Source organism: Salminus brasiliensis, chromosome 14, assembly GCF_030463535.1.
Source record: "Salminus brasiliensis chromosome 14, fSalBra1.hap2, whole genome shotgun sequence".
In the NCBI taxonomy this organism is placed as follows: Eukaryota; Metazoa; Chordata; class Actinopteri; order Characiformes; family Bryconidae; genus Salminus; species Salminus brasiliensis.
In genome coordinates this window covers 18869152-19013330 of record NC_132891.1, presented here as the reverse complement: position 1 = coordinate 19013330, position 144179 = coordinate 18869152, and the positions used below count along the sequence as shown (strand labels likewise).

Below are 144179 nucleotides of genomic sequence, written 5' to 3'. Positions count from 1 at the left end.
CCGGATCCCTTTGATATTTTAATTTTCAAATTTGTTTTAGACCATTGACTTTTTACAGCGATCAAAGGACAAAGATGTTCAAAGCATTGCCTTATGATGATTTCAGTCTCACAGTTGGTCTGAACTGGGAACTTTTCGGGGTCCAGATTTGTTTTAAATTGGAATATTCTAAGGGATTGTTTTGGAATATTTTGGTTCTCAGGGTTGTTTAAACCCGAGAATTTTTCAGTGATCCAAATTGATTAAAATTCGAAGTTTCTAAGACAAGATTTTAGGATAGTTAATTTTTTAGTACTTTTCAAAGAACAATTACATCAATATTTAGTAGATCCCCTTTTTGCAGAAATAACAGCCTCTAAACGCTTGCTATTGCTTTCAATGAGAGTCTGAATTCTGGTTAAAGGTATTTTGGACTATTCTTCTTTACAGAACATCTCCAGTTCAGTCAGGTTTGATGATTTCTGAGCATGGACAGTCCGCTTTAAATCACACCACAGATTTTCAGTAATATTCAGGTCTGGGGACTGAGATGGCCATTCTAGAATGTTGTACTTGTTCCTCTGCATGAATGCCTTAGTAGATTTTGAGCAGTGTTTAGGGTCATTGTCTTGTTGCAGTATCCAGCCCCGGCGCAACTTCAACTTTCTCACTGATTCTTGAACATTGTTCTCAAGAATCTGCTGATATTGACTGGAATCCATGTGACCCTCAACTTTAACAAGATTCCCAGTACCTGCACTGGCCACACAGCCCCACAGCATGATGGAACCTCCACCAGATTTTACTGTGGGTAGCAAGTGTTTGTCTTGGAATGCTGTTCTCTTTCCACCATGCATACAGCCCCCTTATGTCCAAATAACTAAATTTTAGTTTCATTGGCCCACAGCACCTTATTCTAAAATGAAGCTGGGTTGTCCAAATGTACTTTAGCAGACCTACAGCGGCTCTGTTTGTGGCTTGTGCGCAGAAAAGGCTTCTTCTGCATTACTCTCCCATACAGCCTCTCCTTGTGCAAAGTGTGCTGAATAGTTGAACGATGCACAGTGACTCCATCTGCTGCAAGATGATGTAGGTCTTTGGAGCTGGTCTGTGGGTTGACTGACTGTTCTCACCATCCTTCAATTCTGCCTATCTGAGATTTTTCTTGGCCTGCCACTTCGGGCCGTAACTAGAACTGTGCTTGTGGTCTTCCATTTCCTCACTATGTTCCTCACAGTAGAAACTGACAGCTGAAATCTGAGCTTTTTGTATTCTTCCCTTAAACCATGATGTTGAACAATCTTTTTCAGGTCATTTGTGAGTTGTGTTAAGGCTCCCATGTTGCCACTCTTCAGAGAAGATGCAAAGAGGAGAAAAACCTTAACCTCCTTCTCATAATTGGATTCCCCTGTATATGTAGGTCAAGGGTCAATGAGCTTACAAAATTAATTGTGTTCCAATAATTAGTACAATGTGCCCAATTTTGTTTAAATAATTGTTGCACACTTTCTGTAAATACTATAAACTTCATGTAAATTTCTTCATAAACTCCAGCTTAAGGGTACTAACTAGAGCTAGGGAATTTAATCATATTAGTCCAATTCTTTCATCCTTACACTGGTTACCTGTCAAAATTCATAGATTATAAAATACTTCTAACATAATTTCTCAATGGTTTGACCCCACATTATCTGGAGGAACTTCTTACACCTTACAGCCCTCCACGTACACTACGCTCGCAAGATGCTGGCCTATTATCAGTCCCACGTATTAGAAAAAACAGTGCATGAGGAAGCGCGTTCTTTTATAAAGCCCCCCAACTTTGGAACAACCTCCCTGTTAATATCCGGGAATCAGACACGCTCTCAGTCTTTAAATCTGGATTCAAAACATTTCTCTTTACACCAGCTTTCAGATAACTCACCAGTTCTGTGTTCTGTCCTGCTTTAATTACATAACACCACTGTTCTGTCCTGCTCTGATTACAGGCTTTTTATTACTACTATTGTGGTCGTCTTTCTAACTATTTCTGCTACAGGTCTCTCACTAAACGTAAACCATGTTCTAATCTTCATCTTTTTGTCTCTCTCCCCTCATGTCCTGAGCTGCCTGCTTGGAGTTGCCCTTTTTTGGTTCAGTTCCTGCATCTTGGTATCAGGCCTGTCCCACTACTCAGCACAACACAACCATCCTAATCCCTCTCTCTCTCGCTCCCTCCCTCTCTTTTTTACAGGTACTGAGATGCCCTGCCGTCCAGTCTGGAGGTGTTCATTCATCCATGTTCTGGAATCAGGCCTGTCGCTCTACTCAGCATGGACTTCAACATTAACACTGAGCATATGTCCAGCACCTACTCACACACATACTTCATAACCTGTTCCTACATTAGCTATAGCTCTTTATTATCTCTTTGTCTAGTTCTTAGTGTAATGGTTGTGCTGTGCAGGTCGACCTAAGGCAGATGGGTTCTTCAGACTTGGTTTCTCTCAAGGTTTCTTCTTCTTAATATGAGGGAGTTTTCCTTGCCACTGTCGCTACCACCTCCGTTGTGGTGCTTGCTCATAAGAGACGTGGACAAGGATCTCTGTAAAGCGCTTTGTGACATTTGTTGTGAAAAGCTCTATATAAATAAACTTTGAATTGAGTTGGCAGTGTGACTCCTGTATCTTTAACCTCTACTATTGTCCACCCAATGCAGCAAGGTCCTGAAGAAACACTGCTGCACGCGTCTGGACATAGTCTTCAGCCCCTTGCCCACCTACCGATGAGTGAGCGAACAGTTTACCCAGCTCTTTGAGCTCCACTGCTGGCTGTGGGACAGATTTGTCACATAGTTTACAGGTAGGTGATTTGCATTATTTACTTGATTCCACCCATTTATTCTGTCACTTTTGCTGCTTGTATTAAAAAGTAATATCAGTCTCATTCGTAGTATTTCAGACAGATCCTGCAGTATTGAGACTGTCATGGTTTGTAATTGTAACGTCTGACAATCTGCTTTAAAAATCTAATTAGAATTTATATCTATTCTTCCTTTCCGAGTACAAGCAGAAGTTGGGCAAAAAAGTGTTTAGTCAGCCACTAATTGTGCAAGTTCTCCTACTAGGTCTGTAATTTTCATCATAGGTACTCGTCAACTATGAGAGACAAAATGAGAAAAAAATCCAGGAAATCACATTGTAGGATTTTTAAAGAATTTATTTGTAAATTATGATGGAAAATAAGTATTTGGTCACCCACAAACAAGCAAGATTTCTGGCTCTCACAGACCTGTAGCTTTTAAGAAGTTCTTCTGTCCTTCACTCGTTGCTTGTATTAATGGCACCTATTGGACATCGTTATCAGTATAAAAGACACCTGTCCACAGCCTCAAACAGTCAGACTCCAAACCTGCTTAAGCCAGTACGTGTCCAGGCCCGTCTGAAGTGAACCACCTTAGTTTACTCTCTGTGAAACTAAATTTAGGGCGTAGGTCTGTGTGTTACGTTGGTGGGGGTCATAAAATCGGTTCTTTTTGCATTTATTCTAAATTTAAAACTCTAACTCTAAAAATAGATTACCACAGTAAAATTAGACTACCACAGTTTTGGAGGTTCCACTGAGATCCCAATATTCCTCTGGGTCCAGAGTTTTCAGAGACAGGATCAGAAACAGAGAGGCGGCCGCCCACATCCCAATGAGTGATTCTGAGTCAATTCAGGCGCTCTACTGACTCCGAGACTCTGTACCCGAGGTGACTGTAAGCTAATTAATTAGACCGCTTGCCTTACGAATTTAGAATAAACAGGAGGAGACGTGACACCATATTCTTAGACCTTCAGGTTACTTTATCCCAGATCTCTTTTGATATTTTAATTTTCAAATTAGTTTTAGGTCATTGAGTTTTTGCTGCGACCCGGACTCAAAGGATGAAGATGTCCAAAGCATTGCCTTAAGATAATTTCAGTCTCACAGTTGTCTTGGAAACTTTGAATTGCGATACATTTCGATCCCTGAAAAATTCTCTGGTTTTAACAACCCTGAGAATCTAGATATTTAGACAATGTTTTAGGATAATTTTGTAAAGGGATCCAAATTTATTTTTTGTAGAAAATTCAAAGATTCTGAAGCAAGGTTTTGGACCTGATGATGATGATGAAATAATAATAATAATAATAATAATAATAATAATAATTTTGATAATATTTCCATGGTTCTAAAACTACAGAGCAGAGTTTAATACCCAAAGAGTTCGGCCTACACGTGAAATTAATACAGGAGACATTGTTACAAGCTCAGTTAATGTACTGCCGGACTGAGGCAGGAGACTCTGGAGCGGGCGCGACTGAAGGTAGGAGAGGATGTACTTGTTTTAATTGTGGGAAATCAGTATAACCAGTATAAATATATTGAGGGTATAAATAATTGATGATACTTCTGTTACACGGTCAAGATCTGAGCTGCCAAGTGAGAATGGCGAAACTGAGACTAATACATTTTGTTGACGAATTTCCAAAACATTTCTGGTCTCAGAATGAATGATATTGGGTCAATAAAGGGAGCATCTCTGGTTAAAGTGGTGCAAGCAAAACAGCTGATAGTCCTTACTATGCTCAGTATCCCATGTCTACCTGTGGCAATGTTGAATGGCTAAAAGCATTGACATATAAACGCAGTAATCCTATCCTACACTTTTTCAATATTTTTTTTATTTCGATGCGATTCTGCTTTTAAAACTGATTCAACACGAACAGTTGAGTCCCTACTTTATAGTCTTTAATATTAGCTTTGTCGTCTTCATCGGAGTCAGTTACTGTGATCCTTGTGCTCTCTGCTTCCTGTGTTACTGTACAGTACTCTGTCTCACTGACCGTCGTTTGCGTTTCTGTCTGTGTTTATGCTCGAGAAACTTGGCGACTGCTGAGGAGCGACATCTCCTGATGCTCTGCAAGGAGGTCATCAAGTTTGACTGCTGCTGTTGTTGGAGGCTGTACAAACTTTACAGACGGAAGTCGAGGCTGCCCGTGACTCCTCCAACGCTGGCCATCTTAAATCCAGCACTACCGGCACGGCGGACACAGGGTTGTTGTCTCCACTCCCGCACTGGAAAGGACCTAGGGCCGTTGGCATGGTCTGGAAAAGCCGAGGGCTCCTCAATCACCACGGTTTTTACCTCAACCAACTGGCGCAAGGTTCAGTTCTTCGACTTCACCTGCTCCCTTACCGAGGACAACAGGGCTGTATTTTTGTTGTTGGAGGTTCTACTGTAAAACCCTTAAGAGTATCAGGACCAAAGAGTAACGACTCAGTCTTTTTTTCAGGATTCCTGGACATCTCCAGGTGGCTTCAGTACCATCATTCTCCACTTTTCTCTGCTCGATGCAGTGAGGCCCGGAAGGAGCTCTGCCACACATTTTCTTGACACCACTCAGGACCCCAGGGTAGGCCGCTGGATAGTTGGCAGGTAATAATTTCCATGATCTACAGTGTCCCTCATAGTATCTCAGACAAATCCTGCAGTATGGAGACTGTCTCTGTTCTCCGCAAGGTTCGTAATTGTATCGTCAGAAAACTACTTTAGGGGGAGTCACATGACCCCATTCATTGGCTCGGTTGCAGCTGGCTAGAGCTCTTGTTTAGGCAAACAAACTCTTATATAGCATGAGCACTCTTTCATAATCATAATTTACTGATGGGGAATGCGGTTTCATTGCCCCCAATGGGGGAGCACAGGAGCTTGACCTCCAGGTGATATCTGCATTGAAAATGGGTTAAGATCTTTCCAGGCTATTAAAGAGCAATGTAATGTGTCCAATACCTCTTTCTTTAGGTATCTGCACCTTAAATCAGTCCTCTGTTCTCTGAGACTCACTGAACTTTTTGGGAATCAGATTTCTACCAGATTTCTCAGACTTTGTGCTCTAACTGCTGCAAAAAAGCTCTTTACTCTGTTTTTACATCTGTCTTTATTCACACTCCACCTGGTTTAGTCTCTTTAATGAAGTCCCACTTTTGACATGCCTATGGCTGATACTTTTGGTGATACTGCTGATACTCCCTACATACTGAGCGTTATTTTATTTTTTCAAATCAGACACTTGTCCTGTCAGAAAAGTGGCAAGTTTAGATTTCAGCTTTTGCTCGTGCATCAGGTTCTGTTTCTACTCTGAGCAGATTTCTCTTGTCTGCAGACTTCACAGTTCAGTTTATCAATTTATCAAGGAACTGGGTCCCTTTTTATTAGCTTTGTCTTCTTTATCTGAGCCAGTTGTTGTAATGCTTGTGCTCTCTGCTCCCTGTGTTACTGCGTTTCTGTCTCGCCTGTGTTTTTTTTTTACTCAGAGGCGACCACGGAGGAACAAGCTCTCCATGAGGTTGTTAAGCTTGTACGGCAGATCCAGCTGCAGTTGTAGAAGCAGTCCAAACTCCACAGACGAAAGACGAGGCTGTAATTCCAGCAGTACCGACGTGGCAGACTTAGAAGGTCGTCGTCTCCTCTCCCGCACCAGAGAGGGCACGGAAGTGTCAGCGTGGCTGGGAAAAGCAGAGGAGGAGTCCACCACCACGGTCGTTTTTTTTTTTTTTTTTTTTTTTTTTTTTTTTTTTTTTTTTTATATCTCCGCTAAGCAGTTTAAGGTCCTCCGCTCCTCACCTGCTCCGGCACAGAGGACAGCTCCTCAGGGCAGTGTTCTCACTGTTGGAGATTCTTCTGTAAAACACTTAAGTATCGACCCTAAAGAGTAACACCAAAGTCTCCTGGTTTTCCAGGTGGCTTTGGCACCATCATTCTCCACTATTCTCTGCGTGATGCAACGTAGCCTTGAAGAAGCACTGCCGTAATTCTGGACGCTGTTCGGAAAAGTATCATCTGGATCATCGTCTTCGGCCCCCTGCCTGCTTACCGAAGAGTGAGCGAGTCGTTTCCCCACCTCTTCTCGCTCCACTGCTGGCTGCGGGACAGGTCTGTCTGTGCTGACTTTGTAGACAACTGGGAGAGCTTGCGGCTGTGTCTGGTCCTCGAACACAGAGATGAGCTTCACCTGAGCCACTTGGGGTCCGTCTTTTTCTCCGGATACATCAAGAATGTGCCAGGCCAGGACTGACTGGCTCTTCCTAGTCACACTGTCAGGTTAGTCAACTGCGTAGTTGGCAGGTAAGTGATTTACATGATTCTGTCACTTTTCTGCTTTTTGTGCATCATTGTCACTCATAGTATTTCAGACAAATCCTGCAGTATTGAGACTGTGGTTTGTAATCTGCTCTAAAATTCTTATTAGAATTTATATCAATTCTTCCATCTTTCCAAGCAGTTCTGCTGTTGAATTTGGGCTGTTAAATATACAATCTCTAGCCCCTAAAGCAGTCGTTGTCAGTGAAGTTATGAAAGTTCACTGCACCCAGTTTTAGGTAGGAGAGTTTTTCTGTTTCCCTTTAAGTAATCTAAGCAGTCTTGGCCATCACCTTTTGAACAGGATTTATCCAGATAAAGCTCTTGAGCGGTCACCCTGAATATTGCTGTTGTAGGGAAAGGCTGGATCAGCTGTTTGAAGAAGAAGTCAAACATAATTCCAAAAGTCATTTTTGGACAAAACCAAAACGTGTGCCTGTGTTGGTTCTGTTTGACATCTATTACACATTAGATTTATGTTTTAAACAAATTTATCCAGCTATGCTTTAGTCCAGTGTAAGGAATGCACTATTTTAAACTGAATTATAATGTGTTTTAAACATGTAGATGAGGAGTTATCTACAATATTCTACCACCATTCAGTAAATATATTGATGGACAGATGGATCCTCCACCTACTGCTGCTTTAATACTTGTAAGGGTTTCATATGAAATGAGTTCAGTAGCAGATATGGTGCCAATTACATGTTTTATCTATGGGTTGACATTCAGAACCGTATCTAATAATGACGCGGAAATTTGTGGGCACAAACTTTTTTTCTCTCCAAGATGAAAAGGCCTCATCAGTGGTAGAGGGAGTGAAGGTTGTTGTTCATCATCGGGCTGTGTATAGATAATTCATTTAGTGAAAAGACTGTTCAAACTGCAGCCAGATTTTCAGGGACTGTTTCACAGTCTGGTTTAGTAAACAGCTAGACAAAGATTCTGGTATGGGTAGTTTTGAACAGTGCAACGCGTAACATGCAGGAATAGCCCTGATGTTCGAAGCCCAATAATAGCGACAACCTGGTAACTATAAGCAGCTGTAGGGGCAGTGGTGGCTCAGCGGTTAGAGCTTCAGCTTATTGATGACAGCGTTGTGGGTTCGATACCTGGGCTCGTCAAACTGCCACTCCTTGAGCAAGGCCTTCACCTTGTTTTGTGGGCGCTGCTGCAATGGCTGCCCATTGCTCCAGGCACGTGTGCTCACTGTTCATGGGAGGGGGGTGGGGGTTCAGTCTACATCAGACTACAACGGTTTTGGAGGTTCCACAGAGATCCCAATGTTTCTGATCCTGTCTCTGAAAACTCTGGACCTAGAGGAATAGACAGAGGCGCCCGCCGACATCCCAATGAGTGATTCTGCATCAATTCACGCGCTCTACTGACTCCGAGACTCTGTACCCGAGGTGACTGTAAGTAAATTAATTAGACCGCTTGCCTTACGAATTTAGAATAAACTGGAGGAGACGGGACGCCATATTCTTAGACCTTCAGGTTACTTTAACCCGGATCCTTTTTGATATTTTAATTTTCAAGTTTGTTTTAGATCATTGAGTTTTTGCAGCAATCTGGCCTCAAAGGATGAAGATGTCCAAAGCATTGCCTTAAGATCATTTGGGTCTCACAGTTGTCTAAACTGGGAATTTCTGTCCAGATTTGTTTTAAATTGGAAGATAAGAAGATATTGTCTTGGAATATTTAGATTCTCACGGTTGTTTAAACCAGAGAATCTTTCAAATGTATTTAGCTAATTTTTAGATTTTGGAAATCAATGTTATTTTTCAAGGTTTTTCAAATTGGAGATTTCGAAGATTCTAAGACAGGGGAGCCGAGTTCAGACTGTACACATGAAATTAATACATAAGGCGACATTGTTACAAGCACAGTTAATGTACTGCCTGACTGAGGCAGGGGACTCTGGAGCAGGGGAGATTGAAGGTAGGAGAGACTATGCTTGTTTTAATTGTGGGAGATCAGACTGTTTTGTAGAGCGTTTCGATCAGGAAAGTGGCAACACCGCAGAAGCCGTACTCTGGATCAAGTAGGTCAGAGCAGCAATAACCTGAGTTCAGTTACAGAACCAGAACCAGACTATGCTGAATAGGATAAGGTGGGAGAAAATGTAGACAGTCTGTAAAGAGGATTTAGAAACCCAGCGAGGAACCCAGTCTAAATGTAAGGATTTGCTGGCAAATTAATTCTGTTTTGATTGACTCTGGTGCAGCAGTTTCAGTACTTATGGAGGGGTCAGTACCCATATCCGTCAGTACGGACACAATGCTAACAGTGGATGTTTCAGACTTACCACTCACAGAACATCTGTGCAGTCCTGTGAAGGTGAAATTGGGTAATAGAACAGTAAAACACTGGTTTACAGTCTCCACACGTTTCCCTGTGAATTTACTAGGACGTGACTTATTGGGAGCTTTCAGTCTAAACCTACAATGTACAGATTCAGGGTTTTCTGCTGCTGGTCCTAGTGTAGGGATATTTCCACTTAAAATAGGCCCAGTAGAATATTCTTGGGATCTGACAGAGCAGAGAACCTGATGGGTCACATGGAGCTCTGTCAAAGGTTGAAAGGGTGCATCTCTAGTTAAAAAGTCCCTTTTGGAAAAGGAGGCCATTGTTGTTGCAGTGACTATGTGTATGATAGTGTGGATGTGCATATTTTAGACATGACACCTGACATATCTTAATCACTAAATGATGTAATTGTTTTGCAGCAGTCTGATGATCAGATATTAATATTGTCTGGTTCTCACAAGTACTCACTAAAGGAACTTTAAAACTTTGTCTTTAAAAAAAAAAAAAAAAGAATCAGTTCAGGAGTGCCTTATGTACAGGAGAGAAGAGAGAATATAAGCCCATATGGATCTGCATCTGTCTGTCTAAACAAAAATGATGTTTGTATTGATTTAATATTAGTTTCACTGGATTTAGAACGAAAGTTCAGTGATCTACCTGTGATCATGTTGAATGGCTAAAAGCAGTGACCTTTAAACGCAGTGATTCTATCCTCCACATTTTTTATATTTAGATTTTTTTTTTGTTTGTTTCGATGTGGTTCTGCTTTTAAATCTTGAGGTCATTCGATACGATCCATTGAGCGATCATCTCTACTTTATAGTAGAGTATACTTAATATTAGCTTTGTCCTCATTATCTGAGCCAGTTGTTGTGATCCTTGTGCTGTCTGCTCCCTGTGTTACTGTACAGTACTCTCTCACTGACCGTCATTTGTGTTTCTGTCGGAGCGAGATCTCCAGGCGCTCTGCAAGGAGGTCATCAGGTTTGACAGCTGCTGGCAGTCCAAACTCCACCGATGGAAGACGAGGCTGTAGGCTGCCCAGGACTCTTCCAACGCTGGGCATTTTAAATTCAGCACTACCGGCGTGGCGGACATAGAGGGTTGTTGTCTACGCTCCCACACCGGAGAGGGTCTGGGGCCGTCTGCATGGCCTGGAAAAACCGAGGGCTCCACCACCACCCCAGAAGGTTTTCACCTCAACTAACTGGTGCGAGGTTCAGTTCTTCAATCCTCACAGTGGGCAATGTTTTTATTGTTGGTAAAACCCTTAAAAGTTTCGGGGCCAAAGAGTTTCGTGTTTTGTGTTTGTGACATTGGATTGGGAGCACCAGCGGCCCATGCTAATTTATCCAGGTCGGAGCAGAGCAATGTTAAACTTTTTGATGACTCCTTGAGTGTTCAGCTTCTGAGTCACTGGTGTGTCCATAAGCTTTGTCCACACTGAAACCGGAGGCTGGGGGCGTCAGCGTGGCCTGAAAATACTGAGGGCTCTTCCACCACCACAGCCGGTTTGAGGTCCTCCGCTGCTTTGCCTTCACCTGCTTTATCCGTCAAGGACAACCCCTCAGGGCAGTGTTCGCATTGATGGAGATTCTACTGAAAACCACTAGAAAGTGTGGAGCCCAAAGAGTAACACCACTGTCTCCTGTTTTCCAGATGCCGTGTCCTTGGCACTGCGGCAGCATGACTCCTTTGGCATGATCATTCTCTGCTATTCTCCAAATTAATCAGTGTCCCTCATAGTATCTCAGACAAACCCTGCAGTATCAAGACTTTGTCTTTAACAACCTTATTAGAATTTACACAAATTCTTCCACCTCAACAACACTATTCTGGGCTTGTGTTGCTGCTGCCATCCTAAGTGTAGGAAAACTGTCATTTAGGTAAATTATTATTAACCCAGAATATCAGTATTATCCTCCTGATTTCAGTGTGTTTGTAGACTCAGTGGTCAGCTGGGTTCTGTGTAAAGCCAATTACATCTAGATAATCATGCAGCATGTTCAGGTTCCTCCAGACTGTTTGAGAGCACACAATGATTTATTCAGTTTACAGACAAGCTTTTAACTGTTTCACCCTTAGATCCACGGTTGGAGATCCACTCAGACATTTACTGAGGATTACTCAGATGCAGCCTGTGAACTTTCTAAAAATATCAAAAGCTCCTTAAATTGGTGACCTCATTTAATATTCATGAAGCTTCAGCTGCATTGGTCAGTATATAATGTGGAGTTTCAGCCAATCAGGAGCCTCCGCTGTAAAGCAGCAGCGTGGTCTTGCAGCAGTGCGCAGGGTAAACGAGCCGGTGTGACCGAGCTCTGTAGCTCCTCTGGAAGACTGAACTTTATAAACTGCTCAAGCTGTGTGGCTGTGGGTGCCTTTCATTTTGAGTCTGAGACCCAAAGTAAGCTCCTGTTCATTTAGTTTGGGAATGGTTTAGTTCTGTTGCTATGCTAGCTATCTCCTTAGCAGTGTAGCTTCAGTGTTTACCTATGTATTACTGAATATTCATGGTTTCTGTTATTTCTTCACATGTTTCACGCTACTGAGCTGTTTTAGGTTAGTATGGATGGTGTAATTCTGTGGATATGTGCTAAATTTGTGTTCTTAGTCAACGTCCTTGTGTTTATTAAACTACTGCTCAGAGGCTATTGCTATTCCTCTTTTCGTCCTTGTGGGGGCGCTAAAACCCCGTAGTTTAACCAGTGAAAATGGTCAGAGGCAGGTTAAAGCTGGTGTCTTGATCTAAGCTTTAAGTGGTAATTATTAGCTTTGTTTCTCCTGCCTGTTGAGCGTATACACATCTCTTTTTGAATGAACTCATTTAGTAGCACTATGATATAGACCTGGAGCCTTTCTGAACTTTTATTTAATATTGTGCATGTATTCTGTTTATTTCAGAGTCTTTATTCATCAGCCTGTCCTCAGTTCTTCCTCACTTATTCATCATTCACTCATAACGCTGTCATATTTCTAATGCCCAGTGCTCCATGCTTCAGCACCCCCCCCCCCCCCCCCCTTTATGGACTCTATAGGACAAGAGGAGCACTCTTGTCTGCAGACTTCACAGTTTAGTTGATCAATCTTACCCTTGATTTTCATGCTCTCTACTGCATAATGTGAAACATCATAATTACAGTGAACGAGGATTTCATGCTGCGTTTGAATATTGTAACACACTGCAACCATCACCACTGTGAACATTGACCACATTCAGGTAATAAAGCCTGTTGTACTCTTTAATGGTGAACTTGGTACTTTTGTGGATATGTCTTCTTTTTTATTAGCTTTGTTGTGATCCTTGTGCTCTCTGCTCCCTGTGTTACTGTACAGTACTCTCTCACTGACCGTTGTCTCTGTTTTTACTCCGAGGTGACCATGGAGGAACAAGCTCTCAGGAGGTCGTCAAGCTATTACGGCAGATCCAGCTGTTGTAGAGGCTGTCCAAACTCCACCGACGGAAAACGAGGCTAGAGGCTGCCCGTGACTCCTGGAATGCTGCCTGTGACGCCGTGGTCTTATTTTCAGCCCTACCAGTGCAGCGGACACAGGGTAGTCGTCTCCACTCCTGTACTTGAGAGAACCTGGAAGTGTCCAGTGTGGCAAAAGCAGAGGACTTTTCCATCACCACAGCCATTTTTCACCTCTGCTGGACGTCAGCTCTTCACCTGCTCCGGCACAGAGGGGCGAGTCCTCAGGGCCGTGTTTTCACTGTTGGAGATTCTTCTGTAAAACACTTTAGAATTGACCGTAAATGCCACAGTCTCCTGTAATGCCACAGTCTCGTGCTCGTGTCCTGTACTTCCCCAGGTGAATTTGGCACCATCGTTCTCCACTATTCTCTTCCTGATGCAGCGTGGCGTCCGGTCCTCTAACCCAGAGATGAGCTTCACCTGAGCTGCCTGGGGTCCATCGTTCTTTCTGGGAACACCAAGAAGGTGCCAGGCCAGGACTTTCCCTTCCCAGTCACACTGTCTGGTTAGTGAACTGCATAGTTTGCAGGTGAGTGATTTACAGGATTAACTTGATTCCACCCATTTATTGTCACTTTTCTGCTTGTATTAAAAAGTAATACATCAGTGTCACTTATAGTATTTCAGTCAAATCCTGCAGTATTGACTGTTATGGTTTGTAATTGTAATGTATTAGAATTTATATAAATTTTACTATCTTTCCGAGTACAAGCAGTTTCACATTGCTGTATATTTATATTATATAACTCAAACAAGTATTTAGTCTGCCACTCGTTGTGCAAGTTCTCCTACTTAGAAAGATTAGAGAGGTCCGTAATTTTTATCATGGGGACACTTCAACTAATGAGAGACAAAATGAGGAAATCCAGGAAATCACATTGTAGAGAATTCTTTTTGTGGGTTAGATACCTGGGCTTGGCAAACTGCCACTGAGCAAGGCCTTCACCGTCTTTTGTTGGGGCCCACAGCAATGGCTACCCACTGCTCCAGGCGTGTGTGTGTGTTCTCTGCACAGCTGGGTTACAGGGGGAAGACAAATTCCATATGTGTAACAAAAAATATCAAATGGTGAATCTGGTTTTCTTGTCTTGTACGTCGACGCTGCAATGTTGTGGGAGAATCTTTTCAGGCGTTTTAATGTTCTATGTATACGTTGTTCTCAGAAACAGACAGATGGTGGCTTTTGTTACTTTGAAACAATGGAGTCTATCAACTTCACACCAGCCTCATCACAGGTTGTTTACTGCAGGATTAAATGTACATTCCTACGACTGACTGATCGAGTTGATTGTTTAAGCGCGGAGAAGCAAATCCCACTACCACAGTTTTGGAGGTTCCACTGAGATCCCAATATTCCTCTGGGTCCAGAGTTTTCAGAGACAGGATCAGAAACAGACAGAGGCGGCCGCCCACATCCTAATGAGTGATTCTGAGTCAATTCAGGCGCTCTACTGACTCCGAGACTCTGTACCCGAGGTCACTGTAAGCTAATTAATTAGGCCGCTTGCCTTACTAATTACGAGACACCATATTCTTAGACCTTCAGGTTACTTTAACCCGGATCCCTTTGATATTTTAATTTTCAAATTTGTTTTAGTCCATTGACTTTTTGCAGCGATCAAAGGACAAAGATGTTCAAAGCATTGCCTTAAGATGATTTCAGTCTCATAGTTGGTCTGAACTGGGAACTTTTCGGGGTCCAGATTTGTTTTAAATTGGAATATTCTAATAAAATGGTTTTGGAATATTTTGGTTCTCAGGGTTGTTTAAACCTGAGAATTTTCCAGTGATCCAAATTGATTAAAATTCGAAGTTTCTAAGACCAGATTTTAGGATATTTACTGTTCAAAGAACAATTACATCAATATTTAGTAGATCCCCCTTTTGCAGAAATAACAGCCTCTAAACGCTTGCTATAGCTTCCAATGAGAGTCTGAATTCTGGTTGAAGGTATTTTGGACCATTCTTCTTTACAAAACATCTCCAGTTCAGTCAGGTTTGATGATTTCTGAGCATGAACAGTCCGCTTTAAATCACACCACAGATTTTCAGTAATATTCAGGTCTGGGGACTGAGATGGCCATTCTAGAATGTTGTACTTGTTCCTCTGCATGAATGCCTTAGTAGATTTTGAGCAGTGTTTAGGGTCATTGTCTTGTTGCAGTATCCAGCCCCGGCGCAACTTCAACTTTCTCACTGATTCTTGAACATTGTTCTCAAGAATCTGCTGATATTGACTGGAATCCATGTGACCCTCAACTTTAACAAGATTCCCAGTACCTGCACTGGCCACACAGCCCCACAGCATGATGGAACCTCCCAGATTTTACTGTGGGTAGCAAGTGTTTGTCTTGGAATGCTGTTCTCTTTCCACCATGCATACAGCCCCCTTATGTCCAAATAACTCAATTTTAGTTTCATTGGCCCACAGCACCTTATTCCAAAATGAAGCTGGGTTGTCCAAATGTACTTTAGCGTACCTACAGCGGCTCTGTTTGTGGCTTGTGTGCAGAAAAGGTTTCTTCTGCATTACTCTCCCATACAGCCTCTCCTTGTGCAAAGTGTGCTGAATAGTTGAACGATGCACAGTGATTCCATCTGCTGCAAGATGATGTAGGTCTTTGGAGCTGGTCTGTGGGTTGACTGACTGTTCTCACCATCCTTTAATTCTGCCTATCTGAGATTTTTCTTGGCCTGCCACTTCGGGGCCGTAACTAGAACTTTGCTTGTGGTCTTCCATTTCCTCACTATCTTCCTCACAGTGGAAACTGACAGCTGAAATCTGAGAGCTTTTTGTATTCTTCCCTTAAACCATGATGTTGATGAACAATCTTTTTCAGGTCATTTTTGAGTTGTGTTGAGGCTCTCATGTTGCCACTCTTCATTAGAAAAAAAATGCAGGAGGAAGAGCATTTTTTTATAAAGCCCCCAAATTAGGACAACCTCCCTGTTAATATATGGGAATCAGACACACTCTCAGTCTTTAAATCTGAATTAAAAACGTTTCTCTTTACACCAGCTTTCAGATAACTCACCAGTTCTGTGTTTTGTCCTGTTTTAATTACATAACACCACTGTTCTGTCCTGCTCTGATTACAGGCTTTTTATTACTACTATTGTGGTGGTCTCTCTAACTATTTCTGCTACAGGTCTCTCAGGTCTATCTTTTTGTCTCTCTCCCCTCATGTCCTGAGCTGCCTGCCTGGAGTTGCCCTTTTTCGGTTCAGTTCCTGCGTCTTGGTATCAGGCCTGTCCCACTACTCAGCACAACACAACCATCCTAACCCCTCTCTCTCTCGCTCCCTCTCCCTCTTTTTTACATGTACTGAGATGCCCTGCCGTCCAGTCTGGAGGTGTTCATTCATCCATGTTCTGGAATCAGGCCTGTCGCTCTACTCAGCATGGACTTCAACATTAACACTGAGCATATGTCCAGCACCTACTCACACACATACTTCATAACCTGTTCCTACATTAGCTATAGCTCTTCATTATCTCTGTCTAGTTCTTAGTGTAATGGTTGTGTTGTGCAGGTCGACCTAAGGCAGATGGGTTCCTCAGACTGAGTCTTGGTTTCTCTCAAGGTTTCTTCCTCTTAGTATGAGGGAGTTTTCCTTGCCACTGTCGCTACCACCTCCGTTGTGGTGCTTGCTCATGAGAGACGTGGACAAGGATCTCTGTAAAGCGCTTTGACATTTGTTGTGAAAGGCTCTATATAAATAAACTTTGAATTGAGTTGGCAGTGTGACTCCTTCTGTACCTTTTAACCTCTACTATTGTCCACCCAATGCAGCAAGGTCCTGAAAAAACACTGCTGCACGCTTCTGGACATAGTCTTCAGCCCCCTGCCCACCTACCGATGAGTGAGCGAACAGTTTACCCAGCTCTTTGAGCTCCACTGCTGGCTGTGGGACAGATTTGTCACATAGTTTACAGGTAAGTGATTTACATGATTTACTTGATTCCACCCATTTATTCTGTCACTTTTCTGCTTGTATTAAAAAGTAATATCATTCTCATTCATAGTATTTCAGACAGATCCTGCAGTATTGAGACTGTCATGGTTTGTAATTGTAACGTCTGACAATCTGCTTTAAAAATCTTATTAGAATTTTTATCTATTCTTCCTTTCCGAGTACAAGCAGGAGTTGGGCAAAAAAGTGTTTAGTCAGCCACTAATTGTGCAAGTTCTCCTACTAGGTCTGTAATTTTCATCATAGGTACACGTCAACTATGAGAGACAAAATGAGAAAAAAATCCAGGAAATCACATTGTAGGATTTTTAAAGAATTTATTTGTAAATTATGATGGAAAATAAGTATTTGGTCACCCACAAACAAGCAAGATTTCTGGCTCTCACAGACCTGTAGCTTTTAAGAAGCTCTTCTGTCCTTCACTAGTTGCTTGTATTAATGGCACCTGTTGGACATCGTTATCAGTATAAAAGATACCTGTCCACAGCCTCAGTCAGTCAGACTCCAAACCTCCAACCTGCTTAAGCCAGTACATGTCCAGGCCCGTCTGAAGTGAACCACCTTAGTTCACGCTCTGTGAAACTAAATTTAGGGCATAGGTCTGTGTGTTGCGTTGGTGGGGGTCATAAAATAAGTTCACACAGAGACCCCTGGAGTCTTTTTGCATTTATTCTAAATTTAAAACTCCAACTCTAAAAATACAGGTAATTTTATAAAAGTTATAAAAGCACATACAAGTGTCCAAATAAACACAAAGGGTAAGAGAGTAAATGTAAATGACTGCAGAATTTTAAATAGTAAAATAGATTTTAAATTGTGTGCTAACCAGCCAATTAATCATCAAAGTCCATATTGTCTATTTAAGTGAAGACAGGTTGCCAAGTAGAGTTAAATTTACCACTGCACCCAATTGTAGGTAGGAGGGTTTCTGTTTCCATTTAAGTAATCTAAGCAGTCTTAGCCAGCACCTTTTGAACAAGATTTCCCCAGATAAAGCCCCTAAAGAGTCACCCCGAATATTGCTGTTGTGGAGTGAACGTTGTTGTTCATAATCGGGCTGTATATAGATCATTTATTTAGTGAAAAGGCTCTTCAGACTGCAGTCAGATTATCAGGGATTGTTTCACAGTCTGGTTTAGTGAACAGCTAGACAAAGATTCTGGTATGGGTAGTTTTGAACAGAGCAGCACGTAACCTGCAGGAACAGCCCTGATGTTCGAAGCCCAATAATAAGAGACAATCTGGTAACGATAAGCAGCTGTAGGGGGCAGTGGTGGCTCAGCAGTTAGAGCTCCAGGCTATTGATGACAGTGTTGTGGGTTCAGTACCCGGGCTCTACAAACTGCCACTCTTGAGAAAGACCTTTCACCTTCTTTTGTGAGCACCGCAGCAATGGCTGCCCACTGCTCCAACCACATGTGCTCACTGTCCACTGTGTGTTTCACTGTGTGTTCTCTGCACAGCTGGGTTACGGAGGAAACAAAATCCCATCAGTGTAACAAAAAATGTCAAATGGTGAATCTGGTTTTCTTGTCTTGTATGTCGACGCTGCAATATTGTGGGGGAATCTTTTCAGGCGTTTTAATATTCTATGTATACGTTGTCTTCAGGAACAGACAGATGGTGGCTTTTGTTACTTTGAAACCATGGAGTCTATCAACTTTACACCACCCTCATCACAGGGGGCTCAGAAATCATCAGCGTGATCAGCATAGGACATCAAAGAGGATGAAAACCAGCGTGCCTTCCACCAGCGTTACGTTTACTGCAGGATTAAAGTGTTTCTCTACATTCCTAAGACTGACTGATCGAATTGGTTCCACTGAGATCCCAATATTCCTCTGGGTCCAGAGTTTTCAGAGACAGGATCAGAAACCGACAGAGGCGGCCGCCGTCCTCCCAATGAGTGATTCTGAGTCAATTCAGGCGCTCTACTGACTCCGAGACTCTGTACCCGAGGTGACTGTAAGCTAATTAATTAGACCGCTTGCCTTATGAATTTAGAATAAACAGGAGGAGACGGGACGCCATATTCTTAGACCTTCAGGTTACTTTATCCTGGATCTCTTTATTTTCATTTTCAAATTAGTTTTAGGTCATTGACTTTTTGCTGCGACCTGGACTCAAAGGATGATGTCCAAAGCATTGCCTTAAGATCTTTTCAGTCTCTCAGTTGTCTTGGAAACTTTGAATTGCAATACGTTTCAATCCCTAAAAAAAAAATTTTCTGGTTTAAACAACCCTGAGAATCTAGATATTCAGATTTTAGGATATTTAATTCTCAGTACTGTTCAACCAAGAGAAATTTATTTATCTAGATGGAAATGGCCTTACACAGAACCCAGCTGACCATTCTGTTTAAAAACACACTGAAATCAAAATTATTTTTCAGAAAATCAAAGATTTTGAAGCAACGTTTTGGAAATGATGATGATGATGATGATGATTTTATATTTCCATGGTTCTAAAACAAGGGAACAGAGTTTATAATTCCCAAAAAATTCAGAATATAAACATGAAATTAATACAGGAGACATTGTTACAAGCTCAGTTAATGTACTGCCGGACTGAGACGGGAGACTCTGGAGCAAGCGAGATTGAAGGTAGGAGAGAATGTGCTTGTTTTAATTGTGGGAAATCAGTATAACCAGTATAAATATGTTGAGGGTACAAATAATTGCTGATACTTCTGTTACACGGTCAAGATCTGAGCTGCCAAGTGAGAATGATGAGACTGAGACTAATGACTTTTGTTGACGAATTTCCAAAACATTTCTGGTCTCAGAATGAATGATATTTGGTCAATAAAGGGTGCATCTCTGGTTAAAGTGGTGCAAGCAAAACAGCTGATTGGCCTTACCATGTTTCATGTCTACCTGTGATCATGTTGAATGGCTAAAAGCATTGACCTGTAAACGCAGTAACTACACTTTTTCTATATATTTTTTTTTTCGATGCGATTCTGCTTTTAAAACTCAACATGATTTGACACAAACAGTTGAGTCCCTACTTTATAGTTTTTGATATTAGCTTTGTCGTCGTTATCTGAGCCAGTTGTTGTGATCCTTGTGTTCTCTGCTCCCTGTGTTACTGTGCAGTACTCTCTTACTGACCATCGTTTGCATTTCTGTCTGTCTTTATACTTGAGAAAGTTGAAGACTGAGGAGGAGCGAGATCTACAGGTACTCTGCAACAAGGTGATCAAGCTTGACTGCTGCTGTTCTAGAGGCAGTCTAAACTCGAATGAAGACGATGCCGTTGCCCGGGACTCCTCCAATCCTGGCCATCTTAAATCCAGCACTACTGGCACGGCGGACACAGAGGGTGGTTGTTGTCTCCACTCCTGCACTGGAAAGGACCTGGGGTTGTTGGCGTGGCCTGGATAAGCAGAGGGCTCCTCCATCACCACAGCCAGTTTTCACCTCAACTTACTGGCGCGAGGTTCAGCTCTTTGACTTCACCTGCTCCCTCACCGAGGACAACTCCTCAGGACAGTATTTTCGTTGTTGGAGGTTCTACTGTAAAACCCTTAAAAGTATCGGGACCAAAGAGTAACGACTCAGTCTTTTTTTCAGGAGTGCTGGACATCACCAGGTGGCTTCAGTACCATCATTCTCCACTTTTCTCTTCCCGATGCAGTGAGGCCCTGAAGGAGCTCTGCCACACACTTCTGGACACCACTCAGAAAATGACAGGACCGCAGGGTAGGCAACTGGATAGTGGGCAGGTTATAAAATTAAATTAAATCATGTAAATTAATTATCCTTTATTTTGTAATTACTCTGCTTGATTTAAAAAGTAATATATCAGTGTCCCTCATAGTATCTCAGACAGACCCTGCAGTATCTGGACCATGTCTGTTCCCCGCATGGTTTGTAAATGGAGAGTCAGAAAACTGCTTTAGGGGGAGTCACATGAACCCATTCATGGGCTCGGTTCCAGCTGGCTAGAGCTCTTGATTAGGCAAACAAACTCTTATATAGCATGAGCACTCTCCTCTCTTTCATAATCATAATTTACTGATTGGGAATGCTGTTTCATTGCACCCAATGGGAGAGCAAAGGAGCTTGACCTCCAGATGATATCTGCACTGAAAATGGGTCAGATTGGCAGATTAACTTTGTGCTCTAACCGCTGCTGGTCTGTGAATATATATATATATATATATATATATATATATATATATATATATATATATATATATATATATATAAATAAAATAAAATATTTATTTATTTAACGGTCTACCACACTACCACGCACGGATCGGACATGGCTGCTTAAACTTTTACTCCGTTTTTACACCTGTCTTTATTCCCACTCCCCCTTGGTTTACTCTCTTTAATGAAGTCTCACTTTTGACATACCTATGGTGATACTTCTGGGGATAAAGATTTTCCCATTTCTTTATCTATGTGGTCACAGAGACTCAAAGACCAGAAAAAGCCAAGTTCTGGACGTTCTGGAGGGGGACGAAGCTAGCATTCCTGCTAATACTTTACTAAACATGGCCGCTCTTCATGCTGAACTCAGATCTATCGGCTGACTTTAGGATAATATAGAGGGCCGTCTTCAAGATATCGCAGGCTCTGTCTCCTCAGTGGAAGCTTCGTTACCCACTTTAGAGACCACCACAGAAGGCAGATTGGAAGAGGTTGAAAACTTTTCGGCTGAAGACAAGAATTTTTGTTTTGCTGGAAAATAGAGAAGGCAATGTCTCCCCTAGCAGAGTTCCTTCTCTCATAATGGGTCAACCTTGCACTTCTTCACTGACCTGTTGGCTGAAGTTTTACACGTGAAAGCCTTGGCTCAGCATGGCAAGTACTCTCATCCCCATGGCTCCTATTCAAGACTGGATTACTTTCTTATTGCTACTAACTCTATACATATGTTAAAGGTCTGTCAAAATGATTTTATCTGACCACAGTCCAGTGAATTTGGATGTCTAAAAATTTTACAGAATTAAAAACACCTCAGTGGAGATGTAACCCACATTTACTAAATAAAGAAGTGTTTTGTTTCTATGTTAAAGAGAATAACAGATTATTGACAACTGCAACTCTCCAGTTACCAGTGCAATAAAATGTGACTTCATCACACATCATCCTTTCCACCTTCTAGGTTAACCGTGGGTCCTGCCAGGGTCCTAGAAGACCCACTCACCAGCGCCCTCATTCCCCCAGGATCACCAGGTAGGTAACATATCAGTCATAAGTCTCTACTGTGTATGAGATGTACTTGCCTACCATTTATTTATAATTGACAAAATACTGTCTCGCTCTGATAACTTTGTGGTGTACAATACGTTGCTTTCTTGGAGAGACACTAGAAAATATATGAAAGTCTCTAATTGTATCTCTTTATGGTCACCACTCACCTTGAATCCAGATCTACTCCCTCAGCTTGGGGACATTGGGCTTAGTAATTGGACTTTATGTGGCATAGAGGATTTTTCTAGGTTATTCACAGCAGGAGTTTTAAACCTATTTGAAAAAGTATTATCCTCCTGATTTCAGTGTGTTTGTAAACAGAATGGTCAGCTGGGTTCTGTGTAAAGCCATTTCCATCTAGATAATCAGGTAACATCAGGTTCCTCCAGACACCTCTCACCATGGAAGTCCTCATATGCCACTGACTGGTCAGTCTGGGTTTGGTGTTCTGGAACACACTGAAAGAAATTTCTAGCTTCTATCGGTCATGTTTGTAAGTGTAGCATCCTGATCCAAATACTCTCCTCTTTAAAAGGTTAAGCTTTCTCTCTGTCAACGTAGAGTCATTGAATACATATATATAGCTGCTGAGGTCTCACACCTTATCCCCTGCTTACAGAGCAATGACTGTAAATCTGTTGCTGTGAACTCTGAACCATTATGTGAACAAATACATTTTACTGTTTCATTTGGAGACGAATCGACCAAACATCTCTCAGTAGCTTTAACTGTTTCACCCTTAGATTTCAGGAAGTTCACAGACTGCATCTGAGTAATCCTCAGTAAATGTCTGAGTGGATCTCCAACCCTGGATCTGTCCAAAAGCTCCTTAAATTAGTGACCTCATTTAATATTCACGAAGCTTCAGCTGCATTGGTCAGTATATAATGCTGAGTCTCAGCCAATCAGGAGCCTCCGCTGTAAAACAGCAGCGTGGTCTTGCAGCAGTGCGCAGGGCAAACGAGCCGGTGTGACCGAGCTCTGTAGCTCCTCTGGAAGACTGAACTTTAGAAACTGCTCAAGCTGTGTGACTGTGGGTGCCTTTAATTTTGAGTCTGAGACACAAAGTAAGCTGCTGTTCATTTAGTTTGGGAATGGTTTAGTTCTGTTGCTATGCTAGCTATCTCTTTAGCAGTGTAGCTTCAGTATTTACCTATGTATTACTTAATATTCATGGTTTCTGTTATTTCTTCATGTTTCACGCTACTGAGCTGTTTTAGGTTAGTATTGATGGTGTAATTCTGTGGATATGTGCTAAATTTGTGTTCTTAGTCAACGTCCTGCTGCCGTCAGACTGCACAACCAGCACTACTCCCAGCTGACCACACACACACACACACACACACACACACACACACACACTTAACTACACACATATGTTCAGGGAACAGTGATCCCTCAATGCAAAAATACTATGTAAATACTATGCAATACCCCCCCCCCCCCCCCCCCCATGTGCAATTAAGAGTAATTTGCTGTAAATAATACTGTTATTGTTTTTTTTTTCTTATTTATATTGTGTGTGTGTGTATATATAGTGTAAATTATTTATCTACGTTTTTGTAACTGAGTGTCTTGCTATCCCTTTCTGCTGTGACACTGAGAATTTCCCCACTCCGGGACTAATAAAGGATTATCTTATCTTGTCTTAAAGTACTGCTCAGAGGCTATTGCTATTCCTCTTTTCGTCCTTGTGGGGGCGCTAAAACCCCATAGTTTAACCAGTGAAAACGGTCAGAGGCAGGTTAAAGCTGGTGTCTTGATATAAGCTTTGAGTGGTAATTATTAGCTTTGTTTCTCCTGCCTGTTGAGCGTATACACATCTCTCTTTGAATGAACTCATTTAGTAGCACTATGATATAGACCTGGAGCCTTTCTGAACTTTTATTTAATGTTGTGCATGTATTCTGTTTATTTCAGAGTCTTTATTCATCAGCCTGTCCTCAATTCTTCCTCACTTATTCATCATTCACCCAGAACGCTGTCATATTTCTAATGCCCAGTGCTCCATGCTTCAGCCTCAATGTCATCCCGGTCTCCCTGTGGGACCAGCTTGGTCAGTATGTACTAGTTCAAGTACTGCTTTTGCTCGTGCATCAGGTTCTGTTTCTACTCTGAGCAGATTTCTCTTGTCTGCAGACTTCACAGTGCAGTTGATCAATCTTACCCTTGATCTTCATGCTCTCTACTGCATAATGTGAAACATCATGATTACAGTGAACAAGGATTTCATGCTGTTTGAATATTGTAACACACTGCAACCATCACCACTGTGATCATTGATCACATTCAGGTAATAAATCCTATTGTACTCTTTAATGGTGAAATTGGTACCGTTTTTGTGGCTTTGTCGCCTTTATCTGAGCCAGTTGTTGTGATCCTTGTGCTCTCTGCTCCCTGTGTTACTGCGTTTCTGTCTCGCCTGTGTTTTTTTTTTTTACTCAGAGGCGACCACGGAGGAACAAGCTCTCCATGAGGTTGTCAAGCTTGTACGGCAGATCCAGCTGCAGTTGTAGAAGCAGTCCAAACTCCACAGACGAAAGACAAGGCTGTAATTCCAGCAGTACCGACGTGGCAGGCTTAGAAGGTCGTCGTCTCCTCTCCCGCACCAGAGAGGGCACGGAAGTGTCAGCGTGGCTGGGAAAAGCAGAGGAGGAGTCCACCACCACGGTCGTTTTTTATCTCTGCTAAGCGGTTTAAGGTCCTCCGCTCCTCACCTGCTCCGGCACAGAGGACAGCTCCTCAGGGCAGTGTTCTCACTGTTGGAGATTCTTCTGTAAAACTCTTAAGTATCGACCCTAAAGAGTAACACCACAGTCTCCTGGTTTTCCAGGTGGCTTTGGCACCATCATTCTCCACTATTCTCTGCGTGATGCAACGTAGCCTTGAAGAAGCACTGCCGTACTTCTGTACGCTGTTCGGAAAAGTATCATCAGGATCATCCTGCTTACCGAAGAGTGAGCGAGTCGTTTCCCCACCTCTTCTCGCTCCACTGCTGGCTGCGGGACAGGTCTGTCTGTGCTGACTTTGTAGACAACTGGGAGAGCTTGCGGCTGTGTCTGGTCCTCGAACACAGAGATGAGCTTCACCTGAGCCACTTGGGGTCCATCTTTTTCTCCGGATACATCAAGAATGTGCCAGGCCAGGACTGACTGGCTCTTCCCAGTCACACTGTCAGGTTATTCAACTGCATAGTTGGCAGGTAAGTGATTTACATGATTCTGTCACTTTTCTGCTTTTTGTACATAATTGTCACTCATAGTATTTCAGACAAATCCTGCAGTATTGAGACTGTGGTTTGTAATCTGCTCTAAAATTCTTATTAGAGTTTATATCAATTCTTCCATCTTTCCAAGCAGTTCTGCTGTTGAATTTGGGCTGTTAAATATACGATCTATAGCCCCTGAAGCAGTCGTTGTCAGTGAAGTTATGAAAGTTCACTGCACCCAATTTTAGGTAGGAGGGTTTTTCTTTTTCCCTTTAAGTAATCTAAGCAGTCTTAGCCATCACCTTTTGAACAGGATTTCCCCAGATAAAGCTCTTGAGCGGTCACCCTGAATATTGCTGTTGTAGGGAAAGGCTGGATCGGCTGTTTGAAGACTCCTGAAAAGAAGTCCAACATAATTCCAAAAGTCATTTTTGGACAAAACCAAAACGTGTGCCTGTGTTGGTTCTGTTTGACATCTATTACACATTAGATTGATGTTTTAAACAAATTTATCCAGCTATGCTTTAGTCCAGTGTAAGGAATGCACTTTTTTAAACACATTTTAAACTGAATTATAATGTGTTAAACATGTAGATGAGGAGTTATCTACAATATTTTACCACCATTCAGTAAATATATTGATGGACAGATGGATCCTCCACCTACTGCTGCTTTAATACTTGTAAGGGTCTCATATGAAATGAGTTCAGTAACAGATATGGTGCCAATTACATGTTTTGTCTATGGGTTGACATTCAGAACCGTATCTAATAATGACGAGGAAGTTTGTGGGCACAAACTTTTTTTCTCTCCAAGATGAAAAGGCCTCATCAATGGTAGAGGGAGTGAAGGTTTTTGTTCATCGTCGAGCTGTGAATAGATAATTCATTTAGTGAAAAGGCTCTTCAGACTGCAGCCAGATTATCAGGGATTGTTTCACAGTCTGGTTTAGTAAACAGCTAGACAAAGATTCTGGTATGGGTAGTTTTGAACAGGTGCAACACGTAACATGCAGGAACAGCCCTGATGTTCGAAGCCCAATAATAGCGACAATCTGGTAACTATAAGCAGCTGTAGGGGCAGTGGTGGCTCAGCGGTTAGAGCTTCAGGTTATTGATAACAGCGATACCCGGGCTCGTCAAACTGCCACTCCTTGAGCAAGGCCTTCACCTTTTGTGGGCGCCACTGCAATGGCTGCCCATTGCTCCAGGCATGTGTGCTCACTGTTCATGGAGGGGGGGGGGTGTTTCACTGCCCAGCTGGGTTACAGGGGGAAGCCAAATTGATCGAGTTGAGTCTTTAAGCGTGGAGAAGCAAATCAGACTACAATGGTTTTGGAGGTTCCACTGAGATCCCAAAATTCTGCTGGGTCCAGAGTTTTCAGAGACAGGATCAGAAACGGACAGAGGCGGCCGCCCACATCCCAATGAGTGATTCTGCATCAATTCAGGTGCTCAACTGACTCCGAGACTCTGTACCCGAGGTGACTGTAAGAAAATTAATTAGACTGCTTGCCTTACGAATTTAGAATAAACAGGAGGAGACGGGACGCCATATTCTTAGACCTTCAGGTTACTTTAACCCGGATCCTTTTTGATATTTTGATTTTCAAGTTTGTTTTAGATCATTGAGTTTTTGCAGTTTTGCAGGGTTTCAGCAATCCGGACTCAAAGGATGAAGATGTCCAAAGCATTGCCTTAAGATCATTTGGGTCTCACAGTTGTCTGAACTGGGAATTTCTTGGTGTCCAGATTTGTTTTAAATTGGAAGATTAGAAGATATTGTCTTGGAATATTTAGATTCTCATGGTTTAGCTAATTTTTAGATTTTGGAAATCAATGTTATTTTTCAGGGTTTTTCAAATTGGAGATTTCGAAGATTCTAAGACAAGAGAGCCGAGTTCGGACTGTACACATGAAATGAATACTTAAGGCGACATTGTTACAAGCACAGTTAATGTACTGCCGGACTGAGGCAGGGGACTCTGGAGCAGGTGAGATTGAAGGTAGGAGAGACTGTGCTTGTTTTAATTGTGGGAGATCAGACTGTTTTGTAGAGCGTTTAGATCAGGAAAGTGGCAACACAGCAGAAGCCGTACTCTGGATCAAGTAGGTCAGAGCAGCAATAACCTGAGTTCAGTTACAGAACCAGATCCAGACTATGCTGAATAGGATAAGGTGGGAGAAAATGTAGACAGTCTGTAAAGAGGACTTTGAAACCCAGCGAGGAATCCAGTCTAAATGTAAGGATTTGCTGGGAAATTAATTCTGTTTTGATTGACTCTGGTGCAGCAGTTTCAGTACTTATGGAGGGGTCAGTACCCATATCCGTCAGTACGGACACAATTCTAACAGTGGATGTTTCAGACTTACCACTCGCAGAACATTTGTGCAGTCCTGTGAAGGTGAAATTGGGTAATAGAACAGTAAAACACTGGTTTACAGTCTCCACACATTTCCCTGTGAATTTTTTAGGACGTGACTTATTGGGAGCTTTCTGTCTAAACCTACAATGTACAGATTCAGGGTTTTCTGCTGCTGGTGCTAGTGTAGGGATATTTTCACTTAAAATAGGCCCAGTAGAATATTCTTGGGATCTGACAGAGCAGAAAACCTGATTCATCACATGGAGCTCTGTCAAAGGTTGAAAGGGTGCATCTCTAGTTAAAAAGTCCCTTTTGGAAAAGGAGGCCATTGTTGTTGCAGTGCTGACGATGTGTATGATGGTGTGGATGTGGATATTTTAGACATGACACCTGACATATCTTAATCACTAAATGATGGAATTGTTTTGCAGCAGTCTGATGATCAGATATTAATATTGTCTGATACACACAAGTACTCACTAAAGGAAAAAGCTTTTTGTCTAAAAAAAGAATCAGTTCAGGAGTGTCTTATGTACAGGAGAGAAGAGAGAATATAAGCCCATATGGATCTGCATCTGTCTATCATAACAAAAATGATGTTTGTATTGATTTAATTAGTTTCACTGGATTTAGAATGAAAGGTCAGTGATCTACCTGTGATCATGTTGAATGGCTAAAAGCAGTGACCTTTAAACGCAGTAATTCTATCCTCCACATTTTTTATATTTAGATTTTTTTTTTTTTGTTTCAATATGGTTCTGCTTTTAAATCTCGATGTCATTCGATACGATCCGTTGAGCGATCATCTCTACTTTATAGTCTTTAATATTGTCTTTGTCTTCTTTATCTGAGCCAGTTGTTGTGATCCTTGTGCTGTCTGCTCCCTGTGTTACTGTACAGTACTCTCTCACTGACCGTCATTTGTGTTTCTGTCGGAGCGAGATCTTCAGGCGTTCTGCAAGGAGGTCATCAGGTTTGACAGCTGCTGGCAGTCCAAACTCCACCGACGGAAGACAAGGCTGTAGGCTGCCCAGGACTCTTCCAACGCTGGGCATTTTAAATTCAGCACTACTGGCATGGCGGACATAGAGGGTTGTTGTCTCCACTCCCGCACCGGAGAGGGTCTGGGGCCGTCTGCATGGCCTGGAAAAACCGAGGGCTCCACCACCACCACAGAAGGTTTTCACCTCAACTAACTGGTGCGAGGTTCAGTTCTTCAATCCTCACAGTGGGCAATGTTTTTATTGTTGGTAAAACCCTTAAAAGTATCGGGGCCAAAGAGTTTCGTGTTTTGTGTTTGTGACATTGGATGGGGAGCACCAGCGGCCCATGCTAATTTATCCAGGTCGGAGCAGAGCAATGTTAAACTTTTTGATGACTCCTTGAGTGTTCAGCTTCTGAGTCACTTGTGTGTCCATAAGCTTTGTCCACACTGAAACCGGAGGCTGGGGGCGTCAGCGTGGCCTGAAAATACTGAGGGCTCTTCCACCACCACAGCCGGTTTGAGGTCCTCCGCTACTTTGCCTTCACCTTCACCTGCTTCATCCGTCAAGGACAACCCCTCAGGGCAGTGTTCGCATTGATGGAGATTCTACTGAAACCCACTAAAAAGTATCGAGCCCAAAGAGTAACACCACTGTCTCCTGTTTTCCAGATGCCGTGTCCTTGGCACTGCGGCAGCATGACTCCTTTGGTATGATCATTCTCTACTATTCTCCTCCTGACGCAGCGAGTTCCTGACATTAGTGAACTGAATAGTTGGCAGGTAAGTAGTTTTACATCATTTCTTTTCTAATTTATTAACCATTTCTGTCATTTCTCTACTTGTATTAAATTTGAAATTCATCAGTGTCCCTCATAGTATCTCAGACAAACCCTGCAGTATCAAGACTTTGTCTTTAACAACCTTATTAGAATTTACACACATTCTTCCACCTCAACAACACTATTCTGGGCTTGTGTTGCTGCTGCCATCCTAAGTGTAGGAAAACTGTCATTTAGGTAAATTATTATTAACACAGAATATCAGTATTATCCTCCTGATTTCAGTGTGTTTGTAGACTCAGTGGTCAGCTGGGTTCTGTGTAAAGCCAATTACATCTAGATAATCATGCAGCATGTTCAGGTTTCTCCAGACTGTTTGAGAGCACACAATGATTTATTCAGTTTACAGACAAGCTTTTAACTGTTTTACCCTTAGTTTTTAGAAAGTTCACAGGCTGCATCTGAGTAATCCTCAGTAAATGTCTGAGTGGATCTCCAACCCTGGATCTATCAAAAGCTCCTTAAATTGGTGATCTCATTTAATATTCATGAACCTTCAGCTGCATTGGTCAGTATATAATGTGGAGTTTCAGCCAATCAGGAGCCTCCGCTGTAAAGCAGCAGCGTGGTCTTGCAGCAGTGCGCAGGGTAAACGAGCCGGTGTGACCGAGCTCTGTAGCTCCTCCGGAAGACTGAACTTTATAAACTGCTCAAGCTGTGTGGCTGTGGGTGCCTTTAATTTAGAGTCTGAGACACAAAGTAAGCTGCTGTTCATTTAGTTTGGGAATGGTTTAGTTCTGTTGCTATGCTAGCTATCTCCTTAGCAGTGTAGCTTCAGTGTTTACCTATGTATTACTGAATATTCATGGTTTCTGTTATTTCTTCATGTTTCACGCTACTGAGCTGTTTCAGGTTAGTATGGATGGTGTAATTCTGTGGATATGTGCTAAATTTGTGTTCTTGGTCAACGTCCTTGTGTTTATTGAACTACTGCTCAGAGGCTATTGCTATTCCTCTTTTCGTCCTTGTGGGGGCGCTAAAACCCCATAGTTTAACCAGTGAAAATGGTCAGAGGCAGGTTAAAGCTGTTGTCTTGATAAAAGCTTTGAGTGGTAATTATTAGCTTTGTTTCTCCTGCCTGTTGAGCGTATACACATCTCTCTTTGAATGAACTCATTTAGTAGCACTATGATATAGACCTGGAGCCTTTCTGAACTTTTATTTAATAGTGTGCATGTATTCTGTTTATTTCAGAGTCTTTATTCATCAGCCTGTCCTCAATTCTTTCTCACTTATTAATCATTCACTCATAACGCTGTCATATTTCTAATGCCCAGTGCTCCATGCTTCAGCACCCCCCCCCCCTTTATGGACTCTATAGGACAAGAGGAGCACTCTTGTCTGCAGACTTCACAGTTCAGTTGATCAATCTTACCCTTGATTTTCATGCTCTCTACTGCATAATGTGAAACATAATTACAGTGAAAAAGGATTTCATGCTGCGTTTGAATATTGTAACACACTGCAACCATCACCACTGTGAACATTGACCACATTCAGGTAATAAAGCCTGTTGTACTCTTTAATGGTGAACTTGGTACTTTTGTGGATATGTCTTCTTTTTTATTAGCTTTGTTGTGATCCTTGTGCTCTCTGCTCCCTGTGTTACTGTACAGTACTCTCTCACTGACCGTTGTCTCTGTTTTTACTCCGAGGTGACCATGGAGGAACAAGCTCTCAGGAGGTCGTCAAGCTATTATGGCAGATCCAGCTGTTGTAGAGGCTGTCCAAACTCCACCAACGGAAAACGAGGCTAGAGGCTGCCCGTGACTTCTGGAATGCTGCCTGTGACGCCGTGGTCTTATTTTCAGCCCTACCGGTGCAGCGGATACAGGGTAGTCGTCTCCACTCCTGTACTTGAGAGAACCTGGAAGTGTCCAGTGTGGCAAAAGCAGAGGACTTTTCCATCACCACAGCCATTTTTCACCTCTGCTAACTGGTTCAAGGACGTCAGCTCTTCACCTGCTCCGGCACAGAGGGGCGAGTCCTCAGGGCCGTGTTTTCACTGTTGGAGATTCTTCTGTAAAACACTTTAGAATTGACCGTAAATGCCACAGTCTCCTGTAATGCCACAGTCTCGTGCTCGTGTCCTGTACTTCCCCAGGTGAATTTGGCACCATCGTTCTCCACTATTCTCTTACTGATGCAGCGTGGCGTCCGGTCCTCTAACCCAGAGATGAGCTTCACCTGAGCCGCCTGGGGTCCATCGTTCTTTCCGGGAACACCAAGAAGGTGCCAGGCCAGGACTTTCCCTTCCCAGTCACACTGTCTGGTTAGTGAACTGCATAGTTTGCAGGTGAGTGATTTACAGGATTAACTTGATTCCACCCATTTATTGTCACTTTTCTGCTTGTATTAAAAAGTAATACATCAGTGTCACTTATAGTATTTCAGTCAAATCCTGCAGTATTGACTGTTATGGTTTGTAATTGTAACGTATTAGAATTTATATAAATTTTACTATCTTTCCGAGTACAAGCAGTTTCACATTGCTGTATATTTATATTTAACAGCCCAAACTCAAACAAGTATTTAGTCTGCCACTCGTTGTGCAAGTTCTCCTACTTAGAAAGATTAGAGAGGTCCGTAATTTTTATCATGGGGACACTTCAACTAATGAGAGACAAAATGAGGAAATCCAGGAAATCACATTGCCAAGCCCAGGTATCTAACCCACAAAAAAAATTCTCTACAAACTGCCACTGAGCAAGGCCTTCACCGTCTTTTGTTGGGGCCCACAGCAATGGCTGCCCACTGCTCCAGGTATGCGTGTGTTCTCTGCACAGCTGGGTTACAGGGGGAAGACAAATTCCATATGTGTAACAAAAAATATCAAATGGTGAATCTGGTTTTCTTGTCTTGTACGTCAACGCTGCAATATTGTGGGAGAATCTTTTCAGGCGTTTTAATATTCTATGTATACGTTGTTCTCAGAAACAGACAGATGGTGGCTTTTGTTACTTTGAATCAATTGAGTCTATCAACTTCACACCAGCCTCATCACAGGTTGTTTACTGCAGGATTAAAGTGTTTCTCTACATTCCTAAGACTGACTGATCGAGTTGATTGTTTAAGCGCGGAGAAGCAAATCCCACTACCACAGTTTTGGAGGTTCCACAGAGATCCCAATATTCCTCTGGGTCCAGAGTTTTCAGAGACAGGATCAGAAACAGACAGAGGCGGCCGCCGACATCCCAATGAGTGATTCTGAGTCAATTCAGGCGCTCTACTGACTTCGAGACTCTGTACCCGAGGTGACTGTAAGCTAATTAATTAGGCCGCTTGCCTTACTAATATTCTTAGACCTTCAGGTTACTTTAACCCGGATCCCTTTGATATTTTAATTTTCAAATTTGTTTTAGACCATTGACTTTTTGCAGTGATCAAAGGACAAAGATGTTCAGAGCATTGCCTTAAGATGATTTCAGTCTCACAGTTGGTCTGAACTGGGAACTTTTCGGGGTCCAGATTTGTTTTAAATTGGAATATTCTAAGGAATTGTTTTGGAATATTTTGGTTCTCAGGGTTGTTTAAACCTGAGAATTTTCCAGTGATCCAAATTGATTAAAATTCGAAGTTTCTAAGACAAGATTTTAGGATATTTACTGTTCAAAGAACAATTACATCAATATTTAGTAGATCCCCCTTTTGCAGAAATAACAGCCTCTAAACGCTTGCTATAGCTTCCAATGAGAGTCTGAATTCTGGTTGAAGGTATTTTGGACCATTCTTCTTTACAAAACATCTCCAGTTCAGTCAGGTTTGATGATTTCTGAGCATGGACAGTCCGCTTTAAATCACACCACAGATTTTCAGTAATATTCAGGTCTGGGGACTGAGATGGCCATTCTAGAATGTTGTACTTGTTCCTCTGCATGAATGCCTTAGTAGATTTTGAGCAGTGTTTAGGGTCATTGTCTTGTTGCAGTATCCAGCCCCGGCGCAACTTCAACTTTCTCACTGATTCTTGAACATTGTTCTCAAGAATCTGCTGATATTGACTGGAATCCATGTGACCCTCAACTTTAACAAGATTCCCAGTACCTGCACTGGCCACACAGCCCCACAGCATGATGGAACCTCCACCAGATTTTACTGTGGGTAGCAAGTGTTTGTCTTGGAATGCTGTTCTCTTTCCACCATGCATACAGCCCCCTTATGTCCAAATAACTCAATTTTAGTTTCATCGGCCCACAGCACCTTATTCCAAAATGAAGCTGGGTTGTCCAAATGTGCTTTAGCGTACCCACAGCGGCTCTGTTTGTGGCTTGTGCGCAGAAAAGGCTTCTTCTGCATTACTCTCCCATACAGCCTCTCCTTGTGCAAAGTGTGCTGAATAGTTGAACGATGCACAGTGACTCCATCTGCTGCAAGATGATGTAGGTCTTTGGAGCTGGTCTGTGGGTTGACTGACTGTTCTCACCATCCTTCAATTCTGCCTATCTGAGATTTTTCTTGGCCTGCCACTTCGGGCCGTAACTAGAACTGTGCCTGTGGTCTTCCATTTCCTCACTATCTTCCTCACAGTGGAAACTGACAGCTGAAATCTGAGAGCTTTTTGTATTCTTCCCTTAAACCATGATGTTGAACAATCTTTTTCAGGTCATTTTTGAGTTGTGTTGAGGCTCTCATGTTGCCACTCTTCATTAGAAAAAAAAATGCAGGAGGAAGAGCATTCTTTTATAAAGCCCCCAAATTTAGAACAACCTCCCTGTTAATATCCGGGAATCAGACACACTCTCAGTCTTTAAATCTGAATTAAAAACATTTCTCTTTACACCAGCTTTCAGATAACTCACCAGTTCTGTGTTTTGTCCTGTTTTAATTACATAACACCACTGTTCTGTCCTGCTCTGATTACAGGCTTTTTATTACTACTATTGTGGTGGTCTCTCTAACTATTTCTGCTACAGGTCTCTCACTAAACGTAAACCTTGTTCTAATCTTCATCTTTTGGTCTCTCTCCCCTCATGTCCTGAGCTGCCTGCCTGGAGTTGCCCTTTTTTGGTTCAGTTCCTGCGTCTTGGTATCAGGCCTGTCCCACTACTCAGCACAACACAACCACCCTAACCCCTCTCTCTCTCGCTCCCCCTCTCTTTTTTTTTTACATGTACTGAGATGCCCTGCCGTCCAGTCTGGAGGTGTTCATTCATCCATGTTCTGGAATCAGGCCTGTCTCTCTACTCAGCATGGACTTCAACATTAACACTGAGCATATGTCCAGCACCTACTCACACACATACTTCATAACCTGTTCCTACGTTAGCTATAGCTCTTCATTATCTCTCTGTCTAGTTCTTAGTGTAATGTTTGTGCTGTGCAGGTCGACCTAAGGCAGATGGGTTCCTCAGACTGAGTCTAGGTTTCTCTCAAGGTTTCTTCCTCTTAGTATGAGGGAGTTTTCTTTGCCACTGTCGCTACCACCTCCGTTGTGGTGCTTGCTCATAAGAGACGTGGACAAGGATCTCTGTAAAGCGCTTTGACATTTGTTGTGAAAGGCTCTATATAAATAAACTTTGAATTGAGTTGGCAGTGTGACTCCTTCTGTACCTTTTAACCTCTACTATTGTCCACCCAATGCAGCAAGGTCCTGAAGAAACACTGCTGCACGCTTCTGGACATAGTCTTCAGCCCCCTGCCCACCTACTGATGAGTGAGCGAACAGTTTGCCCAGCTCCACTGCTGGCTGTGGGACAGATTTGTCACATAGTTTACAGGTAAGTGATTTACATGATTTACTTGATTCCACCCATTTATTCTGTCACTTTTCTGCTTGTATTAAAAAGTAATATCAGTCTCATTCATAGTATTTCAGACAGATCCTGCAGTATTGAGACTGTCATGGTTTGTAATTGTAACGTCTGACAATCTGCTTTAAAAATCTTATTAGAATTTATATCTATTCTTCCTTTCCGAGTACAAGCAGGAGTTGGGCAAAAAAGTATTTAGTCAGCTACTAGTTGTGCAAGTTCTCCTACTAGGTCTGCAATTTTCATCATAGGTACACTTCAACTATGAGAGACAAAATGAGAAAAAAATCCAGGAAGTCACATTGTAGGATTTTTAAAGAATTTATTTGTAAATTATGGTGGAAAATAAGTATTTGCTCACCCACAAACAAGCAGGATTTCTGGCTCTCGCAGACCTGTAGCTTTTAAGAAGTTCTCCTTTTCCCTTCACTCGTTGCTTGTATTAATGGCACCTGTTGGACATCGTTATCAGTATAAAAGACACCTGTCCACAGCCTCAAACAGTCAGACTCCAAACCTCCAACCTGCTTAAGCCAGTACGTGTCCAGGCCCGTCTGAAGTGAACCACCTTAGTTCACTCTCTGTGAAACTAAATTTAGGGCATAGGTCTGTTTTACATTGGTGGGGGTCATAAAATCGGTTCACACAGAGACCCCTGGAGTCTTTTTGCATTTATTCTAAATTTAAAACTCTAACTCTAAAAATACAGGTAATTTTATAAACGTTATAAAAGCACATACAAGTGTCCAAATAAACACAAAGGGTAAATGTAAATAACTGCAGAATTTTAAATAGAGAAATAAATTTCAAACTGTGTGCTAACCAGCCAATTAATTCTCAGAGTCCATATTGTCTATTTAAGTCAAGACAGGTTGCCAAGTAGAGTTAAATTTACCACTGCACCCAATTTTAGGTAGGAGGGTTTCTGTTCCCTTTGAGTAATCTAAGCGCTCTTAGCCAGCACCTTTTGAACAAGATTTCCCCAGATAAAGCCCTTGAGGAGTCACCCCGAATATTGCTGTTGTGGAGTGAACGTTGTTGTTCATAATCGGGCTGTATATAGATAATTTATTTAGTGAAAAGACTCTTCAGACTGCAGTCAGATTATCAGGGATTGTTTCACAGGCTGGTTTAGTGAACAGCTAGACAAAGATTCTGGTATGGGTAGTTTTGAACAGAGCAGCACGTAACGTGCAGGAACAGCCCTGATGTTCGAAGCCCAATAATAGAGACAATCTGGTAACGATAAGCCGCTGTAGGGGGCAGTGGTGGCTGTAGGGGGCAGTGGTGGCTCAGCAGTTATAGCTCTAGGCTATTGATGACAGTGTTGTGGGTTCAATACCCGGGCTCTGCAAACTGCCACTCTTGAGCAAGACCCCTCACCTTCTTTTGTGGGCTGGGTTGCGGAGGAAACAAAATCCCATCAGTGTAACAAAAAATGTCAAATGGTGAATCTGGTTTTCTTGTCTTGTACGTCGGCGCTGCAATATTGTGGGGGAATCTTTTCAGGCGTTTCAATATTCTATGTATACGTTGTTTTCAGAAACAGACAGATGGTGGCTTTTGTGAGTCTATCAACTTTACACCACCCTCATCACAGGGGGCTCAGAAATCATCAGCGTGATCAGCATAGGACATCAAAGAGGATGAAAACCAGCCTGCCTTCCACCAGCGTTACGTTTACTGCAGGGTTTAAGTGTTTCTCTACATTCCTAAGACTGACTGATCGAATTGGTTCCACTGAGATCCCAATATTCCTCTGGGTCCAGAGTTTTCAGAGACAGGATCAGAAACCGACAGAGGCGGCCGCCGTCATCCTAATGAGTGATTCTGAGTCAATTCAGGCGCTCTACTGACTCTGAGACTCTGTACCCGAGGTGACTAAGTAAATTAATTAGACCGCTTGCCTTATGAATTTAGAATAAACGGGAGGAGACGGGACGCCATATTCTTAGACCTTCAGGTTACTTTATCCTGGATCTCTTTGATATTTTCATTTTTAAATTAGTTTTAGATCATTGACTTTTTGCTGCGACCCGGACTCAAAGGATGAAGATGTCCAAAGCATTGCCTTAAGATCATTTCAGTCTCACAGTTGTCTTGGAAACTTTAAATTGCGATACGTTTTGATCCCTAAAAAAAATTCTCTGGTGTAAACAACCTGAGAATCTAAATATTCAGATTTTAGGATATTTAATTCTCAATACTGTTCAACCTAGAGAAATTTGTAAAGGGATCTAAATGTATTTTTGTTTTTTGAAAATTCAAAAATTTTGAAGCAACGTTTTGGAAATGATGATGATGATATTTCCATGGTTCTAAAACAAGGGAGCTGAAGGAGACATTGTTACAAGCTTAGTTAATGTACTGCCGGACTGAGGCAGGAGACTCTGGAGCAGGCGAGATTGAAGGTAGGAGAGAATGTGCTTGTTTTAATTGTTGGAGATCAGTATAACCAGTATAAATATATTGAGGGTATAAATAATTGATGATACTTCTGTTACACAGTCAAGATCTGAGCTGCCAAGTGAGAATGACGAAACTGAGACTAATGACTTTTGTTGACTAATTTCCAAAACATTTCTGGTCTCAGAATGAATGATATTTGGTCAATAAAGGGAGCATCTCTGATTAAAGTGGTGCAAGCAAAACAGCTGATAGGCCTTACTATGCTCAATGTCCCATGTCTACCTGTGGCAATGTTGAATGGCTAAAAGCATTGACATATATACGCAGTAATCCTATCCTACACGTTTTCTATATATTTTTTATTTCGATGCGATTCTGCTTTTAAAACTGATTCAATACGAACAGTTGAGTCCCTACTTTATAGTCTTTAATATTAGCTTTGTCGTCTTTATCTGAGCCAGTTGTGATCCTTGTGTTCTCAGCTCCCTGTGTTACTGTGCAGTACTCTCTTAGTGATCATCGTTTGCGTTTGTCTGTCTTTATACTTGAGAAAGTTGAAGACTGAGGAGGAGCGAGATCTACAGGTACTCTGCAACAAGGTGATCAAGCTTGACTGCTGCTGTTGTAGAGGCAGTCTAAACTCCATCAACGGAAGACGATGCCGTTGCCCGGGACTCCTCCAATCCTGGCCATCTTAAATCCAGCACTACTGGCACGGCGGACACAGAGGGTTGTTGTCCACTCCTGCACTGGAAAGGACCTGGGGTTGTTGGCGTGGCCTGGACAAGCAGAGGGCTCCTCCATCACCACAGCCAGTTTTCACCTCAACTTACTGGCGCGAGGTTCAGCTCTTTGACTTCACCTGCTCCCTCACCGAGGACAACTCCTCAGGACAGTATTTTCGTTGTTGGAGGTTCTACTGTAAAACCCTTAAAAGTGTCGGGACCAAAGAGTAACGACTCAGTCTTTTTTTCAGGAATGCTGGACGTCACCAGGTGGCTTCGGTACCATCATTCTCCACTTTTCTCTGCCCGATGCAGTGAGGCCCTGAGCCTGCCACACACTTCTGGACACCACTCGGAAAAAGACAGGACCCCAGGGTAGGCAACTGGATAGTGGACAGGTTATCAAATCCAGTAAATCATGTAAGTTAATTATCCTTTATTCTGTAATTACTCTGCTTGATTTAAAAAGTAATATATCAGTGTCCCTCATAGTATCTCAGACAGACCCTGCAGTATCTGGACCATGTCTGTTCCCCGCATGGTTTGTAAATGGAGCGTCAGAAAACTGCTTTAGGGGGAGTCACATGAACCCATTCATGGGCTCGGTTCCAGCTGGCTAGAGCTCTTGTTTAAGCAAACAAACTCTAATATGGCATGAGCACTCTTTCATAATCATAATTTACTGATGGGGAATGTTGTTTCATTGCCCCCAATGGGAGAGCAAAGGAGCTCGACCTCTAGATGATATCCTGCACTGAAAATGGGTTAATATCTTTCCAGGCTATTAAAGAGCAATGTAATGTGCCGAGCACCTCTTTCTTTAGGTATCTGCACCTTATATCAGTTCTCTGAGACTCCCTGAACTCCAATTACAGCCCCACCTAATGCTTAAAGGGCTTTACTCCAGTCTTGCTCGGCTTTCAGTATTTACAATTTTTTTTTACTTTGAGCCTCTTGTAGATGGGTTGGACTGTGTGTGGTCCAATGATCTTAAGTAAAATTTTTTATGTTTTGATTTCATGCATGAGAGATGATCATTTTATCTTTGAGGAATCCTGATCACCCAATAATCCACTGGAAATTTCTGCATAGATTCTATCTGACACCGTTAAGATGATTCCATATGCAGCTTTTCCAATCTCCCCTAGCAGAGTTCCTTCTCTCATAATGGGTCAACCTTGCACTTCTACACTGACCTGTTGGCTCAGCATGGCAAGTACTCTCATCCCCATGGCTCCTATTCAAGACTGGATTACTTTGTTATTTCTACTAACTCTTACATATGTTAAAGGTCTGTCAAAATAATTTTATCTGACCACAGTCCAGTGAATTTGGATGTCTAAAAATTTAACAGCATTAAAAACACCTCAGTGGAGATGTAACCCACATTTACTAAATAAAGTGTTTTGTTTCTATGTTAAAGAGAATAACAGATTATTGACAACTGCAACTCTCCAGTTACCAGTGCAATAAAATGGGACGCCCTCAAAGACACTTAGCGAGGTCATTTGATCTCTTATGCGTCTCTCCAGAAAAAAAAACTAATTTTATAAGCTGAGATGCTGCAACTAGAACACAAGTACAGTCTGATACAAACTGGTCTCTGCTAGTAAATGCTAAATTAAAACTTATGCTTGAATAAACTCCTCATATTTCTAAGTTGTTACTTTTTTCTAAACAGAAATACTATGAGTTTGGAAATAAACCCAGTCATTTATTAGCTCACCCACTTACCCACTCACCAGCGCCCTCATTCCCCCAGGATCACCAGGTAGGTAACATATCAGTCATAAGTCTCTACTGTGTATGAGATGTACTTCCCTACCATTTATGTATAATTGACAAAATCCTGTTTCTCTCTGATAACTTTGTAGTGTACAATACATTGCTTTCTTGGAGAGACGCTAGAAAATATATGAAAGTCTCTAATTGTATCTCTTTATGGTCACCACTCACCTTGAATCCAGATCTACCCCCTCAGTTTGGGGACATTGGGCTTAGTAATTGAACTTTAAGGGGCAAAGGGGATTTTTCTAGTTTATTCACAGCAGGAGTTTTAAACCTATTTGAATAAGTATTTTCCTCCTGATTTCAGTGTGTTTGTAAACAGAATGGTCAGCTGGGTTCTGTGTAAAGCCATTTTCATCTAGATAATCAGGTAACATCAGGTTCCTCCAGACACCCCTCACCATGGAAGTAATCATATGCCGCTGACTGGTCAGTCTGGGTTTGGTGTTCTGGAACACACTAAAAGAAAGTTCTAGCTTCTATCTGTCATGTGTGTAAGTGTAGCCTCCTGATCCAAATACTCTCCTCTTTGAAGGGTCATGCTTTCTCTCTGTCAACGTAGAGCCATTAAATACATATATATAGCTGCTGAGGTCTCACACCTTATCCCCTGCTTACAGAGCAGTGACTGTAAAATGTATTTGTTCACATAATGCTTCAGAGTTCACAGCAACAGATTTACAGTTTCATTTGGAGATGAATCGGCCAAACCTCTCTCAGTAGCTTTAACTGTTTCACCCTTAGATTTCAGGAAGTTCACAGGCTGCATCTGAGTAATCCTCAGTAAATGTCTGAGTGGATCTCCAACCCTGGATCTGTCCAAAAGCTCCTTAAATTATTGACCTCATTTAATATTCATGAAGCTTCAGCCGCATTGGTCAGTATATAATGTGGAGTCTCAGCCAATCTGGAGCCTCCGCTGTAAAGCAGCAGCGTGGTCTTGTAGCAGTGCGCAGGGCAAACGAGCCGGTGTGACCGAGCTCTGTAGCTCCTCTGGAAGACTGAACTTTAGAAACTGCTCAAGCTGTGTGACTGTGGGTGCCTTTTATTTTGAGTCTGTGACACAAAGTAAGCTGCTGTTTATTTAGTTTGGGAATGGCTTAGTTCTGTTGCTATGCTAGCTATCTCCTTAGCAGTGTAGCTTCAGTATTTACCTATGTATTACTGAATATTCATGGTTTCTGTTATTTCTTCATGTTTCACGCTACTGAGCTGTTTTAGGTTAGTATGGATGGTGTAATTCTGTGGATATGTGCTAAATTTGTGTTCTTAGTCAACGTCCTGCTGCTGTCAGACTGCACAACCAGCACTGCTCCCAGCGGACCACACACACACACACACACACACACACTTAACTACACACACATGTTCAGGGAACAGAGGTCCCTCAATGCAAAACTATTATGTAAATTCTATGCAATACTTCCCCCCCCCCATGTGCAATTAAGAGTCATTTGCTGTAAATAATACTGTTATTGCTTTTTTAATTCTTATTTATGTTGTGTATATAGTGTAAATTATTTATCTACATTGTGTCTTGCTATCCCTTTCTGCTGTGACAGAGAATTTCCCCACTCTGGGACTAATAAAGGATTATCTTATCTTGTCTTAAAGTACTGCTCAGAGGCTATTGCTATTCCTCTTTTCGTCCTTGTGGGGGCGCTAAAACCCCATAGTTTAACCAGTGAAAACGGTCAGAGGCAGATTAAAGCTGGTGTCTTGATATAAGCTTTGAGTGGTAATTATTAGCATTGTTTCTCCTGTCTGTTGAGCGTATACACATCTCTCTTTAAATGAACTCATTTAGTAGCACTATGATATAGACCTGGAGCCTTTCTGAACTTTTATTTAATGTTGTGCATGTATTCTGTTTATTTCAGAGTCTTTATTCGTCAGCCTGTCCTAAATTCTTCCTCACTTATTCATCATTCACCCAGAACGCTGTCATATTTCTAATGCCCAGTGCTCCATGCTTTAGCCTCATTGTCATCCCGGTCTCCTTGTGGGACCAGCTAGCTCAGTATGTATTAGTTCAAGTACTGCTTTTGCTCGTGCTTCAGGTTCTGTTTCTACTCTGAGCAGATTTCTCTTTTCTGCAGACTTCACAGTTCAGTTTATCAATCTTACCCTTGATCTTCATGCTCTCTACTGCATAATGTGAAACATCATAATTACAGTGAACAAGGATTTCATGCTGTTTGAATATTGTAACACACTGCAACCATCACCACTGTGATCATTGACCACATTCAGGTAATAAAGCCTATTGTACTCTTTAATGGTGAACTTGGTACTGTTTTTGTGGCTTTGTCCCCTTTATCTGAGCCAGTTGTTGTGATCCTTGTGCTCTCTGCTCCCTGTGTTACTGTACAGTACTGTCTCACTGACCGTCATTGGTTTGTAATTGTGACATTGAAAAATCTTTATTTATATAAATAATTTATATAAATTCTTCCATCTTTCTGAGTACAAGCAGCTTCGCATTGAGTGGGGCAAAAAAGTATCTAGTCAGCCACTGATTGTGCAAGTTCTCCTACTAGGTCTGTAATTTTCATCATATGTACATCAACTATGAGAGACAAAACTAGGAGAAGAATCCAGGAAATCACATTGTAGGACTTTTTAAGAATTTATTTGTAAATTATGGTGGAAAATAAGTATTTGGTCACCCACAAACAAGCAAGATTTCTGGCTCTCACAGACCTGTAACTTCTTTAAGAAGCTCCTCTGTCCTCCACTCGCTACCTGTATTAATGGCACCTGTTGGACATCGTTATCAGTATAAAAGACACCTGTCCACAGCCTCAAACAGTCAGACTGGAAACCTCCAACCTGCTTAAGCCAGTACATGTCCAGGCCCGTCTGAAGTGAACCACCTTAGTTCACTCTCTGAAACTAAATTAAGGGCTTAGGTCTGTTTTACGTTGGTGGGGGTCATAAAATTGGTTCACACTGAGACCCCTGGAGTCTTTTTGCATTCGTGCTAGAATTAAACCTCTAAAAATACAGGTAATTTTATAAAAGCACATACAAGTGTCCAAATAAACACAAAGGGTAAGAGAGTAAATGTAAATGACTGCAGAATTTTAAATAGAGAAATAGATTTCACACTGGGTGCTAACCAGCCAATTAATCCTCAGAGTCCATATTGTCTATTTAAGTCAAGACAGGTTGCCAAGTAGAGTTAAATTTACCACTGCACCCAATTGTAGGTAGGAGGGTTTCTGTTTCCCTTTAAGTAATCTAAGCAGTCTTAGCCATCACCTTTTAAACAAGATTTCCTCAGATAAAGCTCTTGAGGAGTCACCCCGAATATTGCTGTTGTGGAGTGAACGTTGTTGTTCATAATCAGGCTGTATATAGATCATTTATTTAGTGAAAAGACTCTTCAGACTGCAGTCAGATTATCAGGGTCTGTTTCACAGTCTGGTTTAGTGAACAGCTAGACAAAGATTCTGGTATGGGTAGTTTTGAACAGAGCAGCACGTAACCTGCAGGAACAGCCCTGATGTTCGAAGCTCAATAATAATAGAGACAATCTGGTAACGATAAGCAGCTGTAGGGGGGCAGTGGTGGCTGTAGGGGGACAGTGGTGGCTCAGTGGTTAGAGCTCCAGGCTATTGATGACAGCGTTGTGGGTTCGATACCCGGGCTCGTCAAATTGCCACTCCTTGAGCAAGGCCTTCACCTTCTTTTGTGGGCGACGCTGCAATGGCTGCCCATCGCTCCAGGCACGTGTGCTCACTGTTCAGGGGGGGGTGTTTCACTACAACAGTCTACATCAGACTACAACGGTTTTGGAGGTTTCACAGAGATCCCAATATTCCTCTGGGTCCAGAGTTTTCAGAGACAGGATCAGAAACCGACCGAGGCGCCCGCCGACATCCCAATGAGTGATTCTGAGTCAATTCAGGCGCTCTACTGACTCTGAGACTCTGTACCCGAGGTGACTGTAAGCTAATTAATTAGACCGCTTGCCTTACGAATTTAGAATAAACTGGAGGAGACGGGACACCATATTCTTAGACCTTCAGGTTACTTTAACCCGGATCCTTTTGATATTTTAATTTTGTTTTAGATCATTGAGTTTTTGCAGCAATCTGGACTCAAAGAATGAAGATGTCCAAAGCATTGCCTTGAGATCATTTGGGTCTCACAGTTGTCTGAACTGGTAATTTCTTGGTGTCCAGATTTGTTTTAAATTGGAAGATAAGAAGATATTGTCTTGGAATATTTAGATTCTCACGGTTGTTTAAACCAGAGAATCTTTCAAATTTATTTAGCTAATTTTTTGATTTTGGAAATCAATGTTATTTTTTAAGGTTTTTCAAATTGGAGATTTCGAAGATTCTAAGACAAGGGAGCCGAGTTCGGACTGTACACATGAAATTAATACATAAGGCGACATTGTTACAAGCACAGTTAATGTACTGCCGGACTGAGGCAGGGGACTCTGGAGCAGGGGAGATTGAAGGTAGGAGAGACTGTGCTTGTTTTAATTGTGGGAGATCAGACTGTTTTGTAGAGCGTTTAGATCAGGAAAGTGGCAACACAGCAGAAGCTGTACTCTGGATCAAGTAGGTCAGAGCAGCAATAACCTGAGTTCAGTTACAGAACCAGAACCAGACTATACTGAATAGGATAAGGTGGGAGAAAATGTAGACAGTCTGTAAAGAGGATTTAGAAACCCAGCGAGGAACCCAGTCTAAATGTAAGGATTTGCTGGGAAATTAATTCTGTTTTGATTGACTCTGGTGCAGCAGTTTCAGTACTTATGGAGGGGTCAGTACCCATATCCGTCAGTACGGACACAATTCTAACAGTGGATGTTTCAGACTTAGCACTCACAGAACATCTGTGCAGTCCTGTGAAGGTGAAATTGGGTAATGGAACAGTAAAACACTGGTTTACAGTCTCCACACATTTCCCTGTGAATTTACTAGGGTGTGATCTTATGGGGAGCTTTCAGTCTAAACCTACAATGTACAGATTCAGGTTTTTCTGCTGCTGGTCCTAGTGTAGGGATATTTCCACTTAAAATAGGCCCAGTAGAATATTCTTGGGATCTGACAGAGCAGGGAACCTGATTCATCACATGGAGCTCTGTCAAAGGTTGAAAGGGTGCATCTCTAGTTAAAAAGTCCCTTTTGGAAAAGGAGGCCATTGTTGTTGCAGTGACGATGTGTATGATGGTGTGGATGTGGATATTTTAGACATGACACCTGACATATCTTAATCACTAAATTATGTAATTGTTTTGCAGCAGTCTGATGATCAGATATTAATATTGTCTGGTTCTCACAAGTACTCACTAAAGGAACTTTAAAACTTTGTCTTTAAAAAAAAAAAAAAAAAAAACAGTTCAGGAGTGCCTTATGTACAGGAGAGAAGAGAGAATATAAGCCCATATGGATCTGCATCTGTCTGTCTAAACAAAAATGATGTTTGTATTGATTTAATATTAGTTTCACTGGATTTAGAATGAAAGTTCAGTGATCTACCTGTGATCATGTTGAATGGCTAAAAGCAGTGACCTTTAAACGCAGTGATTCTATCCTCCACATTTTTTATATTTATATATATATATATATTTTTTTGTTTCGATGTGGTTCTGCTTTTAAATCTCGAGGTCATTCGATACGATCCGTTGAGCGATCATCTCTACTTTATAGTCTTTAATATTGGCTTTGTCTTCTTTATCTGAGCCAGTTGTTGTGATCCTTGTGCTCTCTGCTCCCTGTGTTACTGTACAGTACTCTCTCACTGACCGTCATTTGTGTTTCTGTCGGAGCGAGATCTCTAGGCGCTCTGCAAGGAGGTCATCAGGTTTGACAGCTGCTGGCAGTCCAAACTCCACTGACGGAAGACGAGGCTGTAGGCTGTCCAGGACTCTTCCAACGCTGGGCATTTTAAATTCAGCACTACTGGCGTGGCGGACATAGAGGGTTGTTGTCTCCACTCCCGCACCGGAGAGGGTCTGGGGCCGTCTGCATGGCCTGGAAAAACTGAGGGCTCCACCACCACCACAGAAGGTTTTCACCTCAACTAACTGGTGCGAGGTTCAGTTCTTCAATCCTCACAGTGGGCAATGTTTTTATTGTTGATAAAACTCTTAAAAGTATCGGGGCCAAAGAGTTTCGTGTTTTGTGTTTGTGACATTGGATGGGGAGCACCAGCGGCCCCATTGAAAATGCTAATTTATCCAGGTCGGAGCAGAGCAATGTTAAACTTTTTGATGACTCCTTGAGTGTTCAGCTTCTGAGTCACTTGTGTGTCCATAAGCTTTGTCCACACTGAAACCGGAGGCTGGGGGCGTCAGCGTGGCCTGAAAATACTGAGGGCTCTTCTACCACCACAGCCGGTTTGAGGTCCTCCGCTACTTTGCCTTCACCTGCTTTATCCGTCAAGGACAACCCCTCAGGGCAGTGTTAGCATTGATGGAGATTCTACTGAAAACCACTAAAAAGTATCGAGCCCAAAGAGTAACACCACTGTCTCCTGTTTTCCAGATGCCGTGTCCTTGGCACTGCGGCAGCATGACGCCTTTGGCATGATCATTCTCTACTATTCTCCTCCTGACGCAGCGAGTTCCTGACATTAGTGAACTGAATAGTTGGCAGGTAAGTAGTTTTACATCATTTCTTTTCTAATTTATTAACCATTTATTCTGTCATTTCTCTACTTGTATTAAATTTTAAATTCATCAGTGTCCCTCATAGTATCTCAGACAAACCCTGCAGTATCAAGACTTTGTCTTTAACAACCTTATTAGAATTTACACAAATTCTTCCACCTCAACAACACTATTCTGGGCTTGTGTTGCTGCTGCCATCCTAAGTGTAGGAAAACTGTCATTTAGGTAAATTATTATTAACCCAGAATATCAGTATTATCCTCCTGATTTCAGTGTGTTTGTAGACTCAATGGTCAGCTGGGTTCTGTGTAAAGCCAATTACATCTAGATAATCATGCAGCATGTTCAGGTTCCTCCAGGCTGTTTGAGAGCACACAATGATTTATTCAGTTTACAGACAAGCTTTTAACTGTTTTACCCTTAGTTTTTAGAAAGTTCACAGGCTGCATCTGAGTAATCCTCAGTAAATGTCTGAGTGGATCTCCAACCGTGGATCTGTCCAAAAGCTCCTTAAATTAGTGACCTCATTTAATATTCATGAAGCTTCAGCCGCATTGGTCAGTATATAATGTGGAGTTTCAGCCAATCAGGAGCCTCCGCTGTAAAGCAGCAGCGTGGTCTTGCAGCAGTGCGCAGGGTAAACGAGCCGGTGTGACCGAGCTCTGTAGCTCCTCTGGAAGACTGAACTTTATAAACTGCTCAAGCTGTGTGACTGTGGGTGCCTTTAATTTAGAGTCTGAGACACAAAGGAAGCTGCTGTTCATTTAGTTTGGGAATGGTTTAGTTCTGTTGCTATGCTAGCTATCTCCTTAGCAGTGTAGCTTCAGTGTTTACCTATGTATTACTGAATATTCATGGTTTCTGTTATTTCTTCATGTTTCACGCTACTGAGCTGTTTTAGGTTAGTATGGATGGTGTAATTCTGTGGATATGTGCTAAATTTGTGTTCTTAGTCAACGTCCTTGTGTTTATTGAACTACTGCTCAGAGGCTATTGCTATTCCTCTTTTCGTCCTTGTGGGGGCGCTAAAACCCCATAGTTTAACCAGTGAAAACGGTCAGAGGCAGGTTAAAGCTGGTGTCTTGATATAAGCTTTGAGTGGTAATTATTAGCTTTGTTTCTCCTGCCTGTTGAGCGTATACACATCTCTCTTTGAATGAACTCATTTAGTAGCACTATGATATAGACCTGGAGCCTTTCTGAACTTTTATTTAATATTGTGCATGTATTCTGTTTATTTCAGAGTCTTTATTCATCAGCCTGTCCTCAATTCTTCCTCACTTATTAATCATTCACTCATAACGCTGTCATATTTCTAATGCCCAGTGCTCCATGCTTCAGCACCCCCCCCCCCCCTTTATGGACTCTATAGGACAAGAGGAGCACTCTTGTCTGCAGACTTCACAGTTCAGTTGATCAATCTTACCCTTGATTTTCATGCTCTCTACTGCATAATGTGAAACATAATTACAGTGAACAAGGATTTCGTGCTGCGTTTGAATATTGTAACACACTGCAACCATCACCACTGTGAACATTGACCACATTCAGGTAATAAAGCCTGTTGTACTCTTTAATGGTGAACTTGGTACTTTTGTGGATATGTCTTCTTTTTTATTAGCTTTGTTGTGATCCTTGTGCTCTCTGCTCCCTGTGTTACTGTACAGTACTCTCTCACTGACCGTTGTCTCTGTTTTTACTCCGAGGTGACCATGGAGGAACAAGCTCTCAGGAGGTCGTCAAGCTATTACGGCAGATCCAGCTGTTGTAGAGGCTGTCCAAACTCCACCGACGGAAAACGAGGCTAGAGGCTGCCCGTGACTCCTGGAATGCTGCCTGTGACGCCGTGGTCTTATTTTCAGCCCTACCGGTGCAGCGGACACAGGGTAGTCGTCTCCACTCCTGTACTTGAGAGAACCTGGAAGTGTCCAGTGTGGCAAAAGCAGAGGACTTTTCCATCACCACAGCCATTTTTCACCTCTGTTAACTGGTTCAAGGACGTCAGCTCTTCACCTGCTCCGGCACAGAGGGGCGAGTCCTCAGGGCCGTGTTTTCACTGTTGGAGATTCTTCTGTAAAACACTTTAGAATTGACCGTAAATGCAACAGTCTCCTGTAATGCCACAGTCTCGTGCTCGTGTCCTGTACTTCCCCAGGTGAATTTGGCACCATCGTTCTCCACTATTCTCTTCCTGATGCAGCGTGGCGTCCGGTCCTCTAACCCAGAGATGAGCTTCACCTGAGCCGCCTGGGGTCCATCGTTCTTTCCGGGAACACCAAGAAGGTGCCAGGCCAGGACTTTCCCTTTCCAGTCACACTGTCTGGTTAGTGAACTGCATAGTTTGCAGGTGAGTGATTTACAGGATTAACTTGATTCCACCCATTTATTGTCACTTTTCTGCTTGTATTAAAAAGTAATACATCAGTGTCACTTATAGTATTTCAGTCAAATCCTGCAGTATTGACTGTTATGGTTTGTAATTGTAATGTATTAGAATTTATATAAATTTTACTATCTTTCCGAGTACAAGCAGTTTCACATTGCTGTATATTTATATTTAACAGCCCAAACTCAAACAAGTATTTAGTCTGCCACTCGTTGTGCAAGTTCTCCTACTTAGAAAGATTAGAGAGGTCCGTAATTTTTATCATGGGGACACTTCAACTAATGAGAGACAAAATGAGGAAATCCAGGAAATCACATTGCCAAGCCCAGGTATCTAACCCACAAAAAAAATTCTCTACAAACAGCCACTGAGCAAGGCCTTCACCGTCTTTTGTTGGGGCCCACAGCAATGGCTGCCCACTGCTCCAGGTGTGCGTGTGTTCTCTGCACAGCTGGGTTACAGGGGGAAGACAAATTCCATATGTGTAACAAAAAATATCAAATGGTGAATCTGGTTTTCTTGTCTTGTACGTCAACGCTGCAATATTGTGGGAGAATCTTTTCAGGCGTTTTAATATTCTATGTATACGTTGTTCTCAGAAACAGACAGATGGTGGCTTTTGTTACTTTGAAACAATGGAGTCTATCAACTTCACACCAGCCTCATCACAGGTTGTTTACTGCAGGATTAAAGTGTTTCTCTACATTCCTAAGACTGACTGATCGAGTTGATTGTTTAAGCGCGGAGAAGCAAATCCCACTACCACAGTTTTGGAGGTTCCACTGAGATCCCAATATTCCTCTGGGTCCAGAGTTTTCAGAGACAGGATCAGAAACAGACAGAGGCGGCCGCCCACATCCCAATGAGTGATTCTGAGTCAATTCAGGCGCTCTACTGACTTCGAGACTCTGTACCCGAGGTGACTGTAAGCTAATTAATTAGGCCGCTTGCCTTACTAATATTCTTAGACCTTCAGGTTACTTTAACCCGGATCCCTTTGATATTTTAATTTTCAAATTTGTTTTAGACCATTGACTTTTTGCAGTGATCAAAGGACAAAGATGTTCAGAGCATTGCCTTAAGATGATTTCAGTCTCACAGTTGGTCTGAACTGGGAACTTTTCGGGGTCCAGATTTGTTTTAAATTGGAATATTCTAAGGAATTGTTTTGGAATATTTTGGTTCTCAGGGTTGTTTAAACCTGAGAATTTTCCAGTGATCCAAATTGATTAAAATTCGAAGTTTCTAAGACAAGATTTTAGGATATTTACTGTTCAAAGAACAATTACATCAATATTTAGTAGATCCCCCTTTTGCAGAAATAACAGCCTCTAAACGCTTGCTATAGCTTCCAATGAGAGTCTGAATTCTGGTTGAAGGTATTTTGGACCATTCTTCTTTACAAAACATCTCCAGTTCAGTCAGGTTTGATGATTTCTGAGCATGGACAGTCCGCTTTAAATCACACCACAGATTTTCAGTAATATTCAGGTCTGGGGACTGAGATGGCCATTCTAGAATGTTGTACTTGTTCCTCTGCATGAATGCCTTAGTAGATTTTGAGCAGTGTTTAGGGTCATTGTCTTGTTGCAGTATCCAGCCCCGGCGCAACTTCAACTTTCTCACTGATTCTTGAACATTGTTCTCAAGAATCTGCTGATATTGACTGGAATCCATGTGACCCTCAACTTTAACAAGATTCCCAGTACCTGCACTGGCCACACAGCCCCACAGCATGATGGAACCTCCACCAGATTTTACTGTGGGTAGCAAGTGTTTGTCTTGGAATGCTGTTCTCTTTCCACCATGCATACAGCCCCCTTATGTCCAAATAACTCAATTTTAGTTTCATTGGCCCACAGCACCTTATTCTAAAATGAAGCTGGGTTGTCCAAATGTGCTTTAGCGTACCCACAGCGGCTCTGTTTGTGGCTTGTGCGCAGAAAAGGCTTCTTCTGCATTACTCTCCCATACAGCCTCTCCTTGTGCAAAGTGTGCTGAATAGTTGAACGATGCACAGTGACTCCATCTGCTGCAAGATGATGTAGGTCTTTGGAGCTGGTCTGTGGGTTGACTGACTGTTTTCACCATCCTTCAATTCTGCCTATCTGAGATTTTTCTTGGCCTGCCACTTTGGGGCCGTAACTAGAACTGTGCTTGTGGTCTTCCATTTCCTCTCTATCTTCCTCACAGTGGAAACTGACAGCTGAAATCTGAGAGCTTTTTGTATTCTTCCCTTAAACCATGATGTTGAACAATCTTTTTCAGGTCATTTTTGAGTTGTGTTGAGGCTCTCATGTTGCCACTCTTCATTAGAAAAAAAATGCAGGAGGAAGAGCATTTTTTTATAAAGCCCCCAAATTAGGACAACCTCCCTGTTAATATATGGGAATCAGACACACTCTCAGTCTTTAAATCTGAATTAAAAACGTTTCTCTTTACACCAGCTTTCAGATAACTCACCAGTTCTGTGTTTTGTCCTGTTTTAATTACATAACACCACTGTTCTGTCCTGCTCTAATTACAGGCTTTTTATTACTACTATTGTGGTGGTCTCTCTAACTATTTCTGCTACAGGTCTCTCACTAAACGTAAACCTTGTTCTAATCTTTATCTTTTTGTCTCTCTCCCCCCTCATGTCCTGAGCTGCCTGCCTGGAGTTGCCCTTTTTCGGTTCGGTTCCTGCGTCTTGGTATCAGGCCTGTCCCACTACTCAGCACAACACAACCATCCTAACCCCTCTCTCTCTCGCTCCCTCTCTCTTTTACATGTACTGAGATGCCCTGCCGTCCAGTCTGGAGGTGTTCATTCATCCATGTTCTGGAATCAGGCCTGTCTCTCTACTCAGCATGGACTTCAACATTAACACTGAGCATATGTCCAGCACCTACTCACACACATACTTCATAACCTGTTCCTACATTAGCTATAGCTCTCCATTATCTCTCTGTCTAGTTCTTAGTGTAATGGTTGTGCTGTGCAGGTCGACCTAAGGCAGATGGGTTCCTCAGACTGAGTCTTGGTTTCTCTCAAGGTTTCTTCCTCTTAGTATGAGGGAGTTTTCCTTGCCACTGTCGCTACCACCTCCATTGTGGTGCTTGCTCATGAGAGACGTGGACAAGGATCTCTGTAAAGCGCTTTGACATTTGTTGTGAAAGGCTCTATATAAATAAACTTTGAATTGAGTTGGCAGTGTGACTCCTTCTGTACCTTGTAACCTCTACTATTGTCCACCCAATGCAGCAAGGTCCTGAAAAAACACTGCTGCACGCTTCTGGACATAGTCTTCAGCCCCCTGCCCACCTACCGATGAGTAAGCGAACAGTTTACCCAGCTCTTTGAGCTCCACTGCTGGCTGTGGGACAGATTTGTCACATAGTTGGCAGGTAAGTGATTTACATGATTTACTTGATTCCACCCATTTATTCTGTCACTTTTCTGCTTGTATTAAAAAGTAATATCATTCTCATTCATAGTATATTAGACAGATCCTGCAGTATTGAGACTGTCATGGTTTGTAATTGTAACGTCTGACAATCTGCTTTAAAAATCTTATTAGAATTTATATCTATTCTTCCTTTCCGAGTACAAGCAGGAGTTGGGCAAAAAAGTGTTTAGTCAGCCACTAATTGTGCAAGTTCTCCTACTAGGTCTGTAATTTTCATCATAGGTACACGTCAACTATGAGAGACAAAATGAGAAAAAAATCCAGGAAATCACATTGTAGGATTTTTAAAGAATTTATTTGTAAATTATGATGGAAAATAAGTATTTGGTCACCCACAAACAAGCAAGATTTCTGGCTCTCACAGACCTGTAACTTTTAAGAAGCTCTTCTGTCCTTCACTAGTTGCTTGTATTAATGGCACCTGTTGGACATTGTTAACTGTATAAAAGACACCTGTCCACAGCCTCAAACAGTCAGACTCCGAACCTCCAACCTGCTTAAGCCAGTACATGTCCAGGCCCGTCTGAAGTGAACCACCTTAGTTCACTCTCTGTGAAACTAAATTTAGGGCATAGGTCTGTGTTGCGTTGGTGGGGGTCATAAAATAAGTTCACACAGAGACCCCTGGAGTCTTTTTGCATTTATTCTAAATTTAAAACACTAACTCTAAAAATACAGGTAATTTTATAAAAGTTATAAAAGCACATACAAGTTATTTAAAATTCTGCAAACTGTGTGCTAACCAGCCAATTAATCATCAAAGTCCATATTGTCTATTTAAGTGAAGACAGGTTGCCAAGTAGAGTTAAATTTACCACTGCACCCAATTGTAGGTAGGAGGGTTTCTGTTTCCATTTAAGTAATCTAAGCAGTCTTAGCCAGCACCTTTTGAACAAGATTTCCCCAGATAAAGCCCCTAAAGAGTCACCCCGAATATTGCTGTTGTGGAGTGAACGTTGTTGTTCATAATCGGGCTGTATATAGATCATTTATTTAGTGAAAAGGCTCTTCAGACTGCAGTCAGGTTTTCAGGGATTGTTTCACAGGCTGGTTTAATGAACAGCTAGACAAAGATTCTGGTATGGGTAGTTTTGAACAGAGCAGCACGTAACCAGCAGGAACAGCCCTGATGTTCGAAGCCCAATAATAAGAGACAATCTGGTAACGATAAGCAGCTGTAGGGGGCAGTGGTGGCTCAGCAGTAAGAGCTCCAGGCTATTGATGACAGTGTTGTGGGTTCAATACCCGGGCTCTACAAACTGCCACTCTTGAGAAAGACCTTTCACCTTCTTTTGTGAGCACCGCAGCAATGGCTGCCCACTGCTCCAACCACATGTGCTCACTGTCCACTGTGTGTTTCACTGTGTGTTCTCTGCACAGCTGGGTTACGGAGGAAATAAAATCCCATCAGTGTAACAAAAAATGTCAAATGGTGAATCTGGTTTTCTTGTCTTGTATGTCGACGCTGCAATATTGTGGGGGAATCTTTTCAGGCGTTTTAATATGTATACGTTTCTTTCAGGAACAGACAGATGGTGGCTTTTGTTACTTTGAAACCATGGAGTCTATCAACTTTACACCACCCTCATCACAGGGGGCTCAGAAATCATCAGCGTGATCAGCATAGGACATCAAAGAGGATGAAAACCAGCGTGCCTTCCACCAGCGTTACGTTTACTGCAGGATTAAAGTGTTTCTCTACATTCCTAAGACTGACTGATCGAATTGGTTCCACTGAGATCCCAATATTCCTCTGGGTCCAGAGTTTTCAGAGACAGGATCAGAAACAGACAGAGGCGGCCGCCGTCCTCCCAATGAGTGATTCTGAGTCAATTCAGGCGCTCTACTGACTCCGAGACTCTGTACCCGAGGTGACTGTAAGCTAATTAATTAGACCGCTTGCCTTATGAATTTAGAATAAACAGGAGGAGACGGGACGCCATATTCCTAGACCTTTAGGTTACTTTATCCTGGATCTCTTTGATATTTTCATTTTCAAATTAGTTTTAGGTCATTGACTTTTTGCTGCGACCTGGACTCAAAGGATGATGTCCAAAGCATTGCCTTAAGATCTTTTCAGTCTCTCAGTTGTCTTGGAAACTTTGAATTGCAATACGTTTCGATCCCTAAAAAAAAAATTCTCTGGTTTAAACAACCCTGAGAATCTAGATATTCAGATTTTAGGATATTTAATTCTCAGTACTGTTCAACCTAGAGAAATTTATTTATCTAGATGGAAATGGCCTTACACAGAACCCAGCTGACCATTCTGTTTAAAAACACACTGAAATCAAAATTATTTTTCAGAAAATCAAAGATTTTGAAGCAACGTTTTGGAAATGATGATGATGATGATGATGATTTTATATTTCCATCGTTCTAAAACAAGGGAACAGAGTTTATAATTCCCAAAAAATTCAGAATATAAACATGAAATTAATACAGGAGACATTGTTACAAGCTCAGTTAATGTACTGCCGGACTGAGACGGGAGACTCTGGAGCAGGCGAGATTGAAGGTAGGAGAGAATGTGCTTGTTTTAATTGTGGGAAATCAGTATAACCAGTATAAATATATTGAGGGTATAAATAATTGATGATACTTCTGTTACACGGTCAAGATCTGAGCTGCCAAGTGAGAATGACGAGACTGAGACTAATGACTTTTGTTGACGAATTTCCAAAACATTTCTGGTCTCAGAATAAATGATATTTGGTCAATAAAGGGTGCATCTCTGGTTAAAGTGGTGCAAGCAAAACAGCTGATTGGCCTTACCATGTTTCATGTCTACCTGTGATCATGTTGAATGGCTAAAAGCATTGACCTGTAAACGCAGTAACTACACTTTTTCTATATATTTTTTTTTTCGATGCGATTCTGCTTTTAAAACTCAACATGATTCGACACAAACAGTTGAGTCCCTACTTTATAGTTTTTGATATTAGCTTTGTCGTCGTTATCTGAGCCAGTTGTTGTGATCCTTGTGTTCTCAGCTCCCTGTGTTACTGTGCAGTACTCTCTTACTGACCATCGTTTGCATTTCTGTCTGTCTTTATACTTGAGAAAGTTGAAGACTGAGGAGGAGCGAGATCTACAGGTACTCTGCAACAAGGTAATCAAGCTTGACTGCTGCTGTTCTAGAGGCAGTCTAAACTCGAATGAAGACGATGCCGTTGCCCGGGACTCCTCCAATCCTGGCCATCTTAAATCCAGCACTACTGGCATGGCGGACACAGAGGGTGGTTGTTGTCTCCACTCCTGCACTGGAAAGGACCTGGGGTTGTTGGCGTGGCCTGGATAAGCAGAGGGCTCCTCCATCACCACAGCCAGTTTTCACCTCAACTTACTGGCGCGAGGTTCAGCTCTTTGACTTCACCTGCTCCCTCACCGAGGACAACTCCTCAGGACTGTATTTTCGTTGTTGGAGGTTCTACTGTAAAACCCTTAAAAGTATCGGGACCAAAGAGTAACGACTCAGTCTTTTTTTCAGGAGTGCTGGACATCACCAGGTGGCTTCAGTACCATCATTCTCCACTTTTCTCTTCCCGATGCAGTGAGGCCCTGAAGGAGCTCTGCCACACACTTCTGGACACCACTCGGAAAATGACAGGACCGCAGGGTAGGCAACTGGATAGTGGGCAGGTTATAAAATTAAATTAAATCATGTAAATTAATTATCCTTTATTTTGTAATTACTCTGCTTGATTTAAAAAGTAATATATCAGTGTCCCTCATAGTATCTCAGACAGACCCTGCAGTATCTGGACCATGTCTGTTCCCCGCATGGTTTGTAAATGGAGCGTCAGAAAACTGCTTTAGGGGGAGTCACATGAACCCATTCATGGGCTCGGTTCCAGCTGGCTAGAGCTCTTGATTAGGCAAACAAACTCTTATATAGCATGAGCACTCTCCTCTTTCATAATCATAATTTACTGATTGGGAATGCTGTTTCATTGCCCCCAATGGGAGAGCAAAGGAGCTTGACCTCCAGATGATATCTGCACTGAAAATGGGTCAGATTGGCAGATTAACTTTGTGCTCTAACCGCTGCTGGTCTGTGAATATATAAATATATATATATATATATATATATATATATATTTATTAATTTATTTAACGGTCTACCACACTACCACGCAAAAACCAAACATTTGTTCACAAGAAAAGAACCTGGTTTTATAATCTTATTGGGGGTTGTGACGTGACCGGATCGGACATGGCTGCTTAAACTTTTACTCCGTTTTTACACCTGTCTTTATTCCCACTCCCCCTTGGTTTACTCTCTTTAATGAAGTCTCACTTTTGACATACCTATGGTGATACTTCTGGGGATAAAGATTTTCCCATTTCTTTATCTATGTGGTCACAGAGACTCAAAGACCAGAAAAAGCCAAGTTCTGGACGTTCTGGAGGGGGACGAAGCTAGCATTCCTGCTAATACTTTACTAAACATGGCCGCTCTTCATGCTGAACTCAGATCTATCGGCTGACTTTAGGATAATATAGAGGGCTGTCTTCAAGATATCGCAGGCTCTGTCTCCTCAGTGGAAGCTTCGTTACCCACTTTAGAGACCACCACAGAAGGCAGATTGGAAGAGGTTGAAAACTTTTCGGCTGAAGACAAGAATTTTTGTTTTGCTGGAAAATAGAGAATAGGCAATGTCTCCCCTAGCAGAGTTCCTTCTCTCATAATGGGTCAACCTTGCACTTCTACACTGACCTGTTGGCTGAAGTTTTACACGTGAAAGCCTTGGCTCAGCATGGCAAGTACTCTCATCCCCATGGCTCCTATTCAAGACTGGATTACTTTCTTATTGCTACTAACTCTATACATATGTTAAAGGTCTGTCAAAATGATTTTATCTGACCACAGTCCAGTGAATTTGGATGTCTAAAAATTTTACAGAATTAAAAACACCTCAGTGGAGATGTAACCCACATTTATTAAATAAAGAAGTGTTTTGTTTCTATGTTAAAGAGAATAACAGATTATTGACAACTGCAACTCTCCAGTTACCAGTGCAATAAAATGGGACGCCCTCAAAGACACTTAGCGAGGTCATTTGATCTTTTATGCGTCTCTCCAGAAAAAAAAACTAATTTTATAAGCTGAGATGCTGCAACTAGAACACAAGTACAGTCTGATACAAACTGGTCTCTGCTAGTAAATGCTAAATTAAAACTTATGCTTGAATAAACTCCTCATATTTGTAAGTTTTTATTTTTTTCTAAACAGAAATACTATGAGTTTGGAAATAAACCCAGTCATTTATTAGCTCACCCACTTACCCACTCACCAGCGCCCTCATTCCCCCAGGATCACCAGGTAGGTAACATATCAGTCATAAGTCTCTACTGTGTATGAGATGTACTTGCCTACCATTTATTTATAATTGACAAAATACTGTCTCTCTCTGATAACTTTGTGGTGTACAATACGTTGCTTTCTTGGAGAGACGCTAGAAAATATATGAAAGTCTCTAATTGTATCTCTTTATGGTCACCACTCACCTTGAATCCAGATCTACTCCCTCAGCTTGGGGACATTGGGCTTAGTAATTGGACTTTATGTGGCATAGAGGATTTTTCTAGGTTATTCACAGCAGGAGTTTTAAACCTATTTGAATAAGTATTATCCTCCTGATTTCAGTGTGTTTGTAAACAGAATGGTCAGCTGGGTTCTGTGTAAAGCCATTTCCATCTAGATAATCAGGTAACATCAGGTTCCTCCAGACACCTCTCACCATGAAAGTCCTCATATGTCACTGACTGGTCACTCTGGGTTTGGTGTTCTGGAACACACTGAAAGAAATTTCTAGCTTCTATCTGTCATGTTTGTAAGTGTAGCATCCTGATCCAAATACTCTCCTCTTTAAAAGGTTATGCTTTCTCTCTGTCAATGTAGAGTCATTGAATACATATATATATAGCTGCTGAGGTCTCACACCTTATCCCCTGCTTACAGAGCAATGACTGTAAATCTGTTGCTGTGAACTCTGAACCATTATGTGAACAAATACATTTTACTGTTTCATTTGGAGACGAATCGGCCGAACATCTCTCAGTAGCTTTAACTGTTTCACCCTTAGATTTCAGGAAGTTCACAGACTGCATCTGAGTAATCCTCAGTAAATGTCTAAATGGCTCTACAAGCCTGGATCTGTCCAAAAGCTCCTTAAATTAGTGACCTCATTTAATATTCATGAAGCTTCAGCCGCATTGGTCAGTATATAATGCGGAGTCTCAGCCAATCAGGAGCCTCCGCTGTAAAGCAGCAGAGTGGTCTTGCAGCAGTGCGCAGGGTAAACGAGCCGGTGTGACCGAGCTCTGTAGCTCCTCTGGAAGACTGAACTTTAGAAACTGCTCAAGCTGTGTGGCTGTGGGTGCCTTTAATTTTGACTCTGAGACACGAAGTAAGCTCCTGTTCATTTAGTTTGGGAATGGCTTAGTTCTGTTGCTATGCTAGCTATCTCCTTAGCAGTGTAGCTTCAGTGTTTACCTATGTATTAATGAATATTCATGGTTTGCTGTTATTTCTTCATGTTTCACGCTACTGAGCTGTTTTAGGTTAGTATTGATGGTGTAATTCTGTGGATATGTGCTAAATTTGTGTTCTTAGTCAACGTCCTGCTGCCGTCAGACTGCACAACCAGCACTGCTCCCAGCGGACCACACACACACACACACACACACACACACACACACACACACACACACACACACACACACACACACACTTAACTACACACACATGTTCAGGGAACAGTGATCCCTCAATGCGTAAATACTATGCAATACCCCCCCCCCCCCCATGTGCAATTAAGAGTAATTTGCTGTAAATAATACTGTTATTGTTTTTTTTTCTTATTTATATTGTGTGTGTATATAGTGTAAATTATTTATCTACGTTTTTGTAACTGAGTGTCTTGCTATCCCTTTCTGCTGTGACACTGAGAATTTCCCCACTCCGGGACTAATAAAGGATTCTTATCTTGTCTTAAAGTACTGCTCAGAGGCAATTGCTTTTCCTCTTTTCTTCCTTGTGGGGGCGCTAAAACCCCATAGTTTAACCAGTGAAAACGGTCAGAGGCAGGTTAAAGCTGGTGTCTTGATATAAGCTTTGAGTGGTAATTATTAGCTTTGTTTCTCCTGCCTGTTGAGCGTATACACATCTCTCTTTGAATGAACTCATTTAGTAGCACTATGATATAGACCTGGAGCCTTTCTGAACTTTTATTTAATATTGTGCATGTATTCTGTTTATTTCAGAGTCTTTATTCATCAGCCTGTCCTCAATTCTTCCTCACTTATTAATCATTCACTCATAACGCTGTCATATTTCTAATGCCCAGTGCTCCATGCTTCAGCCTCAATGTCATCCCGGTCTCCCTGTGGGACCAGCTAGGTCAGTATTAACTAGTTCAAGTACTGCTTTTGCTCGTGCATCAGGTTCTGTTTCTACTCTGAGCAGATTTCTCTTGTCTGCAGACTTCACAGTGCAGTTGATCAATCTTACCCTTGATCTTCATGCTCTCTACTGCATAATGTGAAACATCATGATTACAGTGAACAAGGATTTCATGCTGGGTTTGAATATTGTAACACACTGCAACCATCACCACTGTGATCATTGACCACGTTCAGGTAATAAAGCCTATTGTACTCTTTAATGGTGAAATTGGTACCGTTTTTGTGGCTTTGTCGCCTTTATCTGAGCCAGTTGTTGTGATCCTTGTGCTCTCTGCTCCCTGTGTTACTGTACAGTACTCTCTCTGACAGTCGCTTGCGTTTCTGTCTGTGTTTACCACGGAGCAACGCGCTCTTCAGGAGGTCATCAAGCTATTACGGCAGATTTAGCTGCTGTTGTAGAGGGAACTCCACCGATGGAAGACTAGACTGGAGGCTGCCCGTGACTCCTCCAACGCGACCGTCTTAATTCTAGCTCTATCGGCATGGCGGAAACAGAGGGTCGTCATCTCCGCTACCGTACCTGAGAGGACCTGAAGTGCCAACATGGCTGGGAAAAGCCATTTTTCACCTCTGCTAACTGGTTGAAGGACCTCAGCTCTTCACCTGCTCCGGCACAGAGGAAGACTCCTTAGGGCGGTGTTCTCACTGTTGGAGATTCTTCTGTAAAACCCTTAAAAGTATCAACCCTAAAAGAGTAATGCCACGCTCTCCTGTTTTCCAGGTGCCCATGTCCTGGACGTTGCCAGGTGGCTTTGGCACAATCGTTCTCCACTATTCTCTTCCTGATGCAGCGTGGCCCTGAAGAAGCACTGCCGTACGCTTCTGGACACTGTTCGGAAAAAGCCAGACATGAGGATCAACGTCTTCGGCCCCCTGCCCACTTACCATTGAGTGAGCGAGCGAGCCATTTCCCCAGCTTTTATCGCTCCTCTGCTGGGACAAGTCCGTCTGCGCTGAATTCATAGAGAACTGGGAGAGCTTTCAGATGCGTCTGGTCCTCTACCACAGATTTACATGATTTACTTGATTCCACCCATTTATCCACCCAGTCACTTTTCTGCTTGTATTAAAAAGTAATACATCAGTGTCACTTATAGTATTTCAGACAAATCCTGCAGTATGGAGACTGTCTGTACCCCATATGGTTCGAAAAATCTGCTTTATTTATATAGTCTTTTTGCATTGATGAAGTTATAAAAGCACATACGAGTGTCCAAAAAAACGCAAAGGCTAAGAGAGTAAATGCAAATGACTTTTTTTTTATTTTAAATAGTGAAATAGATTTCACACTGGGTGCTAACCAGCCAATTAATCATCAGAGTCCATATTGTCTATTTAAGTCAAGACAGGTTGCCAAGTAGTATTAAAGTTACCTTGGCACCCAGTTTTAGGTAGGAGGGTTTTTCTCTTTCCCTTTAAGTAATCTAAGCAGTCTTAGCCATCACCTTTTAAACAAGATTTCCCCAGATAAAGCCCTTGAGGAGTCACCCCGAATATTGCTGTTGTGGAGTGAACATTGTTGTTCATAATCGGGCTGTATATAGATAATTTATTTTAGTGAAAATACTCTTCAAACTGCAGCCAGATTTTCAGGGACTGGTTCACAGTCTGGTTTAGTGAACAGCTAGACAAAGATTCTGGTATGGGTAGTGGCCGACATCCCAATGAGTGATTGATTCTGAGTCAATTCAGGCGCTCTACTGACTCTGAGACTCTGTACCCGAGGTGACTGTAAGTAAATTAATTAGACCACTTGTCTTATGAATAATTAATTAATAAAATTAGTTTTAGGTAATTGACTTTTTGCAGCGATCTGGACTCAAAGACTAAGATGTCCAAAGCATTGCCTTAAGATAATTTCAGTCTCACAGTTCTTGGAAACTTTGAATTGCGATACATTTCGATCCCTGAAAAATTCTCTGGTTTAAACAACCCTGAGAATCTAGATATTCAGACGATAGATTTTAGGATACTTAATTCTCAGTAATGTTCAACCTAGAGAAATTTGTAAAGGGATTCGAATTTATTTTTTTAGAAAATTCTAAGATTTTAAAGCAACGTTTTGGAGATGATATTATTATTATTATTATTATTATTATTATTATTATTATGGTTCTAAAACAAGGGAGCGGAGTTTAATACCCAATGGTTTCGGACTATACATGTGAAAATAATACAGGAGACATTGTTACAAGCTCAGTTAATGTACTGCCGGACTGAGACAGGGGACTCTGGAGCAGGAGAGATTGAAGGTAGGAGAGAATGTACTTGTTTTAATTGTGGAAAATCAGTATAACCAGTATAAATATATTGGGGATACAAATAATTGATGATACTTTTTTTACACGGTCAAGATCTGAGCTGCCAAGTGAGAATGACAAGACTAAGACTAATGACTTTTGTTGACGAATTTCCAAAACATTTCTGGTCTCAGAATGAATGATATTGGGTCAATAAAGGGTGCAACTCTGTTAGCATGGTAAGGCCTATCAGCTGTTTTGCTTGCACCACTTTACCCAATGTCCTATGTCTACCTGTGATCATGTTGAATGGCTAAGAGCATTGACCTGTAAATGCAGTAATCCTATCCTACACTTTTTCTATATTTTTTTATTTCGATGCAATTCTGCTTTCAAAACTCTGATTCGACACGAACAGTTGAGTCCCTGCTTCGTAGTCTTTAATATTAGCTTTGTCTTCTTTATCTGAGCCAGTTTTTGTGATCCTTGTGCTCTCTGCTCCCTGTGTTATTGTACAGTACTCTGTCTCACTGACCGTCGCTTGCGTTTGTCTGTGTTTATACTCGAGAAACTTGAACGTGGAGGAGCGAGATCTACAGGTGCTCTGCAAGGAGGTCATCAAGCTTGAATGCTGTTGTAGAAGCAGTCCAAACTCCATCGATAGAAGTCGAGGCTGCCCGTGACTCCTCCAATGCTGGCCATCTTAAATCCAGCACTACCGGCACGGCGGACACAGAGGGTTGTTTCCAATCCGGCACTGGAAAGGACCTATGGTCATTGGCCTGGAAAAGCCGAGGGCTCCTCCACCACCACAGCCAGTTTTCACCTCAACTTACTGGCGCGAGGTTCAGTTCTTCGACTTCACCTGCTCCCTCACCGAGGACAACTCCTCAGGACTGTATTTTCGTTTTTGGAGGTTCTACTGTAAAACCCTTAAAAGTCTCCGGACCAAAGAGTAACAACTCAGTCTTTTTTTCAGGAGTCGTGATCATCAGCAGGTGGCTTCGGTACCATCATTCTCCACTTTTCTCTGCCCGATGCAGTGAGGCCCGGAAGGACAGTTGTCTATTGGCAAGACAACTGCAACTCTCCAGTTAACAGTGCAATTAACTGGGACGCCCTCAGACACTTTGCAAGGTCATTTGAAAAAAACTAATTTTATAAGCTGAGATGCTGCAACTAGAACACAAACACAGTCTGATAGAAATATGAGGAGTGTATTCAAGCTTAAGTTTCAATTTAGTTTTTACTAGCAGGGACCAGTTTGTAAGTTGATTCTCTTTTCTAAACAGAAATACTATGAGATTGGAAATAAACCCAGTCGTTTATTAGCTCACCCACTAGAAGAGCCACTCACCAGCGCCCTCATTCCCCCAGGATCACCAGGTAGGTAACATGTCAGAGTCACAAGTCTTTGCTGTGTATGGGCTGGTAACTAGTCAGCTACCACTGACTTCATCACACATCATCCTTTCCCCCTTCTAGGTTAACTGTGGGTCCTGCTAGGCTCCTAGAAGACCTCACTCATTCCCCCAGGATCACCAGGTAGGTAACATATCAGTCATAAGTCTCTACTGTGTATGAGATGTACTTACCATTTACTTACCTACCATTTATTTATAATTGACAAAATACTGTCTCTCTCTGATAAATTTGTAGTGTACAATACGTTGCTTTCTTGGAGAGACGTTAGAAAGTATATTAAAGTCTCTAATTGTATCTCTTTATGGTCACCACTCACCTTTAATCCAGATCTACCCCCTCAGCTTGGGCACATTAGGCTTAGTAATTTGACTTTAAGGGGCATAGAGGATTTTTCTAGTTTATTTACAGCAGGAGTTTTAAACCTATTTGAACAACTCAAAACACTTTTTGGACTCCCTAATACTGAGTGTTATTTATTATTTTTTTACCCAGTCCTGTCAGAAAAGTGGCAAGTTTAGAATTCAGCTCAACCAATTGGAGGGACAGTTCACCTCAAACAGCTCAGAAAGTAGAATCTCAACCCTTTACATTACTTCATTCAACATGGACTCATGTTATGACTCATTGAAACTAACTTGGGAGAGGGGTCTAGGATTGACGTTTGATGATGAGGTCTGGGGTCTCGGATATTTGTAATTACATCTTTCCTTACACCTGTCCGCCTGCACAGTGTATACCCTAATACTTCAAACATGTGTTTTAAATGCTTTGCTGAAGTGTGTACAGTTTTACATGTTTTCTACTTGTGTGTGAAGTTACAGGATTACTGGAAGGAAATTTATTTGGCTGTACAAAAAATAACTGGCATACAGTTTGTCTCGAGCAGTGAATTTCTTAAATGCTGTAGACCCTTCACTGGAAGATGATTCAATCAGACTTTTACATATTTTATTTGATCTAGCTAAAAAGTGTATTCTGTTATTCTGGTCAAAATCAGATATTCCTTCCAGAAGGATGTGGTTGAAGCATATTGACAAATTGTTACGTACCGAAAAGCTAACCTATGAGTTGCATCAGAACCTGAATTTACTCCCCTGTGCAGTTGTACTTGGAAAAGGCCTGAACTGAAATTCCTTACAGATATTCATTTTTACACATAGGCATCCTGTTGTATTGGGTCCTATTTGCTTTGTATTTGTATTTCACACTGAGGAAGAGGTGTTCTTATATTTATAGACAATAGAGAAAAGTGTGCATCTCTCTGTGTAATATGTGCACAGCTTACATTCTTACCCCAGACTCTGTTTTTAATTTAGTAAATAATGTAAAACCCAATAACAAGAAAGACGATCTGTAGCCACTAAAGCAGTCATTTTCAATGAAGTAATGACTGCTGACCACCTTATTTAACTCCGTCTCTGTGAAACTGAATCAGTGGTGTATTTTGTTTGTGGGGGACATAAAATCGGTTCACATTGGGGCCCCTTTTATATTTATGATAAACGTCTCACCACAATGTCAGGTTATATAGAGCCTTTATTTATAGATCCTGTAGCCAACACACTCATAAGTAGGTCAATAAATATGCAACAGCATCACAGCTAACCTTTCTGAACTTTTATTTAATATTGTGCATGTATTCTGTTTATTTCAGAGTCTTTATTCGTCAGCCTGTCCTCAATTCTTCCTCACTTATTCATCATTCACCCAGAACGCTGTCATATTTCTAATGCCCAGTGCTCCATGCTTCAGCCTCATTGTCAACCCTTCAATAATACTGTATCTAGAACATCACCAGTCACCAATCAGTGTTTTTGGCGTCTTTACCCACACACAGGAGTGTTCACTGCTAAACCTTTTGTCGTATCTGCGCCCTCCCCCAGCCCTATTGGATCAGCTAGGTCAGTATTAACTAGTTCAAGTACTGCTTTTGCTCGTGCATCAGGTTCTGTTTCTACTCTGAGCAGATTTCTGCAGACTTCACAGTTCAGTTCATCAATTTTACCCATGATCTTCATGCTCTCTACTGCATAATGTGAAACATCATAATTACAGTAAACAAGGATTTCATGCTGTGTTTGAATATTGTAACACACTGCAACCATCACCACTGTGATCATTGACCACATTCAGGTAATAAAGCCTATTGTTCTCTTTAATGGTGAACTGGGTACCTTTTTGTGGCTATGTCTTCGTTATCTTGTAGCCAGTTGTTGTGATTCTGTCTGTGTTTACTCGGAGGCGACCACGGAGAAACGAGCTCTCCAGGAGGTCGTCAAGCTTGTACGGCAGATCCAGCTGCAGTTGTAGAAGCAGTCCAAACTCCACAGATGGAAGATGAGGCTGGAGGCTGCCCATGACTCCTCCAACGCGACCGTCCTAATTCCAGCAGTACCGACGTGGCAGACTTAGAAGGTCGGTTTCTCCTCTCCCACACCGGAGAGGGCACGGAAGTGTCAGCGTGGCTGGGAAAAGCAGAGGAGTCCACCACCACGGCCGTTTATCTCTGCTAAGCGGTTCAAGGTCCACCTGCTCCGGCACAGAGGACAGCTCCTCAGGGCGGTGTTCTCACTGTTGGAGATTCTTCTGTAAAACCCTTAAAAGTATCGACCCTAAAGAGTAACACCACGGTCTCCTGTTTTCCAGGTGGTTTTGGCACCATCATTCTCCACTATTCTCTGCGTGATGCAACGTAGCCTTAAGCCTGGGGTCCATCTTCTTCTCCGGATACATCAAGAAGGTGCCAGACCAGGACAGACTGGCTCTTCCCAGTCACGCTGTCAGGATAGTCAACTGCATAGTTGGCAGATAAGTGATTTACGTGATTTACTTGATTCCACCCATTTATTCTGTCACTTTTCTTGTAATACATCAGTCTCATAGTATGTCAGACAAATCCTGCAGTATTGAGACTGTGGTCTGTAATCAGCTTTAAAATTCTTATTAGAATTTATATCAATTCTTCCATCTTTCCAAGTACAAGCAGTTCTGCCCCTTCTGCCCTTGAATTTGGGCAGTTAAATGTATGATCTCTAGCCCCTAAAGCAGTCATTGTCAGTGAAGTTATGAAAGTTAGTATTTATCACTAGTATTACCACTGCATCCAATTTTGGGAGAGTAGGAGAGTTTTTCTGTTTCCCTTGAAGTAATCTAAGCAGTCTTGGCCAGCACTTTTAGAACAAGATTTCCCCACATAAAGCCCTTGAGGAGTCCCCGAATATTGCTGTTGTAGGGAAAGGCTGGATCGGCGGTTTGAAGACTCCTAAAAAAAAAAGTCGAAAACATAATTCCAAAAGTCAGTCATTTTTGGACAAAACCAAAACGTGTTCCTGTGTCGATTCTGTTTGATGTCTATCGCACATTAGATTCATGTTTTAAACTAATTCTGCCAGCCTTAGTCCAGTGTAAGGAATGCACTATTTTAAACTGAATTATAATGTGTTTTAAACATGTAGATGAGGAGTTATCTACAATATTTTACCACCATTCAGTAAATATATTGATGGACTGATGGATCCTCCACCTACTGCTGCTTTAATACTTGTAAGGGTTTCATATGAAATGAGTTCAGTAACAGAGATGGTGCCAATTACATTTTTTAATCTGTGGGTTGACATTCAGAATCGTATGTAATAATGATGAGGAAGTTTGTGGACACAAAACTACGTAGCTGCAAATACCTGAAAAAAATGAGCTTGAAGATTAAATTCAGTTCGAAGTTCAAAAGATGCAAACCTTTTATCAATAAACAGATTTAAGACATTTACTCCTTTTTCTCTCCAAGATGAAAAGGCCTCATTAATGGTAGAGGGAGTGAATGTTGTTGTTCATCAAGCTGTATAAAGATAATTCACTTAGTGAAAAGACTCTTCAAACTGCAGCCAGATTTTCAGGGACTGTTTCACAGTCTGGTTTAGTGAACAGCTAGACAAAGATTCTGGTATGGGTAGTTTTTAACAGAGCAGCACGTAACCTGCAGGAACTGCCCTGATGTTCGAAGCCCAATAATAATAGAGACAATCTGGTAACGATAAGCAGCTGTAGGGGGCAGTGGTGGCTCAGCGGTTAGAGCTTCAGGTTATTGATGACAGTGTTGTGGGTTCGATACCAGGGCTCGGCAAACTGCCACTCTTGAGCAAGACCCTTCACCTTCTTTTGTGGGCGCCGCTGCAATGGCTCCCCTTCGCTCCAGGCACGTGTGCTTGCTGTTCATGGGGGGGGTGTTTCACTGCACAGCTGGACCTCTGGGTCCAGAGTTTTCAGAGACAGGATCAGAAACAGACAGAGGCGGCCGCCGACATCCCAATGAGTGATTCTGAGTCAATTCAGGCGCTCTACTGACTCCGAGACTCTGTACCCGAGGTGACTAAGTAAATTAATTAAACCGCTTGCCTTACGAATTTAGAATAAACTGGAGGAGACGGGACGCCATATTCTTAGACCTTCACGTTACTTTAACCCGGATCCTTTTGATTTTTTCATTTTTAAATTTGTTTTAGACCATTGACTTTTTGCAGCGATCCGGACTCAAAGGATGAAGACGTCCAAAGCATTGCCTTAAGATCATTTCAGTCTCACAGTTGTCTGAACTAGGAACTTCTTGGTGTCCACATTTATTTTAATTTGGAAGATTAAGATATTGTCTTGGAATATTTAGATTCTCAGGGTTGTTTAAACCAGAGAATCTTTTAAATTTATTTAGCTAATTTAATTTTAGGATATTTAATTCTCAGTACTGTTCAACCTTGTGAATTTTGTAAAGAGATCCAAATGTATTTTTTAGAAAATTCAAAGAGGTAGAAGCAAGGTTTTGGAAATCAATGTTATTTTTCAGGGTTTTTCAAATTGGAGATTTCGGAGGTTCTAAGACAAGGGAGCAGAGTTCAGACTACACGTGAAAGTAATACATAAGGAGACATTGTTACAAGCACAGTTAATGTACTGCCGGACTGAGGCAGGGGACTCTGGAGCAGGTAGGAGAGAATGTGCTTGTTTTAATTGTGGGAGATCAGACTGTTTTGTAGAGCGTGCAGATCAGGAAAGTGGCAACACTGCAGAAGCCGTACTCTGTACCAGCAAAATAGATCTAGAAGGTCAGAGCAGCAATAACCTGAGTTCAGTTCCAGAACCAGAACCAGACTATGCTGAATAGGATAAGGTGGGAGAAAATGTAGACAGTCTGTAAAGAGGATTTTGAAATGCAGCGAGGAACCCAGTCTAAATGTAAGGATTTGCTGGGGAATAAATTTTCTTTTGGTTGACTCGGGTGTCTAGAACAGTAAAACACTGGTTTACAGTCTCCACACATTGCCCAGTCAGTTTACTAGGACATGACTTATTGGGAGCTTTCAGTCTAAACCTACAATGTACAGATTCAGGGTTTTCTGCTGCTGGTCCTAGTGTAGGGATATTTCCACCTAAAATGATAAATTCCCTTTTGGAAAGTGAAATAGTCCTCTGAGAGCGGTAAATGCAGCAGTATATCCTGCTGGTCTAATTGTACCTAATCCGGCAACTATTGGGGTGCAATATCTGCTGGGAATTCATTCTCAGATCAGGTGACTAGAAACAGCTATGTCAGGAAATGCAGTAGTGCTTCAGATGGTTTCCACAAGAGCACAACAGAAGTGTACGAAAAATGAGGATGTGTACGATGTGGATATTTCAGACTTGACACCTGACATATCTTCATCAAATGATGGAATTGTTTTGCAGCAGTCTGATGATCAGATATTAATATTGTCTGATTCTCACAAGTACTCACTAAAGAAAAAAGCTTTTTGTCTAAAAAAAGAATCAGTTCAGGAGAGTATCTTATGTACAGGAGAGAAGAGAGAATAAAGCCCATATGGATCTGCATCTGCGTCTGTCATAACAAAAGGGATGTTCTTATTGATTAATATTGCAGTTTCACTGGATTTAGAATGAAAGTTCAGTGATCTACCTGTGATCATGTTGAATGACTAAAAGCATTGACATTTAAACGCAGTGATTCTATCCTACACATTTTCTATATTTTTTATTTTAGTTTTGATGCGGTTCTGCTTTAGAAGCTCTAGACATGATTCGACACAGAGTCGAGCGCCCTTCCCTACTTTATAGTCTTTATCAGCTCTGTCTCTGAGACAGCTTTTGTGATCCTTGTGTTCTCTGCTCCCTGTGTTACTGTACAGTACTCTCTCACTGACCGTCGTTTTCGTTTCTGTCTGTTTACTCTGGAGAAACTTGGCGACTGCTGAGGAGCGAGATCTCCAGGCGTTCTGCAAGGAGGTTATCGAGCTTGACTGCTGCTGTTGTAGAGGCAGTCCAAACCCCACTGACGGAAGATGAGGCTGGAGGCTGCTCCTGACCCAGAGGGTTGTTGTCTTCACTCCCGCACCGGAGAGGGCCTGGAGCTGCCAGTGCGGCCTGGAAAAGCCGAGGGCTCCTCCACCACCACAACCGGTTTTCACCTCTGCTAACTGGTGCGAGGTCCTCAGCTCTTCACCTGCTCCCTCATCGAGGACAGCTCCTCAGGGTGGGGTTTCCATTGTTGGAGGTTCTACTTTAAAACCCTTAAAAGTATCAGGACCAAAGAGTAAGAGACTCCATTTTATTTATTTATTTATTTATTTTCCCTCTCGAGGAGTGCTGGACGTTGCCAGGTGGCTTCGGTACCATCATTCTCCACTTTTCTTTGCCCAATGCAGTGAGGCCCTGAAGGAGCACTGCCACACACTGCTGGAAACCACTCGGAAAAAGACAGGACCCCAGGGTAGGCAACTGGATAGTGGGCAGGTAATTAATTTCCATGATTTACTGGATTTTATAATCATTTATTCTGTCATTTCTCTGCTTGATTTAAAAAGTAATATATCAGTGTCCCTCATAGTATCTCAGACAGACCCTGCAGTATGGAGACCGTGTCTGTCCCTTGCATGGTTTGTAACTGTAACGTCAGAAAACTGGTTTAGGGGGAGTCACATGACTCCATTCATGGGCTCTGTTTCAGCTGGCTTGAGCTCCCAATTGAGTTTGATCCTTATTCTATTCACTCTTTTTGGTTACCAGTGCAGTTAAGGATGTTTCTCTGCAGGAAATCTCTGCCTTTTACTCCAAACTCCTCACCAGTAAAAAAGGTAATATCTGTCTCCTTCTTGCCTCAATCTAACATGGTGGATCCTCTGCTGCGCTGGAGAAAACCATCATGGCGTGGCTCTCAGCAATGTGGGAAGAATTCTTTACACACCTGTCTACATGTGTTCAAAGCTAGACTATCTCCTGGGCGAGCAAAGGGAGCAGAATAAACTTCTATCAGGACACTCAGATTGTTTGGATGCTCTGGAACGGTTGGTGTTTGATCTGCAGGACCCGGGTTGACGGAACAGCCTGTGCATTCTCGTTCTCCCAGAGGGCGCGGAGAAAGACGACCCTAACAGTTTTATCAAGCTTAATGTTTGGCTACCAGTTAAGGGTCTTGTTATACTTAAATTTATTTTTAATTTTTATGGCTTTGAATGTCTTTAGCTGGAACATTTTAATGATCTAAATGAGCCTCTTGAATCCATCTTGAGTGCATCTTCAATGCTCTCATTGATGGAAGGAGGTTTTGGCTTAAAATCTCACGATACATGGCCCCGTTCATTCTTCTTTTAACACGGATCAGTCGTCCTGTTCCCTTTGAAGAAAAACAGCCCCAAAGCATGATGTTTCCACCCCCATGCTTCACAGTAGGTATGTTGTTCTTGGGATGCAACTCAGCATTCTTCTTCCTCCGAACAAGACGAGTTTTTACCAAAAAGTTCTATTTTGGTTTCATCTGATCACATGATATTCTCCCAGTCCTCTTCTGGATCATCCATATGCTCTCTGGCAATCTTCAGACGGTCCTGGACATGTACTGGCTTAAGCAGGGGGACACGCCTGGCACTGAGTTACTAATGGTAGTCTTTATTACTTTGGTCCCAGCTCTCTGCAGGTCATTTATCAGGTCCCTTTGTGTAGTTCTGGGATTTTTGTTCATCGTTTTCATGATCATTTTGACCCCACGGGATGAGATCTTGCATGGGGCCCCAGATTGAGGGATATTATCAATGGTCTTGTATGTCTTCCATTTTCTTATAATTGCTCCACACAGTTGATTCATTCACACAAAATCAGATATTCCTTCCAGAAGGATGTGGTTTAAGCAGATTGCCAAATGGTTACATATGGAAACGCTAACCTATGAGTTGAAAACTCAGAACGTGTCAGCAGAATGGTCTTCTGTACAGTTGTACTTAGAAAAGGCCTGAACTGAAATTCCTTACAGATATTCATTTTTACACATGGACATCCTGTTGTTCATCCCATTTGCCTTGTATTTGTATTTGACACTGAGGAAGAGGTGTTCTTATACTTATTACACTGAGACGCAAACATTTCTATATTCTCTATATGTGCACAGCTTGCATTGTTTCCCCAGACTTTTTGTATTTTGTAAATAATGTAAAACCTAATAACAAGATGATTAAAAATGTATTTGATATAAAATTGTTATAAATTCTTCCAGCTTTCAGAGAAAAATTGGTTCACAGGGGCCCCTGGAAGCAAAGACCTTTTTGTATTTATGATAAACTTCTGACCACAATGTCATGTTATATAGAGCCTTTATTTATAGATACTGTTGCCAACGCACTCATAAGGGAGTCGGTGTGTTCCTGAGACTATAAATACACAACTGTGATCATGTTAACCAACAGCATCACAGCTAGCTTACTGTAGTTCAGGATGGAACATCTAAATAAGCAACCATTCATCATTGAAAAATCTGCGATATTCAGGGATCGCTGTTGTAGAAGCAGCCCAAACTCCACCGACGGAACATGAGGCTGGAGGCTGCCCGTGACGGACACAGAGGATCATTGTCCATCGACCCTAAAGAGTAATGCCACAGTCTCCGGTTTTTCAAGAGCCACTGTCCTGGACATCTCCTGGTGGTTTTGGCACCATCGTTCTCCACTTTTTTTCCGCCTGATGCAGCGTGGCCCTGAAGAAGCCCTGCCGTACACTTCTGGACACTTCAGAAAGAGCCAGACACCAGAATCATCGTCTACGCCCCCCCTGCCCACTTACAGACGAGTGAGGGAGCCGTTTCCCCAGCTCTTCGTGCTCCACTTCTGGCTGCGGGACGGGTCCGTCTGCGCTGACTATGTAGAGAACTGGGAGAGCTTTTGGCTGTGTCCGCTCCTCTACCACAGAGATGAGCTTCACCTGAGCCGCCTGGGGTCCATCATTCTCTCCAGGAACATCAAGAAGGTGCCAGGACTGACTGACTGACCCTTCCCAGTCACACTGTCAGGTTAGTGATCTGCGTGGTTTGCAGGTAAGTGATTTACATGATTTACTTGATTCCACCTATTTATTCTGTCACTTTTCTGCTTGTATTAAAAAGTAATAGCCGTAGGTCTGTTTATTACATTGGTGGGGGTCATAAAAATCTGTTCACACAGAGACCCCTGGAAGCTGAATTTTTTGCATTTATGATCTTAAATTTCTGAAATGATCTAAAAATTCAGGTAATTTTATAAAAGTTATAAAAACACATACAAGTGTCCAAAGAAGGTTTTCATCATCGGGCTGTGTATAGATAATTCATTTAGTGAAAAGACTCTTCAAACTGCAGCCAGATTTTCAGGGTCTGTTTCACAGTCTGGTTTAGTGAACAGCTAAACTTTCGGGAGGGGGGAAATGAGCTTCACCCCAGCCACCTGGGGTCTGTCCTTTTCTCCAGGAACATCAAGAAGGTGCCAGGCCAGGACTGACGGGCCCTTCTCAGTCAGGTTAGTGAAAGAGTTCCAACACAACCATCCTAACCCCTTTCTCTCTCTCTCTCTCTCTCCCTTTTACATGTACTAAGATGCCCTGCCGTCCAGTCTGGAGGTGTCCATTCATCCATGTTTTGGAATCAGGCCTTTTCACACATGTCGCCTAACCCTCTTTCTTTCTTTTCTTTCCTTCCTTTTTGTTCTCTCTCTGTCTTTTACATCTGCTGAGGTGCCCTGTTCCTCCTGCTGTGCCCTGATGTTCGCTCAGCCTGGCTCGCCACTGCCCTCCTGTGTTACGGTTCTGCTCGGAGTTCTGCAGTGATCCACTCATACCACACTCCATTGTTATACATACACATACTTCATCAGCATGGACTTTAACATTAACACTGAGCATATGTCCAGCACCTACTCACTACTCACATTCTACTCACTACTTTGTGACATTTGTTGTGAAAGGGGCTATATAAATAAACATCACTTTCCACTTCAGAGCTCCACTGCTGGCTGCTGGACAGATGCGTCGGATAGTTGGCAGGCAAGTGATTTACATGATTTACTGGATTTACATGATTTTATAATCATTTATTCTGTCATTTCTCTGCTTGTTTTAAGAAGTAATATATCAGTGTCCCTCATAGTATCTCAGACAAACCCTGCAGTATCGAGAGTCTCATTCCCTCGCATGGTTTGTAATCTTCTCAGAATTGATAGAAATTCTCTTGCTACAACACCATCATTCAATACTACTACTCTTAACGATATGCTGGGATTGTGTTTCTGCTGCCGCCTGATTTCGGTGTGTAAAGCCATTTTTATCTAGATTACGTTTCTGGTCCCTCTACAGTTTTTAATCATAGGCCCACCTTCCCCTCACTGCATGTTCAGCTTCTGGGAGAGGGGTCAGAGTAAATGTGTCATTTTCAATGAGAGAAGTCCTCTCCTCTTTCATAGCCTCAACCCAGAGTGTTGATTTTGTTGAATCTCTTTAAAGCTCTGTGGTTTATTACAGACCCTGTAGCAGTAGTCAGTGTTTGTCAGTGTCTGATCTCCAGTATCTGAATCAGCTGAGTACTGAGGTGCTTTCCTATCTCTCTTTGGATAGTGTGTACTATCTCTCAGTAGCTTTTTATGGTTTCATCCTTAGTTTTTAGGAAGTACACAGACTACACCCGAGTAATCCTCAGTAAACGCCAGAGTGTATCTACATACAGTCCTTGCTGGTCCTATAGATCCAGTGTCCAGAAGAGGGTAAAGTTAAGAGGTCCCCCATGTGAACCTTTGTTTGGTCACATGATCATTTTATTGCAGCCCATAACATGATCTGTTGCATCTGTGGCAACAGCAAAGAAGAATTATATTACTAAGGATTTAATTCTTTCTAAAAGTTGTTAAAGATGATGATGATGAAACTGTTTCTGATTCATGTATATTACCCCAAGCAGTAATAGCCATCCGCTCTCCAACTTTTCAGCCATTACTGCAGAGCATTTACACACTCACGACCGCAGGAAAATAAATTCAGTGGGAATCGAGCAAAGTACTTGTGCAAGTATGTTATTTTGCTTATTATTATTATTTGTTGACATTAGGAGTAATAATTATAATCCCCTTAGCAACCCCCCCCCCTTCACAGCATCTCAGCTCTACTGCGCCACCTGTTTTACAAATACAATACCACTATTGCCTGATTCGCTTGTGTTCATAAGCTTTGTCCAAACTGAAACAGGAGCTCCATACAGTGATGTCTGCCTGTGTTTCTTCTGTTCATTAATGTTTATCTACATTTAATTGCATGTATTTCATGTATGTAACTGCTTTGTTCTCTTCGTAAACAATATTGCATATGCAAGTAGACTGAACATCTGTTGAACACAGAAATACTTCAATGTTTTATTAGAGGTAATTTCACATCGTCTCCAGTTAAAAACCCTTAAATATGGAGGAGGATTATGTCAAGTTTTATTCTCTTTTGTCGGTTTGGAAACAACACCTGACCTTCAATGCAAAAAATAAATCTTTTTAAATGAAAGTCGACCAAATTCACACATTTTCTTTATTTATACATTTTATTTAAGTACATTATACAGGACGGCCGGGGAACTGATGCGCCTTGACCTGTGGATGTTTCAGTAAAGCAACAATGCTTCGTTTTGAGCGAGACTCCGAGCTGCTGTTTCGATGCAGTCCTGCTTTAAAAGCTTGACGCATGATTCAACACAGAACGGCAAGCGATCATCCCTACTTTATAGTCTTTAAGATTAGCTTTGTCTTCTTTATCTGAGCCAGTTGTTGTGATCCTTGTGCTCTCTGCTCCCTGTGTGTAAGCCACTGTTCATTTAGTTTGGGAATGGTTTAGTTCTGTTGCTATGCTTGCTGCTATCTCCTTAGCAGTGTAGCTTCAGTGTTTACCTATGTATTACTGAATATTCATAGTTTGCTGTTATTTCTTCATGTTTCACGCTACTGAGCTGTTTTAGGTTAGTATGGATGGTGTAATTCTGTGGATATGTGCTAAATGTGTGTTTAGTCAACGTCCTGGTGTTTTTTGAACTACTGCTCAGAAGCTATTGCTATTCCTCTTTTTGTCCTTGTGGGGGCGCTAAAACCCCATAGTTTAACCAGTGAAAACTGTCAGAGGCAGGTTAAAGCTGGTGTCTTGATATAAACTTTATTAGCTTTGTTTCTCCTGCCTGTTGAGCGTATACACATCTCTCTTTAAATGAACTCATTTAGTAGCACTATGATATAGACCTGGATTCTTTCTGAACTTTTATTTAATATTGTGCATGTATTCTGTTTATTTCAGAGTCTTAATTAGTCAGCCTGTCCTCAATTCCTCCTCACTTATTCATCATTCACCCAGAACGCTGTCATATTTCTAATGCCCAGTGCTCCATGCTTCAGCCCCCCCCCCTTTACTGGATCTATAGGATCAGCTAGGTCAGTATGTACTAGTACTGCTTTTGCTCGTGTATCAGGTTCTGTTTCTACTCTGAGCAGATTTCTCTTGTCTGCAGACTTCACAGTTCATTTTATCAATCTTACCCTTGATCTTCATGCTCTCTACTGCATAATGTGAAGCATCATAATTACAGTAAACAAGGATTTCATGCTGTTTGAATATTGTAACACACTGCAACCATCACAACTGTGATCATTAACCACATTCAGGTAATAAAGCCTATTGTACTCTTTACTCTTTTTCTTTTTTTGGGAACTTGGTGCCACTTTTTGTCTTTTTTTTATTTTTTATGAGCTTTGTCGTCTTGTTGTGATCCTTGTGCTCTCTGCTCCCTGTGTTGCTGTACAGTACTCTCTCACTGACCGTTGTCTGTGTTTTTACTCTGAGGTGACCATGGACATGTTGTTGTAGAGGCTGTCCAAACTCCACCGACGGAAGATGAGGCTAGAGACTACCTGTGACTCCTGGAATGCTGCCTGTGACGCCGTGGTCTTATTTTCAGCACTACTGGTGCAGCGGACACCGGGTAGGCGTCTCCACTCCTGTACCTTAGAGGGCCTGGAAGCGTCCAGCGTGGCTGGGAAAAGCAGAGGGCTCCTCCACCATCACAGCCATTTTTCGCCTATGCTAACTGGTTCAAGGACCTCTGCTCTGCTCCGGCACAGAGATCGACTCCTCAGGGCGGTGTTCTCACTGTTGGAGATTCTTCTGTAAAACGCTTTACAGAATTGACCCTAAACAGTAACGCCACGGTCTCCTGTTTTCCAGGTGCCCGTGTCCTGGACGTCGGCAGGTGACTGTGGCACCATTCTCTGCGTTAGAGGACCGGACGCCACGCTGCATCAGGAGGAGATGAGCTTCACCTGAGCCGCCTGGGGTCCATCGTTCTTTCTGGGAACATCAAGAAGATGCCAGGCCAGGACTGACTGACCCTTCCCAGTCACACTGTCAGGTTAGTGAACTGCATAGTTTGCAGGTAAGTGATTTACATGTTTCCACCCATTTATTCTGTCACTTTTCTGCTTGTATTAAAAAGTAATGCATCAGTGTAACTCATAGTATATCAGACAATTCCTGCAGTATTGAGACTCTTATGGTTTGTAATTGTAACGTCGGAAAATCTACTTTAAAAAATCTTATTCATATAAATTTAACCATCTTTCCGAGTACAAGCAGTTTCGCATTGAGTTTGGGCTGTTAAATATACAGTGGGGCGAACAAGTATTTACTCAGCCACTGATTGTGCAACTTCTCCTGCTTAGAAAGATGAGAGGTCTGTAATTTTCATCATAGGTTCACTTCAACTATGAGAGACAAAATGAGGAAAGAAAAGCCAGGAAATCACATTGTAGAATTTTTTTTTTGTGGGTTAGATACCTGGGCTGGGCAAACTGCCACTGAGTAAGGCCTTCACCTTCTTTTGTGGGGGGCCCACTGCTCCAGGCGTCTGTGTGTGTGTGTGTGTGTGTGTGTGTGTGTGTGTGTGTGTGTGTGTGTGCGCTTTACACAGCTGGGTTACAGGGGGAAGACAAATTCCATATGTGTAACAAAAAATATCAAATGGTGAATCTGGTTTTCTTGTCTTGTACGTCGACACTGCAATATTGTGGGAGAATCTTTTCATGCGTTTTAATATTCTATATATACGTTGTTTTCAGAAACAGACAGATGGTGGCTTTTGTTACTTTGAAACAACTCTGGGTCCAGAGTTTTCAGAGACAGGATCAGAAAGCAACAGAGGCGGCAGCCGTCATCCCAATGAGTGATTGAGTCAATTCCGGCGCTCTACTGACTGAGACTCTGTACCCGAGGTGACTAAGTAAATTAATTAGACCGCTTGCCTTATGAATTTAGTATAAACAGGAGGAGACGGGACGCCATATTCTTAAACCTTCGTGTTACTTTAACCTGGATCCCTTTAATATTTTAATTTTCAAATTAGTTTTAGATCATTGAGTTTTTGCAGCGATCCAAAAGCATGTCCAAAGCATTGCCTTAAAATCATTTCAGTCTCACAGTTGTCTTGGAAACTTTGAATTGCGATACATTTCGATCCCTGAAAAATTCTCTGGTTTAAACAACCCTGAGAATCTAGATATTCAGACAAGAATGTAAGATATTTAATTCTCAGTACTGTTCAAACGAGAAATTTATAAAGGGATCCTAGTTTATTTTAAAGCAACATTTTGGAAATTATGATTATTATTATTATTATTATTATTATTATTATTATGGTTCTAAAACAAGGGAGCAGAGTTTAATACCCAAAGAGTTCGGACTATACACGTGAAATTAATACAGGAGACAGTGTTACAACTCAGGAGAAAATGTGCTTGTTTTAATTGTGGGAAATCAGTATAACCAGTATAAATATATTGAGGGTATAAATAATTGATGATACTTCTGTTACACGGTCAAGATCTGAGCTGCCAAGTGAGAATGACGAAACTGAGACTAATGACTTTTGTTGACGAATTTCCAAAACATTTCTGGTCTCAGAATGAATGATATTGGGTCAATAAAGGGAGCATCTCTGAGCATAGTAAGGCCTGTCAGCTGTTTTGTTTGCACCACTTTAACCAATGTCCCATGTCTACCTGTGATCATATTGAATGGCTAAAAGCATTGACATATAAACGCAGTAATCCTATCCTACACTTTTTCTATATATTTTTTTATTTCGATGTGATTCTGTTTTTAAAACTCTGATTCAACACGAACAGTTGAGTCCCTACTTTATAGTCTTTAATATTAGCTTTGTCGTCTTTATCTGAGCCAGTTGTTGTGATCCTTGTGCTCTCTGCTCCCTGTGTTACTGTACAGTACTCTGTCTCACTGACTGTTTGTGATTCTGTCTGTGTTTTTATACTCGAGAAACTTGAAGACCACGGAGGAGCGAGATCTACAGGTTCTCTGCAAGGAGGTACTCCATCGACGGAAGACGAGGCCGGAGGCTGCCCGTGACTCCTCCAACGCTGGCCATCTTAAATCCAGCACTACTGGCACAGCGGACACAGAGGGTTGTTGTTTCCACTCCTGCACTGGAAAGGACCTGGGGCTGTTGGCGTGGCCTAAAAAAGCAGAGGGCTCCGCTGAGGAGCAAGCTCTGCAAGGAGTTTGTCAAGCTGGATCAGCAGATCCAGCTGCTTTTTTTAGAGGCAGTCTGCCCGTGACCCCTCTAACACGGCCATCTTAATTCTACTTCACTCCCGAAGAGGGCCTGGGTGTGTCTGTGTGGCCAGGAAAAGCAGAGGGCTTTTCACCTCTGCTTACCGGTTTAAGGACAACTCCTCCGGGCGGTGTTCTCACTGTTGGAGATTCTGTAAAGCACTTAGTATCGGAGCCCAAAGAGTAACACCATGGTCTTGGGTTTTCGAGGTGCCAGTGTCCTGGACATCACCAGGCAGCTTCCCATGGCACTATTGTCCGCCCGACGCAGCGAGGTCCTGAAGGAGCCCTGCCTCACGCTTCAGAAATACAGACGTCGTCTTCAGCCCCCTTCCCACCTACCAACAAGAGCGAGCCATTTCCTGGCGCTGAAGTGGTGGAGCGAACTTCCCCTTGGTGTCCGAACGGCAGAGTCGCTCGCCGTCTTAAAACGCAGACTGAAGACCCACCTCTTCCGAGAATACTTGGGCAAAGAGTAGAGTATTATGGGCTGAGCTGCAAACACACATTAATTATTTTGTATTATCTGTATTATCCTTTATTTCACATGTATCCTCTGTGTTCACTTTTCTCTCAGTCTGAGGAGACGTAGCCTGATACAGGTTCCTCCATGTCGAACACCACTCTGGACTGTCCACTCTCTTATAGTACACTTTATCACCCATTTCATTTTTTCCATCTGTGTGACGAAGGTGCTTCCGCAGTGCTCTCTGTATTCTTTCTGGACATTCTGCTTCAGTAAAAGTGGTGTCCTCTAAACCAGGAAGCTTGTCAGTTAACACAGAGGGCAGGTTAGGATTCTGTCCAAACACAAACTGATGTGGACTGTAGCCATGGACCTTTTGCCTGGTGTTCTTTGCCATAAGGGCCCAGTCCAGTGCAGTATCCCAGTCACCACTGTTACTTGTCTTTACTTTCGCAGTGATCTCAGTAAGTGTTTGGTTGTGCCGTTCCAAAAGTCCAGTGCTCCATGGGCTGTATGCAGCTGTTGTCTTTACTTCTATTTCTGTCACTTCATCATTGTTGAATTCTCCTCTATTGTCACTGAACAGTTTCTGAGATGGACCATGAACATTTAATCCGATCATGAACAGCGTTTCAGTATTTCAGAGACTTCTTTGTGGTCAGAATGCTGCCTGCACTAAACCGTGAGAACTGTAAATGATGAAGATACCACACACCTAGTTCCATTTGATGCAGATCTATTGGCCCAGTTTCATTTTACTGAGATGCCAGAGGTAGTCCCACTGCTGGCCTTCTAAGATTGTGTTTTTCTGCTCAGTTCATTTTTTTCCAGGCTGGTTAATTTCATTGATGCAAAAGTCAACTCTGTACATGCAGTCAAATCCAACTGTCATTGGTTCACATCAAGCATGCTGGATCTAATACTAATACTGCGTCAGGAAGTTCCATGTTGTATTTATGCATCTGTGAGTACCGCTGTTTAAAATGGATTATACAGTCATAGATGCACTACTGTCTCTCATAATACGATCAAAACTTGAGGATGTCTTTTATGTTTGGTCTTTTTCCCTTTGCAGAAACAAATGGTAGAGTTTTGAAAGTGCTCATGCCAGTGTCCTCTACCGCCATTTCCATAACCGTCTCCCTCGCTCTTCCATGTCTATATAATAGACTTAAACCTTTTGGCTGTGTCTGGTCCTCTAACAGAGATAAGATTCACCCGAGCCGTCTGAGGTCGGTCGGTCGGTCATGTCAGTGAACTGGATAGTTGGCAGGTAAGTGATTTACATGATTTACTCAACTTTATAACCATTTATTATTCATTTCTCTGCTTGTATTAAAAAGTAATAAATCAGAGTCTCTCATAGTATCTTAAACCCTGTAGTATCGAGACTGTCTGTCTGTTTTCCGCATAATTTATAATTGTAACGTCAGAAAATTGGCTTTAACATCCTTGTTATATGGAGTTCATCATTTTAAGCCTAGTGGCTATTTAAGTCCTTGTTGCAAATGACTACAGTGGTCATTACAGCAGATGTCCAGAATTCTTTAGGTAATACGATCTCTACTAGCATTCACCTTTCCATATCAAATAGGGTATCTCTGCTGTTTTTGGATGTTGTGATCAAGGTGCTGAGGTCTCACGCCTTCTTACTGATCAGTGACTGAAAATCCTTTGCTGTGAACTGTTGTTCTAGTTCAAGTACTGCTTTTGCTCGTGCATCAGGTTCTGTTTCTACTCTGAGCAGATTTCTCTTGTCTGCAGACTTCACAGTTCAGTTGATCAATCTTACCCTTGATCTTCATGCTCTCTACTGCATAATGTGAAACATCATAATTACAGTGAACAAGGGTTTCATGCTGTTTGAATATTGTAACACACTGCAACCATCACCACTGTGATCATTGACCACATTCAGGTAATAAAGCCTATTGTACTCTTTAATGGTGAACATTGTGCTGTTTTTGTGGCCTTCTCTTCTTGTTGTGATCCTTGTGCTCTCTGCTCCCAGTGTTACTTTACAGTATTCTGTCTCACTGACAGTCGTCCGTGTTTTTACTCAGAGGCGGAGGAAAAAGCTCTCCAGGAGGTTGTCAAGCTTGTACGGCAGATCCAGCTGCTGTTGTAGATGCAGTCCAAACTCCACCAACAGAAGAAAAGGCTGGAGGCTGCCCATGACTCCTCAAACGCGATAGTCTTAATTCCAGCTCTACTGGCGCAGAAGACACAGAGGGTCGTCCTCTCCAGAGGGTCTGAAAGTGTCGGCATGACTGGGAAAAGCAGAGGGCTACTCCACCACCTCAGCCATTTTTGCCTCTGCTAACTTCTAAGCTCTTCACCTTCTCAGGCACCGAGGACAATTCCTCAGGGCGGTGTTCTCACTGTTGGAGATTCTTCTGTAAAACACTGAAAAGTATCGACCCTAAAGAGTAATGCCACAGTCTCCTGTTTTCCAGGTGCCCGTGTCCTGGATGTCGCCAGGTGGTTTTGGCCGGACACCAGGATCATAGTCTCCTACCCCCTGACCACTGACCCCACTGACAGCAGAGATGAGCTTCACCTGAGCCGCCTGAGGTACATCGTTTTCTCCGGGAACATCAAGAAGGTACCAGGCCAGGACTGACTGACCCTTCCCAGTCACACTGTCAGGTTAGTGAACTGCATATTTGGCAGGTAAGTGATTTACTTGATTGCACCCATTTATTCTGTCACTTTTCTGCTTGTGTTAAAAAGTAATACATCAGTGTAACTCATAGTATTTCAGACAACTCCTGCAGTATGGAGACTGTATGTACCCCGCATGGTTTGTAATTGAAACATTGAAAAATCTGCTTTAAAAATATTTTTAAAAAAGTATCCAGTCAGCCACTGATTGTGCGAGTTCTACTAGATCTGTAATTTTTATAATAGGTACACGTCAACTATGAGAGACAAAATGAGAAAAATCCAGGAAATCACATTGTAGAATTTTTAAAGAATTTATTTGTAAATTATGGTGGAAAATAAGTATTTTGTCACCCACAAACAAGCAGGATTTCTGGCTCTCACAGACCTGTAACTTCTTTAAAAAGCTCTTCTGTCCTCCACCTGTATTAATGGCACCTGTTGGACATCGTTATCTGTATAGAAGACACCTGTCCACAGCCTCAAACAGTCAGACTCCAAACCTCCAACCTGCTTAAGCCAGTACATGTCCAGGCCCGTCTGAAGTGAACCACCTTAGTTCACTCTCTGTGAAACTAAATTAAGGGCTTAGGTCTGTTTATCACATTGGTGGGGTCATAAAATCGGCTCACACAGAGACCCCTGGAGTCTTTTTGCATTTATGGTAAATTTAAAACTCTAAAAATACAGGTAATTTTATAAAAGTTATAAAAGCACATACAAGTGTCCAAATAAACACAAAGGGTAAGAGGGTATTTAAAATTCTGCAGTCATTTACATTTAGAGAAATAGATTTCACAGTGAGTGCTAACCAGCCAATTAATCAGAGTACATATTCTCATATTTAAGTCAAGACAGGTTGCCAAGTAGTATTAAATTTACCACTGCATGCAATTTTAGGTAGGAGGGTTTTTCTTTGAGTAATCTAAAAATCTTAGTCAGCACCTTTTGAACAAGATTTCCCCAGATAAAGCCCTTGAGGAGTCTCCCTGAATATTGCTGTTGTGGAGTGAACGTTGTTCATAATCAGGCTGTATATAGATCATTTATTTAGTGGAAAGACTCTTCAAACTGCAGTCAGATTATCAGGGACTGTTTCACAGTCTGGTTTAGTGAACAGCTAGACAAAGATTCTGGTATGGGTAGTTTTGAACAGAGTAACACGTGTAACATGAAGGAACAGCCCTGATGTTCAAAGCCCAATAATAGTGAAAATCTGGTAACGATAAGCAGCTGTAGGGGCAGTGGTGGCTCAGCAGTTAGAGCTTTGGGCTATTGATGACAGCGTTGTGAGTTTGATACCTGGGCTCAGCAAACTGCCACTCTTGAGCAAGGCCCTTCTCCTTCTTTTGTGGGCGTCGCAGCAATGGCTGCCCATCGCTCCCCGTGTGCTCACTGTCCACGGTGTGTTTTTCACTACACAGCTGGGTTACGGGGGGAAGCCAAATTGATTGAGTTGATTCTTTAAGCACGGAGAAGCAAATCCGACTACCACAGTTTTGGAGGTTCCACAGAGATCCCAATATTCCTCTGGGTCCAGAGTTTTTAGAGACAGGATCAGAAACAGACAGAGGCGGCCGCCGACATCCCAATGAGTGATTCTGAGTCAATTCAGGCGCTCTACTGACTCCGAGACTCTGTACCCGAGGTGACTGTAAGTAAATTAATTAGACCGCTTGCCTTGCGGATTTGGAATAAATTTTTTTTTAAAAAGGTGGGGGGACACCATATTCCTAGACCTTCAGGTTACTTTAACCTGGATCTCTTTAATATTTTCAAATTAGTTTTAGACCATTTACTTTTTGCAGCGATCTGGACTCAAAGGATGAAGATGTCCAAAGCATTGCCTTAAGATCATTTGAGTCTCACAGTTGTCTGAACTGGGAATTTCTCAGGATCCAGATTTGTTTTAAATTGGAATATTCTAAGGTATTGTATTGAAATATTTTGACTCTCAGGGTTGTTCAAACCCGAGAATTGTGAACGATATGAATGATATTGGGTCACTAAAGGGTTCATCTCTGGGTGAAGTGGCGCAAGCAAAACAGCTGATGGGCCTTACCATGCTCAATGTTCCATGTCCAAGGAAGCAGAAGAAGGGTTATCCAAAATGATAAATTCCCTTTTGGAAAGTGAAGCCATTGTTGCATGTGAATATTCACTGGTGAATAGCTCTCTGAGAGCAGTACATGCAGCAGTATATCCTGCTGGTCTAATTGTACCTAATCCGGCAACTATTGGGCTGCAATATCTGCTGGGAATTAATTCACAGATCAGTTGGCTAGAAACAGCTATGTCAGGAAATGCAGTAGTGCTTCAGATGGTTTCCACAAGAGCACAACAGAAGTTTAAGAAAAATGAGGATGTGTACGATGTGGATATTTCAGACTTGACACCTGACATATCTTCTTCATCAAATAATGGAATTGTTTTGCAGCAGTCTGATGATCAGATATTAATATTGTCTGATACAAGTACTCACTAAAGAAAAAAGCTTTTTGTCTAAAAAAAGAATCAGTTCAGGAGAGTGTCTTATGTACAGGAAAGAAAAGAGAATATAAGCCCATATGGATCTGCATCTGTCTGTCATAACAAAAGGGATGTTTTTATTGATTAATATTGCAGTTCCACTGGATTTAGAATGAAAGGTCAGTGATCTACCTGTGATCATGTTGAATGACTAAAAGCATTTACTTTTAAATGCAGTAATTCTATCCTACACATTTTCAATATTTATTTTATTTCTGTTTCGATGCAGTTCTGCTTTAGAAGCTTGAGATGTGATTCAACACGGACCATCGAGCGACCATCCCTATTTTATAGTCTTTAATATTAGCTTTGTCTTTTTAATCTGAGCCAGTTGTTGTGATCCTTTTATTTCTATGCTTCCTTTGTTACTGTACAGTACTGTCTCACTGACTGTCGTTTCTGCCGGAGCGAGATCTCCAGGCATTCTGCAAGGACGTCATCAAGCTTGACAGCCGCTGTTGTAGACTCAGTCCGAACTCCGCAGATGGAAGACGAGGCCTGAGGCTGCCCATGACTCCAAGCACTACTGGCGTAGCGGACAGGAGGGTTGTTGTCTCCACTCCTGCACTGGAGGGGTCTGAACTAACTGGTGCGAGGTTCAGTTCTTCGACCTCACAGTGGGCCTCAGGGCGATGTTTTCATTGTTGTTAAAACCCTTAAAAGTATCGGGACCAAAGAGTAATGCCTCGATCTGTGGTGGGGTTTTTTTGTTTTGTTTTTTTGTCCAGGAGTCCTGGTCGTTGCCATCATTCTCCACTTTTCTCTGCCCGATGCAGTGACGCCCTAAAGGAGCACTGCCACACGCTGTTGGACACCACTCGGAAAAAGACAGGACCCCAGGCTAGGCAACTGGATAGTGGACAGGTAATTAATTTATATGATTTACTGGATTTTATAATCATTTATTCTGTCATTTCTCTGCTTGTTTTAAAAAGTAATATCAGTGTCCCTCATAGTATCTCAGACAAACCCTGCAGTATGGAGACCCGTGTCTGTCCCCCGCATGGTTTGTAACTGCAACATCAGAAAACTGCTTTAGGGGGAGTCACATTCATGGGCTCGGTTGCAGCTGGCTAGAGCTATTGACTTTTTGTTTACCGGTGCAGTTAAGGATGTTTCTCAGCAGGAAATCTCTGCCTTTTACTCCAAACTCGTCACCAGCCAAAAAGGTAATATCTGTCTCCTCCTTGCCTCAGTCCAACATGGCGGATCCTCTGCTACACTGGAGAAAACCATCATGGCGGGGCTCTCAGCAATGCGGGAAGAATTCTTTACACACATGTCTACATTTCAGGATGTGTTCAAAGCTAGACTATCTCATGGGCGAACAAAGGGAGCAGAATAAACTTCTATCAGGACACTCAGATCGTTTGGACACTCTCGAACGGTTGGTGTTTGATCTGCAGGACCGGGGTTGACTGAACAGCCTGTGCATTCTCGTTCTCCCGGAGGTCGCAGAGAAAGACGACCGTAACAGTTTTATCAAGAAGTAGCTCAATGTTTGGCTACCAGTACCAGTTAAGGGTCTTGTTATACTTTAATTTATTTTTAATCTTTATGGCTTTGAATGTCTTGAGCTGGAACATTTTAATGGTCTAAATGAGCCTATTAAACGTGCTAGTTTGGTCTGATTAAGATAAGATAAGATAGTCCTTTATTAGTCCCGCAGTGGGGGAATTCACAGTGTAACAGCAGAAAGGGATAGCAGGACACTCAGTTACAAAAATTTGGATAAATAATTTACACTATATACACAATATAAATAAGAATTAAAAAAGCAATAAACAATATTATCTACAGCAAAAGGATTCCATTTGAGAGATTTTAATTTTCCCAAATGTAATCAACTCTGTAGAGTTGCTGCTCATACAACTGCAAACTAAAGGAGTTCTTATCTTGGTACAGAGGAATTGGGAGATTGCGATGTTAAACCAAGGAAGGGATGAAGAAAGGAGAATAACACACATTACAACAAAAGTAAGAAATGAGAAAATTGCCTTTATTTCAGTTCACGCTCCAAATGCAAGAGATCCCAGTTTTTCTTTTCTGTTAGATTATCTAACAAATCTAGTGGACTTTCAGTTAGTGGTGGGAGCAGATATGAATAGTCATTAATCATTTATTAATTAAACAGATCAGAGGTGAAATTTCTCAGTCAGCTGGCCGCTAGCTCACAGCTTAAGCTATGTATTACTGCATTGTCTTTACTTAATCTGAGCACTAAGCAATAAACTTTATCTGAAAGGCACAAAAACCTTCAGCTCTTAATTTAGGAGTAAATGAAACAAATTTCTTATGTTTAATCAGGGTTCAGTGCACGATCAGAGGTTTGTTGGGAGCAGTGAATGGTTTCTTTAGGAATAATTCTATTGCATTTGCTTCTTGACAACAGAAAAGACTGAAGTATCTGGACCTTTCTTGTGCTTTAAGTTTAAATTCAAGTGCAAGCAACACTCTTTCTGGTGATATTGCAATACAAATAGTTTTAGTTACGAATGAGCTTAATATTCTTCTGAGAGAAAGAGCACAATTCCTTATTAAAAGGGTTAGATAAATTACTATTGTAATGGAAGCAGGCCCAGTCACCTTTTGGTGCTAAAACTCAGAAGTAATGAGAAATTCTCAAATATTGCAGCAATAAGGTCTCATAGTGGAGAACTACTTGCAGAACATGCAGAAATCAATGATGCTTTTTACAGGTTCTATTCAGAATTATATAAATCAGGTCTCCCAAAGAAAACTTTAAATATTGCCACTTTTTCCATTCCTTAGATTTGCTACAATTGTCCACTAACGAGGCGTCTTATTTAGATCAGGATATTTCTCATCTAGATTTGAGAGGGACCCTCTGTCAGATGAAAAAAGTCAAGGATTGGAGGGCATCCCTGATGAATTTTATTCTTCTGGGCAGAATTGGCAACTTTATTGTTAGAAATAATTAATTGCTCCCTAGATAAAGATTTTAATAAGGATGTTAATACAGCTTTAATCTCATTACTTAAATCGAACCTAACTTTTTGCATTAGTTGTTGCCCAGTAGTGCTTTCTCCTAGAAAGGGACACATGTCAAAAATGCCTTTTTTTTTCTTCTTTTCTCCTTTTTCTTTTTTATATTCCAGTGGTGGGCCAGGTAGGTATTTAGGGGTAGACTTACAGTGGGGCAAAAAAAGTATTTAGTCAGCCACTGATTGTGCAAGTTCTCCTTCTTAGAAAGATTCAGGAATTCACCTTGTAGGATTCTTCGTAATTTATTGTGAAAAATAAGTATTTGATCAAAAACGATTCAATTCAATACTTTGTAACATAACCTTTGTTGGCAATGACTGTAAGTCTTCACCAGGTTTGCACTTCCATTTCTGTCTTCCATTTTCTTACAATTGCTCCTACAGTTGATTTATTCACACCCACCTGCTTGACTATTGTAGATTCATTCTTCCCAGCCTGGTGCAGGTCTACACTTTTCTTCCTGGTGTCCTTCGACAGCTCTTTGGTCTTGGCCATGGTTAAGTTTGGAGTCTGACTGTTTGAGGCTGTGGACAGGTGTCTTTTATACAGATAACGAGTTCAAATAGGTGCCATTAATACAGGTAACGAGTGGAGGACAGAAGAGCTTCTTAAAGAAGTTACAGGTCTGTGAGAGCCAGAAATCATGCTTGTTTGTGGCTGATGATACTTTTTTGCCCAGTGTATATCCCTCAGTGAGAGACTGTCTTCAAATTTTAATTTTAAAATTTAGAACAAATTAAAGTAAATACTCAATTGGACAAACTTGCCTAACTCACTGCACTCCAGGATCATAGTGGTAAAAATAAATATTCTGCCTAGACTGAATTTGATAGTTATGATGCATTTGCCCCTGCCTATAAAATATTGGGATACTCTCTAAGGTACTATCCATGTGTATTTGGAATGGTAAATGACCTTGAATTAAATAATCTACAGAGGTTCATGTCAGATGGTGGTCTTGCATTTCTAGGTTTTGAAATGTATGCTCAGGCATTTACCTTAAGACTGTGATCAACATGCCTGAATCAAAGTGCTCATAATTCATGCTGCTCAATAGAGGAGGTTCTGGTAGCCCCATATAAATTACAAGCTCTTATATTTTGTAAGGTTTCCACTAGATACTGTAAAATATGTTTTGGACCCATATTTTCACACCTTATATTAATTTGGCATTCACAGTTGCAAACTCACTAATATGGCATGAGCTCTCCACTCTTTCATAATCATAATTTACTGATGGGGAATGCTCCGTTTCATTGCCCCCAATGGGAGAGCAAAGGAGTTCAACCTCCAGGCGATATCTGCAATGCAAATGGGTTAAGAACTTTCCAGGCTATCAAAGAGCAATTTAATGTGCCCAGCACCTCTTTCTTTAGGTATCTGCAACTTAAATCAGCCCCAGTCTCAGAGACTCACTGAACTCCAAATTACAGCCCCACCTAATGCTTAAAGCGCTTTACTTTCTGGGCAACACAGGCAGAACAGATGTGTAGTTGGTTTTTTAAATAGATTAGACTCATTGTGGGTCAGTATAGAAATGCTCATGTTGTGGTGATGATGGCATGGCTTTAAGCGGACATGAAGGACAGTTCACCAGAAGGATACAGCCAAACACTTCCAGGTAAGTTCTAGTGATATTTAATGTTGAATTTGTGCAAAAATCTAAAGAAAGTACACACAACAAAAACACAACACAAAAGAGCTAGATTACACACACTTGTACAACAAGACCTCAGCGGCCTTCATCTGAGGACTAAGTCTCACAGACGTCTACTTCACTCTATTCTGTACAAGCTAAACCCCCTTATTGCCTCCCACACAGCCCTTTTAAGCCATACGCTCCTCCCTCCTCAGCCTGGAGTGGACCAAGTGTCTACTAAGGGGGTGGTCATCACAAACAATGACAATACAACAGATAACATGGACATTATTTACACATCTTATATACAATTATTATTTATTATAATTATTATTATTACAATTATTACAATTATAAGTTTTTATGGTCATATTGATGTACACCAGTAAATTATGCTAGCTGGGATTATATGTATATCCTAGTGTTTTTGGTTGTGTGTTTTCCTCCTTCTAGGTTAACCGTGGTTCCTGCCGGCTCCTAGAAGACCCACTTACCAGCTCCCTCATTCCCCCAGGATCACCAGGTAGGTAACATGTCAGAGTCTCTACTGTGTATGGGCTGGTGATGAGTCTGCTACCACTGACTTCATCACACGTCATCCTAGACCCCTAACTTCCCTACCATTAATTTTTAATTTTGACAAAATCCTGTCTCTCTGATAACTTTGTAATGTACAATATGTTGCTTTCTTGGAGGGACACTAGAAAATATATTAAAGTCTCTGATTGTATCTCTTTATGGTCACCACTCATCTTGAATCCAGATCTACCCCCTCAGCTTGGGGACATTGGGCTTAGTAATTGGACTTTAAGGGGCAAAGAGGATTTTTCTAGTTTATTCACAGCAGGAGTTTTAAACTTAATTGAATAAGTATTATCCTCCTGATTTCAGTGTGTTTTTACACAGAACCCAGCTGACCATTCTGTTTACAGCCATTTTCATCTAGATAATCAGGTAACATTTTCAGGTTCCTCCAGACACCCCTCACCATGGAAGTCCTCATATGCCACTGACTGGTCAGTCTGGGTTTGGTGTTCTGGAACACACTGAAAGAAAGTTCTAGCTTCTATCTGTCATGTTTGTAAGTGTAGCCTCCTGATCCAAATACTCTCCTCTTTGAAAGATTATGCTTTCTCTCTGTCAACGTAGAGTCATTGAATACATATATATAGCTGCTGATGTTGACTGATCCCCTGCTTACAGAGCAATGACTGTAAATCTGTTGCTGTGAACTCTGAACCATTATGTGAACAAATACATTTTACTGTTTCATTTGGAGATGAATCGGCCAAACCTCTCTCAGTAGCTTTAACTGTTTCACCCTTAGTTTTCAGGAAGTTCACAGACTGCATCTGAGTAATCCTCAGTAAATGTCTGAGTGGATCTCCAACCCTGGATCTGTCCAAAAACTCCTTAAATTAGTGACCTCATTTAATATTCACGAAGCTTCAGCCGCATTGGTCAGTATATAATGTGGAGTCTCAGCCAATCAGGAGCCTCCGCTGTAAAGCAGCAGCGTGGTCTTGCAGCAGTGCGCAGGGTAAACGAGCCGGTGTGACCGAGCTCTGTAGCTCCTCTGGAAGACTGAACTTTAGAAACTGCTCAAACTGTGTGACTGTGGGTGCCTTTAATTTAGAGTCTGAGACACAAAGTAAGCTGCTGTTCATTTAGTTTGGGAATGGCTTAGTTCTGTTGCTATGCTAGCTATCTCCTTAGCAGTGTAGCTTCAGTGTTTACCTATGTATTACTGAATATTCATGGTTTCTGTTATTTCTTCATGTTTCACGCTACTGAGCTGTTTTAGGTTAGTATGGATGGTGTAATTCTGTGGATATGTGCTAAATTTGTGTTCTTAGTCAACGTCCTGGTGTTTTATTGAACTACTGCTCAGAGGCTGTTGCTATTCCTCTTTACGTCCTTGTGGGGGCGCTAAAACCCCATAGTTTAACCAGTGAAAACGGTCAGAGGCAGGTTAAAGCTGGTGTCTTGATAAAAGCTTTGAGTGGTAATTATTAGCTTTGTTTCTCCTGTCTGTTGAGCGTATACACATCTCTCTTTGAATGAACTCATTTAGTAGCACTATGATATAGACCTGGAGCCTTTCTGAACTTTTATTTAATATTATGCATGTATTCCGTTTATTTCAGTCTTTATTCATCAGCCTGTCCTCAATTCTTCCTCACTTATTCATCATTCACCCAGAACGCTGTCATATTTCTAATGCCCAGTGATCCATGCTTCAGCCTCATTGTCATCCTGGTCTCCCTGTAGGATCAGCTAGGTCAGTATTAACTAGTTCAAGTACTGCTTTTGCTCGTTCTTCAGGTTCTGTTTCTACTCTGAGCAGATTTCTCTTGTCTGCAGACTTCACAGTTCAGTTTATCAGTCTTACCCTTGATTTTCATGCTCTCTACTGCATAATGTGAAACATCATAATTACATTGAACAAGGATTTCATGCTGTGTTTGAATATTGTAACACTGCAACCATCACCACTGTGATCATTGACCACGTTCAGGTAATAAAGCCTATTGTACTCTTTAATGGGGAACTTGGTACCATTTTTGTGGCTTTGTCATCTTTATCTGAGCCAGTTGTTGTGATCCTTGTGCCCTCTGCTCCCTGTGTTGCTGTACAGTACTCTCTCTGACCGTCGCTTGCGTTTCTGTCTGTGTTTACCACGGAGGAACGAGCTCTTCAGGAGATTGTCAAGCTATTACGGCAGTTTCAGCTGCTGTTGTAGAGGGAACTACACTGATGGAAGACGAGGCTGGAGGCTGCCCGTGACTCCTCCAACGCGACCGTCTTAATTCCAGCTCTATCGTCGCGGCGGACACAGAGGGTCGTCGTCTCCACTCCCGCACCTGAGAGGACCTGAAGTGTCAGCGTGGCTGGGAAAAGAAGAGGGCTCCTCCACCACCATAGCCATTTTTCACCTCTGCTAACTGTTTCTAGGACCCTCTGCTCTTCACCTGCTCAGGCACCGTGGCCAACTCTTCAGGGCGGTGTTCTCACTGTAGGAGATTCTTCTGTAAAACCCTTAAAAGTATCAACCCTAAAGAGTAATGCCACAGTCTCCTGTTTTTCAGATGCCCATGTCCTGGACATCGCTAGGTGGCTTTGGCACCATCGTTCTCCACTATTCTCTTCCTGATGCAGCGCGGCCATCTGTGCTGAATCTGTAGACAACTGGGAGAGCTTTCGACTGCGTCTGGTCCTCTACCACAGAGAGGCGCTTCACCTGAGCCGCCTGGGGTCCATCGTTCTCTCTAGAAACATCAAGAAGGTGCCAGGACTGACTGACCCTTTCTATTCACACTGTCGGTTAGTGAACTGCATAGTTGGCAGTGTTTTACATGATTTACTTGATTCCACCCATTTATTCTGTCACTTTTCTGCTTGTATTAAAAAGTAATACATCAGTGTCACTCATAGTATTTCAGACAAATCCTGCAGTATGGAGACTGTCTGTACCCCGCATGGTTTGAAAAATCTGCTTTAAAAATCTTATTAGAATTGATATAAATTCTTCCATCTTTCCGAGTACAAGCAGCTTCGCATTGAGTGGGGCAAAAAGTATTTAGTCAGCCACTGATTGTGCGAGTTCTCCTACTAGGTCTGTAATTTTAATCATATGTACATCAACTATGAGAGACAAAATGAGAAAAATACAGGAAATCACATTGTAGGATTTCTAAAGAATTTTAAAAATAATTTTTGAATTATTATTAATTATGATGGAAAATAAGTATTTGGTCACCCACAAACAAGCATGATTTCTGGCTCTCACAGACCTGTAGCTTCTTTAAGAAGCTCTTCTGTCCTCCACTCGTTACCTGTATTAATGGCACCTGTTGGACATCATTATCTGTATAACAGACACCTGTCCACAGCCTCAAACAGTCAGACTCCAAACCTCCAACCTGCTTAAGCCAGTACATGTCCAGGCCTGTCTGAATTGAACCACCTTAAATCACTCTCACTAGTTCACTCTTAGTTAAGCCAATTAATCCTCTGAGTCCATATTGTCTATTTAAGTCAAGACAGGTTGCCACGTAGTGTTAAATTTACCACTGCACCCAGTTTTAGGTAGGAGGGTTTCTGTAATCTAAGCAGTCTTAGCCAGCACCTTTTAAACAAGATTTCCCCAAATAAAGCCCTTGAGGAGTCACCCTGAATATTGCTGTTGTGGTGTGAACGTGGTTTTTAATCATCGGGCTGTATATAGATAATTCACTTAGTGAAAAGACTCTTCAAACTGCAGCCAGATTTTCAGGGATTGTTTCACAGTCCGGTTTAGTGAACAGCTAAACAAAGATTCTGGTATGGGTAGTTTTGAACAGAGCAACACGTGTAACATGAAGGAACAGCCCTGATGTTCAAAGCCCAATAAAAGCGAAAATCTGGTAACTGGAAAAGTTAGAGCTCCAGGCTATTGATGAGCGTTTTGGGTTTCGATACCAGGGTTTGTCAAACTGCCACTCTTGAGCAAGGCCTTCTTTTGTTGGGACCGCAGCAGTGGCTGCCCACTTCTCCAGCCACATGTACTCACTGTCCACGGTGTGTGTTCTCTGCACAGTTGGGTTACGGAGGGAAGCCAAGTTCCATCTGTCACAAAAAATGTCAAATGGTGAATCTGGTTTTCTTGTCTTGTACGTCGGCGCTGCAATATTGTGGGGGAATCTTTTCAGGCGTTTCAATATTCTATGTATACATTGCTTTCAGAAACAGACAGATGGTGGCTTTTGTTACTTTGAAACAATGGAGTCCATCAACATCACACCAGCCTCATCACAGGGGGCTCAGATTATCAGCGTGATCAGCATAGGACATCAAAAACCAGCGTGCCTTCCACCGGCGTTACTGCAGGATTAAAGTGTTTCTCTACATTCCTAAGACTGACTGATGGAGTTGATTCTTTAAGTGCGGATAAGTAAATTAGACTACCACAGTTTGAGGTTCCACAGAGATCCCAATATTCCTCTGGGTCCAGAGTTTTCAGAGACAGGATCAGAAACCGACAGAGGCGGCCGCCCACATCCCAATGAGTGATTCTGAGTCAATTCAGGCACTCTACTGACTCCGAGACTCTGTACCCGAGGCGACTGTAAGTAAATTAATTAGACCACTTGCTTTATGAATTTAGAATAAACGTGAGGAGACATTCTTAGACCTTCAGGTTACTTTAACCTGGATCACTTTTGATATTTTAATTTTCAAGTTAGTTTTAGATCATTGAGTTTTTGCAGTGATCCGGACTCCAAGGACGAAGATGTCCAAAGCATTGCCTTTAGATCATTTCAGTCTCACAGTTTGAAACTTTGAATTGCGATACGTTTCGATCCCTAAAAAAAAAAACTCTGGTTTAAACAACCCTTAGAATCTAGATATTCAGACGGTACATTTTAGGATATTTAATTCTCAACCTAGAGAAATTTGTAAAGGGATCCAAATTTATTTTTTAGAATATTCAAAGATTTTGAAGCAAGGTTTTGGAAATGATGATGATGATGGTAGTGATGGTGGTGGTGGTGGTATTTCCATGGTTCTAAAACAAGGGGACAGTTTATATTTCCCAAAGAGTTCAGACTATAAACATGAAATTAATACAGGAGACATTGTTACAAGCTCAGTTAATGTACTGCCGGACTGAGGCAGGGGACTCTGGAGCAGGCGAGATTGAAGGTAGGAGAGAATGTGCTTGTTTTAATTGTGGGAAATCAGTATAACCAGTATAAATATATCAAGGATACAAATAATTGATGATTCTTCTGTTACACGGTCAAGATCTGAGCTGCCAAGTGACGAGACTGAGACTAATGACTTTTGTTGTCTAATTTCCAAAACATTTCTTGTCTCAGAATGAATGATATTGGGTCAATAAAGGGTGCGTCTCTGTTTAAAGTGGTGCAAGCAAAACAGCTGATAGGCCTTAACATGCTCAGTGTCCCATGTCTACCTGTGGCCATGTTGAATAGCTAAAAGCATTGACATGTAAACGCAGTAATCCTTTCCTACACTTTTTTTTTAATATATTTTTTATTTCAATGCGATTCTGCTTTTAAAACTCTGATTCGACACGAACAGTTGAGTCCCTACTTTATAGTCTTTAATATTAGCTTTGTCATCTTTATCTGAGCCAGTTGTTGTGATCCTTGTGCTCTCTGCTCCCTGTGTTACTGTACAGTGCTCTGTCTCACTGACTGTTTGTGATTCTGTCTGTGTTTATACTCGAGAAACTTGAAGACCGCGGAGGAGCGTGATCTACAGGTACTCTGCAAGGAGGTAATCAAGCTTGACTGCTGCTGTTGTAGAGGCAGTCCAAACTCCATGGATGGAAGTCTAGGCTGCCCGTGACTCCTCCAACGCTGGCATCTTAAATCCAGCACGGTTCAGGCAAACAAACTCTAATATGGCATGAGCTCTTCACTCTTTCATAATCATAATTTACCGATTGGGAATGCTCCGTTTCATTGCCCCCCAATGGGAGAGCAAAGAAGCTCGACCTCCAGGTGATGTCTGCAATGAAAACGGGTTAAGATCTTTCCAGGCTGCAAAGAGCAATGTAATGTGCCCAGCACCTCTTTCTTTAGGTATCTGCAGCTTAAATCCGTCCTCTGTTCTCTGAGACTCACTGAACTCCAATTACAGCCCCACCTAATGCTTAAAGTGCTTTACTCCAGTCTTGCTCGGCTTCCAGTATTTACATTTTTTTACTTTGAGCCTCTTGTAGATGGGTTGGACTGTGTGTGGTCCAAGGATGTTAAGTATTTTTATTTTTTTTTATGTTTTGAGGACCATGCATGAGAAATGATCATTTTATCTTTGAGGAATCCTGATCACCCAATTATCCACTGGAAATGTCTACATATATTCTATCTATCTATCTATCTAGCTATCTAAGATGATTCCATATGCAGCTTTTCCAATCTCCAGCTTTTGATTTGTGCTTCTGCATACATTATGGATTAACATTTCTCTCCCTAGAGTCTCGGATCAGCAGACTTTTTTGTATCCAGTGACGTCTGTTCCTGAAATCAGAAACTACACTAATTATAGTGTGCTATCTGGCTATAAAATTAGTTTTGGCATCAGGTCTACAGCTATTCAGCTGAATGTCCCGGATTTTATTAAACTAAATCTACCATTCCAGTTGACAAATACTGGCTTTAGATACCTTGGGATAACAGTTACCCCTGACCTGAACCACACTTTTTGGGGGACAGAATTAGTGTAATCAAGATGAACATTTTACCTAGATTGCTTTTTTTACTTCAAAACCTGCCTTGTCATTTGACCCCTATCTTTTTTAAAAAAGGTAAATCAATTAATAAGCAGATTTTTGGGGGTAATAAAAAGCTCAGATTAAAATTCTTCACCCTTCTAAACCCTAAACATCTAGGGCGTGAATCCTTACCAAATCTAAATTATATTTTTGGGCAACACAGGCAGAACAGATGTGTAGTTGGTTTTTAAATAGATTACTCATTGTGGGTCAGTATAAAAATGCGTATGTTGTGGTGATGGCGTGGCTTTAAGCGGACATGAAGGACCGTTCACCAGAAGGATACAGCCAAACACTTCCAGGTAAGTTCCAGTGATATTTAATGTTGAATTCATGCAAAGATCAAAACAGAGTGCACACAACAAAAACAAAACACAAAAGAGCTAGATTACACACACTTTGTACAACAAGGCCTCAGCTTCATCTGAGGGCTGCAAAGCCTCACAGACGTCTACTTCTGCTTCAGCCTATTCTGCTCCTCCCTTCTCAACCTGGAGTGGACCAAGTGGCTACTAAGGGGTTGGTCATCAGAAACAAACAGATAACATGGACATTATTTACACGTTATATACAATTATTATTTGTGTTTATGGTCATATTGATGTGTACTGGTAAATTATGCTAGCTGGAATTATATGTATATCCTGGGGTTATTGGTTGTGTTTTCCCACTTCTAGGTTAACAGTGGTTCCTGCCGGCTCCTAGAAGACCCACTCACCAGCGCCTGCACCACTGTTGCCTGAGTCACTTGTGTGTCCATAAGCTTTGTCCAAACTGAAACCGGAGCACTATACAGTGGTGTCTGACTGTGTTTCTTCTTTTAATTGAACTTTATTTTTTTGTAAGCTTTTTGTTCATATGTTTTATATTCAGCTCGTTGTGCTCGAGTCTACAGTGGGGCCGGGGAATTTACACGCGTCAAACTTGACTACATGTCAGTGATGCAACCACGTGATCGCCTGTATTTTGTGAGAGACTCTGAACCACTGTTTCGATGCGGTCCTCTTTTTAAAGCTCAGAAACGTGGTTCATCCCTACTTTATAGTCTTTTAATATTAGCTTTGTCTTCTTTATCTGAGCCAATTGTTGTGATCCACTATTCTCTGCCTGATGCAGCGTGGCCCTGAAGAAGCACTGCCATACGCCATACGGTGAAAAAAGCAGACACCAGCATTATCGTCTTCGGCCCCCTGCCCACTTACTGACGAGTGAGGGAGCCGTTTCCCCAGCTCTTATCGCTCCTCTGCTGGCTGCGGGACAAGTCCGTCTGCGCTGACTATGTAGAAAACTCGGAGAGATTTCGGCTGCGTCTGGTCCTCTACCACAGAGATGAGCTTCACCTGACTCCATATTGTCAAGACAGGTTGTCAAGTAGTATTAATTTTACCACTGCACCCAATTTTGGGTAGGAGGGGTTTTCTCTTTCCCTTTAAGTAATCTAAGCAGTCTTAGCCAGCACCTTTTGAACAGGATTTCCACAGATAAAGCCCTTGAGGAGTCACCCTGAACATTGCTGTTGTAGGGAAAGACTGGATTGGCTGTTTGAAGACTCCTGAAAAGAAGTTGAAAACATGATTCTAAAAGTCAGTCATTTTTGGACAAAATGCATTTCTGAAGCTTTCCACCAGCGTTACGTTTACTGCAGGATTAAAGTGTTTCTCTACATTCCTAAGACTGACTGATCGAGATGATTCTTTAAGCGTGGCGAAGCAAATCCGACTACCACAGTTCTGCAGGTTCCACAGAGATCCCAATATTCCTCTGGTCCAGAGTTTTCAGAGACAGGATCAGAAACCGACAGAGGCGGCCGCCGTCATCCCAATGAGTGATTCTGAGTCAATTCAGGCGCTCTACTGACTCCGAGACTCTGTACCCGAGGTGACTGTAAATGAATTAAACCACTTGCCTTATGAATTTAGAATAAACAGGAGGAGACCAGGCGTCATACTCCTAGACCTTCGGGTTGCTTTTGGAAATGTATTTTTCAGGGCTGTTGAAATTAGATTTGAAGGTTCTAAGACAAGGGAGAGTTCGCACTATACACGTGAAATTAATACAGCAATTTCAGTGCTTATGGAGGGGTCAGTACCCATATCCGTCAGTACGGACACAATCCTAACAGTGGATGTTTCAGGCTTACCACTCTCAGAACATTTGTGCAGTCCTGTGAAGGTGAAATTGGGTAATGGAACAGTAAAACACTGGTTTACAGTCTCCACACATTGCCCTGTGAATTTACTAGGGTGTGATCATATGGGGAGCTTTCAGTCTAAACCTACAATTTACAGATTCAGGTTTTTCTGCTGCTGGTCCTAGTATAGGGATATTTTCCCTTAGACCCAGTAGAATATTCTTGGGATCTGACAGAGCACCATATCGTGGTATAAAAGATACCAGCTGAAACGATATCAGTATTTTATGTGTTCTATGATAATCAGCAGTCTTGGATGAAGGACTGAGGGAGTTGTTTAGCAGCAGTATATCCTGCTGGTCCGATTGTACCTAATCAAGTCAAGTCAAGTGGGTTTATTGTCATTTCAACTACATACAGAGTACACAGTGAAACGAAACAACGTTCCTCCCGTACAATATTAATATATCCGGCAACTATTAGGGTGCAATATCTGCTGGGAATTTATTCACAGATCAGGTGACTAGAAACAGCTATGTCAGGAAATGCAGTAGTGCTTTAGATGGTTTCCACAAGAGCAACAGAAGTGTAAAAAAAATGAGGATGTGTACGATGTGTATATTTCAGACTTGACACCTGACATATCTTCATCATCAAATGATGGAATTGTTTTGCAGCAGTCTGATGATCAGATATAAATATTGTCTGATACTCACAAGTACTCACTAAAGGAAAAAGCTTTTTGTCTAAAAAAAAAAAGAATCAGTTCAGGAGTGTCTTATGTACAAGAGAGAAGAGAGAATATAAGCCCATATGGATCTGCATCTGTCTGTCATAACAAAAGGGACGTTTTTATTGATTAATATTAGTTTCACTGGATTTAGAATGAAAGGTCAGTGATCTACCTGTGATCATGTTGAATGGCTAAAAGCATTGACATTTAAACGCAGTAATTCTATCCTACACATTTTCTATATTTCTATTGTATTTTAGTTTCAATGCAGTTCTGCTTTAGAAGCTCGAGACGTGATTCGACACAGAGCGTCGAGCGACCGTCCCTACTTTGGGACGAACATGGCGACCGTGGAGGGACGAGCTCTCCAGACGCTCTGCAGGGAGGTCGTCAAGCTTGACCGGCAGATCCAGCTTCTGTTGTAGAGGCAGTCCAAACTCCACTGACGGAACATGAACACAGGGTTGTCTCCACTCCCACATTGAAAAGGGACCCTGGAGTTTCATTGTGGCCAGAAAAACGGCAAGGGTATCTCCACCACCGTTGATTTCACTTCTGCTTAGCGATTCAAGGTCCTCAGCTCTTCCCGTTCACCTTCACCTGCTCCGTCAGGACAACTCCTCAGGGTGGTGTTCTCATTGTTGGAGGTTCTTCTTTAAAACACCTAAAATTACTCAACGAGTAACACCACAATCTCCTTTTTTTCAGGTGCTTGTGTCCTGTACGTTGTCCAGCGGCTTCGGCACTATAATTTTCCACTATTCTGCTTCTGGAACTTCATTCGGCACCAGGATCTTCGTCAGTCATTCTCTCCAGGAACATAAGTGCCGGGCCAGGTGACTGGCCAGTAAGTGATTTATGTGATTTACTTGATTTTATAACCATTTATTTGGTCATTTCTCTGCCCGTATTAAAAAGTAAAATATCAGTTTCACTCAAAGTATCTCCAACCCTGCAGTATTGAGACTGTGTCTGTTTCCTGCATGGTTTGTAATTGTAACATCAGAAAATTTGTTTTAAAAATCTTATTAGTAGTGAGAAAGTCATCCGGATTTGAGTAAAAATGTGAATTTGTGCTGTTAAATATGTGATCTCTGACCAAGATGGAACAGTTGCTTGCTGATTGTAAACCTAAGCGCCAGCGTCAACCTCCAGCTGTAGCCCCTTCTCTAGGTCAGCCATGCAACATGCTGAGGATGAAAATCCCCCAATGTTGGCTAGATTGTGTCCGGACTCAGATGAGTTCCACTCAGATGGATCAGATTCCTGCACTTTCACAACCACTATACGATCTGCTTTAAGGTATCCCTTAAGGTATCGCTTTTGCAAATTTGAAATCAGCCCAGCTCTTGGTCGTGATCCAAGCAAGCCTGGCTTACAGTTTTGACGGCTTCTAATGTGGTGATTCAGAATGCACCCATGAACAATGCTTCCTCATTTATGATGTCCTCACTGGCTGATGCTTATGAGTAGGGCTGGGGCGGCGCGTAATGCACCTACTAAGAGCATGGATTTATCCAAAGCTACAGCTACAAACAAAACTTGCCTGTGTGTATCTAAAGTGGGAGTATTTCACACAGTCACATTGCTAACCGTTTCTTAATCGTCCAGTGTGAAGCTTTAAAACACACAAAGCTGTTTCTCAAATCGCTTTGTCAACATATATAGTCCACAAGATTTATTGTCGTTGCGGTGTGTAAGCTACATGTCATTTGTGCATCTAAAAGGCCAGTCAGAGCGTAATCATTTAGTCTTTTCATATCTATTTATAGATCACATGCGTTTTAAGATAACCTTTAATATATTAAGTCTAGGATGGCTGAGTTTTCCTCGTGCTTCTGAACCCCTCCTCAGCGCAGGGTCATCAACTCCTTGTATTTCGACATGTCTGTGTATGTGTGGGTTTGTGGAGAGCCATTTACTGTGTGATTTTTCATTTTGTTAGGAAAAAGTAAACTTTTGATGAAACTGCACTACTTGAGAATATTCATTTAAGAATGTACTAGTTTTACAGACTGTTCCTCAACTCACACTGATGATCAACATAGATCTGTATGGGCGGTGACTGACAGCTTTCAAACTTCGGCCAATGGTAGTCTTCCTTCCTCCCACTCAGCTCAGCAGGTTTAGTTGGTGGTTCATACAGAGCTTAGAAGCTTTTACCTGATGTACGTTTACATGCTTCAGTTACCCAAGTTTATCAAGATATTTTGCACGTCTCTCCCCATCTAAATAGTCATCTACTATTGGATCTGGATCTGGGTTCAGTCTGGGTTTGGTGTTCTGTAACACACTGTAGCAGAAGACTTCAAAGATCATAAACGTCTTGGGTGACTGAGTGAGTTAACCCAGGCACCCTAATTATTGAAATTAGAAAAACATTAGATAAACCTTATTGAGAGAAACAGACAACCCACAATTCCTTTTCTATACTGTGACTTAACTTACCAACAGTAGAAAACAAACTAGCTCCGTTATCCCTGCTGAAATTAGTAGCAACGACTTCATGAAATTCTTTGATGATAAAATAGAGAATATTAGACTAAAAATCCAATGTCGGTCCCAAACCACAGCGGTAGACAATGAAGAATGCTGCACCAGCTCCACGACATACCTACAGTACTTTAGCCCAGTTACAGAAGAAGACTTGCTCAATATAATGAACTCCTCTAAATCTGCATCATGTATATTAGATCCGGTACCAACACCATTGTTTAAACAGACATTGCCAAAGGTTGGTAAACCATTATTTGACAGTTAATGCCTCTCTTGGCATGGGCTTCATATCTAAATTTCTTAAATTGGCGATTATAAAGCCCATTATTAAAAAGCCAATTTCTAATCTACCCTTCGTCGCCAAAATTTTAGAAAAAGTGTTGTGTTTAAGCAGCTGTGCACCTATCTGCATAACAGCATTCAGTTTTTCAGTCTGGATTTAGATAAAACCATAGCACTGAAACAGCTTTACTTAGAGTAACTGATGATTTACTTTCCGAACTTGATGGGGGCAGCGCTTAGTGCTGCCTTTTACACCATAGATCATGAAATTCTTCTCAATAGGTCGGAAAATCTCAAAGGATCTGCCTTCACCTGGTTAAGATCATATCTGAATGATCGCCATCAGTATGTTTATGTAAATAACGAATGCTCCTATCACACTAGAGTAAAATATGGTGTTCCACAAGGATCAATACCGGGCCCTTTACTCTTTATATTTTACCGCTGTGTAAAATAATCCGTAAACACTGCATTAACTTTCACTGTTATGCCAATGATTACCAAATTTACATATCAGCTAAACCTCACGAAGACCTGTCTCAGCAAAATAACAGACTGTATTAAAGAAATTAAAAACTGGCTGACACTCAAATTTCTTTTACTTGATTGATAAAAGAAAGGTCATTCTACTTGGTCCTTATATAGATAGAAATGGTAAATGATAATACAGGGGTAAAACTAGATGGTCATTTAGTTATACCTAATAATCTCTCAATGGTCTGACCCCACATTATCTGGAGGAACTTTTTACACCTTACAGCCCTCCACGTACACTCCGCTCGCAAGATGCTGGCCTATTATCAGTCCCACGTATTAGAAAAAACATTGCAGGAGGAAGAGTGTTCTTTTCTAAGCCCCAACTTTGGAACAATCTCCCTGTTAATATATGTGAATCGGACACACTCTCGGTCGTTAAATCTGGATTAAGTGGGCAGGTAAATGATTTGCATGATTTACTGAATTTTATAATCATTTTTTCTGTCATTTCTCTGTTTTAAGAAGTAATATCAGTGTCCCTCGTTGTATCTCAGAAATACCCTGCAGTATCGAAACTGTCACAGAACTGCGTGGTTTGTAATTGGAGCGTCAGAAAATCTGCTTTAAAAATCTTCTCAGAATTTATACAAATTCTTTTGGTACAACACCATCATTCAATACTACTACTCTAAACGATATTCTGGGGTTGTGTTGTTGCTGCCGGCATCCTAAGGGTAGATAAACTTGGTAAATGATCATTAACCCAGATTATCAGAATTATCCTCCTGATTTCAGTGTGTAAAGCTATTTTCATCTAGATAACGTTTCTGGTCCATCTACAGTTCAGCTTCTGGGAGAGGGGTCAGAGTAAACGTGTCATTTTCAATGAGAGAAGTCCTCTCCTTTTTCATAGCCTCAACCCAGAATGTTGATTTTGTTGAATCTCTTTAAAGCTCTGTGGTTTATTACAGATCCTGTAGCAGTAGTCAGTGTTGTTCAGTGTCTGATCTCCAGTATCTGAATCAGCTGAGTACTGAGGTGCTGTACTATCTCTCAGTAGCTTTTTATGGTTTCATCCTTAGTTTTTAGGAAGTACACGGACTGCACCCGAGTAATCCTCAGTAAACGCCAGAGTGTATCTACAACCCTCTTCTGGACACTGGATCTATAGGACCAGCTAGGTCAGTATGTAAAGTTAAGAGGTTCCCCATGTGAACCTTTGTTTGGTCACGTGATCATTTTATTGCAGTCCTTAACGTGATCTGCTGCATCTGTGGCAACAGCAGAGGAGAATTATATTACTAAGGCTTTAATTCTAGAAAAAGTTGTTAAAGATGATTTAATAATAATTTATTAATTTTACAGGATTTGGAGTTCTTGTTGAGCTTCCAGCAACGCCCGCCTCTCCTGCCAGCTATGGGGGGGAAGAAGTACCAACGATCAAGTGGCATACACCCAGAGCTCGTTCCGTGCCCTGTATTTGCTGCTTGAATTGAATTCTTCACACCCAGATGCAGGTTATGTCTGATGCAATTTAACCATTTCCATCCAAGTTCGTCTCTCACGACTGACTTTATATTTGCGGCGTTGTCTGTTGTATTGTAAATTTTTCCTCGTTCAGATTCCAGTCCTGGAGTACTGAGTGAAGAGCCTCAGCTATACTGGCTGCAGTGTGGCTCTCTGGAAAAAACACGGCTTTCAAACATTTGCTTTCGAGTTTCCACTGCAGCAAAATAAAGTGTACCGTCAGTGACCTGTACAGAGTCATATTAGCACTTGACCACATGTCAGTTGTCAGTGAGTAAAACTCTGCTCTCTTGATCAAACACTCAGCTTTAGCTTGAACATTATTCTACATCTCCGGCACAGTAGCTCATATTGCCAGTTCAAAGTTTGTAGTATTTCTCTGAATGATAACTTTTTTTAGACGGTGTTGAATGGAGGCAGTCCCTTTACGATGTTTGTTTGTTTTGTTTGTTTGTTTATTTATTTATTTTGTGTGTGTTGCGCTGTATGTTTGTATATTTCGCAAAAGCATTTGTGATTGTTGATTAATTTGACGAACTGCCTTTTCTATGGGTGGGACCCAGTTTAACATACTTAGCTGGATGTATCCTCAGATGTGCTTGTAAATTAGTAGTATTTCCACCCTTTGTGGTGGTGCATTTTCTACATAGACGGCATGTAACACTGTTAACATCTAAACCAAAATATTGCCAAACTGGTGCAGAGACACCCTTCTGTACAAGCTCATCCATTTTCACTGTCTACCCAGGACAAGGCCACATGAGGCGTAGTTGTTCATTTGCAAGTTCTTTTTTAAAAAGTTAATTTGTAGCTGTAGTTGGTGACTTTATATTTATGATGCGTCATCTGTACTTGGATGCTTATTTACAAACCGGATTCCAAAAAAGGTACTAAAAAGACACTAAACAAATTGTGAATAAAAACTGAATGCAATGATGTGGAGATGGCAAATGTCAATATTTTATTCGTAATAGAACATAGATGACAGATCAAAAGTTTAATCTGAGTAAATGTAACATTTTAAAGGAGAAATATGTTGATTCAAAATTTCATGGCGTCAACAAATCCCAAAGAAGTTGGGACAAGTAGCAATAAGTGGCTGGAAAAAGGAAATTGAGCATATAACGAACAGCTGGAAGACCAATTAACACTAATTAGGTCAATTGACAACATAATTGGGTATAACAAGAGCTTCTCAGAGTGTCAGTGTCTCTCTGAAGCCAAGATGGTAAGAGGATCACCAATTCCACCATTGTTGCGCAGAAAGATAATGGTGTTACCCAGCGTAAAATAGCAAAGACTTTTAAGTTATCATCAACCACCGTGCTTAACATCATCAAAAGATTCAGAGAATCTGGAACAATCGCTGTGCGTAAGGGTCAAGGCCGTAAAACTCTGGATGCTCGTGATCTCCGGGCCCTTAAACGTCACTGCACCTCAAACAGGAATGCCACTGTCAAGGAAATAACAGAATGGGCTCAGGAATACTTCCAGAAATCATTGTCAGTGAACACAATCCACCGTGCCATCCGCCGTTGCCAGCTGAAACTCTACAGTGCAAAGAGGAAGCCATTTCTAAGCAAGCTTAGACGTTTGCACTGGGCCAGGGGTCTTTTAAAATGGAGTGTGGCAAAATGGAAGACTGTTCTGTGGTCAGATGAGTCACGATTTGAAGTTCTTTATGGAACACTGGGACGCCGTGTCATCCGGACCAGAGAGGACAAGGATAACCCAAGTTATCAACGCTCCGTTCAGAAGCCTGCATCACTGATGGTATGGGGTTGCATGAGTGCTTGTGGCATGGGCAGCTTGCATGTCTGGAAAGGCACCATTAACGCAGAGAACTATGTTCAGGTTCTAGAACGACATATGCTGCCATCTAGACGTCATCTCTTTCAGGGAAGACCCTGCATTTTTCAACAAGATAATGCCAGACCACATTCTGCAGCAATTACAACATCATGGCTACGTAGGAGAAGGATCCGGGTACTGAAATGGCCAGCCTGCAGTCCAGATCTTTCACCTATAGAGAACATTTGGTGCATCATAAAGAGGAAGGTGCGACAAATAAGGTCCAAGACGATTGAACAGTTAGAGGCCTGTATTAGACATGAATGGGAGAGCATTCCTATTTCTAAACTTGAGAAACTGGTCTCCTCTGTACCCAGACATCTGTTGAGTGTTGTAAGAAGAAGGGGGGATGCCACACAGTGGTAAAAATGGCCTTGTCCCAACTTTTTTGGGATTTGTTGACGCCATGAAATTTTGAAACAACATATTTTACCCTTAAAATGTTACATTTACTCAGATTACTTTTGATCGGTCATCTATGTTCTATTACGAATAAAATATTGACATTTGCCATCTCCACATCATTGCATTCAGTTTTTATTCACAATTTGTTTAGTGTCCCAACTTTTTTGGAATCCGGTTTGTATTACTTGAGCCTAAATGTTTAGTTTACCATAGTATAGAATGCTTGCACAAGTCAACGGTTAAATAAAGCCAAAAAAGAAAACTTACATGGGACAATATTGCACTTATCACTTGTTTAAATGATGGTTATTTGATAATTGTTAATAAATCGATATTTGATATTGTTTATCATCCCAAGGCTCGTAGGAACACGCAAAATTAGAATTTCTTTGACTTGAATGGTGTCATGCACAATACAAAAATTTTTATTAAAGCTGAATCATCATATTTCTCCTTTCTAATATATAATAACTAAAACTGCCCTGGATTCATTTTCAGTGCTGTAAACAAACTCGTCTGCAGTCATAAACTGTTATTCTTGCTGATGTTAGTAATTATTATAATATACATGATTTACTCGATTTCATAACCCTTTATTATTCATTTCTCTGCTTGTATTAAAAAGTTATAAATCAGTCCTTCATAGTATCTCAAACCCTGCAGTATCGAGACTCTGTCCCCAACGTAGTTTGTAATTGTAACGTCAGAAAATTGTTTATCATCATCAGCCTAGTGGCTATTTAAGTCCTTGTTGCAAATGACTGCAGTGGTCATTACAGCAGATGTCCAGAATTCTTTAGGTAATTTGGTCTCTACTAGCATTAACCTTTCCCTAATAAATAGGGTTCTCCAATTTTTTCTCTGCTGTTTTTTAGATGTTGTGATCAAGGTGCCGAGGTCTCACTGATCAATGAGTGAAAATCCTTTGCTGTGAACGCTGTAATATTTCTAATGCCCAGTGCTCTATGCTTCAGGCCCCCCCCCCCCCTTTTTTTTTTTTTTTTTTTTTTTTTTTTTTACTGGATCTGTAGGTCCATATGTTCTAGTTCAAGTACTGCTTTTGCTTGTGCATCAGGTTCTGTTTCTACTCTGAGCAGATTTCTCTTGTCTGCAGACTTCACAGTTCAGTTGATCAATCTTACCCTTGATCTTCATGCTCTCTACTGCATAATGTGAAACATCATAATTACAGTGAACAAGGATTTCATGCTGTTTGAATATTGTGAAACACTGCAACCATCACCACTGTGATCATTGATCACATTCAGGTAATAAAGCCTATTGTCCTCTTTAATGGTGAACTTGGTACCATTTTTGTGGCTTTGCTTCTTTATCTGAGCCAGCTGTTGTGATCCTTGTGCTCTCTGCTCCCTGTGTTACTGTACAGTACAGTGTCACTGACCGTTGCTTGCGTTTCTGTCTGTGTTCACTCAGAGATGACCACGGAGGAACGAGCTCTTCAGGAGGACCTGTAGTACAGGACCTGAGAGGACCTGTAGTGCCAGCATGGTTGGGAAAAGCAGAGGGCTCCTCCACAACCATTTTTCGCCTCTGCTAACTGGTTTGAGGACCTCAGCTCTTCACCTGCTCCGGCACAGAGGACAGCTCCTCAGGGCGGTGTTCTCACTGTTGGAGATTCTTCTGTAAAACCCTTAAAAGTATCGACCCTAAAGAGTAATGTCACGGTCTCCTGTTTTCCAGGTGCCTGTGTCCTGGACGTCGCCAGGTGGCTTTGGCACCATAGTTCTCCACTATTCTCCTCCTGATGCAGCGTGGCCCTGAAGAAGCACTGCCATATGCTTCTGGACACTGTTCAGAAAAAGCCAGACACGAGGATCATAGTCTTCGGCCCCCTGCCCACTTACTGACGAGTGAGCGAGCCGTTTCCCCAGCTCTTATCTCTCCACTGCTGGCTGCAGGACAGGTCCATCTGTGCTGAATTCGTGGACAACTGGGAGAGCTTTTGGCTGCGTCTGGTCTTCCACCACAGAGAGGACCTTCACCTGAGCCGCCTGGGGTCCAGCGTTCTCTCCGGGAACATCAAGAAGGTGCCAGGCCAGGACTGACAGGCCCTTTCTATTCACACTGTCAGGTTAGTGAACTGCATAGTTTGCAGGTAAGTGATTTACATGATTTACTTGATTCCACCCATTTATTCTGTCACTTTTCTGCTTGTATTAAAAAGTAATACATCAGTGTCACTCATAGTATTTCAGACAAATCCTGCTGTATGGAGACTGTCTGTACCCCTCATGGTTCGAAAAATCTTATTAGAATTGATATAAATTCTTCCATCTTTCCGAGTACAAGCAGGAGTTGGGCAAAAAAGTATTGTCAGCCACTGATTGTGCAAGTTCTCCTACTAGGTCTGTCATATTCATCATAGGTACACGCCAACTATGAGAGACAAAATGAAAAATACAGGGAATCACATTTTTAAGAATTTATTTGTAATGTATTTTGTTATGATGAAAATAAGTATTTGGTCACCCACAAACAAGCAAGATTTCTGGCTCTTGCAGATCTCTAACTTCTTTAAGAAGCTCTTCTGTCCTCCACTCGTTACCTGTATTAATGGAACCTGTTAGACATAGTTATCTGTTTAGAAGACGCCTGTCCACAGCCTCAAACAGTCAGACTCCAAACCTCCAACCTGCTTAAGCCAGTACATGTCCAGGCCCGTCTGAAGTGAACCACCTTAGTTCACTCTCTGTGAAACTAAATCAAGGGCTTAGGTCTGTTTTACATTGGTGGGGGTCATAAAATCGGTTCACACAGGGCCCTCTGGAGTCTTTTTGCATTTATGATAAATTTTAAACTCTAGCGCTAAAAATACAGGTAATTTTATAAAAGTTATAAAAGCACATACAAGTGTCCAAGTAAACACAAAGGCTAAGAGAGTAAATGTAAATGACTGCAGAATTTTAAATAGAGAAATAGATTTCAAACTGGGTGCTAACCAGCCAATTAATCCTCAGAGTCCATATTGTCTATTTAAGTCAAGACAGGTTGCCAAGTAGTGTTTAATTTACCATGGCACCCAGTTTTAGGTTGGAGGGTTTTTATTTTTCCCTTAAGGAGTCACCCTGAATATTGCTGTTGTGGAGTGAATGTTGTTGTTCATCATCGAGCTGTATATAGATCATTTATTTAGTGAAAAGGCTCTTCCAAATTTTCAGGGACTGTTTCACAGTCTGGTTTAGTGAACAGCTAGACAAAGATTTTGGTATGGGTAGTTTTGAACAGAGCAGCACGTAACGCACAGGAACAGCCCTGATGTTCGAAGCCCAATAATAGCGACAATCTGGTAACGATAAGCAGCTGTAGGGGGCAGTGGTGGCTGTAGGGGGCAGTGGTGGCTCAGCGTTTAGAGCTCCAGGCTATTGATGACAGCGTTGTGGGTTCGATACCCGGGCTCTGCAAACTGCCACTCTTGAGCAAGACCATTCACCTTCTTTTGTGAGCTCCGCAGCAATGGCTGCCCACTGCTCCAACCATGCATGCTCACTGTCCACTGTGTGTTCTCTGCACAGCTGTTATGGAGGGAAGCCTTGTTCCTAAAACTGACTGATGGAGTTGGTTCTTTAAGCGTAGAGAAGCAAATCACACTACCACAGTTTTGGAGGTTCCACTGAGATCCCAATATTCCTCTGGGTCCAGAGTTTTCAGAGACAGGATCAGAAACAGACAGAGGCGGCCGCCGACATCCCAATGAGTGATTCTGAGTCAATTTAGGCGCTCTACTGACTCCGAGACTCTGTACCCGAGGTGACTGTAAGTAAATTAATTAGACCGCTTGCCTTACGAATTTAGAATAAACAGGAGGAGACGGGACGCCTTATTCTTAGACCTTAAGTTTACTTTAACCCAGATATTTTCATTTTCAAATTAGTTTTAGATCATTGAGTTTTTGCAGCGATCCGGACTCAAAGAATGAAGATGTCCAAAGCATTGCCTTAAGATTTCAGTCTCTCAGTTGTCTTGGAAACGTTGAATTGCGATACATTTTGATCTCTGAAAAATTCTGTGGTTTAAACAACCCTGAGAATCTAGATATTCAGACGATAGATTTTGGGATATTTAATTCAGTACTGTTCAACCTAGAGAAATTTGTAAAGGGATCCATTTTTTTTTTTTTTTTTTTTTTTTTTAGAAAATTCAAAGATTTTAAAGCAACGTTTTGGAGATGATATTATTATTATTATTATTATTATTATTATGGTTCTAAAACAAGGGAGCGGAGTTTAATAAGGTTTTGGACTACACACGTGAAATTAATACAGGATACAATGTTACAAGCTTAGTTAATGTACTGCCGGACTGAGGCGTATAAATATATTGAGGATACAAATAATTGACGATACTTCAGTTACACGGTCAAGATCTGAGCTGCCAAGTGAGAATGACGAGACTGAGACTAATGACTTTGGTTGACTTCCAAAACATTTCTGGTCTCAGAATGAATGATATGGACTACCTACCTATATCGAACTGGATACTGGACTACCTCACCAACCGACCACAGACACCATTGGCACCGTTCCTCTTCACCCTGTACACTGCTGACTTCATGTACAGCTCACCGACCTGTCACCTCCAGAAGTTCTCTGATGACTCTGCGATCGTCGACCTCATATCCAATGAGGAGGACAGCGAGTACAGAGAACTGATTCAGGACTTTGTGGACTGGTGTCTGCAGAACCACCTTCAGATAAACACAGGAAAGACCAAAGAACTGGTGGTGGATTTCCGCAGGTGCAGACACCTCCATCATTGAACATCGAGAGTGTGGACTCTTATAAATACCTGGGTGTTCATCTGAACAACAAACTGGACTGGTCAGTCAACACTGCTGCACTCTTCAAGAAAGGCCAGAGCAGACTCTACCTACTGAGGAGACTGAGGTCCTTTGGGGTGCAGGGAGCACTCCTGAGGATGTTCTTCGACACAGTGGTGGCATCTGCCATCTTTTATGGAGTGGTCTGCTGGGGCAGTAGCACCTCGATGGCAGATAAGAAGAGACTGAACAAACTCATAAAGAGGGCCGGCTCTGTCCTGGGGTGCTTCCTAGACCCAGTGCAGGTGGTGGGAGACAGGAGGATGACGGCCAAGCTGGCATCCATGCTGGAGAACAGCTCCCACCCTATGCATGAGACTCAGCACTGGGTAGCTCCTTTAGTGACAGGCTGCTTCACCCCAAGTGTGTGAAGGAGTGGTATCGCAGGTCCTTCCTTCCTGCTGCCGTCAGACTCCACAACCAGCACTGCTCCCAGCGGACCACATACACACACACTTAAACTACACACACTGTTCAGGGAACAGAGATCTCTCAATGCAAAAATACTATGTGCAATACCCCTCCCCCCATGTGCATTTAAGAGACATTTGCTGTAAATAATATTGTTATTGCTTTTTTAATTCTTATTTTTATTGTGTATATAGTGTAAATTATTTATCTACATTTTGTAACTGAGTGTCTGCTATCCCTTTCTGCTGTGACACTGAGAATTTCCCCACTGCGGGACTAATAAAGGATTATCTTATCTTATCTTATATTGGGTCAATAAAGGGTGCATCTCTGGTTAAAGTGGTGCAAGCAAAACAGCTGATGGGCCTTACCATGCTCAATGTCCCATGTCTACCTTGTACCATGTGATCATGTTGAAGGGCTAAAAGCATTGACATATAAACGCAGTAATCCTATCCTACACTTTTTCTATATATTTTTTTATTTCCAGTTGTTGTGATCCTTGTGCTCTCTGCTCCCTGTGATACTGTACAGTACTGTCTCACTGACCGTCGTTTGCGTTTCTGTCTGTGTTTATACTCGAGAAACTTGAAGACCGAGGAGGAGCGAGATCTGTAGGTGCTCTGCAAGGAGGTCATAAAGCTTGACTGCTGCTGTTGTAGAGGCAGTCCAAACTCCATCAATGGAAGACAAGGCCTGAGGCTGCCCATGACTCCTCCAACGCTGGCCATCTTAAATCCAGCACTACCGGCACGGCGGTCACAGAGGGTTGTTGTCTCCACTCCCGCACTGGAAAGGACCTGGGGCCGTTGGCGTGGCCTAGAAAAGCCAAGGGCTCCTCCACCACCACAGCCAGTTTTCACCTTGACTTACTTCGAGTTCACCTGCTCCCTCACAGAGGACAACTCCTCAGGACTGTATTTTCGTTGTTGGAGGTTCTACTGTAAAACCCTTAAAAGTATCGGGACCAAAGAGTAACTACTCAGTCTTTTTTTCAGGAATGCTGGACATCACCAGGTGGCTTCGGTACCATCATTCTTCACTTTTCTCTGCCCAATGCAGTGAGGCCCTGAAGGAGCTCTGCCACACACTTCTGGACACCACTCGGAAAAGACAGGACCCCAGGGTAGGCAACTGGATAGTGGGCAGGTAATTAATTTACTGGATTTTATAATCATTTATTCTGTCATTTCTCTGATTGTTTTAAAAAGTAATGTATCAGTGTCCCTCATATCTCAGACAAACCCTGCGGTATCTGGACCGTGTCTGTCCCGGTTTATTCACACTCCACCTCGGTTTAGTCTCTTTATCCCCAGAAGGATCAGCCATAGGAATGTCAGAAGTGGGACTGCAGATTTTCTGATTTTTTGATCTATGCGCTCCCAGAGACTCAAAGACCAGAAAAAGCAAGTACTGGAATCCGCTGAGGGGACGAAGCTAGCATTCCTGTTAATACTCAACCAAACATGGCCACTCTTCATGCTGAACTCGGATCTATCTGCTGGTTTTAGGATAATATGGAGGGCCGTCTTCAAGATATCGCAGTCTCTGTCTCCTCAGTGGAGGCTTCGTTATCCACTTTAGTGACACGAGTTACCGCCACAGAAGACCGATTGGAAACTTGTTGGCTGAAGACTCTAAACAACCACGAAGTCCAAATCACAAAAAAATGTCCAAAAAATGTTTGTTTTGCCAGAAAATGGAGAGAGCAATGTCCCCCTGGCAGAGTTCCTCCAACACCAATTTCCCTCCTGAATGGATCTTCCCACGGGTGTTCTGCCTATTGAAATTTAACCGGCTTCATGGAGCATCCTGGTCCACTTTCTACGCTTCAGCACTAAGGTCATTTTAGGAGCTGCAGTGAAGAAACGTTCAGTCTCTCATAATGGGTCAACCTTGCACTTCTACACTGACCTGTTGGCTGAAGTTTTACACGTGAAAGCCTTGGCTCAGCGTGGCATGTACTCTCATCCCCATGGTTCCTATTCAAGACTGGATTACTTTCTTATTCCTATTGACTGTATACATATGTCAAGGGTCTGTCAAAATAGTTTTTATCTGACCACAGTCCAGTCTATTTGGATGTAACGCTTAAGTTAACAGCATTAAAATCACCTCAGTGAAGATTTAACACACATTTACTAAATAAAGAAGCGTTTTGTTTCTATGTTAAAGAGAATAACAGATTATTGGCAAGACAACTGCAACTCTTCAGTTACCAGTGCAGTTAAATGGGACACTTTGCAAGGTCATTTGATCTCTTATGTATCTCTCCAGAAAAAAACTAAATTTTGGAAGCTGAGATGCTGCAACTAGAACACACACACAGTCTGATACAAACTGGTCTCTGCTAGTAAATGCTAAATTAAAACTTAAGCTTGAATAAACTCCTCATATTTCTAAGTTGTTACTTTTTTCTAAGTAATGCTATGAGTTTAGAAATAAACCCAGTCGTTTATTAGCTCACCAGCTTAATTACAACAGACTGAACGATCTATAAAAGCTATTAAAACTCCTTCTGGTGATGCTTCCTACGACCCTCGCATAATTACTGATAATTTCTGTAACTTTTTAAAATCGCTTCTGAGACTCTAGGGAGAGAAATGTTATCCAAGTAATTTGATCAGACTTTTTTGAATCCAGTGACGTCTGTTCCTGAAATCAGAAACTTCATCACTAATTATAGTGTGCTATCTGGCAGTTGTGGCAGGTCTACAGCTATTCAGCTGAATGTCCTGGTTTACATTAAACTAAATTTACCATTGCAGTTGACAAATACTGGCTTTGGATACCTTGGCTTAACAATTACCCCTGACCCCCTTTGAGCAGAATTGGTGTAGTCCAGATGAACATTTTACCTAGATTGCTTTTTATTTCAAAACCTACCTTGTCGTTTGACCCCCATCTTTTTTTTAAAAAGGTAAATCAGTTAATAAGCAGATTTTTTGGGGGTAATAAAAAGCTCAGATTAAAATCCTTCTAAGTCTAAATAGATTAGACTCTTTGTGGGTCAGTATAGAAATGCTCATGTTGTGCTGGTGATGGCGTGGCTTTAAGCGGACATGAAGGACAGTTCACCAGAAGGATACAGCCAAACACTTCCAGGTAAGTTCCAGTGATATTTAATGTTGAATTTGTGCAAAAATCAAACGAAAGTACACACAACAAAAACACAACACAAGAGCTAGATTACACACACTTTGTACAACAAGGCCTCAGCAATCTTCATCTGAGGGCTGCAAAGCCTCACAGACGTCTACTTCTGCTTCAGCTTATTCTGCTCCTCCCTCCTCAGCCTGGAGTGGACCAAGTGTCTACTAAGGGGGTGGTCATCAGAAACAATGACAATACAACAGATAACATGGACATTATTTACACATCTTATATACAATTATTATTTAGGTGTTTATGGCCATATTGATGTATACCGGTAAATTATGCTAGCTGGAATTATATGTATATCCTAGGGTTATTGATTGTGTGTTTTACTCCTTCTAGGTTAACCGTGGTTCCTGCCGGCTCCTAGAAGACCCACTCACCAGCACCCTCATTCCCCCAGGATCACCAGGTAGGTAATATGTCAGAGTCACAAGTCTCTACTGTGTATGGGCTGGTGAGGAGTCAGCTACCACTGACTTCATCACACATCATCCTAGATCCCTAACTTCCCTACCATGTATTTATAATTTTGAGCAAATGCCGTCTCTCTCTGATAACTTTGTAGTGTACAATACGTTGCTTTCTTGGAGAGACGCTAGAAAATATATTAAAGTCTCTAATTGTATTACTTTATGGTCACCACTCACCTTGAATCCAGATCTACCCCCTCAGCTTGGGGACATTGGGCTTAGTAATTGGACTTTAAGGGGCAAAGAGGATTTTTCTAGTTTATTCACAGCAGGAGTTTTAAACTTATTTGAATAAGTATTATCCTCCTGATTTCAGTGTGTTTGTAAACAGAATGGTCAGCTGGGTTCTGTGTAAAGCCATTTTCATCTAGATAATCAGGTAACATTTTCAGGTTCCTCCAGACACCTCTCACCATGGAAATCATCATATGCCACTGACTGGTCAGTCTGGGTTTGGTGTTCTGGAATACACTAAAATAAATTTCTAGCTTCTATCTGTCATGTGTGTAAGTATTCTGTTTATTTCAGAGTCCTTTTTCGTCAGTTTGTCCTCAATTCTTCCTCACTTATTCATCATTCACCCAGAACGCTGTCATATTTCTAATGGCCAGTGATCCATGTTTCGCTCTATAGGACCATCTACGTAGGTTCTTATGTTCTAGTTCAAGTACTGCTTTTGCTCGTGCATCAGGTCCTGTTTCTACTCTGAGCAGATTTCTCTTGTCTGCAGACTTCACAGTTCAGTTGATCAATCTTACCCTTGATCTTCATGCTCTCTACTGCATAATGTAAAACTTAGTAATTACAGTGAACAAGGATTTCATGCTGTGTTTGAATATTGTAACACACTGCAACCATCACCACTGTGATCATTGACCACATTCAGGTAATAAAGCCTATTGTACTCTTTAATGGTGAACTTGGTACCATTTTTGTGGATATATGTTCTTTTTTATGAGCTTTGTCTTGTTATCCTTGTGTTCTCTGCTCCCTGTGTTGCTGTACAGTACTCTCTCACTGACCGTTGTCTGTGTTTACTCAGAGATGTCCATGGAGGAACAAGCTCTCCAGGAGGTTGTCAAGCTATTACGGCAGATCCAGCTGTTGTAGAGGCAGTCGAAACTCCACCGACTGAAGACGAGGCTAGAGGCTGCTCGTGACTCCTGGAATGCTGCCTGTGACGCCGTGGTCTACTTTCCAGCACTACCGGTGCAGCAGACACAGGGTCGTCCTCTCCACTCCTGTACCTGAGAGGACCTGGAAGCGTCCTGCGTTCCATCACCACAGCCATTTTTCGCCTATGCTAACTGGTTCAAGGACCTCGGCTCTTCACCTGCTACAGCACAGTGGGCGACTCCTCAGGGCGGTGTTCTCACTGTTGAAGATTCTTCTGTAAAACACTTAAAAAGAATTGACCCTAAAGAGTAATGCCACGGTCTCTGTTTTCCAGGTGCTCGTGTCCTGTACTTCCCCAGGTGAATTTGGCTCCATCATTCTCCACTATTCTCCTCCTGATGCAGCGTGGCGTCCGTTCCTCTAACGCAGAGATGAGCTTCACCTGAGCCGCCTGGAGTCCATCGTTCTTTCCGGGAACATCAAGAAGGTGCCAGGCCTGACTGGCCCTTCCCAGTCACACTGTCTGGTTAGTGAACTGCATAGTTGGCAGGTAAGTGATTTGCATGATTTTCTTTATTCCACCCATTTATTCTGTAATTCTTTTGCTTGTATTAAAAAGTAATACATCAGTGTCACTCATAGTATTTCAGACAAATCCTGCAGTATTGAGACTGTTATGGTTTGTAATTGTAACGTCGGAAAATCTAATTTAAAAATCCATTTATATAAAATTTACATTAATTCGATCATCTTTCCGAGTACAAGCAGTTCCTCATTGAGTTTGGGCTGTTAAATATACAGTGGGGCAAACAAGTATTTAGTCTGCCACTGATTGTGCAAGTTCTCCTACTTAGAAAGATGAGAGAGATCTGTAATTTTCATCATAGGTTCCCTTCAACTATGAGAGACAAAATGAGAGAAAAATCCAGGAAATCACATAGGAGGATTGTAGGATTCTTTTTGTGGGTTAGATACCTGGGCTGGGCAAACTGCGACTGAGCAAGGCCTTCACCTTTTGTGGAGGCCCAAAGCAATGGCTGCCCACCGCTCCAGGCATGTGTTCATGTTCACTGCACAGCTGGGTTACAGGGGGAAGCCAAATTCCATCTGTGTCGCAAAAAATCTAATGGATGAATCTGGTTTACTTGTACGTCGACGCTGCAATATTGTGGGAGAATCTTTTCAGGCGTTTTAATATTCTATGTATACGTTGTTTTCAGAAACGGACAGATGGTGGCTTTTGTTACTTTGAAACAATGGAGTCTATCAACTTCACACCAGCCTCATCACAGGTTGTTTACTACAGGATTAAAGTGTTTCTCTACATTCCTAAGACTGACTGATCGAGTTGATTCTTTAAGTGCGGAGAAGCAAATCCCACTACCACAGTTTTGGAGGTTCCACAGAGATCCCAATATTCCTCTGGGTCCAGAGTTTTCAGAGACAGGATTAGAAACAGACAGAGGCGGCCGCCGACATCCCAATGAGTGATTCTGAGTCAATTCAGGCGCTCTACTGACTCCGAGACTCTGTACCCGAGGTGACTGTGTAAATTAATTAGACCACTTGTCTTAAGAATTTAGAATAAACAGCAGGAGACGGGACGCCATATTCTTAGACCTTCAGGTTACTTTAACCCGGATCTTTTTTGATATTTAAATTTTCAGATTTGTTTTAGATCATTGACGTTTTGCAGTGATCCGGACTCCAAGGATGATGATGTCCAAAGCATTGCCTTAAGATCATTTCTGTCTCTCAGTTGTCTACACTGTGAACTTTTCGGGATCCAGATTTGTTTTAAACTGGAAGATTCTAAGATTTTGTCTTGGAAATTTTGGTTCTCAGAGAGCTTTTTGTATTCTTCCCCTAAACCATGATGTTGAACAATTTTTTTCAGGTCATTTGTGAGTTGTTTTGAGGCTCTCATGTTGCCACTCTTTAGAGAAGATGCAAAGAGGAGAAAGACCTTAACCTCCTTCTCATAATTGGTTTCCCCTGTATATGTAGGTCAAGGGTCAATGAGCTTACAAAACAAATTGTGTTCCAATAATTAGTACTAAATGTATTCAAATCAATAAAACAACAAGGTAAATCCTATAAACTTAATTTCTCTTCTCAAATATCACTGTGTTCATCTGCTATATGATATATTTAACTGAAGTTGCTGATGCGAACAGCCAATGATTTATTAAAGGAAAATCATCAAAATTATCAGGGGTGCCCAAACTTTCATACCACTGTATGCAGTATATTTAAAACGGCTTTATTTTATTTACGCAACATTGCTTAACTCCCGCATACTATCCTAGGGGGATGCTAAGAAGCTGGTGCACGCATTCAGAACCTCAAGGCTGGACTACTGCAATGCGCTTTAGGCTGGAAGTCCAGGTAAATCGCTTTATAAGCTCCAGCTTGTTCAGAATGCTGCTGCCAGGGTACGAACTAGAACTAGGAAATTTGATCATATTAGTCCAGTTCTTTCATCCTTACCCTGGTTACCTGTTAAATTTCATATAGATTATAAAATACTACTTCTAACATATTAATCTCTCAATGGTCTGACCCCACATTTTCTGGAGGAACTTCTTATACCTTACAACCCTCCACGTACACTATGCTCGCAAGATGCTGGCCTATTATCAGTCCCACGTATTAGAAAAAAACATTGCAGGAGGAAGAGCGTTCTTTTATAAAGCCCACCAACTTTGGAACAACCTCCCTGTTAATATCCGGGAATCAGACACACTCTCAGTCTTTTAATTTGGATTAAAAACATTTATCTTTACACCAGCTTTCAGATAACTCACCAGTTCTGTGTTCTGTCCTGTTTTAATTACATAACACCACAGTTCTGTCCTGCTCTGATTACAGGCTTTTTATTACTACTATTGTGGTGGTCTCTCTAACTATTTCTGCTACAGGTCTCTCACTAAACGTAAACCTTCTTCTAATCTTCATCTTTTTGTCTCTCCCCTCATGTCCTGAGCTGCCTGTCTGGAGTTGCCCTTTTTGGATCAGTTCCTGCATCTTGGTATCAGGCCTGCCCCACTACTCAGCAGAGTTCCAACACAACCATCCTAACCCCTTTCTCCCCCTCTTTTACATGTACTGACAAATGAGACACACAAATGAGACACTGAGAATATGTCCAGCATCTATTCATACTTCATAACCATAAGAGGTGTGGACCCGGATCTCTGTAAAGCACTTTCTGACATTTGTTGTGAAAGGCTCTATATAAATAAAGTTAGAATTGAATTGGCAGTGTGACTCCTTCTGTACCATCATTCTCTACTATTGTCCGCCCGATGCAGCAAGGTCCTGAAGGAACACTGCTGCACGCTTCTGGACAGTCTTCGACCTCCTGCCCACCTACCGATAAGCGAGCGTGCCGTTTGCCCAGCTCTTTGATCTCCACTGCTGGCTGCTGGACAGATGCGTCAGATAGTTGGCAGGTAAGTGATTTCCATGATTTACTGGATTTTATAATCATTTATTCTGCCATTTCTCATCATGATTTAAAAAGAAATATATCAGTGTCCCTCATAGTATCTAAAGGATAAAGGATAAAGGTGCACGTATTCGTCACTGTACAGTGTGGACTGTACAGCGAAATGTGTCCTCCGCATTTAACCCATCTGGTAGTGAACACACTCACACACACACACACGTGTTAGGGGCAGTGAGTACACACACACACCCAGAGCGGTGGGCAGCCAACTCCAGCGCCCGGGGAGCAGAGAGGGTAAAGGGCCTTGCTCAAGGGCCCAACAGTGGCAGCTTGCCGAGCCCGGGAATCGAACCCACAACCCTGTTATCGATATCCCGGCGCTCTAACCGCTGAGCCACCACTGCCACCACTTCTCAGACAGACCCTGCAGCATGGAGACCGTTTCTGTCCCCCGCATGGTTTGTAATTGTAGCATCAGAAAACTGACTTTTTTTTTTTGTTACCGGTGCAGTTAAGGATGTTTCTCAGCAGGAAATCTCTGTCTTTTACTCCAAACTCGTCACCAGCCAAAACGGTAATATCCGTCTCCTCCTTGCCTTAATCTAACATGGTGGATCCTCTGCTACACTGGAGAAAACCATCATGGCGGGGCTCTCAGCAATGCGGGAAGAATTCTTTACACACGTCTACATTTCAGGATGTGTTCAAAGCTAGACTATCTCATGGGCGAGCAAAGGGTGCAGAATAAACTTCTATCCGGACACTCCGATCGTTTGGACGCTCTGGAACGGTTGGTGTTTGATCTGCAGGACCGGGGTTGACTGAACAGCCTGTGTATTCTCGTTCTCCCGGAGGGTGCGGAGAAAGACGACCCTAACAGTTTAATGAAGAAGCAGCTCAATGTTTGGCTACCAGTACCAGTTAAGGGTCTTGATATACTTAAATTTATTTTTAATCTTTATGGCTTTGAATGTCTTGAGCTGAAACATTTTATTGGTCTAAATGAGCCTCTTAAAAGTGCAAGTTTGCTCTGATTACAAATCTAGTGGACTTTCAGAAGTAATGAGGAATTCTCAAATATTGCAGCAATAAGGTCTCATGATGGAGACCTGCTTACAGAACATGCACAAATCAGTGATGCTCTATTCAGAGTTCTATACATCAGATGTCCCAAAGAAAACCTTAAATATTGCCCCTTTTTCCATTACTTAAATTTGCCACAATTGTCCACTGACGAGTCATCTTATTTAGATCAGGATATTTCTCCTCTAGATTTGAACGAGACCCTCGGTCAGATGGAAAAGGGCAAGTCTCCTGGATTGGACGGCATTCCTGATGAATTTTATTTGTTCTTCTGGGCAGAATTGGGAACTTTATTGTTAGAAATGATGAATTGCTCCCTCGATAAAGGTGAATTTAATAAGAATGTTAATACAGCTTTAATCTCATTATTACCTTAATACAACCCAACTTTTTGCATTAGTTGTTGCCCAGTATCGCTTTCTCCTAGAAAGGGACGCATGTCAAGAATGCCTCCAGTTGTGGGCCACTTTAGGTATTTGGGGGTAGACTTACAGTGGGGCAAAAATGTATTTAGTCAGCCACTGATTGTGCAAGTTCTCCTTCTTAGAAAGATTCAGGAAATCACCTTGCTGGATAAAAAAAATATTTGTAAATTATGGTGGAAAATAAGTATTTGGTCAAAAACAAAAGTTCAATTCAATACTTTGTAACATAACCTTTGTTGGCAATGACAGAGGTCAAACATTTCCTGTAAGTCTTCACCAGGTTTGCACACACTGTAGCTGGTACTTTGGCCCATGCCTCCATTCCTAGAGCAGTGATGTTTTGGAGCTGTCGCTGGGCAACACATTTTTTTCAATTTTTAACTCCCTCCACACATTTTCTATAGGGTCCATCGACCCTAAAGAGTAATGCCACAGTCTCCGTTTTTTCAAGTGCCACTGTCCTGGACGTTGCCAGGTGGTTTTGGCACCATCGTTTTCCACTATTCTCTGCCTGATGCAGCGTGGCCCTGAAGAAGCACTGCTGTACGCTTCTGTACACTGTTCAGAAAAAGCCAGACACCAGAATCGTCTACGCCCCCCCTGCCCACTTACAGACGAGTGAGGGAGCCGCTTCTCCAGCTCTTCGCGCTCCATTGCTGGCTGCGGGACGGGTCCGTCTGCGCTGACTATGTAGAGAACTGGGAAATCTTTTGGCTGTGTCCGGTCCTCTACCACAGAGATGAGCTTCACCTGAGCCGCCTGGGGTCCATCGTTCTCTCCGGGAACATCAAGAAGGTGCCAGGACTGACTGACCCTTCCTATTCACACTGTCCAGTTAGTGAAGTGCATAGTTGGCAGGTGAGTGATTTACTTGATTTCACCCATTTATTCTGTCACTTTTCTGCTTGTATTAAAAAGTAGTAAATCAGGTATAATTCAGGCGCTCTACTGACTCCGAGACTCTGTACCTGAGGTGACTGTAAGCAAATGAATTAGACCGATTGCCTTGCGAATTTGGAATAAAATAAAAAAGGTGGCGGGACGCCATATTCTTAGACCTTCAGGTTACTTTAACCTGAATCCCTTTTGATATTTTAATTTAAGTTTGTTTTAGGCCATTGGCTTTTTGAACTTGGAACTTCTCTGGATCCAGATTTGTTTTAAAAATTCTAAGATATTGTCTTGAAATATGTTGACTCTCCGGGTTGTTTAAACCCGAGAATTTTGAATGATATGAATGATATTGGGTCACTAAAGGTGAACTGCATATTTCTCTAGGCAAGAAAGGAGGGCAGGGGGAAAATCTAGACTTGATTCTAAATATTGGAAAAGCAAAGGTGTTTTTTTTTTTTGTTTTTTGTTTTGTTTTTTGTCTAAAAAAAAGAATCAGTTCAGGAGTGTCTTATGTACAGGAGAGAAGAGAGAATATAGGCCCATATGGATCTGCATCTGTCTAATAACAAAAGATGTTTTTAATGATTTAAATTAGTTAGTTAAATTAGTTAGTTTATTTAGAATGAAGGTTCAGTGATCTACCCGTGATCATGTTGAATGGCTAAAAGCATTGACATTTAAACACAGTAATTATATCCTACACATTTTCTGTATTTCTATTTTAGTTTAGTTTTGATTTGATTCTGCTTTAGAAGCTCGAGACGTGATTTGACACAGAGTGTCGAGCGATCGTCTCTACTTTATAGTCTTTAATATCAGCTTTGTCTACTTCCTCTGAGACAGCTTTTGTGAATCTTGTGTTCTCTGCTCCCTGTGTTACTGTACAGTACTCTCACTGACTGTCGTTTGTGTTTGTCTGTTTACTCTGGAGAAACTTGGCGACTGCTGAGGAGCGAGATCTCCTGGCGTTCTGCAAGCAGGTCATCAAGCTTGACTACTGCTGTTGTAGAAACAGTCCAAACTCCACTGACTGAAGACGAGGCCTGAGGCTGCCGGTGACTCCTCTAACGCTGGCCATCTTAAATCCAGCACTACCGTCGTGGTGGAAACTGAGGGTTGTTGTCTCCTCTCTCGCACCGGAGAGGACCTGGGGACGTCAGCGTTACATGGAAAAGCACAGGGCTCCTCCATTACCACAGCCAGTTTTCACCTCAACTATAACTGGTGTGAGGTCATCAGCTCTTTGACCTTACCTGCTCCCTCACCGAGGACAACTCCTTAGGGCGGTGTTTTCATTGTTGGAGGCTCTTCTGTTAAACCCTTAAAAGTATCGGGATGTTGCCAGGTGGCTTCGGTACCATCATTCTTCACTTTTCTCTGCCCAATGCAGCGAGACCCTGAAGGAGCTCTGCCACACACTTCTGGACACCACTTGGAATAAGACAGGACCACAGGGCAACTGGATAGTGGGCAGGTAATTAATTTCCATGATTTACTGGATTTTATAATCATTTATTCTGTCATTTCTCTGCTTGATTTAAAAAGTAATATATCAGTGTCCCTCATAGTATCTCAGACAGACCCTGCAGTATGGAGACCCGTGTCTGTCCCCCGCATGGTTTGTAACTGTAACGTCAGAAACTGCTTTAGGGGGAGTCACATTCATGGGCTCGGTTGCAGCTGGCTAAAGCTCCGGATCGAGTTTGGTCCTTATTTTATTTCCTTTTTTTGTTACTGGTGCAGTTAAGGATGTTTCTCACCAGAAAATCTCTGCCTTTTACTCTAAACACGTCACCAGTAAAAAAAAAAAAAAAAGGTAAAAACAGTCATGGCGTGGCTCTCAGCAATGTGGGAAGAATTCTTTACACACATGTCTACGTTTCAGAATGTGTTCAAAGCTAGACTATCTCATGGGCGAGCAAAGGGAGCAGAATAAACTTCTATCAGGACACTCAGATCGTTTGGACACTCTGGAACGGTTGGTGTTTGATCTGCAAGACCGGGGTTGATGGAACAGCCTGTGCATTCTCGTTCTCCCGGAGGGCGCGGAGAAAGACGACCCTAACAGCCAAACATTGAGCTGCTTCTTGATCAAACTGTCAGTACTGGGGTGTATTTGGGCAGTTCACTTATTTTATGTATTTAAGGTGTGTTGGGCTCTTGTCTGGAGTCTGGAAATTAAGGGTCTTGTTGTTGAATTCATTTTTAATCTTTCTGGTATTTTGAGTCTTGAGCTGGAACATTTTAATGGTCTAGATGAACCTCTTAAACGTGCTAGTTTAGGTATTTGGGTGCAGATGTGTGTCCCTCAGTGAGTGACTGTCCTCCAAAATTTCAGTGGTATACTACAACAAATGAAAATAGATACTGAATTGGACACACTTGCCTAACTCACCGCACTCCAGGATCGTAGTGGTAAAAATGAACATTCTACCTAGACTGAATTTCTATAGTTATGATACCTTTGACCCTGCCTATAAAAATATTGGGATACACTCTAAGGTACTATCCATGTGTATTTGAGATGGTAAATGACCTCATATTAAATTATCTACTTTACAGAGGTGTAAGTCAGATGGTGGTCTTGCATTTTTAGATTTTGAAATGGATTCAGGCATGTTGATTGAGGTTTTAAGGTAAATGCCTGAGCATTTGTCTGAAAATTGTGCTCACAATTCATGCCCCTCAACAGTGGAGGCTCTGGTAGCCCCATATAATTACAAGATCTTATATTTTGTGATGATCCCACTAGATACTATATTTTGGACCCTGATTTCACACCTTATATTAATTTGGCATTAACAGTTGTTTAGTTATCCACTTTAGTGGCACGAGTTACCGCCACCGAAGACCGATGGGATGAGGTTGAAAACTTGCCGACTGAAGACTCTCTAAACAACCACGGAGCCCAAGTCACAAAAAAACTGTCCAAAAAATGTTTGTTTTGCCGGAAAATGCAGAGGGCAATGTCACCCCCCCCCCCCCCCCCCACACACACACACACACACACAGTTAAAGTTCCTCCAGATGGATCTTCCCATGGGTGTTCTGCCCATTGAAATTGAACAGGCTTTAACATTCTTGTCCAAAAGCTCACCATGGAGCATCCTGGTCCACTTTCACCACTAAAGAAGTTATTTTAGGAGCTGCGCTGGAGAAACGTTCAATCTCTCATAATGGGTCAACCTTGTGCTTCTATACTGACCTGATGGCGGAAGTTTTACACGTGAAAGCCTTGGCTCAGAGTGGCATGTACTCTCATCCCCATGGCTCCTATTCAAGACTGGATTACTTTCTTATTCCTGCTAACTCTATACATATGTTGAAGGTCTGTCAAATTGGTTTTATCTGACCACAGTCCAGTGTATTTGAATGTAATGCTAAATTTAACAGCATTAAAATCAGTGGAGATTTAACACATTTACTAAATAAAGAAGCGTTTTGTTTCTATGTTAAAGAATTACAGATTATTGGCAAGACAACTGCAACTCTCCAGTTACCAGTGCAATTAAATGGGACGGCCTTAAAGAGGTCATTTGATCTCTTATGCGTCTCTCCAGGAAAAAAAAAAAACGAAAGATTTGGAAGCTGAGATGCTGCAGCTAGAACACAAACACAGTCTGATACAAACTGGTCTCTGCTAGTAAATGCTAAATTAAAACTTAAGCTTGAATAAACTCCTCATATTTCTAAGTTGTTATTTTTTTCTAAACAGTTTGGAAATAAACCCAGTCGTTTATTAGCTCACCAGCTTAATTACAACATGCTCAACGATCTGTAAAAGCTATTAAAACTCCTTCTGGTTATATTTTCTACCACCCTCGCATAATTAATGATACTTTCTGTAACTTTTTAAAATCACTTCACACTTCAGACTGTAGCAGTTCACATTTGGATAGATCAAATTACTTAGATTACATTTCTCTCCCTAGTCTCAGAAGTTGATCAGACTTTTTTGAATGCCCCCTTTACACCAGAGGAGGTCTGGGATGCTATCAGGGCCATGCCCTCAGGAAAAGCTCCAGTCCAATTTTACAAGAAGTTTTTCCCAGATTTATGCCCCATTTTTATGCTCATGATTAATAATAATCTTGAGGAAAATTCAAATGGTCTGCTGTTAAAAAAGGACAAAAACCCAACAGCATGTGCTTAATATCGACCCATTAGTCTACTTAATGTAGATTACACAATTCTAACTAAAGCACTGTCTCCCCGACTGGAAACATTTCTTCCCTACATCATTAAACCTGATCAGACGGGATTCATTAAATCCAGATATGAATCCGATAAAGTTCACCGCCTTCGTAATGTTGTTATAAACCTTCTTGACAAAAGAAAAGACTCTATTTTGTTTCCTTAGATGCTGAGAAAGCGTTCAGCAGGGTTGAGTGAAATTTTCTTTTTGCACTACTGGAGAAAATCGTATTGGAGAATAATTTTATAAATATACCCCACAGCCTCCATAAATGCCAACGGTCTTATATCTAATGTTTGTCCATTTAGAAGACGCTGCAGACAAGGCTACTCTCTTTCACCATTGCATTTTGCATTAGTAATAGAACTCCTTGCTGAATACATTTACATCTAGTTTCATTATTTCAGGAGTTTTAGTGGGAGAAGCAGATCATCGTATCTCATTATTTGCAGACGATTTACTTCTGTATTTAAAGAATCCAGTGACGTCTGTTCCTGAAATCAGGAACGTAATCGCTAATTATAGTGTGCTATCTGGCTATAAAGTCAATTTTGGCAGGTCTACAGCTATTCAGCTGAATGTCCCGGATTATATTAAACTAAATCTAACATTCCAGTTGACAAACACTGGTTTTAGATACCTTGGGATAACAATTACCCCTGACCTGTACCACACTTTGTTTGGCAGAATTGGTGTAATCAAGATGAACATTTTACCTAGATTGCTTTGAATCCAGATCTACCCCCTCAGCTTGGGGACATTGTGCTTAGTAATAGACTTTAAGGAGCATAGAGGATTTTTCTAGTTTATTCACAGCAGGAGTTTTAAACTTATTTGAATAAGTATTATCCTCCTGATTTCAATGTGTTTGTAAACAGAATGGTCAGCTGTTTTCTGTGTAAATCATTGAATACATATATAGCTGCTGAGGTCTCACACCTTATCCCCTGCTTACAGAGCAATGACTGTAAATCTGTTGCTGTGAACTCTGAAGCATTATGTGAACAAATACATTTTACTGTTTCATTTGGAGACGAATCGGCCAAACATCTCTCAGTAGCTTTAACTGTTTCACCTTTAGTTTTCAGGAAGTTCACAGACTGCATCTGAGTAATCCTCAGTAAATGTCTGAGTGGATCTCCAACCCTGGATCTGTCCAAAAGCTCCTTAAATTAGTGACCTCATTTAATATTCATGAAGCTTCAGCCGCATTGGTCAGTATATAATGCGGAGTCTCAGCCAATCAGGAGCCTCCGCTGTAAAGCAGCAGAGTGGTCTTGTAGCAGTGCGCAGGGCAAACGAGCCGGTGTGACCGAGCTCTGTAGCTCCTCTGGAAGACTGAACTTTAGAAACTGCTCAAGCTGTGTGACTGTGGGTGCCTTTAATTTAGAGTCTGTGACACGAAGTAAGCTGCTGTTCATTTAGTTTAGGAATGGCTTAGTTCTGTTGCTATGCTAGCTATCTCCTTAGCAGTGTAGCTTCAGTGTTTACCTATGTATTACTGAATATTCATGGTTTCTGTTATTTCTTCATGTTTCACGCTACTGAGCTGTTTTAGGTTAGGTTAAAGCTGGTGTCTTGATATAAGCTTTGAGTGGTAATTTTAGTAATTTAGTAGCACTATGATATAGACCTGGAGCCTTTCTGAACTTTTATTTAATATTGTGCATGTATTCTGTTTATTTCAGTCTTTATTCATCAGCCTGTCCTAAATTCTTCCTTACTTATTCATCATTCACCCATAACACTCATATTTCTAATGCCCAGTGCTCCATGCTTCAGCCTCATTGACATCCCCAATCTCCTTAAATACAACAATATCTAGAACATCACCAGTCTCCGTGTCTTTGGCGTCTTGGCCGACACACAGGCGGGTTTGCTGCTAAACCTTTTATCATAAAGGCTCGACTGCTAGTGTTTTATTAACCTTCCAGATTTCTCCATCTCCTTCCCATTTTACCCTAAAAATCTAGAGCATGTAACAGATGATCTGCAGACTGTGCTCCGTTCTAGCCTTGAAAATGTTGCTCCAATCTGAATGAAAGCGTTAATTTGTAGCTTTGAACGTCAATAGAGACACAGAATTAGAATTTCTCTGACTTGATTGGTATCAGTTTGGTCTAGCGACTGTCCCTACTTTATAATCTTTAATATCAGCTCTGTCGTCTTTATCTGAGACCGCTGTTGTGATCCTCGTGCTCTCTGCTCCCTGTGTTACTCTAGCTGCTGTTGTAGAGGCAGTCCAAACTCCACCGACAGAAGACGAAGAAGACCTAGAGGCTGCCCGTGACTCCTCCAACGCGACCGTCTTAATTCCAGCACTACTGGCAGACACAGAGGGTCGTCGTTGTCTCCACTCCAGCACCTGAGAGGACCTGAAGCATCAGAGTGGCCTGGGAAAAGCAGAGGGCTCCTCCACCACCACAGCCATTTTTCACCTCTGCTAACTGGTTCGAGGACCTCGGCTCTTCACCTGCTCCAGCACTGAGGACCGCTCCTCAGGGCGGTGTTCTCACCGTTGGAGATTCTTCTGTAAAACCCTTAAAAGTATCGACCCTAAAGAGTAATGCCACAGTCTCCTGTTTTCTAGATGCCCGTGTCTTGGGTGTCACCAGGTGGCTTTGGCACTATCGTTCTCCACGATTACGTACGCTTCTGGACACTGTTCGGAAAAAGCCAGACATCAGGATCATCGTCTTCAGCCCCCTGCCCTCTTACAGACGAGTTAGGGAGCCTTTTCCTCAGTTCTTCGCGCTCCACTGCTGTCTGCGGGACAGGTCTGTCTGCGCTGACTTCGTAGAGAACTAAGAGAGCTTTTGACTGTGTCCGGTCTTCTACCGCAGAGATCTGAGTATTGAGACTGTCGTGATTTGTAATTGTATTGTTGGAAAATCTGCTTTAAAAATCTTATTAGAATTTATATAAATTCTTCGATTTTTCCGAGTACAAGCAGTTTCGCATTGCGTTTGGGCTGTTAAATATGCAATCTCTAGCCCCTAAAGCTGTCATTGTCAATAAGGTTATGACTGCTAACCACCTTAGTTCACTAGATCTCTGTGAAATTAAATCAAGGGCGTAGGTCTGTTTATTACATTGGTGGGGGTCATATAATCAGTTCGCACAGGGTCCCCTGGAAGCTGAGTCTTTTTGCATTCATGATTAACTTAAAACACTAACTCAGTTCAGGTAATTTTTGCATATTAAGTTATAAAAGCACATTCAAGTTCCAAATTTACAAAGGGTAAGAGAGTAAATGTAAATAACTGCAGAATTTTAAATAGAGAAATAGATTTCAAACTGGGTACTAACCAGCCAATTAATCATCAGAGTCCATATTGTCAATTTAAGTCAAGACAGGTTGCCAAGTAGTATTACATTTACCACTGCACCCAATTTTAGGTAGGAGGGTTTTTCTCTTTCACTTTAAGTAATCTCAGCAGTCTTAGCCATCACTTGGCCATGAACAAGATTTTTCCCCAAATAAAGCCCTTGAGGAGTCCCCGAATATTGCTGTTGTAGGGAAAGGCTGGATCGGCTGTTTGAAGACTCCTGAAAAGAAGTTGAAAACATAATTCCAAAAGTCAGTCATTTTTAGACAAAACCAGAACGTGTGCCTGTGTTGATTCTGTTTGACATCTATCACACATTAGATTCATGTTTTAAACAAAATTTTCCAGCCTTGTCTTAGTCCAGTGTAAGGAATGCACTATTTTAAATTGAATTAATAATGTGTTTAAACCTGTAGATGAGGAGTGTTATCTACAATATTTTACCACCATTCAGTAAATATATTGATGGACACATGGATCCTCCACCTACTGCTGCTTTAATACAGGGTTTTTGTTTTTTTATTGTCAGACTCGGTTCTAAGCCTTCCACCAGCATTACGTTTACTGCAGGATTAAAGTGTTCCACTACATTCCTAAGACTGGCTGATCGATAATCGATAAATCCCACCACCACAGTTTTGGAGGTTCCACAGAGATCCCAATATTCCTCTGGGTCCAGAGTTTTCAGAGACGGGATCAGAAACCGACAGAGGTGGCCGCCCACATCCCAATGAGTGATTGAGTCAATTCAGGCGCTCTACGGACTCTGAGTCTCTGTACCCGAGGTGACTAAGTAAATTAATTACACCATTTGCCTTACGGATTTCGAATAAACGGTAGGACACGGGACGCCACATTCTTAGACCTTCAGGTTACTTTAACCTGGATCCCTTTGATATTTTAATTTTTAAATTTGTTTTAGGCCATTGACTTTTTGCAGCAATCCGGACTCAAAGGACGAAGATGTCCAAAGCATTGCCTTAAGATGATCATTTCAGTCTCACAGTTAGAAACACGTGAAGGTGAAATTGGGTAATAGAACAGTAAAACACTGGTTTATAGTCTTCACATGTTGCCCCGTGAATTTACTAGGACGTGACTTATTGAGAGCTTTCAGTCTAAACCTACAATGTACAGATTCAGGTTTTTCTGCTGCTGGTCCTAGTGTAGGGATATTTCCACTTAAAATAGACCCAGTAGAATATTCTTGGGATCTGACAGAGCAGAGAACCTGATGAGTCACATGGAGGTCTGTCAACTTTGTTTTATTTGTCTCCAAATGGTGTTGACTATATGTATGAACATATTGTGGATACAAAAGGTAGCAGCTGAAACAATATTGTTGTTGTTTTGTACCCAGTATAAATACATTGAGGGTACAAATAATTGATTATTATTCTGTTACACGGTCAAGATCTGAGCTGCCAAGTGAAAATGATGAGACTGAGACTAATGACTTAGCAGTTTTTGTTGACAAAATTCCAAAACATTTCTGGTCTCAAAATGAATGATATTGGGTCAATAAAGGGTGCATCTCTGGGTAAAGTGGTGCAAGCAAAACAGCTGATGCTCATGCCATGCTCATTGCCCCATGTCCAAGGAAGCAGAAGAAGGGTTATCCAAAATTAAAAATTCCCTTTTGGAAAGTGAAGCCATTGTTGCATGTGAATATTCACTGGTGAATAGTCCTCTGAGAGCGGTAAATGCAGCAGTATATCCTGCTGGTCCAATTGTACCTAATCCGGCAACTCTTAGGGTGCGATATCTGCTCGGAATCATTCACAGATTAGGTGGCCAGAAACAGCTATGTCAGGAAATGCAGAAGTGCTTCAGATGGTTTCCACAAGAGCACAACAGAAGTGTACGAAAAATGAGGATGTGTACGATGTGGATATTTCCGACTTGACACCTGACATATCTTCATCATCAAATGATGGAATTGTTTTGCAGCAGTCTGATGATCAGATATTAATATTGTCTGATACAAGTACTCACTAAAGGAAAAAGCTTTTTGTCACAATCCGTTCAGGAGTGTGTCTTATGTACAGGAGAGAAGAGAGAATATAAGCCCATATGGATCTGCATCTGTCTGTCATAACAAAAGGGACGTTTTTATTGATTGACCTTTTATTCTAAATCCAGTGGAACTGCAATATTAGTGATCTACCTGTGATCATGCAGTTATTCTATCTTACACATTTTCTATGTTTGTTTCATTTTTGTTTTTAATGCGGTTAATGCTGCTTTAGAAGCTCAAGGCGTGATTGGACACAGACCTTCGAGCTACCGTCCCTACTTTATAGTCTTTAATACCAGCTTTGTCTTCTTTATCTGAGACAGTTGTGATCCTTGTGTTCTCTGCTCCCTGTGTTACTGTACAGTACTCTCTCACTGACTGTTTGCTTTTCTGTCTGTTTACTCTGGAGAAACTTGGCGACTGCTGAGGAGCGAGATCTCTAGGCGTTCTGCAAGGAGGTTATCGAGCTTGACTGCTGCTGTTGGAGGCAGTCCAAACTCCACTGACGGAAGATGAGGCTGGAGGCTGCTCTGGACACCGAGGGTTTTTTGCCTCCACTCCCGCACAGGAAAGGGCCTGCAGTATGGAGACTGTCTGTCCTTACGTGGTTTGTGATTGGATCGTCAGAAAACTGCTTTAAAGGAAGTCACATGACTCCATTCATGGGCTCGGTTGTAGCTGGCTAGAGCTCCTAATCGAGTTTGGTCCTTTTTTTTTTTTTTTTTTTTTTAATTTATTTACTCTTTTTGGTTATCGGTGCAGTTAAGAATGTTTCTCAGCAGGAAACCTCTGCCTTTTACTCCAAACTCGTCACCAGCAAAAAAGGTTATGTCTCCTCAGATATCAAATTACCATAATTACAGTGACATTCAGGTAATAAAGCCTACTGTACTCTTTAATGGGGAACTTGGTATCGTATTTTTGGCTGTTCGTCACGTCCTTGGTGAGAGTTCAGAGGCCATCGCTGTTTCATTCTTAATGCATCGACTCCCCAGGGTTTAGCTATTGCAGCTAGTGTTTTCATTAATGACCTTCCAGAGTTCTCCATCTCCTTCCCATTTCATCTTAAAGATCTAGAGCATGTAATTGATGATCTGCAGATTGTGCTCCAATCTTCCCTTAACAGTGTTGCTCCAATCAGAATCAAACAAATTGGCTGGGAAAAGCTAGCATAGTGGTTTTATGATCACACAACCACACATGCAGTATGATCCTGGTTATTCGTAGCTGTGAACGTCAGTAGACACAGAATTAGAATTTCTATAACTCCAATGGTATCAATTTGATCAAGCGACCATTCCTACTGTATAGCCTTTATCAGCTTTGTTTTTTTTGAGCCAACTGAGCCAGTTGTTGTGATGCTTGTGCTCTCTTCTCCCTGTGTTACAGTACAATACTCTTTCTCACTGACCGTCGGTTGCGTCAGCGTGGCCCGGAAAAAAGCCAAGGGTTTCTCCATCATAGTTGGTTTTCACCTCTGTGTACCGGTTCGAGGTCCTCAGCTCTTCACCTTCTTCACCTGTTCCTTTACCGAGGACAACTCCTCAGGGTGGTGTTCTCATTGTTGGAGATTCTACTTTAAAACAGTGAAAAGTACTCAACGAATAACACCACAATCTCCTTTTTTTCAGGTGCTCATGTCCTGTATGTTGTCAGGCGGTTTCGGCACTAACGTTCTCCACTATTCTGTTTCTGGACACCACTTACCAACGAGTGAGCGAGCCGTTTACCCAGCTCCTTATGCTCCACTGCTGGCTGCGGAACAGGTGCATCAGCGCTGATTTCATAGAGAATTGGGAGAGCTTTCGTGAGAGTCTGGACTTGAGCGACCTGGGGTCCATCGTTCTCTCCAGGAACACCAAGAAGGTGCTACGTCAGGACTGTCTGGCCCCTCCCAGTCAGGTTAGTGAAATAGATAGTGGGCAGGTAAGTGATTTACATGATTTACTCGACAAACCCTGCCATATCAAGACTGTCTGTCCCCTGCATGGTTTGTAATTGTGACCTCAGAAAATTTGCTTCAAAAATCTAAAAATTAACATAAATTCCTCCGGATTTCTGAGTAAAAGCAGTTCTCGCTTTGAATTTGCCCTGTTAAATATATGATCTCTAGTCCCTAAAGCAGTAATTGTCAATGAAGTACTCATATGTGTTTGCATGCATCAATATACTCAACACCTAAGATCCAGTCTCTCGCCGTAGACGCTAGAACAAAGAGTCGCAGTCAAATGCCCTTATTCTGTGTCAGCACTGCTAAACAATGGCCCTGTGTTCTCAGTCAGAGTTTCACAGTCACATTGCTAACCGTTCCTTAATCGTCCAGTGTAGATACCGAAGGCTTTTCTCTGTACTGTGGGAGCTTTAAAACACGTAGCTGGTTCTCAGATTGCTTTCTGTCAACATATATAGTCCACAAAATGTAATTTCTTCTCCTTGAAGTGTGTAGGCTACAGGTTATTTGTGCTTCTAAAAGTCCAGTCAGAGCGTAATCATTTAGTCTTTGTCCATTAATAGATCACATGCATTTTAAGATGACCTTTAATATATTAAATCTAGGATGGCTATGCATTTTCCCTGTGCTTCTGAAGTTAACTTTTGCTGAAACTGCACTAATTGAGAATGTTCTTTTAAGAATGTACTAGTTTTACTGACAGTTCCTCAACTCACACTGACTATCAGCGTAGATCTGGATGGGCGGTGACTACCGCTGGCCAAAGCTAAATTTCAATCTTTTATGGGAGCTTCTGGGAGAGGAGTCGAGGCTTCTCAGCTTCACCTCCATTGCCTGAGTCACTTGTGTGTCCATAAGCTTTGTCCAAACTGAAACCGGAGCACCATACAGTGATGTCTGCTTGTGTTTCTTTTCATTGAACATTATTTTTTATGTAATCTTTTGTTCGTATATCCGTTTATATTTGGTTTGTTATGCTCGGGTCTACAGTGGGACCGGGGAATTGATGTGCTTGAAACGTGACTGCATGTCAGTGACGCAACCACGCTTCTTTTTAAGCAATCACATGATGGCCTGTGTTTTGTGCGAGACTCCAAACTGCTGTTTTGATGCAGCTCGAAAACGTAATTCGACACAGCATCAAGCGATCGTCCCTACTTTATAGTCTTTATATATCAGTTTTGTCTTCTTTGTCTGAGACGGTTGTTGTGATCCTTGTCCTCTCTGCTCCCTGTGTTACCATGAAGGGACGAGCTCTCCCGACACTCTGCAGGGAGGTCGTCAAGCCTGACCGGTAGATCCAGCTGCTGTTGTAGAAGCAGTCCAAACTCCACTGACGGAAGATGAGGCTGGAGGCTGCCCGTGACTTCTCCAACACCGGCACCTTAATTCCAGCACTACCAGCGCAGCAGACACAAAAGGTCGTCGTCTCCACTCCTGCACCAAGAGCCTGTCGGTGTTGCCTGGAAATACAGAGGGCTCCTCCACCACCTTCTCTTCCAACCAGTTTGAGGTCTTTCTTTCTCCTCACTTACCCTCTTGGTGTAGGATAAAAGCAGCTGCAGAAATTAAATACTTTTATATATTAATTCATTATATTCATGAAGCAGTGCCTTTATTCCCATAAGATCACCAGGTAAGTAACATGCTCAGTAATTGTCTCTACTATGTATGCGCTGGTGAAGAGTCAGTTACATTACACTGTCCATCTGCAACTCTGGCTGGCTGGTTGGCTGGCTGGCTGTCTGTCCATCTATAACTGTGTGTGTGTGGCTGTTTGCATGTCCATGTGTACAGACCAATCTACTCTTACTCCTAAATCCCTTTCTTAATTTTGTCATTTTCTTCTCTCTCCCCATGTGCTGAGCTGCTCGCTGCTGATGGGAGTCCATTCGTGGTTGGGTGCTGGTGCCTACTGCCTGGGGCAGACTTGACTGTAAATCCCCCTATTTTGCTGCTCTCCTCCTATTCCCATTGTTTGTTTTCCTTTCCTCTCTCTCTCTCTCTCTCTCTCTCTCTCTCTCTCTCTCTCTCTCTCTCTCTCTCGCTCGCTCGCTCGCTCGCTCGCTTGCTGCCCACTGACATGCTGTCCTACTCTGGGTTCTCATATTGAGTCATTCTCGGATCACTGCATAGCTGTGCATATGACTATTTACCTGCATGCACTTTCACATTGCCCTCATATTTTCATCATTTTTGACTTGATGTCACTTGCAGCAGCTCTTAAAATATCTGGTGTCGACCAGGGGAGGACTGGTTCCCCTTTTGAGATTTTACTTATTTTATGATAAATTACCACAAATGTCTTAAAAAAAAAACTGCTTTTACTTTGTCATTGTGTAGAGTTGTGTAGACTTCGGTGTATTGTAGAATAAGTCTGTAACATCATAAAGTGTGGAGCAGGTGAAAGGAGTGTACAGACTCCGGCTTGACTGTAAGTCCTTATGTACTTGATCAATAATCAATGTATTCTGTATAGTTCTCTTACTTCAAATGACCTGAGTGGTGGTGGTTGTTGTTGTTGTTGTTTGGATTTTTAAGATGTGTGTGATCAGAAGATAGGACCATCTGAAGAGTCAATGGCAACGGCTGGTAAACAGTCATCCTGACTCCATCTTTCGTTGACAAAACAGCCTAAGGTGTGAGCCTAGCGCCGCCTTGGCTGCCTGTGATGACGGTGGCACTCCACACTTTGAAACTTTTTGCTCTAAAGGGCAAAGACTGACAGGACAAGTCTTTACACAGCACCATTTGAACAACGGCATTGGACTGATTGTGTTGCTTGCTTCCCACCACCTACAAGATCTGATCCAGGATGCTTTTTCAGGTGGAACTGAAATGGACTTTTAGGTTGGGGATGAAACCAGACCAGAAATGAACACTTTCTGAGTAGTATGCCCCAGAACATTGTGTTTCCTTGGCATCCTTTTAGGAACCCAGGACTCTGTGGCCTGAGAAGACAATTTATTTGATTGCTACAATTATTGTGGTTCATATCATTTTCACACACAAGGACAATGCACCACCTAATATTGTGTTTGTAAATTCTACTAATGTCAGTGTCGGATGTGGGTGTCATATATAGCCAAAGTGCTTCAGGACTGAAACTAGGGTTGAGCACGGCAGTCTTTACGGGATAGTTGGATTCCATGTTTGGTAGCTGGAAAAGGTTGATGGTCATTTTCTCTAGTCTCATCATATGAATTGCTATGCTTGTGCTCAGTGGCTGCTGTATTCCTCTGTGCATTCAAGGCCTTATTATGTTAAGTCTGTTTCTTTGCAAGTATATTTTGGCCACAATTCTGTGTCTACTGTAATGACCTTGAATTCTGCCTGTCATTTGTGCAGTCCTATGCTAAAGCAGGCCTGTGTTTAGGGAAGGACATTGTATTGTATCCAATTCTTAGAGAAAACGACTGACCACACATTTATACTCAAAGATGTGTTTTAAATGGTCCTGAAACCTTTACTGTGTTCTGCTCACCGTGAAATGATTTCCATCCTACCAATTGGATCTTGTCCCACTGTTACCCCTTTCCCCACCTACCCAACCCCCCCCCCCCAACCAACAAATCCTCCTAAATTATTGTGTTCCTGCTCTCTCTCTCTCTCGCGCGCTCTCTCTCTCGCTCTCTCCCTCCCTCCATTGCATGACCATGCATTACCTGCCTGGACTTTAACATTTCACTCACCTTCATCTTTTATTACTTGACAGCGAATTTCCATATTCTCTTAATTCGATTATTGTGCTATCTGTTGTCAACCAGAGGAGGATGGGTCCCCATCTCAAGTTTTCTTCCTCTCGATTTGAGAGTTTTTCCTTGCCACTGACTTGCTCAAAAGAGCCCAGATCTCTGTAAAGCTGCTTTGTGACATTTGTTGTAAAAAGTGCTTTATAAATAAACTTAAAAGGAAACAAAGCATTAAAAATCAATTCAATTTAACAATTGTTCACATGTTGTCCTATTATTCAATATAATACTATTTTCCTATGTTGATGTATGATGTGTGTGTGTGTGTGTGTGTGTGTGTATGTATGTATATATGTATGTATGTGTATATATATATATATATATATATATATATATATATATATATATATATATATATATATATATACAGTGAGTCCAAGAAGTATTTGATCCCTTGCTGATTTTCTTCGTTGGCCCACTAATAAAGACATGATCATTCTATACTTTTAATGGTAGATGTATTCTTACATGGAGAGACAGAATATTAAAAAGAAAATCCAGAAAATAAATCTAAGGAATATATATTAATTGATTTGTATTTCATGGAGTGAAATAAGTATTTGATCCCTTAGTATTCATTAGCAGTTCTGGCTTTTACAGACCAGTTAGACACTCCCAATCAACTTGTTACCTGACCTGAAGCCACCTGTTCTCACTAATCACTTGTGTGAAAAACACCTGTCCACAGAATCAGACAGATCACACAGATTTCAAGTCTCCAACATGGGTAAAACCAAAGAGCTGTCACAGGACCTCAGAGTCAGAATTGTTGACCTTCACAAAGCTGGAATGGGCTACAAAAAGATTAGTAAGGTGTTGGATGTGAAAGTAACAACTATTGGTGCAATTATCAGAAAGTTTAAAGAGTATAACATGACAATCAACAGACCTCGGCCCGGTGCTCCAAAGAAGATTTCGCCTCGTGGGGTGGCAATGATGCTGAGAACAGTCAGAAATCGTCCTGCAACCACTCGGCAGGAGTTAGCAAATGACCTGAAGGCAGCTGGGACCACAGTTTGCAAGGAAACAATTGGCAACACTTTGCGCAACAATGGATTCACATCCTGCAGTGCCCGAAAGGTACCCCTGCTGAAGAGAGCACATGTGGAGGCGCGCCTCAAGTATGCCAATGATCATTTGAAAGATGAACCAAGTTATTGGGAGAAGGTTTTGTGGTCAGACGAGACCAAAATTGAACTTTTTGGCCTCAACTCCACCCGCCATGTGTGGAGGAAGAAAAATGCTGCCTATGACCCCAAGAACACTGTGCCCACCGTCAAGCATGGAGGTGGAAGCATAATGTTTTGGGGGTGTTTCTCTGCCAAGGGTACAGGGCTACTTCACCGCATCACTGGGAAGATGGATGGAGCCATGTACCGCACAATCCTGAGGGACAACCTCCTCCCCTCTGCCAGGGATCTGAAAATGGGCCGTGGTTGGGTCTTCCAACATGATAACGACCCTAAACATACAGCAAAGGCAACAAAGGATTGGCTCAAGAAAAATCACATTAAGGTCATGGAGTGGCCCAGCCAGTCGCCAGACCTCAATCCGATCGAAAATCTATGGAGGGAGCTGAAGGTCAGAGTTGCCAAGCGACAGCCCACCAACCTTCATGATTTAGAGAGGATCTGCAAAGAAGAGTGGGCCAAAATTCCCCCTGGTGTGTGTGCTAAACTTGTGGTTAACTACAACAAACGTCTCACCGCTGTGCTTGCAAACAAAGGCTTTGCCACTAAGTATTGAGTGTGTTTGGCAAGAGGGATCAAATACTTATTTTCCTCATTGAAATACAAATTAATTAAAATATATTCTTTAAAATTATATTCTGGATTTTTGTCTTGATATTCTGTCTCTCCATGTTAGAATATATCTACCATTAAAAGTGCAGAAGGATAGTGTCTTTATTAGTGGGCAAACAAAGAAAATCAGCAAGGGATCAAATACTTCTTGGACTCACTGTATATGCTCTCACATTTCCCTCCTTTGATTATTTATTTTTGTTTTTTCTTCAATCATATTCAGAATTACATTTATTTTTCATTTAGTCACTTCGGAAAGGGAAAGGCATCCACGTTGTTGTCACCATCATCTGCCAGGAGCTCCATGTCCCCGGTGTGATGAAGCCGTGCCATCGGAAGGGAAAACATTCTACTAAAACAACGTACCATTATAGCAGAGAGCAGAGAGGGTAGAATCATGCCTAATAAAAGAGCCACTGCCAAGATATGAGCCAGGATCCCCATGGCCCCAGCCAGTCAATTAGCCATTCCAGCAAACCACCTGGATTGCCTGTCTCATGTGGGAAATATAACTGGTAACATTAGCCTCATATCAGGGATCATAAAACAACATGAAGTGTTAACCACGCGACATACGCCACCTTCCTTTGTCAATATAAGGTCCAGGGCCATTCGGTTTTGTATGACTGATTTGAGTATAGCCTGCATTTCTGTATTCAAGGCTTGTAATGCTCCTGATTTGTCATTTATTAGAGTCAAAAGTTGATAAGCCAATCCGTTAATTTTATTCAGCGCTACTGTGGTACCCCCTCCCAGAAACAGAGACCACCCTACGTTGGATGCAGGGGTGGTCCATGGATCCCAAAGAGTGTAACCATCATTATGTCGTAGGATACCTGTGTTGCAGTGTTTTCTAAACAGTTGTGTAGCGTGCATTTGGCCTGCAAGTTCTGGGGGTGGTATAAACTGGATATTGGCGTTAGGAGGCCTAGGAAACAACATCCCTTCCAGTTGTCTTTATTGGTTAATTTAGTCTCCACACACCCACATTGCAGCCCCTCCAGAGAAAGATGATGCATTACAGCTAAATCCGAAGTCACTATTGCTATATTTAGTGCCATTGCTTCTAAGAGTGGTGTAGTTAGTGCATTTAGACCAACCTCTCGGCTTTCCTGATCTTCTGTATGAACAGAGGCAATGACTACCACTGTGTCTGGATACTTGGACTCGGGCAGCACGTCCAAGGCCTTCTATGGGTTCAGTAGCATTGTCAGGACATGTTTCGCTGCCCGTAAGTAACTGTGTCATTGTGCATGGTAAGCTAAGATGTTGTACATCTGCCAATGTTAATGGCAGGACTGTCCACGGAATGTGTTGACATATTATACAACTTCGGTTAGGGCTCATGTGTTTGCTGTGTACTATTGCCGACGCACACACTAAGTTATGATTGCACTTAGCTAGTTATAATAGCGTAGCTATTTCTGTAGCTGTAGCATTCTCTGTGATGTCTTCTAATTCATTTTGTAGTTCTTCAACTAAAGCTTCATTCACCTTTTGTAGTATTGATGGCTCGGCAGGTGCCTGTACCTGCACCTGTATTACTATTGTTACAGCACTACAGTAATCTCGCCCTGTGCGGTCAATACAACACCAATACTTTCCAGACTGCACATATGACCTCCACCCCTTCTCTAGCTCCATGCCTGAAGGTATTGAGGCTATTACGAGGTGTCTCAGTTACTCTAACCTGATTATATAAATCCGTGGATCCAATTACATGTGAGCAATCGTTACACGGGTCTCTGCACAGATATTTGTTATATCCTGCATAACAGTACACTGATGCTTGTGCTTTTATTGCCCTGCAGGTGAAGAAGTGATTGGTCTGGTCACAGGGTTGACCAGTATCTCATCATTAGGTGCTGTCAGCCAATAGTGGTGCCAGTGCTGGGTGTATAAAACCCTATACTCCCACCTAGGGAGGTGATTATGAGCAGTAGACACCACTCCATAGCTTCTCTTCCCCTCAGTGGGCTTCTTCACAGCCTGTGCTCAGAGTGCGGGATATACCCTTTCAGCACTCGTCCCACGGTTCCGACCCTTACTGATTTTCGGAGGAGTCAGGGAGTGGTGGTGCTTTTTTACAGTGTGAGTGATGTACCCACGTTGCTCTCCCTTCTATCTTCACCGCTTTAGCAGTGGTCCCGTCACTGGTTCTGGAAGTGCCACCTTCACCTGTTTAGACAGACTGGAGAGAGAATTGTGTAATGCCACACAGTATCTTATCATATTATGATCCATTGTTGCTCCGTCCAATGCTGTCATCTCAGGGCTTGTACCTACATGGGGAGGTCTGCCAAACACAATCTCAAATGCACTCCCACCCACCTTAGGTCTTCCACATGTCCTCATTTGCCACAATACCAGCAGGAGGACTTTTGTCTAACTTAATCCTGTGTGCTGGCTGGCTTTGGCTAGTCCTGATTTCAGTGTTCCATTTGGGAGGCAGGGTCGTCTTAGTACATCCTGCCATACATCGTCTTGTTTTACACAGCCACCTGCTGCCCAGGTTTTCTTCTTCTGGGCTGTTGCTGAGGTTTGTATGTCTTTGACATTTATTGTCAGGTTTCATATATGCATAGTTTGCAGTGAGCCCTGCACTAGCGACTTGCTTGCTGACAGTTTTGCTGCCGCATATGCTCTTTCATTGCTACTGTTCACTTTGTGTGTATTGCATTTGCAAACAGCAACTGCTTTGGATAAAAGTATTGCTTGCAACAGTGAGCTGCTGAGCTTTTTAGGAAATTCTTGTGCTTCCATATGGTCCCATACTCATGGAGCAACCCCCACCAATATCTACTATCGGTCCAAATGACCACTGTTTTGTCTTTCCCTTTTTCACATGCCTTAATCAGCGCCACCAGCTCGACAGCTTGTGCTGAATACGAGGGCGGGAGCGACCCGCTGGCCACTGTCTCAGTATCCTTAACCACTGCTCACCCAACTGCCCACCCACCCCATACTCCTCTCTGGAGGCCGACCCTGGGGTTAGCTGCAAAGGTCTCAAACTGTCCTTGTTTGTAGGGGACTCATATCCATGACACAATCTGGTAAATGTGTATGGTTTCCTATCAAACGAGAATGCAAACCTGAACTGAACTGAATCTTGTTTTCTACAGTTTATGCTTCACAATACATAATATTAACCATATAATTTCTGAGATTCTGAGAGTGTATTATTAAAAATAAGGCAACAGTTTACAAATAATTTGAAATGTAAGGTTGATCTCTTTTAGTTTTATCCCAAACCTGTTTAGATCTGTAACATTCAAGAAGAAAATGCTCTGAAGTTTTATTATTACAATTGGGCATTGAACACTGTGTTGTCTTTACATAGCAGCTCCATTTTACCACTGTTCTTATTGGAATCCACCTTACTGAGATTAACCATGCTGTGTCTCATAACTTTTCAGGCAATATTTTACTTGTGTGATAACTAATTGATATTCATTTATATATTGCTACATTGCATATATATCTTCTTATATATATCTTTATTAGAATCAAAAGCCCAGTTAATATTAAGTCATTCATATTTATTTGTAAAGTCTGAATATATTATTTTAAAATACAGTATTTTAGATCTAGCTCTTCCTCTTTTTTTTCTCTTTCCAATTGCTAATATTTCCTACCCACTCCGCTTGTCTATATAATCCATTTGCTATAATTTTACAAACTACTATTTTGGGTTTCAGACCAAAGTCTATTGCCCCTAAACCACCCTGTTCTTTACTTTTAAAAACTAGTTCTCTCTTCGTCACCTCCCGTGTGGTACCCCAAATTAAATTGCAACAAATTCTATCACATTTTTTACTCCAAACATCTGTAGGTGGAAATATACAAGACAAAAATAGAATTTTATACAATATATAGATTTTAATAATTCAGATTTTTGCTTTATAACTCAAATTATAATTAATAAATTGGCTGTGATGTCATCTGCATACGCAGAGATAATGAACTTTTTCCCATTAACTTTAACACCATTTAGCGTGTCACCCTTTTTGATTTTTTAAATTAAGGGGCTTATAGCTAAAACATATAAGGCAGCACTAAGTGAGCAGCCTTGTTTAACTCCTCTCCCTGGAAAACCGTATGTTTTAAGAA

The 144179-nt window shown here is 41.8% G+C and overlaps 1 long non-coding RNA gene across 2 annotated transcripts; it reads left to right on the top strand.

The window, feature by feature from the left end:
• Positions 1-77402: 77402 nt before the first annotated feature.
• On the top strand, positions 77403-79631 carry LOC140534915 (uncharacterized). Of its 2 annotated transcripts, none has more exons than XR_011977486.1 (3): positions 77403-77470; positions 78177-78329; positions 79403-79631. It is a non-coding gene; the product is annotated as an uncharacterized lncRNA (long non-coding RNA). The 2 variants fall into 2 exon arrangements; XR_011977487.1 differs by having other exon boundaries at positions 79393-79631.
• Positions 79632-144179: the final 64548 nt, after the last annotated feature.